The sequence below is a fragment of the Carassius gibelio genome, chromosome A23, assembly GCF_023724105.1.
Source record: "Carassius gibelio isolate Cgi1373 ecotype wild population from Czech Republic chromosome A23, carGib1.2-hapl.c, whole genome shotgun sequence".
NCBI classification, from domain to species: domain Eukaryota; kingdom Metazoa; phylum Chordata; class Actinopteri; order Cypriniformes; family Cyprinidae; genus Carassius; species Carassius gibelio.
The window spans coordinates 4440035-4552691 of NC_068393.1; the positions used below are offsets into that span (position 1 = coordinate 4440035).

Below are 112657 nucleotides of genomic sequence, written 5' to 3' on the forward strand. Positions count from 1 at the left end.
CGTCCAAAGCAAACAGGGCCGTGGGATCCTCTAAATCCTTGAGAGGAATATCATGTTCCAGAGCCCAGGTCTCATCCATAAAACAGCCCTCCGCCCCAGAGTCTATCAATGCACTGCAGGTAGCCGACGAGCCAGACCAGCGGAGATGGACCGAGCTGTCTTGAGAGGTAGGAGACTTGGGCAGCCAGGGTCTCAACGGCACGTCGAGTGGCAGACAATTCCTTGTCGTGTCTGCCTAACATCGTTAAGAAACAAAACAGAAAAAAACGGCAGAACAGGTCTCAACAGGACAAGAAAGGACTGGACTCGAACGGACACTGACAGGGTAGTAGTCTGCTTCTTATGAGAAAAGCTCAATGAGAATCTGACAAAGGAGGCAGCAAAAGCAGAGGGAGAAATAGAGGAATAATCAGAGGGAAAGAGGGAACAGGTGGGCAGAGTGCGAACGAGGTAGTCAGAGAAGATGAGAAACAGCTGGGAAACGAGAAAGGGAAAGTGAAAGTAACCCAAAAGACCAGAAGAGGGAGACAGAGTAAAAAGGAAACAGGAACATGACAAAACATAACAAAATGACCTTTGAAATGGTTAAAGGAAACATTTGATAACAATAAAGTCTTATAAAACATTACATTTTACAACAAAAATATAATAATAATAATGTCAACTGTCAAGAACAACTGTCTTTTTATTTTATTTTTTTATCATTATTATCTTGCCTCTTTGATTTCTTTTTATTTGTGTGTGTGTGTTTTGTTGTTAGGAGAGTTACACGTGCAGTTAATCAAACAACTCAAATACTAAACCAAAGCAATATGTACCACTGGTTTGGTTTCACATCTTTACTTCACAACTAATATGATGTTCAGTTTATAAATAGATAAAAATAACTAAATTCCTCTATAGCTCATAACAGTTAAAGTGGTTCAGTCAAGCGCTACAGTATCTCTAATTTGATGCATCATCTCAAGACCCTCATGATAAAATGCTGTAAGAATAATTTTGATCCATCAGAGTGCTTCAAAGATATGACATGTTGAATATATTTTAACTAATGGACTTATATCTGCTAAACACAAAGTTCAAACTTAAAGATACAGTATGTAACTTTGTTGTTGTTTAAAACTTACAAAATTGATATGTGTGTGTGTGTGTGTGTGTGTGTGTGTGTGTGTGTCACAAAACCAGACAAAAAGTCTCGGGGGTGTATTTGTAGCAATAGCCAAAAAAACATTGTATGGGTCAAAATTATTAATGGGTCAAAAAAATTATTAAATTTCCTATTGTTAATATATTCAGACTTAATTTTCGATTAGTAATATGTATTGTTAAGAATTCATTTGGACAACTTTAAAGGTGATTTTCTCAATATTTCAATTTTTTTTTGCATCCTCAGATTCCAGATTAAGGTTGTATCTCGGCCAAATATTGTCTGATCCTAACAAACCATCAATGGAAAGCTTATATATTCAGCTTCCAGATGATGTATAAATCTTAATTTTGATAAATTGACACTTAAGACTGGTTTTGTGGTCCAGGGTCACACACACACACACACACACACACACACTGTATATATATATATATATATATATATATATATATATATATATATATATATATATATATATATAATGTTCTTCCACAAGACACAAACGGCTGTGTTTATTAACCTAGATTGCCAAAAGTTAGTGTACCTTGATGAAACCCGACAGAAAAGAGAACATCTGTATCAAATGCTGTCCATAGGGGGCGCTACAGCTGAAACCCATAACTCCATCTTCAATTAGAAAATTAGAAGTCTCCTGTGGGAACATTTTGTCAAGCAAATAAAGATAATGAAGCCACACTGACATACATTCAGACAAGAGTCAACTGTATAATACAGGAGGATTTTGATACTGACTAGTATGACTCACTAACAGTCCTCCACAGAAGTCTCCAGGGGTCTCAAGCTCAGTCCTGGAGGGCCGGTGTCCTGCAGAGTTAAGCTCAACCCTAATCAAACACACCTGAAACAGATAAGCAAGGTCCTATAGGTAAGCTAGAAACCTGAGAATGAATAGCAGCTAAACTCTGCAGGACGCCGGCCCTCCAGGAGTCAGGACCGAGTGTGAACATCAGTCACATCACGGTGCACACACACATATCAGTCATGGGGACCAGAAATAGTGCATGTTCCTGTGTGCTCCCAAATAATCCTACACCAAAACATTCTCAGCAAGAAGGATACAATCTTAACTTGTCCTTATTTTTTTTATTATTATTATTGAAGCATGTAGAGGACTATTTCAGTTATTTTTAAACCATTGCAAAACATCATAGCAGCTTTGCCTTCGATACTTCATCGATACTAAACCTGAGAAACTCCAGCCTACCTCCACAAACTTCACTTGCTTAATAGTCTAGAAATCACTATATTCACGTCATACCAATCATCTGCTGTTCATTTTCACTGAAAATGTCCAGTTAACAGGTTTGAGGATATTGGTTTGAGTTTAACATCGTCTGTGTGCCAGTCAGAACAATGAGAAGAGAGTGGTTTCATAGCTTTCTTTGCCAAGTTTTTGCTTAAAAAGAGAAAGTGTCTAGTTTTCAAAAGCCAATTTAAAATCTTGCACAGGTGTTTGGTGGAAGAAGACTGTTTTTATTAATATCATTAAACTTTATTTGCTTGGTTTTATTCTGTGAAACCTTAACCTTAATCACCAAACAGTCATGAAAATGGTCACAATGTAAAACATTACATTAATTGTGGTGATTTTAATGCAAATCTTTAAATTAGCATGACTTATGTTTCTCTATAGGAATCCACCAGAAACACATAAATGTGAAATTCATCATATTTACTTATTCTCTTTTCTGAGAGACAACAGTGAAATTAACACGCACAATTACATCATCAAAAGTGGTTATTTAAATGATGTTTGTATGTGATGATTGCGGCGCTGTCTGTGGTCACTTGTGCAGCCAGCTGGCTCTGATATTTCAATATAGTGATGAAATAAAACTGCCTGCATTCAACTTCTATTTCCAGACTGATAAGATGAATACCAATCAACCTTCATGTAATCAACCACGATGTTTGCATCCATTTCTGACTATTATGTGATTAGACTGTGAACGATTTATGAGAAAACAAACTACTTTTTGGAAACCACAGATTGAAAGCCACTAGTTAATGAACCAAGCACACAGTGAGGTCATGTGACAGTATGCAGTGTATGTATGCTAGTATTATACGCAGAACTTTCCAAGTGTTGTCTTTAAATCTGTTCTAATTTAAGATTTAGATATTTGCATGTTTGGTGACAAACAAAAACAAGTCAAATGTACACTTGTAAAAATAGTTTAATGCATGTGATCCGGGGGCTAACTGGGTGAAGACGGGTTCTACCAGTATTGAACTGCAGTTAATTCATGATTTACAACATGGGGGTGGAAAGTACAAATTCTGTCACATTATTACATTGTGATCCTACAGACATCACATGTTTAATCCAGAATTGATCAATATTATTAATCATAAAAAAGTCACACCAAAACTATGACATACAAACACATCATACACAATTCTGAACGGGATCTCATCTAGTAGCCAGAGACAAAATACAGTATCATGATTTAAAAGAAGAAGAAGAAGAAAACTTTCTGTACATGGTTATCCTGCTTAGAACAAAAGGAAAAACAAGTTCAGAAAACAACAAAAAATAAAGTACAATTCACAGGTTTGTGTGTCCTGATTACTTTGACTTCCTTCGTTTTGCCTGCGTGGGACTGGCTCCAGTGTTTGATTCTTGAAAGACAGAAGAAACAAAAGATAAGTAAGTTAGTCATCAAAAACATTCATTTCAGCACTTGTGGTAAACGGCGGATATTTTCTCCTTTATTAAGATTCTTATGGAAAAATAAACACCACCAATACTTTACAGACAGAAACATCTATTATTATGGAGCAATTTAAACTAATTCCATACTGTTCAGAATATAAAACAGTGTTTTTTAATTAGAAATACATTTGGAAAAATAGGGTCATCTTATTTACAGGGTCAATAATTCTACATGTCAATACATCCGTAACAATAGGTGGCGCCGATTACTAGTAAAATGAGAGCACCTCCCAGAACGGAAGAGACCCACTATGGTTTATATTGCACTACTGTGTTATCACTGTGTTGTTGTCTCAGCTAGTGGGTCACTAACCAAAAGAGGGTTACAAGAGGGCCACGGAGTGGGCAGCCAAAGAAACAACAAACTTATGTTTTTCTAATGCGATAGTTTTATTTTAAGACATGCGTGAAAGGAGATGCAGTTTAGGAGATCTTTATTTTAATTATTTAGTAACTATTTAAATATCTAACACAAATTAAGTTAATCTTAAATGGTATAATAGTGAAGTGATGACTAAACGTCTAACCTGTACCTTTTCCTGTGTTGGAGGACGCTGAGCCTGGCCTAGCAGCTCTTTTTCTCTGGCCATTGTCGGATGCTTCCTCCTCAGGTTCCTTGTCTGTTCGTGAGCTTCGTCGACTAGGACCTTTGGCTTTCTCAGTGGTGGCCCTTGTATCCCTGGAGAAGGAACAAAGGGCAATAGGGATACAAAAAAAAATAAAAATGATCAAAATGCTGTGGAGTCAGTTTGCATGCTACATATATTCTCTAGTTTTCTTTGGAAATCTATTGTTTTCAATGGTCTTAAAACTGAGGAAAATGAGCACATCTGGCCCCTGTACAACTGAGGAATTCACACTTGGCTGTTTTTCCTCATCTACCACAGATAACGTCCGTCCTGTTCATGACCGTTTTACTAAAACGGCCACGCTGCCCCGTGCACGGACCCGTGCAGGGAATCTACAGGTCTGCTATATACATACCTTGGGGCTAAGATGACGGGCGTCTTTCTTTTCTTTGCCCATCTGTTATAGAAGTGGAAAAACAGCGGTAAACTGCTTTGATGCTGAACAACATTTTTGCCTCCTTCCCCATAATTGAGTAATGATCAAGAAAAAGAATGATTTCATGAATCATTCCATGATTATTAGTGTTCATGAGGGTGAGTTCATTCAGATGATCCAATAAAACTGATCTTCAATACATAAAATAAATCTTGATTGAAATACAATTGACAAATGTGTTCATAAAAAAAACAAATCTGAATAAAATTTAAATGATGGTGAAAAAAAAAACATGGAAAAACAGTCAGTATTCACAACTAATGCTGAATATGAGGTTTATAAATTATTGAAGAAAGAACATTGCATATTGCCTTACCCTTGTTCTGCTGCAGTGTTAACCCCTTGTCCTGTAAATAAAGACAACTCAAATTAGTTGTGTTAAACACTGACTGTGCACACGGTTTCTGTTTGTCCACTTCAGGCTTTATCCCTGGGAGTTCTTCTGAGCCAAGCTGGTGCAAAGCAGAGTCAGACTAGGAGAAACAGTTCTGGTCAAAGCATGCTTCACATCATCTTTAATACGATTAGCATATGCTAAAGTCCAAAGTATACTTCTAACCACATTATACTTTGTATGCTCAGGTCACACATGCCCATTGATTTGTTTTGCATGAATTAGTTGTTCCAAAGTTCGTTGCAACTTTGTGGAACAACTAATTCATGCAAAACAAATCAATGGGCATGTATGACCGCTCAGGTCAATTATACAAAGTATAATTTGTTGTATTCACGGTCTAAAAATAAATGGAAGAGGTGGAACAACAGCAAACTTCCAAAGACCAAACACTTGAGTGAGTAGCTTTGTGAAATTATGCTACATAAAACTAAATAAAAGCATACGGGCTGAATGAGACGCAAATTCACTCTCTGACAGCAGGAGGCGCTTATGGGACAGCATTATACAGTGAGAAGATGAAAAGTAAATAGCATTTACATTTTCATAAGTCAGTTAGTATTTAGAGATACATTCAGATAAACCCCCACCCCAAACTGTCTTGCTATTCATACTTCGAAAGGCTATGCATTTGGTCACATGCATAAGTATACTTAAGCTGGTTCATATAGAGCCAGGGGCGTCATAAAGGTGTGTGTGTGTGGGGGGGGGGGGGGGGGGGGGGCATTTACCAGCTTGGGCACATGAAGCTTGGTCTTCTTGTGGAGCTTCAGGATGAACTGTGTAATAAAATAAAAAGAATATCTTCGAATTAAAAATCATAAACGTTTGACAGGACAACTAACGAAATTGCCTTGATAGCATCAAGTAGTTACCTGAGATGCTAGGAGCATCAATAATTGCTTCTTTTGTTTCAGCTGAGTCAGGTACACTAGTGTCTGCCAAAGAAGAAGGCTGCTGTTCCCCAGAGAGTTGTGCAAGTGTTGCAGTGGAGGAGCCGGAAGTTGTAGTGGGAGGTCCTGGAGCAGCAGTGGGTGCAGAGACAGAATCTGCAGGCAAACTAGTGGATGGTGAAGAAGTAGCAACAGGGCTAGACAGGTGAACCATCCCAGGGGTAGAGGCTGGGGGCGGCATTTTAGACGATGGTGTAGTTGTAGGGACTGGGGAATGAGTGGGTGCAGGTTCAGGAGAAGACACTTTTGGAGGAAGTGCAGATTGCTGAGACGCTATTTGAGCAGCTGGAATAGTCACTGGAGCAGTGGGCTGGAGTGCCGATACCGTTTCAGATGTAACTGCACAAGAAGCTTGAGTTGGGGCAACATCCAGAGACTTTCCAATATGAGTGACAGGGTTTCGCTCTTTTTGATCATCAGCACTGCTCGAAGGTATGCTGGGCGTGGTACTTTTGGTTACAACAGTCTGGACTGGACTGCTTTTGGCTAACATGGTTGTTGGAGACAGGGGACTTCTGCGTGAAACAGCCGTAGCCCCTGGGCTAGAGCAAGCAGGTGGAGAAGCCAGTAGCTGCTGAAAGGGTGAGGACTTGCCAGAATGTAAGGCCGTCTGCCCAACAGGACTAGATTTTGGGCCACTAGCATTAGAGACACCCTCCTGTTTGGGACCTCCAGGGCTTGGCTGTTGCGGTGACAGTACTACGTTTACAGGGGAAGCCTGACTTGCAGGTACTTGAACCTGAAGCTGCCCAATGACAGTGCGGCTCTGCTGAGTAGCAGCTATGCTGACAGCAGGTGAGCTTGTCAGCATAGATGTTGATGGTGGTGCAGAGGGTGGTGATGTAGTTGACACCGGGGTAGGAGTAAGTTGGATATTTGCAGAGACTATGGTGACAGGCTGAGACATGACGTTAGTACTTGATGGAACAGTTGTAGCTTGAAATATTGAATACACAGGTCCTGTGATGAACTGTGGACGCATTTGGGTAGGATTTTGTTGACGGACATCAGGAGGTCTTATATTTTTATTGGGTACTGCTAGTACCTTAGAAACAACAGCAGGAGGAACGACAGAAGCTGTGTTGGTAGCAGAGCTAATGGGATTAGAGGTTACAAAGACTGTGATCTGATTTTGTGAAGTTTGTGCTGATGAGATGGGCCTTTGCAAGACCGTTTGAGATGCATTTGAGATTGGTATAAGATTGTGATTTGAACTTACTGAAGAATTGGGAACTGAAGTAAGGCTTAAGAGCACAGTTTGGTTTGAGCTAACACTTGATACAGCACTGATAGTCTGCAGGTTTGCACTGCTACTGGCTACAGTATTTGGACTTGATACTGAAGCAGATTTAGGTTTCTGATCAATTTCCCTTGAAGACAAAGAGGTACCAATATTTGTGCTCTGTGAGACAACAGGATTAGGATGGTTCTCCTGAGCTGGTGGAGCCTGAGGACTCTCTTTTTGTACAAGTTCTACACCCACTTGAGGATTATTTTGAGATTTCATTGACAAAGATGGGGTGCCTGTATTGTCCAATAGCTGATTCAGAGATGTTGGAGCATCTCTAAATGCTGGTGATACAGCAGAGCCAAGTTCATGTTGTGGTGTTGTCCGAGGCTGTTGCTTATCTTCAGCACGCTGTTCAACCAAATTGTTAGGCTCTTGTCGTCTGGGTTCCTGAGACGAAACCCGAGGGCTTGCCATTTTAAAAGCAGTCTGCTCTCTTAACTGACCTGCCTGTTGCTGCTCTGCTTGTGTAGTCATTACCTGGCCATCTCTAACTGTATCGGCACTAACAGGTATGGTTTGCTGAGAATTTAAACTCTGCTGTGATTCTCCAGGACCTGCTGATGACAAAGATGCAGAGGTAGTTGGGAGCACTGAGTTGGGACTAACCATCACGTTCTGTGGACTAACCCTCATTTGCTGTGGATGTGATGTCAGTGATGTTTTGGCACCCTTCTGTCTTCCTGGGCTTGGGGTGGCAGCTTTTCTATTTGAGGCAGGGCTGGATCTTCGGCTATTACTGGGACTACCTCTTTTAGCTTGCCCAATACCGCTCTGTTTGTCGTGTTTTCCTCCGGAGCTTACCATGCCACCACCTGATGGATAAGACTGTGGGCCATTATTGTTGCCACTAGTATTATTGTTGATAGGAAGATTTGCTAAGCTGGGCGGAGCCTGGCCAATTGCTTTAAGTGTAGTTGGGTTAAGACCTTGCTGATCAAAGCCTCGATTAAGGTTCGGCTGCCGCGGTGGCAGAGGAATGTTAATTTTTGGAGGGAAAAGGCCAGCAATAGAAGCATTCAGTCTCTCAGGGGACAGATTTATTTCAGAGGGTTCAGTACTAGGTGGACGGTTGGTTGGAGTTAAAGGGTGGTGATATGGTCGGGGACTGGCTCGGTTAGGGGTTTTGGGGCGGGAACTCTGGGAAGTTGCAGGAGAGCTTGAAAAGTGAATATTATGTGAGCCAGTCATTGCTGTCTGTTGGGGACTTGCTCCTGGCTGGTGGGGCACTGATAAAGGCACAGATTTCATTAAATGAGTATTTGAACCTTGATTAGGAATCAGTGTTTGATTTCCATTTCCTGATTGCTGACCCATTTCTAGGGGTACCCGGTCCTGCACGCTATGATTTCCAGGGGTTTCCTCTGGTGGTGTTGGTTGTCCAACCTCTGAATGGGGTGTTCTTCTTGCTGGTCCAGTGAGAGGTGGATTAACCATGAGTGGCATTCCTCTGGCTTTATCAGGAGAGGGTGGAACACCTCCATGGCCTTGAAGATCGATCATTACAGGCATGTTGCCTGGCTGTGATACAGGCATTCTCTGAGAAGGATCGTTAGTATTGACTAAACCCTTTGGCATGTGTCCACCTTGCTGTAGTGGCATTCGATTCTTAGCTTCTTGTTGCATTTTAAGCATCATTATCATTTGTTGTTGTTGTTGTTGTTGCTGCTGCTGCTGATGTTGTTGTTGCTGTTGTTGTGCCTGTTGTTGTTGCTGTTGTGTCTGTTGTTGTTGCTGTTGTTGTGGCTGTGACTGCAGTTGTTGTTGGAGGTGCTGTGGTGGTGGTTGATGTTGTTGTTGCATCTGCATTGACTGCTGTGAATGAATCTGTGTCTGGACATGATGGGGTCCTTGTGATGTTCCAGCTTGACCTTGAGGACCTTGAGGACCCTGCATACTCTGCATTTGCATTTGTTGCTGTTGCATTTGCTGCTGCTGGATCTGTTGATGCTGTTGCTGCATCTGTTGCTGCTGCTGCTGTTGCTGTAACTGCTGCTGTTGTTGCATTTGTTGCATCTGTTGCTGCTGCTGCTGCTGTTGTTGCTGTTGTTGTAACTGCTGCTGTTGCTGCATTTGTTGCATCTGTTGCTGCTGTTGTGGGGGCATAAACTGCATAGGCATCTGCTGTAATACCCTTTGATCTCCGGCCTGTCCAGGCAGACCTAAAAACAAAATGGTAAATAAATTCAAATTCTCTAATTAAATTATTGTATAAACAATAAATAGTCAAAAGTCATTAAATCATTTACCTTGTCGATTAGTGAATTCAGGAAGTTTAGAGTTAGAGTCAATTCCAGACCCTTGATCACTACCCAGCCCTTGCATCTCTACTTCTTCCATTCCATGAGGCAGTGAATCCAGACCACTAAGGAAGACACATTTATCAAACTTTGTAGTTATATTCAACAGTGCAACAGAGTTATTTACTCTAAATAACTTACTAAAAAATATATCAAAGAATAAAAAGCACTTACCACAGATTGTCAATAGGCTGTTGTCCTTCCTCTACTTTTGGCTTCTTCTTACGAGGAGGTTTCTTCTTTTTAGGCTTGACCTGGTTAGCAGCACCTGCACCTGTTCCTTGCTTCCCACCAGGACCAAACTGACTGGCAGAAATATCACTTTGGAGAAGATTTACTAATAAGGGACTGGTTAGTGTCACATCCTTGTTCACTGGAAATCCACCTGCTTGGCCACATGGGCCTCCCATTTGCATCTGACCAGCAAACTGAGGGTTAAAGGACATACCATGGCCAGGAAAATTACCATTGCCAACCTGTAAATGTTGAGAACTCCCCAACATACCCTGCTGTTGCTGCTGATTCTGCAGGTCTGGAACCATCTGTTGGCTGATATCAGCATTTCCACTACTATCTCCTAACTGATGTTGATGTTGCTGACCAGCCTGTTGCTGCTGCAGAATCACCTGTTGTTGTTGTTGTTTTTGCTGAAGCTGTTGTTGTACTAAATGATGACTTCCTGGAAGACGCATTTGAGGCCCATGCATCCCTAATGCTTGGTTGGGGTTACCATTTATTGGAATTTGTTGAGACTGTTGTTGTACCATTTGCTGATGGGGTTGCTGCAGCTGTTGTTGCTGCTGTTGCATTTGTAACTGTTGTGGCTGCTGGTGTTGCAGTTGTAGTTGCTGCTGTTGTAACTGCTGTTGTTGTAGTTGCTGTTGCTGTAACTGTTGTTGTTGTAAATGAGCCATTTGTTGTTGCTGATGCTGTTGCGGAGTCATCTGTTGCTGACCCATCTGAGATTGAAACTGCGGCATATTACCCTGGATACTAGGTGAAGGACCTCTCATTATCTGGCCTTGCATTACTCCAGGTTGACCTTTTGGGCCGAAGGCCTGCTTGTTACCCTGTATCTGACTAGCTACAATGTGTTCCATCATAGCATTTTGCTGTTGCTGCTGCTGTTGCTGCTGCTGCTGAAGCAATAATGCCTGATGTCCCTGTCCTCCACCAAGCTGGTTTTGGTTCTGCATGATCCCTTGACCTTGTGGTGGCATCATTTGCTTAGGAGGGGTCATTCCTTGCTGCCCGGTATTCACTGGCCTGGATAAAACAGTCTGGCCCCCCGTTTGGTTTTGCACCATTTGACTTGGGGTAGAAGCTACAACCTGTGTTTGATGCTGTGATTGTTGTACACCCATCATTTGAGTCTGAAGACCTTGCTGAGGTTGCCCCATACTACCTCCTGATGTGGTGCCTGGGGGTTGGGCTGGTATGCCACTGTGGTGGGTCATTCCAGCACCTTGAAGGGGATTTGACTGCATGTGGTTTGGCGCTAAGGCTGATGACTGGACACCTATAATGAGATTTTTAGATGTGTTGAAAATTCATTAAAATTCTCTATACTAGACAAAACTTCATATTAGAACAGAAGTTTAAAAACACATTAAAACAATCCACACATCTTACCAGAGTTCGCCATGCTCTGACTATTTTGTAGTTGGGGTGTACTACCTGCTCCAGTGGTAGTAACCTGTCCTTGTCCAAAATTCTGATTAACAGGAGCATTTGGGAAACCCATTGGCATTCGTTTAGGCATACCTGCAATATATACATGGATTTATTCAAATACAGGTGACCAAATAAATAACAATACATTATCACTTTTACCTTAAGAATGTCAGCATGTAAAATGCTGAAAACATACCTCCCATTCCACCTTGAGGAACCTGTCCATGCTGTGGAATACTCATAAAGCCGGGCTGAATGTTTCCTTGCTGGCCCATCACGGCTCTTCCTGGAGATCCAACACCTTGTGGGAAACCCTGAGGGGTTGTGGGACGCGGACCAAGTTGCCCCTGTCCCATCATTGGAGGTGTTCCAGGTGAACCCTGTTGAAAAGGGGATGACGACGAACCAGGGGACTTAGCTGCAAGGCTTCCTTGTGGGGCAGATGAGAGAGGCAAAGGAGGAGGCGCTCTTGAAACAACTACACCTGGTGCTCCCTGAGGGCCTTTGGGCTGAGGGGTTGCAAACTGGTTTGCCCCTGTCTGTTGCTGTTGCAACTGATGCTGTGCCATTGTATTGAAAACCTGTCCAGCCTGCTGGCTTCCAAATGGATATGGTGGCGGTGGATGATTGGGCGTCTGAACAGATGTCAAAGAGGGTTGACGCTGTCCCATTTGTGGTTGTGGTGGGGCTTTCCTCCAACCTGGTCCCATAGGACCCTGGACAGGTGGTGGTTGGAGAACACCAGAGGGCAACTGGTTCCAGCCAGGAGGTATAGGCATCTGGTTGGAGGGGTTGAAAGGACCACGTGCACCACCTAGTTGTGCCATCTGAACCTGCTGTTGTTGTTGTTGTTGATGTTGTTGTTGCTGAAGTTGCTGTAGGGCTGCTGGATTTAGCTGCCGATTTGCTTGCATGGCTTGCACGTGATGTCCCTGTGGTCCTAAGTTGCCGAGTGGACCATGTCCCACTTGAGGATGTTGGAGTTGTTGTTGTTGCTGCTGCTGCTGTTGCTGTAAGGCCAACCCTGAAATCATGGGATCCATTGTGTCTGAAAAAAATAAAATAAATTGTGAACACAAATGTGAAAACTTTTGAAATATGAAATGCGAACTACATCCTTGTTAATAAGATTCCAAGGCTTTTCACATACAAATAATCTGGATCATGAACCATCTTAATGCTGAAATACACTACATAACTTTTAAAAGTCTTTTCTAGAGTCTGTGGCCATTTTACACTAAGCGATTTTCTGTGAAATCGGTCAACTGCAGACTGGATTTGAATTGCAGTAACTAATGTTGATTCATCCATCGATTCATCATCTGTAAATACTGTCAATGGTTGTGTAGTGTATTCCAGCCTTTAGTTGATATGACATCAGAGGAGCACCTACTCACCTGTAAATCAACCGACGCACTAAAACAATACATTTAAACTTTGTCAGTTTAGTGTAACTTAAATGAAAATAAACTTTGATTTAAAAAATAATAATGCCACACAGAACATATGAAGCACAATCCTCAAATGTTCACTTAATAAAGGTACTAAAACTTTGACGTTTGGCTCAACTACATTAAAAGTAAACAGTATGAGAAAATAAATTTGAGAACAATCCATAAAACAAACAAGCAGTCCCAATGGTGGTGCAACTACTGCTTTTACCTTTGTAGGGCTGTATGGAAAATAAATAGTTATTTATATTTTATTTGAATTAAACCACTATCATTACCTGTCTGTGAAGGCGGCCTTGGTGCTCTTGGCTGCATTGGTCCACCACTATTCGGTACCATTCCCTGTGCTGCCATATTAGCCCCAGGAGGCATCATGGACACCGAAGGATTATTCATACGCATTCCAGCTGAAAAACAAGTATTTCTTCAGCATACATTTGCCTAATTAAATTAAGTCATCCTGAAGGCCTTGATTACAGTGTTTCCCCAACATTGATTTATTAATATCATCACTGACCGCCACAAATAGATTTTCCAAAATGCATTGACTTTATTGAATAAACATGAGCTCTACACATTTCAAAGTCAAAACGCGGTGCGGGTGTTTTTATATCAATGTATCTTTGAAGGGACGTTTTTATCCAAAACAACTTACAAATGAGGACAATATAAAAGTTTGAAACGTTTCGATGCTATAATGCCTGATAAAGCATCCGTTACAGGGGAAATCGCTATTTCTGACACTCCAAAAGCGCCCCCTGCTGGCAAATAATGAATATGCATTTTCAATCAGCACGTCTGCTGATTTTTATAGCCTATAATTCCCCCGGTGAAGTACAGCCACACATTGAGTTTAAGTCTGTGGGAAACACTGGATTAGTTTGTAAAGGTGTGTTTGATTAGGGTTAAAGAAACTCTGCAAGACGGTGCACCTCTAGAAGTTAAGTTAAGCACTTGTGAATAATTACCCTGGCCCTGCTGCATGGGGAATCCAACATCCATTCTCATCTGAACAGGTGCCCCAAGAGGTCCATTTACCCTTACTTCTTGGCTGCGGCCCTGTCCAACAGCAACGTTAATGGCTCCTTCACCTGTATGAACCCAACAGGCCGATCAACACATTTGCTGATTGTAGAACAAAGGCTTAAATTAAACTTGTATGCGATTAAAAATACAATGTGCCAAAGAGGTCAAGCAGGAAATGAGGTTGCTGACAGACCCTTACATTGCGTGTGGTTTGCCAAGGCAGAATTTGACACATCCGTACCTTCAATCTGCACAGAGAGGATGCCCAGATCCCGCAGCTGCTGCTGGTTGTTTTGAGCCAGGAGGCGCAGTCGCTCGGCTGCCTCTCGGGGGATGTTGAAAGTGACACGTACGCTGTTCCACGGCTCCACGCGCTCGGGTTCGAGCCTCTGAGTACCTTTATTAGACACGGAGCGGAGTACAGGAGCAACATAAGCCAACTGAGATTTAAAGCATTTAAAGAGACCATGAAATAGAGTTTATCGCTTTTAGTCAGTGTCCACTGGGTTTGAAATACAACAATGCAAGAACAAAAACTGCACTTGTCAATTCTTTTTGACAAAATGGAATAATTGGACTAGTAGCCCATATCCTAAACCCTGAGCAAAGAGAGTATGACGCTTTGCATTTTAAAAATAAACAGAATTCAAATTAAATGTATAAAATCCAATGAATCTTTCCAAAAACTTACAATTCTTGCAGAGATTAATCACTCTAATGCATATGAATATTAATCATAGTTTGAAGTCAAATCTTGACCTAGTAACAGCATATCAGGCATCCCGTGTAAGATGGTATCCAGCTTCTCCTGAAAGTCCTCATCATTCATGTTCCCTTTGAATGCAACAAAGATGGTGGAGGTTGTGGTAGGGCTGCGGGAGCCATCGTCTCCATCTTCCACTCCGGAGTCGTGATCCGTGAGCGGGACGGCTCGAGGGGATTGTGCATCCAGGGACAGCTGATGCGCCATAGCCCTTCACCAAAAGAGCTGCGTAGCCTCTGGAGACGGTGACACTGCTTAAAGAGGAACAAGATTTGTCACCATCGATGAGAACGCTAGGTCTGCATCTCCTAAATATTAACGGCATAATTTAGGGCTGCATCTAGCGATTATTTTGATAATCAATTAGTTGGGCGATACTTTCTCCGATTAATCAGATTAAACTCCCTGTTTTCTTTATTTTAATTTTACTGTACTTTTTGACTAATTGGGTATACTATCTGAATAAAAAAAAAAAAAAGCACTTGATTTCTAAATTTAATAAATTTGTTTTAATAAATGTGTTAATCACTGTAGGCTACGTAGTGAATAAAGTTTAAATCTGTGGATTAAAAACTAAAACAGATAATAAAGACGAATACAATCACAGTAATGCTCTGTAGGAACACTTTGATCACAGTCAGTCTCTTACTGTCACTTCTTTATCCTGTAAAAGTGTGTGATATTTACATTTAGACAATTACACGCTGCTGTCCTTTCACAGTTCCTACTCTCATAAATGATTCGCAGTGCGTGTTAGACTTTTAAATCTGAATATATAAGTGTTAAACAACAGATATTTCAGTGAATGTTTTTGCTCTGAATATTGTCTCCCTCGCGTGTTTAACGCACGCGCCTGCCACTTTTCAGTAAAGATTTCAACTTAACGCAGACTGTCAGGACGGACCTTTAGGCAAAAATGGAAAGGCTTACAGATAAGGATATGACCGTTAAAGATTTTTGCGCCAAGGTCACACACGCATCTGTAAAAGCACTGTGCACTGTGAGCAGACCTGACTAATGGATAATGAGAATCATTGTTGACGAGTTTCATTATCGATGATAATCAATTTGATCGATTAGTTGTTGCAGCCCTAATTATGAGTATATACTACATATGCTGCCATGCAAACAATACATAGCCAGAATAAAAATATATACAGAGAGATCAATTTAATACGTTTCACGAATGTAAAAATCATCATTCATCACTGCTAACCAAGTTTAACACACACGTGCCAAGTTATCAGAAATGTTGCCAGGTTTATTTATTTTAATGAGGCTTTTTTTTTTCTTTATTAAATCTTTATTATTATTATTAGATCACAAAAAAGTTGTATAACCCTAACATTTGATACTTAATTGATATTAATTTAGAAAACATGCTTATGGAAGACTCCAATGTGTATGAACTGCTCTATAAAGAGATGACAGTCCCCTCAATGACCCCAGACTGAAAATGATCAAACTACTTCACACAGTATTAAATAAATCAACATTAATGCAGTACAACAAGAAACAGTGACTGAACATGATTTCTTCAGGAGAAGAGCTGATATATACAGTGTAATGCTTTACATAGGGATGATAATATAATGACTTACCCATGTGTTTGGAAGGTACTTCAAAAATACCGTGCTACCATGATTGTTGGTGCATAAGAAACTACTCAAAGTATCTTTAGCAAATAAGAGATCACCAACTCAAAAGAACACGGTGAATCAACACTGATTAAACTTAATATCAGTGATCAGACACTCTGAGATGTCAAATACTGCTAACTTATCAGGTGACTTTAGTAACACAGAAGAGAGTTTCACTGCAAACTAACCCATTTGTAACCTGTAAATATCTAACACATAACATCTGGTGTATTATTATCCTTGCCTTTATTAATGACTGAAAAGCTTCATATGGGTTTATTTCTCTAGCATTAGCATTAGCGGTATCAAAACAAAGACAAACCGCCTAACTTATGTTTAAGCCAAACAGACATCATTATATTGACTTTCAAACTCATATCTGGTACATGCAGTCCTAACAATAACACAGCAGCGTATAACCGAACTATTACGACGAGTTAGTCACTCCGGCTAATGTAACGTTAACGATATTAGCAAGACAAACACAGTCAGCCTCATTGGTCACTGCTTCACTAAATCTAGGCTCTTCCGTCCGTGCAGTGGACGCGTTTACATGTTAATTGCATACATATGTTTCCATAAGATAATGAGGAGGTAAGATCTCACCGTTGTCAGTCCATAAGGAGTGGTTTTACTGTAGTAAACAGGTATGTGCTAGCAGACGCTAACGGCGCGTTCGCGAGGCGGCTGGGTACGTAAGTTCAACGCTTTGCGTGCGCGCACTCGCTTCACACGGGGCCGCGCGCGTCAGTGCCCGTTCCTGCTGTCCAGAAACACGAGAGAGTTATGAGCACTGAAACACCGTGACCAAAAGATCACGGGCACGAGCACAAAACACGTGATAAGACATGATTAGAAATGAAAACGTTTTTTTTTTAAAAAAAAACATAATAATAATAAAATTTATGTTTGGTGTAGCTTCATGAGATTCTGACGATTTTTTTACATTTTACCATTTGAGACTGTCTATTAGGTTATAAATAATTACATTTTTTTCCGAATTTCCACTCATATGAAACAGGTGAGCGTGCAGACCATTGCAAAATTTTTTGCATTTCCTTTACTCGCTCAGAGACTGTTAAAGTCAACATTTTAATACAATATCTGTCCGCTCACTCACCCACACTGCTGTTTGTGCATATGTGTACAATTTATAGTTGATCAACAAAGTAAAATTTTGCAAATGACCTTCATTAAAACGTAATTAAAATCAGGCTATGGTTGTAAATATAATTGTATATGTTAACATGCAATATTTTTTTTATATATATATATATATATCAGTCTGTGTGTAATGAATGAATATAATATACAAGTTTCACTTTTTGAATGGAATTAGTGAAATAAATCAACTTTTTGATGATATTATAATTATATGACCAGCAACTGTACCATTTGATGGCATTTATAAATAAGTGTGTGCATTTTAATTAAATGAGAGAAGGAAATTTGTCTACTTTTTAACCTATGTAGTTAAAAAAGGAGAGATACCTGACTATTGAAAGGTGTTCTTTATTCATCCAAAAATTACAGATTACAATTATGTGATGTTATGGCAAGCGTTTACATCAATGGTGTAAGGGACAGCATGCAGAGAGCTGTTTCATCTGACCAACACTGACAGCCGTGATTAAACCTGCTATAATAGCTTGACACAACATATCTGACAAATACCTATTAGACACTAAGAAAACACAGATTGATTTTTTTTTCAATGCTTCAGCAAACAACTTCTGAAAAAAAATAAATAAATAATATATATACTTTTTTTAAACATGAAAATATGTTTAGTTGTAGAAGGAACGGTCAGATGTGGCAGCTGTCTTCCAGGAAGGATGATGGACTAGCTGAGTATATAATATAGATCACCCAACTGCATGCTGAATGAGATTGAAATAATGCCAGAAACTACACTACAATTGAATATTTATTCTTGATTGTCATTGTAAAGCGAATGCTGTAATAGTGCAATAATATTTGATTGTGGCAGAAAATACCAAATATGCCCATTAACAGGAAGCTCACTTTCACTTTTAGATAATCACTGATTGTCTTTCAGAAATATGTGCATAAACTGTAACTTCATTTCACGGTTTCCACATAAAAAAGAAAAGAAAATGCATTATTATTAAATCAGCAAATTGATATCCAGAATTCAAAATAAAATTATTAACGTAAATAACAATTACGGCATATATCAAACTGCATTTGAAAGTTTAGAAGAAAATCAATCTTGTTTACCTAATATTTCACTACTGACTGATTTCTCTTCAATCATGTAAAACCATTTCATTAATGACACACTACAGCAAAAGATAGAAGTAACTTACTTAAAACCATTTATAATCTGGTTAAAATACTATTGTACTAATCATTTTGGCCACCACTGTATGTACCATTCATTCAGAAACAGGAGCATTCATTCACTTCAAGTAACATTTACTCTCATTTGTGAACATATGTCATGAAGACCAGGTATGAAAAAGTTAAATTTTGGACACACTTGACTGAATCTGATCCTTGTGATCTTATGAGTGAAGGAGAAGCAGCCAGCAGGACACACGAAGCATCCTTCAATACTGTTTATTTGTTTGAAGCATCCCAAGATGCTCCTCGTGAGGGTTTCTGACAGAAGTGTGACAAACACTGGCCACTGAATAAGCACTAACATTTTTACTTCATAATTCTCATGCTTCGTACTTTTGTTTTAATGTCTTCACTATAATTCCACAATGTGGAAAATATCAATAAATAGCGAGTAGATGTGTCCAAATGATTTTTGTGTTGGAGCAGTTAAACAGTTAAAGGAATAGTTCACTGAGAAGTGAAAGTTTATTCAGCCCTAGACCTTCAAAGATGAGTTTGTGTCTTCAACAGGACAGATTTGGAGGAATTAAGCAAAGTGGTGTGGATTATTGTGATGTTTCTCTCATTCTGACGGCACCCATCCACTGCAGAGCATCTATTTGCTGAGACACCGATGCAGTGCTACATTTCTCCAAACCTGATTAACCTTCATCAGTAAAGTTTCATCAATTTCATTTTTGGGTGAAATATTGCTTTAACTTGTCCAGCCATGTGTGATAACATACATAGTTCTTGAAATATTTAGGTAAATTAAACAAAACCAACAAAGAGGAGTCACATGTCATTGTTTTTCTGTGTTTGTGGTGCGGTAGAAGGGAGCTTGGAAACCTCTTAACATCCCTGTTTTATTACACAAACAGCATACGAGAGAAGCAGCAGATAGAGAGAGTGTGTCTGAGTGAGTGTGTGTGTGTCTGAGTGTGTGTGTGTGTGTGTGTCTAGGGCATGGACATGGACAGCGCCGAGGCGTCAGTGCTGCGTGGGTCCTTCACACCGATGATCAGCTCATTGGTCCTCCGGGTCCCTTCCACCAGCGAGATGATGTCCACCTTACGCACATCATGACCCTTCTGCATCAGAGACTTCACATCCACCTCCAGAAACTGAGCTGGACGGAGAACAAGAGACTTAAAGCACAACTCCACCCTCAAAACCATCATTGAACAAAACAGTACTCTGAATCACACTTTCCTCAAAGACAACACAAAGCACTAAACATTTACTCAACTTCTCAATTCAACATTGTGTTCGCATTGGGTTTATCCTCTATTGCTATGGGTTTTGCAGCAATGTTACCAACATACAGCATGTGAAAATATCACTTAAAAACCTGATTTGTGCTATTTTGCAATTTTCCAAGCATGAAAATGGAACCGACAAGTGCAAGTATAAAATAGATATAAGTTTTTAATTGTTGGTTAAATACTATATTAAAAATTATTTTGAATATTTTTTCAGATATTACTAATGGAATGGAATTAATAATTAAAAACAACAAACACATTTGTCTTTTGTAGAAAGCGTCTAAATGAAGCACTTCTCGTCTCTAAAATGTTCATAGGTTTGGAGCTAGCAAATTATTTTAAAAAAATGAATACTTTTATTCAGAAAGGATGCATTAGATTTTTTAAAACGGACAGTAAATATAAAAATCGATTTCAAATCGATATTAAAACAGAAAAATTATTTTAAAATTGTACAAATATTTCACATGACTGTTTTTACTGTATTTCTGATGAAACAAATACAGCCTTGGTGAGATACACAGAATGAAACTTACAGTCCACCAGCAGGGTGTTGTTCTGGACGAGAGGATGCAGTCTGCCGTAGGACACGCTCTCACTCATGTTATTACGGGAGGACAAAACATTGACCAGAACCTGCAACAACAGCAGAACATGTGCTCACTGCTGGAGACTGACGTCAGTAAGTGAATGAGAGTGCATGCACAGTGAAGACAGCGGACCTGTGTGATGCCGCTCAGCGCCCGCTCGCCGTTAGAGGAGGCCAGCGCCACGTATGTGCCACACACCCCGATGGACGGACGCACCACGATGGGCGTCAGGAACGAGGCCGGCCTCTTGCCCGGCTCAATGCTGTTACGCTGAGGAGAACAGTCCTCACACACGTCACACACGGAGGAAAACTGAACGCTCAGTTCCCTTACTCTAAAACTATAATACAGGAGTGTCCTGGTCCTGTTCAGCTTCAACACATTTGCCTAGAAGCTTCCAGAAAACAATGTTTATCCCCCCCCAAAAAAAGTGTAACGCTGAATAAACCGGTTTTGAGAAAAAATAGCTCATCATTTAATCAATCGATAGCCTGTTTTACACTTTATAAATGACATAACTTCATAACATAAAGTCATTTTTAAGAGAAAGCAGAGTATCTCATGACTTTATTATCGGCAAATGTGTCACATTACTATTTAATTACAGACATTATTTTCTATTGTATAAAAATACTGACATTTTGAAATTGGACTAGAACTTTATAGACTACTGTGAACAAATACATCCCATGGCCAGTGTTTGTGAGTGTGTACCTGATTGAGAGCTGCGGGGCGGTGTGTTTTGTTGGGCCAGGAGAAGTCCAGCATCTGACTGTTCAGGAGGATCCCAGACGACGTCACGATGCCGCTTCCAAACGGACGGTTTAGAGAGCTAAAACATTCATTAAATCATTCATTTCTTATGCAGATTAAACATTTGCGGTGTCCAGGACTTCCTGCAGAGTTTAGTTCTTCTTCTAGTGTTTCTGAGCACTTTGATTAGCTGCTTCAGTTGTGTTGGACTTGGGAGCAGGACTGGACACCGCTGCTATTGGGGTTTACACGTATACAAACACTGGTGGAGTAAGGCACCTCATAACAGACACGATCAAGTCATCGGTGCCCATGACCATGAGCTGGCTGGCCACAGCGCCCTCCTGCAGCTCGTATGACGGGGTGTAGAGCTCGGCCGCAGACGCCTGGGAGTCACTGATCTTCTGCCGGAGCACAGCAGCCTGCTCTTTACTGTCAGAGCCAGAAACACAGAAACACACAGTGAACACTCCACTCACTGCTGCTGAAATAATCATGTTTGGATTCAATAATCACCTGAGCATCTGTGTCACAAGCTCAGAAACCGATGAATCAAACCTGGAGTCTCCCAGTCCACTGGCCTGAGACAAAGCGATCTTCAGAGACTACACGGGGAGGAAATTAAACACCGGGATTTTAAACAATAGTATTAACTGATTAACACTGAAAATTATTTTTATCGTGTGTTAAAGGGGTACTCCACCACAAAATTAAATTATTTGAGTTTTCTTCGCTTACAAAAACATGTTCCTGGAACAACATTGCAATCAACCAATCAGAAGGGAGGATAGGTTTTCAAGATATGTCAGTTTTAGGCTTACAATCTAGGTGCTTTGACACACTTCTTACTAACCAATCATTTCCCTCTGATTTTAGGAATAAATTATGGGTCGGCTTAGGTTTAAAGGGTAGGGATTGGGTTAAATCTATATTTTTGGACAGTAATGTTGATGCAGGAACAGGTCTTACTTTTAAAAGCATTACTAGTTTTGAGCATAACAATGCAATTAATCACGCTAAAAAATGTAATCGTTGCCCAGCACTAAAATGTAAAATATATATATGTTTGTGTGTGTGTGTGTGTGTGTTTGTGTGTGTATAAACATTATTTTAGCTATTTGGCAAAGCAACATTTCTCATTTTCATTTAGTTTCACTTGATGTGCTTAACTACAACTGAAACTAATTGAAAACATACGGAAATAAAAAATAATCAAAATGACTAAAAACAAACTAAAATAAATTGAAAACACAAAAATTAAAAAACATTCAAGAAAAAAAAAAGATCTCATCACTCATGTTCTTTAGGTTGAATTACATTTAGGTAAAAAAGCCACCCAGTGCTTCACATTTCGTCGCGGTGGCCCTAGAAACTCATAGCGTGCTGAAAGTCTTGTTTCATTTGAATAAAACCCTTAATTGCATTTTTTTTTCCTTAAACAAATCAGTCAACTTGGACGGTTTAACCAGGATTTAAATAAAGTTGTTAACCCAGGGTAAAGTGTATTGTGAAAAGCCATATAATATTCAATAAAGTAAAAACTGCCTTAATCTATTGAATGGAGTTCAAGACAAGAGAAAGAGCATAAATACATCAGCATGGCCCTTTATTGAAATCACCTCAGCGGTCCAGTGCTGAACGCTGCTCCTGGACGCCTGGCGTGTGATGTTAAAGCCCTCCAGGATGTTGAGGGCGGACAGCAGGGCGGCTCCTGCGTGGGGCGGAGGGGGAACGAACACCTGGTAACCTGTCAGAGACACACAACACAACCCAAATACTGCTGAGACACTCAGACTACAGGAGCTGCTAGTATACACCGATCTAATGACATTACCATGAGCATTATAATGACTCTACCACAGAGAAAAGCTGTTCTTAAAACACTTCATTAATCAAAATAAACCATTTAACCCCCTTTAAAACAAAATAACTTTCATCAGCCAACTGTAGTTTGTTTAGGCTCAGAGGTGTGCGCTTTTACATTTTTCATGATGCTCATTTTACTATCTGTTTTTTTATATAACACCCCTAATAATTTACAAGGGAAACAATAGACCTTCATCATAATTCATGAGTCATCTCTCAAACTGCACAGCAGAGGAGTACACAAACAAAACAGAAATACCGTGCAGAAGTAACTTAAGTCACGTACTTTTGGTACTTCATATATAATATCAGCTACTTTAATACATTAGGATATTTCTTATGAACTAGTTTAACTTTTACTCAGCCTGTTTCCAAACTAACATCTTAACCTCAGCATGACTATTGTGTGCTTTAGAAAGTTCAGCTGAATTGCAGTGTTGTCAGATTACAGCTACAGTTCTCGTCTACCCAGTTTGGAGAAGTCACATAACAACAGAAACCCTGCACTATTGTGAAACTGATACAGGGTTAAACAGAAGGGTCTGTCTGGACTCTGTGTCACAGTCAATAGACTAACTACTACACCTAAACTACTGCACCTAATAAAGTAATAAACTGCATTTTGAGCATCTCTAGGCTGTTTTAGAGCAGCTGGACGTGTGTTTACCCTGGTAAATAGTTTGCAGTGGCTTCTGTATGACAGTGGTGTAGTTTCTGAAGTCCTCCTCCGTCAGCACACCGCCTTTAGCTTCAACCTGGCCTCAAAAACACACCATATCAATATGATCATACAATAGTTCTTGGTTAAACAAACTACAAATAGTTACAAATAGGAGTATTTGAAAGATTTTAATGATCTGATAGGTTTTTAAAAAAAACTAAAACCCTTAAAAATTGGAGTTAAAACTTGGAAAACAAAACCCTGAATGAATTAAAAGAAATTCAACTCAAATAAAAACAACAAGTTAAAATTACTAATAATTACTATAAAAGAATATTTCAATAGGGGATGTACCACTGATGTCATTTCCTGTGTCAGATTCCCGCTGTAGAACTCGGAGACTCCATTGGCTGCGATCCTGTCCAAAACAGCAGCTAAATCCAGCCGTTTGGTGAAGAGTCCCGCGGGGGGAGCCTGAGCGTTCGGCAGGAACACGTCTCTGAACGCATCCGACACGTTCTGCTCCTTCACCTGGGACAGCGCAGCAGCTGCCACACACAGGTCAACAGACAAATATCACATTCACAATCTTCCTGTGAAACGCACTGTCTGTAGAGCACAGGTGTGATGAATGCTCACCCAGCTCATGCGTCACATTGAATCCCGTCCTCGCCACATCGGCAGCCATCGTGACCACGTCTTTCCACAGCAACCTCGAGGAGAGAGAGAGAAAACACCTCATCTGGCTTAGCCTCTAACTGTGCTGTTGTGAGTCAAGAGGAGCTGAAGTGTCAGATCTGTATCTTGAGCTGTACCTCCCGTAGAGCTGGTGAGCTTGGTGTAGTCCACGGATCATCCCGGGAACAGCCACTAACAGACCTGACTAACACACAAAGACAGCTCGTGAACACACCTGCACTTATTCATCCGCTTCGGGTTTTAAACATCAGCGCAGGACACGCTTTAATCTTTACCTTCTCATGAACATGTAACATCATGTCCTGGTGAATCCCGGAGGGAGCCGTCTCCCGGAAGTCAATGACCCGGCTCTCGTTCCTGCGGATGTCATGGACCAGCATCACGCCGCCGCTGAGAAGAAAGAGCGCACCGTTTCTCATTCATCACACACCAGATCCATTTCTCTAGCCCTGCACGTGTGCCTTCTTACAAAACCGTCTACAGGACTCCTGGAAACGGTCACCAGTGACTGTCCATGACCTTTACAGTTGTGAGTGATTTACTGGAAAAGATGCTTTAACAGAGATTCTTGGCCAGACTTTCAACAGAACATTTAAACAATTACAACAAACATGAACATCATACACTGTCTCGCATTACTTTGTGAGCAAGTTTTATTCTAGATGAGCCTGAAGGACTTGATCGGGTGTGTTTAATTAGGGTTGAACCACACCCTTCCTGCAAGCATTTTTCTAAACACACACTTCTTCTCTAGCTCGCTTTCTAATCTAGGTGTCTAATAAACATTGCATTGTGTAAATGCTGGTGAATTGTTTTGTTCCTCTTTGTGTAAGTGGCTAGTGATAAAAGCGTCTGAACACATGAGTGCAGTGCTCGTACCCGCCGATGCCCGAGGTGTGTGGATGGGTGATGCCCAGGCAGAGCGAAGCGGCTATAGCAGCATCAACGCTGGAGCCCTGCTGGGCCAGAACCTCGAAGCCCAGAGACGTGCAGCGGGCCACGTCCGTCACCACCGCCGCCTGGTTATACACCTGAGCACAGGACAGACTCACATGAGGGGAAGAAAATCATCTGCATTTGATCTTCCACCATCCAAAATTCATAGGTTTGACTGGACTGAATAATATTAATTACCGGTAGTGCTGCCAACCAATGAAAAAATTAATAAATCACACATTTTTCTGTTATTTATCACTTATTAATTAAAGGGGGCCAATGAAATATAGACCAAATTACAGACGTTTTCGTTAGAAGCTATTTTGTGCATTCCTATTTATATTAAACACATATATTTATATAAAGCCATTAGTCAGAAGTTTGGGATCAGTAAGACTTGTAATGATTTTTAAAGAAGTCTCTTCTGCTCATCAAGACTGCATTTATTTGATCAAAAAATACAGAAAGAACTGTAATCTTGCTAAATGTTATTACAATATAAAACAATGTTTTAATATCCTCTAAAACATAATGTTATTCCTCTGATGCACAGCTGTATTTCCAGCATCATTCCTCCAGTCTTCAGTGTCACATGATCTTCAGAAATCAGTCTGATATACTGATTTATTATCAGCGCTGGAAACTGTTGTGCTGCCAAATAGTATTTTGGAAACTGCAATATTTTTTCTGGATTCTTTGATGAATAAAAAGTTTAAAAGAACAGCTTTTATTCAAACTTTTCTAACAAAATAAATATTTATATCACTTCCAAACAATTTAATACATCCTTGCTTTTGAACTGTAGTGTATATTGTTAGAAAATACTTCTTTTTTAATCTTTTTATTCATCAAAGAATCCTGAAAAAATGTTCCAACGAAATGTGAAGCAGCACGACAGTTTCCAGCGCTGATAATAAATCAGTATATTATTATGATTTCTGAAGATCATGTGACACTGAAGACTGGAGGAATGAAGCTGAAAATACAGCTGTGCATCACAGAAATACATTACAGTTTAACGTATATTAAAATAGAAATATGTTATTTTACATCATAATAATATTGCACTTTTTTTTTTTTTTTTATCAAATAATGCAGCCCTGATGAGCAGAAGAAACTCCTGTGAACAACATTAAAAATCTTTCCGATCCCAAACTTTTGCACAAATCTGGTGTTAACTTTGACAGCCCTAATAACAACACGTCTTTCTCCCATGAGCAAATGATGCTGAGGTGCATCGTTCACGGAGAACCAATCAAAGCGGAGGCAGCACCTGTGGGTCTCCGAAGTAGATCTGCATGATGAGGGCCACGGTGACCCCTGTGGCGAAGGTCAGGCAGGCGGTGATGATGACGGTCAGCCCGTCCCGTGTGCAGGCGCAGTCCTGTGCCAGCGGGTCTCTGCTGGTCTCTCTCAGAGGAGACATGTCCCGACTGGCCAGGTCCGAGGCAGAGGAGGGCAGAGGAGGACCTGTGTCCTGCTCGCTGAGGAAGGTCTCATTGCCTTTGCGTGATCGGAGGATGTTGTCTGCTGAAGCTTCATCTTCTGCGAGTCTAGGGAAGCTGGTGATGCTCATGTAGTCCACAGGTGAGTGCGCACCGCTCAGAGCCGGATCCTTCTCCACCACCATCACTCCTGCATCGACCGCCGGAGAGTACATCATTCACCTGGAATTAAATTTAATATTCAATTTAACACTATATTCATTCTGCATCACAGACACTATTTTCCGGTTTATTACTCGGAAGCAGCTTTGAAAACAATCAATCTGTATTGTATAAAGTGCTATAGTAAATGTGACTTGACCTCATCAGAGAGTTTCGTCAGATTTTCTCTGCTGTGTGTAGAGCTGTTAGTTTATACGCATTTATGAATAACTGACATGCAATTCTCCACCTTAAACAACTGTACACCGCATTCTGCTTCTCCTTTTGTGACTGTTAGTCTTGCAGTTTTTTATGACCATATTTACTGGCAGAATAGATTGCATTTTCACAAACGTCAAACCACAGAAACATTTCAAACGACCTGAGAGCTGATTGAAATACTACAAAAATGGTGACCTGTAAGACCTAAAATGTATTTTTTCACTTATGCATTATTTTAAGCTAAAATTGCTTTTCATAATAAAGAGAAATTAAAAAACAACATGTTTTTGCATTAAAACCATAATGACAATCCTGACATTGTACCCTGGACTGAATTAACTATTCAACACCAATCTCCAATACTAACCATCACTTCCAGTGTAACATTATAAATCAGGCCTCCATTTATTTTCTTCATTTATAGTGAAGAAGGCCTGGATGTTCGTTTATGGCTGATATCGAAACACATATAGGCGATAAAGAGAAAATCAACACCAACAATCTTCATGTAAATCAGTCGATTACCACAGATCTCAATAATCCGTGTGGACCGCGCGCATCACGCGACTACACTCGAGCGGAGCGCGCGACGACATGCGCGTTATTACACAGCACGCTCAATTTCCGTCCATCTGTATCTCTCTATATCTCCATCGTCCACACTACAGCGGAGAGCAGATCTGATCACAGTACAGCTGCTGATTTACACGGACACGGAGCAGAAAACCTGACATAACGCGATGTAACAGACGCAGGTGTGCGGGCGTCAGCACATGCGACGCGTTTGACGCTGGAAATAGCAGGACAATTATGTATTATTTATTTTAACTATGCAGTCTTTTTAGCTTACACGCTGCTTTAAAACGCAATGAAAAGGCAAAAGATGCCCGTATAATGCTTTTGTTTACACCAGCACTTAAACAACAGCAATAATTTCAGCGTAACGTTACTTACAGGTGAAACGCGCCGTTCAGATCCTGTGTCATATTAGTCAGGTGAGCTACTGCATTATTGTTTAAATGAATCAAACACTGCGCATGCGCCACAGTCATTGACTAGAAGTGGATCCTGCTTAGCAGGTTCCTCATGTCCCTCCCGAGAAGGCATCTGTGTGTGCTTAATTAAATGCATGCCAAACACATTAAGTTTCTCGGAAATATGCACATGTCGGTGTGTGATTATTAAGTTTACACTGTAGCTAACCCTTATTTTTATCTAACAGCACAAACAAAGGAGTATCATGGCATGTTCTTTATGATTGACTGATATTCACCAGTACTGCTGCTTTCCTTCTATACTAAACAAGTTATCAGCTATATATATATATATATATATATATTGTAACATTCATTGTGTTTTAGTCATATCTAATTTGAAGATTCATTGTAGGTATATTTTCCAGTGATGTGCATGAAGACAGAAACAAGAACAAGCACACAGGTAAATATTGCAGTTGCATCCTGAGTGTTTATTGTTATTGTCTGGTACCTGCATTTCTGCAAGGATGCTGGAAACCCATCATAGTGTTTTGCATTGGTCTCTGATGCCCTTGTTATGTGGATGAAACAGTCGGCACATCATGGAAACCAAGCAGAACAGTGAAAGGCACAATCACCAGAGACATCATGATACACCAATCATTTTTTAATACTCTATTTGTACTTTGTTACTATAAGGTGAACATCTCTTCTCATTAACAATATTGGGAAAAAATACAAGCATATTTATTTTTGTTGTCTTTTCTCATTTCATGTTTTCAGTCACCTCTCCCTTAAATCACAGATAACTATCGCTTCCACCAGCCTCTCATGAGGCCTTATGGACATCATTCTAGTCCCACAGAGGAAATGAATCATATTGAACACACTCACACACACAGAAATAACACAGAGTATACGTAACCAGGTGTTCAGGGGGCAGAGGTCACTGATTTTATGCTCATGCCCTGTCCACTTCACCAAACAAAGCAAATAGAAGATGACTTTCGAGTGGACGATGTTAAGGACCCTTGTAAGGCTACAGGGCATTGGATATTTCTAGATACACCACTGACATTCGTACTGCACTCTCTGTGCACTCAATATTATTCAGAAACAGAGAGGTTTCAAATGAAAACAAAGAAATAAAAGCATATTTAGATTTACATTATACATACATTATGTTTTTAATAGGTAGCTTACTACGATAATAGATTTTGGCAGGTGAGATAGGAAAGTCTACAAGAAGAACTCTTAAAATGATCCAACATTAAACTGAGAGAAGAACTAAAAGAAAATGGCATGTAAAATCAAATCCCCTCAATGTGAAACAGCTCAGTGGTGGTATTGACATTGGTTCCTATCATAAAATACTCCGTAGAAGAACATGTAATCAAGTTTTTGGAACAACACATGGTTAAACGATAGCATTAAAACAGGAAGGTGATGTTTCAAAATGAAAATAACGCAAACACTGTAAATAGTTTGCAATTACATACATGTGAAAGCAACTAATTGATCACCCTTTAAGGTAGCTTTTTCCCCAAACTCATGCATGTTGGCATCTCCATGTACCTTCAAATACCATGAATCTCCATAAATCATAAGACAGTGCGAACTTTTCAAAGTCTCAAAAATGTATGAACAGTCATATAATTATATACTTCCAGCACCATTGTTAATCTGTTCATTACTGAATACACATAAGATGGATGGTGGACGCGTTTCCTGGAAATGTGCTAAAAGTATTCGCTGACTATCAAGAAAGAGCACATTTGACATATGCATTAGTGCATGTGTGCTGGGACACACTAGAGACGATGACCCAGCATCCTCTGACGGACAGACATCAGAATACAATGAAGATGTAAAGCACAATCCTATAATCAATGATTAAGAGATATGATGACATGCAAGTAATAACATTTTTTTTTTTAAACGGATGTTTTGAGATAGAAAGAAATGGTCATGGGAAACGTTTTCGTTCTTTGTCTCTGTGGTCACAGTGATTTCTCACAAATCATTAAGTGCAGGATGGGGAACTTTTGAACTACACTGAAAACTTTGCAGTGGACAAGCACATGAAGGGACTGGTTTATTATTATTATTATCTTTTTTTTTTGGAGCATCAGGTCAATCTCACAAAAACATCAAGACAATTTGCATCTCAAAATCAAAAGTAATTGTATTTTGCACAATATGCAGCCATCTTGAAATGTTTTGTGAGATTCACCCATCAGTAATCCTCCATGAAGCAAATAAAGAGTCACAATCTATATTATCCTGGACATTCGCAGCAATTATACCCACAGCCAACCACATGACAACCTCTCCTTGTTCTATGTACTTGTAAAGATCATTAGTACTGTGTTGTTGGCATAGTATGAGTACGATTCATGATGGACTCGATCTTAGTTTACCTGAAGGCTCGGTTTCTAAATCTAGTCAGCTAGATTCCTTAAAAAGCTGCCTCAAGAGACATGAATTAAAATAGGCTTCAATATATTGCGGTTTTCTATAGTGTTTGGTACTGAATGGGTTACAAAGTGCACAAGCGATCTGATGCTTACAACGGATTCCAATAGAGTTTGATGTTAGCATGTTGCTAAGCTAACGCAAGGCAAAACTCTAATGAGCACAAATTCATAGCACACATAAATATTGGGTGAAAATATCTATTTTTAAATACACTGGGCTACCCCCCCCCCCCATGCTGTCTAGATAGGGATGCCACTAGGTTTAGGAACAGAGGTCATATAATAGCAAACAATTAAATTAAATTTGGGGTTTTAATGACTTTTTAAAGTTAGCACCGCTGTGCTGAAAATCAGGCAGCAACATCTACTTTTAAATGACCTCATTACAAACATCCCGCTAGATTTGTCTTGCTCTGCCAAATCTCAATTGCTTGCATCTGGTTTTATTTTACATACACATTTTTAAGAGACCCTTCCATCGCTGTAGTAGTTTTTTTTCAGTGTGACTTTACAGGGTACAAATCTATTCTGGAAATCTTAGACTCATGTTTCTATGAAGCATTTAGTGCTCGGCTCTTTTTTATTTATTTTTTTGACAATTTAACGTGATTATATTTCAACGAGCAGTGCCAATGTACCTGAAGTGTCATTGTTATACATTAAGAGGGATACAGAGTTTACATGTGTCTCCTTTTCAGCTATACTCCCAGACTGGGAAACTGATTTAGGCTTGTGCTCAAAAACAAACCTGATTAATATGAAACTCAATAAAATTATTGACATAACACCAGTAAAAACAAAATTAAGAAGGTAGGGGATTCATTGGGACGTATGGGTTTTTTGGGGTGTGTAATAATGCCCTCAATGTAAACTTCGATGCCTCAGTGGCAGATGTTGCGCTGGCACGGTTGGTGCAGGAAGGAGTTGCGGGTGTGGGTCGCATGCCGTTGGACCTGCTCACGCACACGGTTTTGACGCTGCATGCGGTTGCGAGCCAGGTGGCGCCGCTCAGTGCGGGCTTTGGCCCTCTGGACCCTGGAGACCTGGGTGACTTTAGCTAGGGCCCCTGCCTGTGCGGCTGCTCCTCGGGTCACCCGTGTGCTCCTGGTCACAGCTGGCACTGCGGATTCAGACATCCTGCTGGAACAGTGCAGATAGGAGGAAGAATGGGATACGTTTGCGTGGAGAGCAAATGGACAGAATGGAGTGAAATTGAAATGAGAAGAGAAGAAGATGGAAGACAAAATTAAGACAGTGACCTCAAAACTCAGAAACAATTTAATTAACTGACAAGCTACGCAATATCTAGGAAAAGTTGGACAAAAACATACATTTAAATAAACTGACCACAAACTAAAACTTTCAGATACCATCTTTATTTTTAGCTCAAATGTGACGGAATCGAATGCACAGGATTGTGGGATATCAACGTTGCAGCGATCATTCAGATGAAAATATCTCAGTAGACAGGATATGACACAAATGTAGATTATTTCAGATTAAGGTTGGAGCAAAACTCCTAGAACCCCTGAAATAGGCTCAATAAAATATCCAATGTCAGCAAGCGATAAATTAAGATCTTTTAGTCCAGGGGTGTCCAAACTTGTTCCTGGAGGGCCACTGTCCTGCAGAGTTTGCCTTCAGCTTGCCTCAACACACCTGCCTGGAAGCTTCCAGTTTGCCTAGTAAGACCTTGATTAGCTGGTTCAGGTGTGTTTAACTGGGATTGAGGCTACACTTTGCAGGACATTGGCCCTCCAGGAACAGGATTGGACACCTCAACATTAGTCCTTCCACGTTTTTGTCCTAACCAACTGTTACAACAAGATATTTTGTCAGTCCCCTGGTTTGAATATGTTTTACACAAATAACAGAAGCTAAGTGAAATCTCGCTGCAGAAAAGAGCAGAAGTGAAATGTACCTGACACTGCCGGCCAGGCTGGTGGTGCTCTCTTCCTCCGCAGGGAGAGGGCCAGCGGAGACGTACACAGACATGCTGGGGTGCTCGATGAGGAGGTCCTCCATGGGGCTGGCCTCCGCCGTGGCTCCCTCTGCAGTAAAACAGGGCGGAGGGGTGACAAACCAGCTCTCATCCATGCTGCAGGAACATGATCCCTGCTCTCTTAACAACACATTCACTTCGACTGACTCAAGGTGAGAGAAGGAGGCGGGATCAGGAGAGGAGGGAGCATGTGCTGCCTGTGTCCTGCCTGCTCTACTCCTGCGGTTTCTGCAGGTGGGAGGAGAGGGGCTGCATATCTGAGATGCATGACATTCACTGCGGGGACGGGCACATGCCTCTGGCCCATCCTCACCTTCAGTGAAGTAGGAAGTGATAGAAGACAGAACAGGGTGTGTTTCCAGAATACGAAAGGTTTGGTTGAAGCCATGCAAGTGGGGGATGCCAGTACCAAGACCACACATACCAAAAAAAAGGGAATTCATTCAAATATGGAAATGAGAAGGGATACAGAAACAACAGACAAATATAGAAAATAGGAATACTGCAATTAGTGTCTAATCACCATGTACAACTTTATAAAGTCTCAAAGACTTTGTTCCCAAACCTAGTGAAATGCCACATGCAGCAGTGCAAAAGGAATATTGTCATATCTGGTAAAAGTCCGAAAGGCCCAAATGGAAACAGTATAGCGCTGGCTCAACCGTTGCTTAGAGATATTCGCTGCGTTTCAATGGCCAACTACTTCCAGCAAGGTTCTGGAGTGTGCATCCGATGACCACTTTACTGTGAAGAGAGGCGCTGTGAATGGCACACAACTGATGCTGGTAGGTCATGTGACAGTGACAACATGATGGCTGTGGAATATACAAATTCTACTACTCTTATTTATACTCTATAGATTTTTTTTTTAATTCTTTCAAATCAATCGTAGTATCTACTAGAAAGTATGCGATTTCAGACTTTGATGGTAGTTATATGAATGCATCTCTGAGGAGAACTGATTGTCTTGTAAAGTTTAGAAGGTATTTTCATCTCATGTCTGTGAATGTATATTAAAGTGGTGTTTATAATTGCAGAGCCTGTTCCATCTGCGCCACCTGCTGTCAGACAGTGAATTTGCATTCTCAGTCAGAGCTTGTGCTGTGTTTGTTTCGTGCAAATGTTTTATGTATTATAGTTTCACAAGCCTAAAGTCAGAGCATTTTTTTTTTAAAGTTCAAATTATACAATCTAATTTAGATTTAATAATTGCTCATGCTGCATGAATACAGCATCTTTGTTTAGACTGTGATTCAAATGCAGTGGTTGCCTCAAATTTTGAATGGAAAGACCACAGGCAAAGCATTTGTTTTTTTGTCTTATTTATCGAATTAGATTTGGGCTACGTTTTAAATTTTCAATTTAGTTTTGTTATTTGACATGTTTCTGTTTCAAAGGTAAATGTGCATCATTTTGTCCAAGCAAAAATAAAAGGACACCTTTTCATTTATAATTTGTCTATTGTAATTTTGTTTTAAAACAAAATCAAGAGAAAATCGTATCGTGCAATCAGTATCGTATCGAATTGTGAGTTGAGTGAATCATTACTATTTGTTTGTTGTGCATATGTGACTGAATAAACAGTTGCTGGCAAATGAAAAACATTTTGGACCAGGTTCTGTGGTGCTTGTGATATTGCCTCAGAAGATAGCTGCCTTAAGGCCTGTTCACATCAAGCACAATAACTATAAAGATAACGATATAGTTCAAAAAAGCGTTCTCAATATTAAAGCACAGCAGAGTTCACAGCACAGCTATAACGATAAAGGCACAGAGAAACGATTTCATTGGAATCACTTTCAGAATTATTTTCTTCAAGCTGATGAACAATAAAAACACTGATAGCCAATCAGAATCAATCCTGCTGCGAGGAGCTCGAGAGTTGAAAGCGGCAGATGCGCGTGTGCGTGGAATAAACAGATGATATCGCTCTGTGGTGTGGGTGCTACTATTGTTATCTTTATAGCTATCTTTATCGTTATAGTTCTTGGTGTGAACAGGGCAGTTCACTAGGGTTTGGAACCAAGCTGATGTTTTCAAAATTAATATATATTAATCCACTACATACAGGAGATTGTTGCCTTGTTACCCTGACATACTCTTCAGACTTCAAACTACCATGCATATAATTTACTCCTTGCCTTTATTTTGTAAACTGTATAAATGTATCATTGTTTGTGTAGGACACGCACCGTTCAGATTGACCAGGAGCCATCCCTCTTCATCAGCCTCACACACACAGGGCTTCGGTCCCTTCAGCTCTGGAGTAAGTTCTTCTTCACTTCCAAAGAACAAACTGGTGAGCCGCTGGAACATGGCTGTCTCGGAGGTCAAAGGTCACAGGTTTTTTTGTTGTTGTTTGTTTCCTGAGGGATAGCTGCCTTATGAGATTTTTTTTTTAAATAGCTATTATATTAACTCTGGTCACTAATGTAGTTTTTCTGTGATGTAACAGATGGCAGGTTGATCACAGGTGTATTGGCCTTTTTTGATCCTCAGAGAAGGCGCAGTGCAATATAAGGTCTCACTTGGTGCAAAGATCTACATTTGATAAAGAGAGAAAAATAAGAAGAAAAAAGAATTGGTCAAGAAAACCATATCATTATACAACATAAAAAAAGAAAAGAAAAAAAAAATTGCAACCTCTAGAACAACAGTGTGTTGGCACTACAAGTATTTGGTGACATAATATAATATAATATAATATAATATAATATAATATAATATAATATAATATAATATAATATAATATAATATATTAATGTGGTTTTTAAATAATTTGTATCATGTAACAAATTATTTATAATGTAATTTATTTATTTATTATTATTCTTTGCATTACATAATTGCTATTTAGGGTGGAAATATGCTTGTCATAAAATTGTCATGAAAAAAAATGTCACAGTGAAGAAAAAAAAACAAAACATAATGGTCCTAAACACGGTACATTTCTTTTAAATGTAATATTTTTATCTTGTAATTTTAGGTTGATCGGTACTTGTTAATTATGACTTTAATATGAATATGAAATTTTACCAGTATCTACCAGTTTTAGATCATAAGAGAGAACACAGACAATTATCATTATAGTTTTATGACTTATCCATGAACTATATATTAACTATTTGTTCATAATATATAAATTATTTTATTTTACATTATTATTATTATTTTGCATCTTATTCACTGGGGAAAACAAACAAACAAATTTTTTAGTCCAATGTTTTGCCTGCAGGCAGGCTGTCTATTACAAGTCTTTCGGGGGGCGGGGCTTCAACCCTGCGTAACGATGACGTCACGTGCGCAACTGACACCGCCTTCTCCAGACTAGCGGACAGAGGATGAAATAACAGAAAGAAAGCAGGGTCATTTTGATAGAAACCATCAAAAACAACCCTTTTTATATGGTTTTAGCAAAAAGATATCAAAATAGCTTCTTCTTTTTTTTCAGATAAACTGAATGCATTCAACAAGAACGAAAAAGCGTTTATTAAATGTGAATTTATCGCTCGTCTGACTGACAGATGCTGCTTGAAAAACAACATCGAATCGTGCGTTTACCGACGTATCCTATGTGAATACTGGGCAGCCGTGGCCATATGTTTGGAAAACAGTAAAGCAAAATATGAACATGAATGCCAAACGCATAACAGCAGTGAACAGAGAGAGAGAGAGAGAGAGAGAGAGAGAGAGAGAGAGAGAGAGAGAGAGAGAGAGAGAGAGAAGGGTCACAGCAATGACAGCTCGGATCAAGTGTATTAGCAGCTCTGAAATCACTCATATAATAACCACAGCCTGTATACATCAGCTCTAAAAAACACATTCTGTCCAGTAATAGAGCTGCTTTCATCGAGATCCGACCCGACGGATGATGACCGAGGGGCTGCAGATACAGGCTTTTCCCTGACGTAAATATCAGAAATCAAACCCACGGCAACAAAACGTCGACTTAAAAAAACAACAATATGGTCATGAATGCTATTTTAGGACGACTTCTGTAAGAAAAGACACGAAAAATACCATCGACTGGCTTTGGTCTAAAGCTACGAGTCGATCTGTGACCAGAGCAAAATATGTCTCACGATAGGAATGACAAGAGAATAAAAACGTTCATACAGATCCATTAATGGACAGATGTTATCACCACAAGGCGGTTCTGATCTAGTCCAGACTCAATTCTGCTGCGAAACAGATCTGGCTTTAAAAGACTGAAAGAGATCCAACATCTTACCTGTCTTACCTGCAAAATTATTCAAGTTGTAAACGCGACGACCACACAATTAAAGACCACAGAAATCTTAAAGCATAGCTTTAGGTATTTGTTTTATATGAGGTAGTACAAAATATGAAAAAGCAGATATTGTTTGTGATGTTATTGCTTCGCCCAGCTGATCCGCAGATCAGAATATAGAACGTACAAACAGCTGATTGTGACGTCACGGTCTCGTAGCACCGACCTGACTCCGCCCACTCCGACCGCTGGACCAATCAGAGGTTTACACCAGATCCAGCGCTGGAAGTGAAGCGGTGGGGGTTGGGCACATAGTGGGTCAAGGCCAGAAGGGATACAGCAAAAACTGATGGCACGCACACATCTATGTAGCGTAATTTTTATCTCACTGTACAATAATAAATAATATTTTTGCATTTTTGTAAGAGGTAGGTTTAGGGTTGGGGTAGATGTACACGTTAATGAAACACAATCTAATAGGTAAACACATTTAATTATTGTTACCTTCCGGGTTTTGCTTGTATCCCTTCTAGCCACAACCCAGATAGTGCTACCAGCGATTCCTTGCGTCATATAGTTAATACAATTATGTTTTTATCTAACAAAAGTTGAAAAAAGTCATTCAAACTGTGGAGTCAGATTTGTTTAAGTATGGAAATAAAGGCCAAGCGAGCTGTGGTTAAAGATATGTATGGAAGCATATGGGTAGCATTTTTCAATTTGGGATGTAATATGCAAAATGACAATGCAATATGTAAAATGGCAATGCATTTCTGTATTTACATTTACATTTTCCAATACATTTGTGCAACGTTTGGTGCAAAATTGAAATTAAAATTAAATTACATAATTTTCATTTGCCATTTCCTACACCAGTTTTGAAATGTAAAATGAATATTAATTTTAACGCTTTATAAGTTGCAAAATTAAAATGAATATGTATTACAGAAATGATTAGATATGTCTAACATGTTCAAGCAAAAACTGTGGCAAAATGATCATTTAAATGCTATTTTTCTTAAATGCATTAACACTCACAGTCAAGACACTTACGATTGCATTTTCATTCAGTGAGCCGCAATGAATGTAGCAAAATTCAAAGTGCACACTGAAAATGCATTCTGAGCCGATCACATCTCCGCCCCCTCCCGCCCTGTCAATCACTGCATGAACAAGGCGGGGCTTACAGAAGGTCAGAGACTCAAGACTCAAGAAGAGGATTCAAGTGAGAGAACATGGACAAGACAGATGGTCCGTGTACGTTTTGATCATTTCAGTTTATGGCTTCAATATTTCATTCGCACTTGTGGGCGGAGCTATAACGCTGCTTTCATCTGATTGGTCGAATCGCTCCGCCTTCAGCTCTGTCTTTTTATTGTTTCAGGCAGAATAAGAGTCAGTGCGAGTGAAGCACTGTAATGTCTGAAACCACGCTCACTGTTAATTAGCATAATATTTGAATCAGATGTATCTGGGCACATAATTCGTGCTGCTGAGACCTGCAAATTATTTCTAAGTTGTAGTATTGTATGAATATTGTCCCACTGATAAATACAGTGCAAATAGTTCTCTCTCTCTGGATAAAAGTTAAGTGGAAATAAAAATCAATAATAGACTGAACAGTTCCATGTCTGTAACATTTACCACTCTCATCTTTTAAGTCATAAGGCACTAGGTATGTGTGTGTGTGACATTAATAAATAATTGTAAAAAATAATATAGTTAAATTTCTAAATAAAAATAGTAAAATTAGCTCTATGCTGCTCAGTTCTTCTTAGCCTACCCCAGAGCGCCCTCTCGCGGCTGTAGACGGGAATGTTTTCTCTTGGTCCTGAATAAATGCGACTTATAGTCCAGTGCGACTTATATGTTTTTTTCCTCGTCATGGCGTATTTTTGGACTGATGCAACTCATACCGAAAAATACAGTTAACATTATTATTATTATTTATTATGAGAGTAATTGACACAGACTAGAACTTAAATGTTTCACCCAATTCAGCTCAGATCTTCAGACTCATCAGACTCGTGTTGCTTGTATAACTGGCCAGACTTACCTTCCCAAAAAATCCTATTTAATTTTATTTCATAAATTTAACTATATTTATTTCCACTTCACTGTTATCCAAGGAGACAGAACTATTTGCGTGGGACAATATTCATACAATAATTTAATGGGGTCTCTTGCAGGTCTCAGCAGCACAAATTATGTGCCCAGCTACATCTGATTCAAATATTATGCTAATTAACAGTGAGCGGTGGTTTCAGACATTACAGTGCTTCACTCGCACTGACTCTTATTCTGCCTGAAAGAATAAAAAGACTGAGCTGAAAGCGATTCGACCAATCAGATGAAAGAAGCGTTTCAGCTCCGCCCACAAGTGCGAATGAAATATTGAAGCCATAAACTGAAATGATCAAAACGTACACGGACCATCTGTCTTGTCCATGTTCTCTCACTTGAATCCTCTTCTTGAGTCTTGAGTCTCTGACCTTCTGTAAGCCCCGCCTTGTTCATGCAGTGATTGACAGGGCGGGAGGGGGCGGAGATGTGATCGGCTCAGAATGCATTTTCAGTGTGCACTTTGAATTTTGCCACATTCATTGCGGCTCACTGAATGAAAATGCAATCGTAAGTGTCTTGACTGTGAATGTTAATGCATTTAAGAAAAATAGCATTTAAATGATCATTTTGCCACAGTTTTTGCTTGAACATGTTAGACATATCTAATCATTTCTGTAATACATTTTAATTTTAATTTTGCAACTTATAAAGCATTAAAATTAATATTCATTTTACATATTAAAACTGGTGTATGAAATGGCAAATTAAACTTATGTAATTTAATTTTCATTTTCATTTTGCACCAAACGTTGCACAAATGTATTGGAAAATGTAAATGTAAATACAGAAATGCATTGCCATTTTACATATTGCATTGTCATTTTGCATATTACATCCCAAATTGAATAATGCTACCCATATGCTTCCATAGATATGAAGTTATTTCACAGGCTTGCACCATTCATCATTCATCAAATATTATGTTACTGGTCTGGCTTGTGCTGGAACGGTGCATTGCTGGTACTGCAGGTTCAAGATGCTGTTACGTGAGCTCTTTCTCTTTAAACAGTGTTTGTAAATATTGCCTGTCCCTCCCTCTCCACATTCCTCACTACGGGGGCGGGACATAGACTACCACGTGTCAGAAGTAGCCAATCATAACTCCCGCTCTGAAAACCGACATGTCAACAACCAATGGATGTAAAACCTTCGGAAAGGCCTCAATGGTTGAACAGCATTTTAAGCTACAGGGTTTTAGATAGTAAGCTAACTCAGATTCATTTCATTAACATATTTTTCTCTAACACTAGCAGACATGCAATAATTATTGTAATGGTCAATTACACATTTAAAAATAATTAATTCTTTTCAAGAATATTAAAGTGGCTTCTTTTGATTTGGGTCAGTTATGCTGGATGAGTGTTTCTAATACAAAGCCTCATTTGACAAACATAATAAATGTTTTGAAATATGTTCCTTCTTTTGGAAAGTCAAACACTATCTTTGATTTTTTTTTTCTTTGCTAGTTTCTGTTCACCATAAAAATTTACCAAACTAGGGCAACGTTTGCTTCTGAGAACATGAAAAGTAAAGCGTCCTAACATCTGGCATCTAGGCTACAAATATCCTTTTAGAATCTGATGTTTACAACATCAGCTGCTGTTTGTAGACTTGCTTTTTCTTTCAAATATGGACATAGCTTGAGTTAATGCCACCAGACGAGTTGTTGCCATTCATTCCACACCTTCCAGTGATCACAGATAAATGAGGACAGAGACAAATATTATAACCTGTTCATCAGAGGAATGTGATATGTATAGCCACCTCCACACTCCCACAGTCCATATATTAGGGATGATACTATTACTTATGTCAAAACAATGACACCTTTCCCATAATTCCTCCCTTTCTCTGAGTCACCTGCTGATTGGTCTTCTACACCCTGGATGTGGTCATTACTATTGAAATGATAACAATAAACTTGGACATGATCCTATATGAAACTGCTAGGACAGTAATTAAAATGAAATAACTGAATAAACTGACATGTATCTCACACCTGCCCTACAGAATCAAACAGACATGGCACAACATGCCCTGTTTCATACACGTGTAGTGTCTGGTACAAGATACTACATATTGAGCAAGCAAAGTGTTCTGCCAATAACCAGGATGTTTCACAAGCATTGATGTTTACACACACACACACACACACACAGATATAAAACAAATTTAACACAATACCCATAAACAGGCTCTTCTTTGACTATTCCCAACTTTGAGAAGCTGCGCTCGCCGGAGGCATCGGACACCATCATGCACAGATAGATGCACAACCCAATTTGACAATTGCAAATGTCTAAGAAAGATTCAATGATTACAAAAGCTTTTACATGGTAAGCTTTGCTGATACGTTCACAGTCACCTGTATCAGCTAATTTTGACTGATTAATACAATCAGTTGAATGCTTTAAAATGTAATTTATTTATTTATTTTCACTAATTTATCAGAATATTTAAAAAGGTTTGCTGCACGGTTAAAATACATAATTAGTATTTTCAATGGGTCACAGACACTTATCCTTTCTAAGGATAATTTAATTTCAATTAAAAATAATCTTTTGGGTTAACGGTTAATATTAGGTGTGTTGGTTGTCTGTTAGGAAAAATAACCAAATGAACATCCCTAGTTAAGTCAGTAACATCACAGCGCAGAGAATCTAGAATAATAGTAACTGTATAATTAATAATTAACGCTGTATATGCGTCCGAAAGTCAGACTCGAAATTGATTTCTAAGAATTATTTTGATGATAATAAAGGAAAACTGTTCAGCGGAAAATTCTCGTCTGTCTTCATCTGGGCCTATTTCAGGAATGGGCCTAATGCTGCAGCATCAATAGCACCCACCTCCTGAGTAAGGAGATAAAGGTTCACAATATTTTGGTAAATACAGCACATCATGGGTGTATATTGGCACCATTTGTTGTTTGTATTGGAATCTGATTGAACATTTGTTCCTAGAAATAGTGAAGCATTACATCAGACTTAACAAGTGGATGATCTTTATTCTATAGAACATGGTAAAAAAACAACAACAACAAAAAAAAACACTTTATTTGCTAGAACCCCCCCCACACACACACACACACACACATATATTTTTCATAACTGAGTCAAACAACATGAAGCAGGTTTACAAGATGCACTGTTGAATCTAAAAGGAGCCAATTCTTAAATTGTGAGTTTTGTCCGAACCCTTTTGAAAACAGTGGTTCATTGTTTCTTTCACAACATTGTTTCTTTAAACAATATAAAAATCAGCCAGTAGCGTGACTTTGGGGGTGGGGTGGAAGGAGTATTTGGAAAACCTGTTTGGAAACCACTGTTGTTGCTAGCTTCACACTGAAGCTTTAAAATTGTTGACATTCCTAGAAACATCAGTTTCTTTAAATCTCCCTGTCTGTGTTTCCACCGCTGCTTAGTTTGTTTCCCAGCTATTTCCTCTCTTAAAGCTCGAGCGGCTTCGGCGTGTTTGGCTGGTGTCTATTCGCAGGCTTTCACCTTAGATTAAGGGTGGAAAAGTGGGTGAAAGTTCACTGTACTGCGGTGTTATATTGTGAACTTTAGCAGCCTGTATGTGTAACACTCTGACACTCTTCACTATTTCTGAGCATCACAGAAACTCAAGCCTCTTAAAATGCTGGAATCTGTAGTTAGAGCACGTTTAGTTTAAGTCTGTTTAGTAACTAGCTCAAAGAAAGTATGAGGATTAGGTGGCTATGAAAGACTTTTCCTGGTGTAAGTTTGTGCACGTGCTATTGCAGATAACAGAGAGACAGACAAACACCACAACAGCTGACTTTACTGTAGCTCTCCTTTGACACTGTCATGTTTTGAAGTTATCATCATGGCCCTCTTAACCTTTCCAGCTTCCTCACTATAAACAGATGGTAGCAGTGGCCACAGTGAACCGTCTGAAGGGCTTTCTATCTTGGAGGTTACGATGAGCTGGACGAGGAGCCAGACTAAAGCTTTAAAACAAACGCTTTATAACAAACGACATAGAAACACATGAAAGTGAATGCCACTGAGCTTCTGATCCTTTCTCATTCTGTTCAGTCACACTTACACACCTGAGTTACATTCAATAGAGGATCTTCCTTATTCAGCTATGTTAGGAATCCAGACAATGACTATATATCTCGTAATTTGCACAAACTTGTTGGTACACTAAATGCTTTTTATAACTAACCTTTTATTGTTAATGATTCCTCCCGAGGCAGTTTCTGTTTTCTAATGCATGGTTTTGAACTGTGAGCAGCAGCCCTTATGTTCCTGTCAGCTGTTAGGATCAGTGGTCATGTTGTGGATCAGAGCTAATATGTGTCTCTTTGTTAATCAATGCTGTTTATCTGAACTGGCTCCATGGTAAGATCACATAACATCCAGCGTATCTGTTGTATCTGAAGCACAGACATGTTTGCAGGCAGAGCAAGTCCATCACAAGAAAGCCCTCTCTCTCTCTCTCTCTCTCTCTCTCTCTCTCTCTCTCTCTCTCTCTCTCTCTCTCTTAGTGGTAATTCTCGATAAGACGGAGGTCATTTCTGGGGCCTGCTGATGTGTCTCTGCTCTCGCTCTTTATCTGTAGAGTTCACATGGAGCGTTTCTGGGTCAGAGTGGGATATGATGACATGCAGTAATCTCGCTGCGAGTCTTCAACCACTTCCTGGTCTTCTTCATAACATTGATATCATACAATAGCAGATAGAGACAGTTCGAGAAATTGTTTTTTTCTTTTTGGACCCAACATTCTTCACTTTAACATTATAAAGTGGACAATAATAAAAATCTCTTCACCTCACACTGAAGGAGGGACCTGGGTCATATCTAGTAACAGGAATATCACAGAGATGTTTTTGACTCGGGCCTGTAGCAACACCCAAGCCTTCAGCCACAAAACCCAAACAACCACCCAGCAACACTTTAATAAGCACAGGCTACATGAACGTCATGCCAACAACCTTCAACACCCAGCACCACAGTGCTTTGCATCGACTGATACCACTCACATTTACATCGGAAAATGCAAACGTCTAGCTGGATTTACAAGAGCTCAAGTAGTGAAAATCAAGAAAGGGAAGCAAGCAGGATAGGCCATACAGAGGAAGAGTGAAGCTAAATTGTATTATCTAAGCATTTGCATAGAATTGATCTTCCGTTTGCAGCTGGGTGCTGTGACTCATGTAAACACGGATGAAAGGACTCATTTGGGCTGGAAAATGCAGCTCCTTCCTGCACTATTCTCTGTGCTCAGTGACTAAGACACGCTCGTTCAGTGGCCTCCTCCTCCTCATGGCCTTCTCCGCTCGTCTGATGTGTCTCTACACGAAAGGAACAAACAGTCCCAGAGGAAAGGCCTTGGCAGGAATATGAAGCACACCGTCACTGGGGATCAGACTCCACCAGAGAATAAGACCAAAAGAAGATTTAACCTCTCACTAGATCACAATAAAATCAAAAGGGATTTCTCAAAACATATGATCTTGGTCTTATGGTGCATGATTCGTCAGTCTTCCTAATCTTTTAGCTAACTGACGTCAACGACCATTTTTCTTCCCGTCCTCTCCAACCACCTTTTCACCATACAGTTAGATTAGAGCAATGAAACAGACTTATTTGACCTGTCTTATCAATGTTTTGTGTTTATCTGCGGTCATGTGCATACTGGCCAGGTTGATGGATAGCATGTGGGGTGAGTTTAAACCTCAGATTACATAACTTCTCTCTGCTCCTTCCTAAAATATCCTGCCTGGGCCTGTGTCTCCTCTTACCCTTAGCCTTAGCCTGATAACATAAACCTGCTTATGGAGCAGAGGTCGCGTGAAGAGACATTACAGGTCAACAGATGGCGCAATGAAACACAGGTTACGCAGTGTGTGAGTGTGTAGAAAACCTGCAGGTGAAGTGCTGTTTTGTGAAGCAAATCTTGCGTATTACAAACCAGATTCCAGAAAAGTTGGGACACTGTATATATTGTAAAAACAGAATGCAATGATGTGGAAGTTTCAAATTTCAATATTTTATTCAGAATACAACATAGATGATGTATCAAATGTTCAAACCAAGAAATTGTATAATTTTAAGGGAAAAATACTTTGATTTTAAATTTCATGGCATCAGCATATCTCAAAAAAGTTGGGACAAGGCCATGTTTACCACTGTGTGGCATCCCCTCTTCTTTTTAACAGTCTGCAAACGTCCGGGGACTGAGGAGACAAGTTGCTCAAGTTTAGGAATAGGAATGTTGTCCCATTCTTGTCTAATACAGGCTTCTAGCTGCTCAAATGTCTTAGGTCTTCTTTGTCACATCTTCCTCTTTATGATGGCGAATGGCACGGTGGATTGTGTTCACGACAATGTTTTCTGGAAGTATTCCTGAGCCCATGCTGTGATTTCCATTACAGTAGCATTCCTGTATGTGATGCAGTGCCTTCTAAGGGCTCGAAGATCACGGGCATCCAGTGTGGATTTCCGGCCTTGCCCCTTACGCACAGAGTTTGTTCCAGATTCTCTGAATCTTTGGATGATATTATGCACTGTAGATGATGATAACTTCAAACTCAGCATTGGGGGAATTGGTGATCCTCTGCCCATCTTGACTTCTGAGAGACACTGCCACACTGAGAGGCTCTTTTATACTCAGTCATGTTGCCAATTGACCTAATAAGTTGCATATTGGTCCTCCAGCTGTTCCTTATATGTGCATTTAACTTTTGCGGCCTCTTTCTGCTACCTGTCCCAACTTTTTTGGAAAGTGTAGCTCTCATGAAATCCAAAATGAGCCAATATTTGGCATGACATTTCAAAATGTTTCACTTTCAACATTTGATATGTTACTGTGGCGAGTGGGGCGGGGCCGAGAGGCGTGGGAACGAGGAGTGAGGCCAGGTGTAGTGATTGGAGATGAGCTACACCTGAGCCCCACCGCTAGTATCGAGTCCCACGTAGGAGATGGAAGGATATAAAACTGGAGTGACGACCGTGAAGGACGAGAGAGGACCAGGCCTGGGACATTATTTTATGTTTGGCTTTTTATTTATGCGCACCAGTCGTCCGTGAGGGGCTGGTGCGCCGTTTTGTATTTACTTTTGATTATTAAAATGAGTTTTTGATTGTGCGCTGGTTCCCGCCTCCTTCTTCCCGATGAATATGGAGATTTGCATATCATTACAGTGGTGCCGAAGCCCGGGAGAAGGAGGGACGCGCTGCTGAAGATCCCTCGCCGCTGTGGTGAATCCGCGGTGCCCTCGAGCAGGCGAGGTACGTGCCGCCATTGACGCTCGAGGCGGTGGGCTGGAGCGAGTTGCCGGGGACGGGCGAGCTCGCTGCCGACCGCCCACGACAAGGAGGGGCGGCTGCCGTCCGTGAGGGAGCGGAGGAGTCGGCGCCGTTCGCCAGGGGGCCGGAGCCTGCCGCCTCCGTGACGGAATCCGGAGGGGCAGGGAACGGGGGACTCCTGCCGCTGCCCAAAATCGGAGGAGCCGTCGCCGTCCACCGGGCGGCGGAGGAGTGTCGTGCCGTCCGCCGAGGGCCGTCCAGTGCCACCGCCGGGCACCGCGGAGGAGATCACCCAGCCGGTGGAGGGCCGAGCAGCAGTGCGTCTGGGAACCGGATTTTTTTTTTTTTTTTTTCCTCTCTCCCCTCTCTCGTCCCTGTCGCTCCTCCTTCCATCTCCTTTTCTCTCGCCTCGTCTGTCCTACCCCCAGGTTCCTGCAGGTCCCCGTGAGCGGTCTCCCCCGGAGGGAAGGGGGGGGGGGGGGGTAGAGCGCAGTCTCGGGAGTACCCCCCGGCCTGCGAGGGGCGATGGGGGTATGTGGCGAGTGGGGCGGGGCCGAGAGGCGTGGGAACGAGGAGTGAGGCCAGGTGTAGTGATTGGAGATGAGCTACACCTGAGCCCCACCGCTAGTATCGAGTCCCACGTAGGAGATGGAAGGATATAAAACTGGAGTGACGACCGTGAAGGACGAGAGAGGACCAGGCCTGGGACATTATTTTATGTTTGGCTTTTTATTTATGCGCACCAGTCGTCCGTGAGGGGCTGGTGCGCCGTTTTGTATTTACTTTTGATTATTAAAATGAGTTTTTGATTGTGCGCTGGTTCCCGCCTCCTTCTTCCCGATGAATATGGAGATTTGTTTATTACAGTTACCTATATCCTTTTGTGATTAAAATAAAAATTTAGGAGATTTGTAAATTATTCCATTCCTTTTTAACTCACAATTTGTAGTGTCCCAACTTTTTTGGAATCAGGTTTGTACTAATAAAGCCCTGAATGGTTTAGCACCTCAGTATTTGAATGAGCTCGTTTTACATTATACTCCTCTACGTCCGCTACATTCTCAAAACTCAGGCAATTTGATAATACCTAGAATATCAAAATCAACTGCGGGTGGCAGATCCTTTTCCTATTTGGCGCCTAAACTCTGGAATAATCTACCTAACATTGTTCGGGAAGCAGACACACTCTTGCAGTTTAAATCTAGATTAAAGACCCATCTCTTTAACCTGGCATACACATAACGTACTAATATGCTTTTAATATCCAAATCCGTTAAAGGATTTTTAGGCTGCATTAATTAGGTAAACCAGAACCGGGAACACTTCACATAACACCCGATGTACTTGCTACATCATTAGAAGAATGGCATCTAAGCTAATATTAGTCTGTTTCTCTCTTGTTCTGAGGTCACCGTAGCCACCAGATCCAGTCTGTATCCAGATCAGAGGGTCACTGCAGTCACCCGGATCCAGTACGTATCTAGACCAGATGGTGGATCAGCACCTAGAAAGGACCTCTACATCCCTGAAAGACAGCGGAGACCAGGACAACTAGAGCCCCAGATACAGATCCCCTGTAAAGACCTTGTCTCAGAGGACCACCAGGACAAGACCACAGGAAACAGATTTTTCTTCTGCACAATCTGACTTTGCTGCAGCCTGGAATTGAACTACTGGTTTCGTCTGGTCAGAGGAGAACTGGCCCCCCAACTGAGCATGGTTTCTCCCAAGGTTTTTTTCTCCATTCTGTCACCGATGGAGTTTCGATTCCTTGCCGCTGTCGCCTCTGGCTTGCTTAGTTGGGGACAAAAAAATATATATATTATTTTATATCTTCAGCTTTCACAGGCCAAAAGTACTGATGACCAGAAACTGGCCAAAGAACATTTTGTTTTCCAATTGCAATATAAGGGTAATATGGACAATTTTCTCGATGAGTGCATGGACAAAAGGGGCCTCAAAATAAATTGCATGTTTCTCAAGATTTTATTTATTTTAGTTTTCTTTTATCAAATTTGATAATTATTGTTAAATATGTGCCTGCTTTGCTTTAACATTTGTTTATTTAATTTATTTTTATTTGTTTTGTAATCTTTTTCTACTTATGTACAATAATGTGTATTTTGTAAAAATAGATTAATAATAATAATGAAAAATGTCAAATCCTCAAGCTTCCTTTTGTCTATCTACCTCATCTATCTATTATCTGATTAAATAAATAATGATAAAATGCTGATTTGACATCAACGTGGATTTAACACTTTAAAATGATCCAAAACTATATGTAGCGATATGCCTAATAAGATCACTTTTGCTCCGCCCACTTCCGTCCTGACGCAGCTGTCCTGGGACTGCTGTGACGTAAGGGTTCTGCGGTTCTGCAGCTGGATGTATGTATCTCGTTAAAGCAGACTCCAAACCAGTAAATGTCTCTTTTCATCGGCACGCCAGCAGGTGGCGACAAGTCTTAATGATCGAGTCATTCAATAATTCATTCAACCAGTTTGCTTAAAAACACGACCAAGTGCATTTTGCTCCAAATATCACAAGGAACATAGATTGGTGTAGTAATGTCATCTACCAGCAGGTGCAAACTGTACCATAAACACAGAGCGCCGATTCTTCAGCTATAAACACAGTTAGCAGTGTTGTGTGAACTCTTCAAACTGCTGGCTACTTAAGTAAATGTATAGCCTACCTTTATGGAAACTGACTCAAGTACATAACTCATTAGAAAATGAAGGCTAACACTTTATGTAACAGTGTCTGGTAACACTTTATTTTCTATTTTCACATGCACTTACCATTATATTAACAATTAATTACATGCAAGTAACCCTTATAATAGCCCTTAGTATTCAGGTAAATACATGTAGTTTATTAATATTACTCAGTACTTAAATGCATAAAAACACTGAAACAAGGACACCTCGAAATAAAGTGTAACCTAAGTGTAAATAAGTGTAAACTATTCCTATTACACACAACTAACCCTAACCTTATAGCTTAGAATGTGTAAGAGTTAAACGGATTATTTATCAGAACATAAAAATAAAAAATAGGACTACCACACTTGATACTTTGGTGTATGTGACATGTTTAATGATCTAATGACTTAATAAAAGTAATTGCGTGACTGCAGAAATAGATCATTCGGACCTCTTTGTGAACCGGTTTGACAGATTCAGTGGAACCGAACGGATCAAAAGAGCCGTGAAGTGGATTCATCATGACTGACCCATCAGCAAAGTTTTAATACTGTTATCTTTTTGTGTAATGTAACAGAGAAATCTATGGACTATATGGAAAAATACATTGTAGTAAAAGTACCAATCCCTCTTTAACATAGTGAATAAATAGTCAGGAAAATATGTAAACAAACATTTTCTTTTCCAAAGACCTAGATCTTCCACGCATCTCTGAAATGCTACTGGAGGTTGCTTATTCATTTATTCACTGATTGCCAAAACACATACTTATGTAAAGCCTTTCAGATACCTTTACTTCATAATGATCTGTTTTTAGGCTTTCTGGCAGAGCTTGTGTATTGGTTAGCTGGCATCTCTTGGTTTAACAGTAGTGTAAAGTCTATAGCCAGAATACCTAGCTGTTCTCTGTGGGTATTTGCAGCCATGCACATGAGATTGTCCCCCACTTACATCAGACAAAGGGTGTGGACTATTAAACATCACCATACAACATCATTCAGTTTGATGGAGCTGACCAAAGTGTCTCCAACAGACAGACACAGTCTCCCCCCTCCACAGTGCAGTTATGGTAAGGGCTCTAACAAGAGAAGAAAATAACACCTGGACTGAAACTGTTCATTGTTTTGGCATGTGTGACCTCTAGTGGTTAGGAGAGTGATGTACACTCACAGACACCGCAGTGTTGTGTTTCCTTGTGAATTTTTAAGCATAAGACATTAAAAGCTGCTTTTAGAAAATAGCAGAGCTTGTAATTTGATTTGCAAACATGTTAATGAAAGAACAAATAAAACATCTGAATATATAAATACAATATCAATACAAACAACAATACTATATCTATAAATAAAATTGAAAGTATCCGTGTAACATCAGAGCTTTTTGCACCTGACATTGCAATTTTGGGATGCATAGAAGATTTCTAAATGGCTAGATATTAAATCAATACATTTGGGACACAAATCATTATTAATTGCTGCTTGTTTCGTGGGCTGTGGATAAATCACATTTTTACATTAACTCAGTATTTAAACAAGCAGTCTGTATTCAAAAGGAAGCGTCTGAAGTGTTTTAAATTACATTTGAATTAACCTGCAATTAATTAACTGGTAAAAGGCCGTAAAGCCTTTTAGTAAACAATCCTACTTTCAGTCCACAGTAAATACATTTTGTTATCATTTGCATAACAATTAAAACACTGTAATGGCACAAAGGAGGTAAAAGGCCAGACTGCTCAAATGACTGCAGGTTTGCTGTTCTTCTGTAGATGGCAGTGTGAGAAAGAGACAGGGGACCTCTGTTATAGTGATATCCATTGATGGACATTCAGAAGTAGTCACATATTCTGACAGTCATTTTTAACTTACAGCTCAGGTGTTTGGCTCGAAATGTTGTGTACCATAAAAGACCTTCAGATTGTGTACTTTAGTACAGTACGTCCCATATAGCCAGGAAAGTGTCTTTGAGATGAATGGGATTGCTAATGAACAGAGCTCTTTGTGTAAGGTGTGAACCAGTGTCTTCACCTCACACAAAGATATCTGCAAAAATGGATGTGGATGACAATCAACCTACAGTTAGGACACCATTTGAACACATAAGACTTGAATGAAATGCAGACACTTTGCATGTGAGATGAGAAGAAAACATCATTAACATAGCACCCGTTATAACTGACTTCAAAAATCCTAAAAAAAAATTGATATTTATGTGAACACCAATGAGAAAAATCCACAATGCTGTTGTTTGAACATTATCCACATTTTCATAAACCATGTTGAAAAAACAATTGTCAAGGCAGTGTGTTGTGTTATTTCCACCCACTATACGAGCCGAAAGCAGATGGAGAGCGTCACCCAGCATCCAGCCTCGGCCGGTCATCTGAGGACGCTGTTGTGCTTGCTTTAGAGTCGCTCGTGTCTTGATTGAGGTCGAGTCCAGAGGAACAGCAGAGTCTTCACAGACAGGTCATCAAGACAGACAGAGGTGGTTTAGTGAAATTCCTGTCTGTTTCTCCATATGTTTCAGCTTAGATTCCAGAGGGGTGTTCATGCAGTGCCTCTACAGTACCTTATCTTGCTCCTGCTGTGTCAGGCGGGGGATCTGAAGACGAACAGCTCCTCTTCAACACCCCACACACCCTCCCCCCGTTACACGAGCCGCTCAGCGACTTTCATTGATTTCCCTTTCCTTATGAGGCTTGTCTCAATAACACACAAGCAGCTTCTATAAAATCAGGCAGAGATTGAATTATAATGACGCTTTCACAAGTTACAACACCAAGGGAAGTTAAAACAGAAGACCTAAGAGTGAAACACTTGTATTTTGGTATTTTTTTGTTTGTTAATTGTGACCCTGGAGCACAAACGCAGTCTGAAGTCTCTGGGGTATGTCTGTAGCAATAGCCAAAAATACATTGGATGTGTCAAAATGATTGATTTTTCATTTATGCCAGAAGTCGTTAAGTATTATATTAAGATATTAAGTAAAGATCATGTTCCATGAAAATATTTTGTAAATGTCCTACTGTAAATATATCAAAATATTTTTTATAAGTAATATGCATTGCTAAGAACTTCATTTGGACAACTTTAAAGGTGATTTTCTCAGTATTCAGATTGTTTTGCTTCCTCAGATTCCTGATTTTCAAATAAATATCTCGGCTAAATAATGTCTGATCCTAACAAACCATAGATGATTTATTCAGCTTCCAGATTATGTTTCTCAATTTTAAAAAATGTCCCCTTATGACTGGTTTTGTGATCCAGGGTCACAATTAAAATATTATTTGAAAAGAAAAATGTAAAAACACTAGTGAGTATAATAGAAATATGATTTATATTAACAATAAATTTAACATTAAAAATAATGTTAGCTTCAGGAAGACATACCTTTCAGACGTAAAAAGTATGAATTATACAGTTTAATATACACTATCTTTCAAAAGTTTGGATCAGTAAATTGCATTAAATTGACCAAAAGTGACAGTAAACTATTTTATAGTGTTACAAAAGGTTTATATTTCAAATAAATGCTGCCAGATGCTTTCAAACCTGCTATTAATCAAACAATCCCTTTTTATATCCCTGTTTCTACAAAAATATGAATATTGATAACATTTCAACATTGATAATAATGAGAAACGTTTCTTGAGCAGTAAACCATCATATTATTCTGATTTCTGAAGATCATGTGACACTGAAGACTGGAGGAATGATGCTGAAAATACAGCGGAGCATCACAGAAATAGATTACAGTTTACAATATATTAAAGTTTTTACTGTATTTTTGATCAGATAAATGCAGCCTTCATGAGGATACAAGACTTCTTTTAAAAACTAAAAAACTATACTAAAATATTTCATATAATACACAGCAGATATGTTTGTCTATTTGACTAATAATGGTTTATTTTACATGAGTCAGACAGACATATTTCAGAGTCTGCATGCATGTTTCAAACACACACACACACACACACACACACATGCAGGAGTCTTCAGTGATCTGATGCTCATGTGACTCTTATAGGTCTGGTGCTGAATGAAGCGCTGTGTAAATGCTCTTTTCATGACCGTGCTGAGTGAGTGTCTGTCTCTCCGGAGCAACACAAGGCAAACATCTGTTCTCAGCTCGGGACATGTCTGTGCTTTATGTGCTCCCTGTGTCCAGGTCAAAAGATCACGGCACCCTGCTCACAAAACACAACCTGTGGCTGTTTTCTAATGTGCACTGACAGGCACAAAACACAGCAAATGATGTGAAGCCCCGTTCAACACTAAAAGCTTTTGTATACGTGAGATGTTTTGAAGAAAAAAAAAAGACATCAGGAGTTAATGCTTGTACTGCAGTCAGAAATCAGTCAATATTTCACAAACATGTATGTATTAATGTACTGCAATGATAGATCAGATCACAGATGTTGATATATAAACTAAAAAATAATGTTGACTTGAGAAAAAATAGAGTGAGAGTTCTAAGTAGGTGTGTAAAAGCTTTAAATAAAAAAAAATATATATAAGCCTATAGCCTACTTTACATGTAAATATTGTTGCATGCATCTGCTGTGAACACTTGGGCTGTTCCTGGTGATGTTTATGAAGGGGATGGTTGTGAGAGGGTTTTAGGGCAGTGGTGCTCGGAACAGTCCCATCCGGGCACAGGTGCAGCTCAGGGTGAATGCGTGTTTATCGACCACACTTAACACCTCGCTCATCTGATGGCCACGGACTCACACCCGGACAAATGAATGGGTTAAGCATCCGATGGACAGTTTGCACCTAGTTGTCCAGAAATGGTGATAGGTGAGCGCTGAATGTGCCCGAGGCACGAGAGGGGCGCACCAGAGGAGGATTCAGGACGGACACTTTTGTTCAGAAGAGTGGGTTAATTTTCATCCACACACCCGCTGAGCGCCTCTCGTGTCCCGCAGTGTCCACGCTGGGAATCAGTCTGAAGGATATATAGGAGCTTGTGCTCCAGATGATTGTTAAATGACTTGCAATTGTGCTTTGTGTCAAATTTAAGCCCGTGTATTCCTCCCTTTGTGGGGGTGACCGGGGCTAGTTGTCACACGCTGGAATTGTGCATCACAAGGTTGCATTTGTGGGCCAGCCAAATAAATGCGTCGGAGGATTGTTTTCTCCGTCCTCCAAACTACAATGGGCTAATAACACTCAACTATAGACCAGGACAATAAAGGCACACATATAGGCTATTTCTAAGCAGGCTAGGAAATAAAACAAAGATTAGGCTACTGGATATTATTATTATTATAGCATTTCTATAATAAATAAATAAATAAATAAATAACGTCTATTTCAGAGTAGGCTATTGCTTGCTGTGTGATATTTGGTAGCAATATAAAGCCACATTTTTTTCAGTGTAGATTTTAAGGTTATACTGTGTTCTAATGACAACTATTGTTCATAAATAGAAAGTCGAGGCAAGCTGTCACGTGTTAAACATGTTTATTTTATAATTCACCGTGCGCTGTGTAATTTAGCTGATTCCTTAATTGTTTTGTGTTTCATAAACGTTTAGCTGATGGCAGGTTCCACTGTGACATGTTACCCCACATCGTGTTCAATTAAAAAACATATTCATTTTATACCTTTGTTGCAGTGCATTTTTCGTGTCTTTAAGCTGAAATTTAGTCACCTGCATTAAGTCATTATTATTTATGTGAACATTAAGACATAAAGTCATCAGTAAAGTAAGAAAACTGCAATGTTCAAATAATAGTTTTACAAACGTATTTATAATAAAACTGATTCCACAACCACCACTTATTCTGCACGACATTTTACGCTGCTCATTACAACGCAGCTCGGTCATATAGAATTTACCCGTTGTTTTACAACAACTCATCAACGTTTTTTATTTTTTATTTATTTGTATTTTTCTAAACACAAGTTAAGTGTAGAGCGTGTTCCCCGTGGGGCACCTGCAGGAGGCCGGCTCCGTCAGGGGGGTGTTCTGCAGGGCGTGGATGGAGCTCGAGCCCCGCCCCCTTCCTCAGCCCAGCCCCATATGAAGAGAGCAGTGTGGGCTGAATGGCAATAGTTCACGAGGAACTTCCTCAGAGCTTCTCCGTCCGCTCTGAGCATCCGAAGCAGACTCCGACTCTGAAGGGATTCACACTGAAGCTTTACAGGATCTCAATCTAGAGCTGCTCGAAAACTTGCGCTGAAGTTTGAGGAGGATCATTGCAAAATGCCACGTTCATTTCTTGTCAAGAAATATTTCTCCAACAAGAAGCCAAACTACAGTGAACTGGAGGGTCAAACTGGTGAGTGTGCCTTTAACAGCTTTTTGTTATTTTATGCCATATCAGTATGTGAATTAAAACGGTTTATGATGAGCCGAAACCTCACGCAAAGTTGTCACAACATCCTGCACCATAACATAAAAACGTTATTTTTTTATTATCATATTTTAAATACTCAAGGTATTTTTAATATAAATATATTTTTTGAATTAGATTTTTTTTTCACCACGGTATCTGCACGAACTGCAGGATGTGAAGTTTATCTAACTGCTGAAATGCTTCAGCTGTAATATTTCACAATCATTTAATCTGATTAAAAAAGCTCAAAACGTAAGTCAGAGCAGATAATAATGCAGCAGATATTCTGTGGTTGCTAACCAAATAAAGTCCGTGTTTGAAAAGCTGGAGAGTATACAAACAAGAAAGTGCTACCTCAACAAACTAAACCATTTAGTCCAGCAAACATCTAAACGTGCACCTTTTCTCTCCTCAGACCAACGCTATGCTGTCTTCCCACAATGCTTCCCCCTGGATGTCTTCCCCACTAGAGAAGGTGCTTCTGTGGTGCCCACCTATCCCTCCATGCTCGTGTGGACCACCAGTGCCTTACCCCTTACCTTCACAGCGGTGTCACCCAGCACCCCCTCTCCTCCCGGGCCTCTGGACCTGAGCTCTCAGTCCAGCTCCAGCAGCAGTGGAGAAGAGGACGACTGCCGTACATCTGACCCTCCCAGCCCAGACCCCGCCGACCGCTTCCAGTGCGCCCACTGTGGCAAGACCTGCAGCAGCCCGGCCGTGCTGTCTCTCCATCAGCTCACACACTGCACCGCCGGCCCACAGACGCTCACTACTGCTGCAGGAGCCACCAGCACAAGCACCAGAGCGGCCTTCCACTGCAAGCACTGTCCCAAAGAGTACAGCAGTCTGGGTGCGCTCAAGATGCACATCCGCTCCCACACGCTCCCCTGTGTGTGCACCACGTGTGGAAAGGCCTTCTCCAGACCCTGGTTACTGCGAGGACACATCCGTACACACACCGGTGAGTGAGCTGATGCATTGAGGCTGTTAGTGGTGCGTGCAAAGTCAACCCTTAACTTTGAAGAATTAAACTTATCTGTAGCATTCCCATTGTTGTCAATGGCTGTTGCTTGGCTGGCACATCTACAAGCAGTGGGTTAACCAAGTAAAACCTTGACTTTCTGAATAAAGGACTCCCAAAATCTAGAGACAAGAATATTATAGAAACCTAGGGATGAGCTCTTTAAAGCGAAAACACCCAAAGTGGCACAAGTTTTGAAGGTTCACCTTTTCTTGTAGAAACTATAGAGGTTGCATATATATATGTGTATATTAAAAACAAAATTCTTCCTCTCTGTTTTAAGGTGAACGCCCCTTCTCATGCCCCCACTGTAACCGTGCGTTTGCGGACCGCTCGAACCTGCGCGCTCACTTGCAGACCCACTCCGAAGTGAAGAAGTACCAGTGTGGAGCGTGCTCTCGTACCTTCAGCCGCATGTCCCTCCTGCACAAACACACGCTCTCCAGCTGCTGTGCGTCTGCCTAGAGGACCAGACCGCTGCTTGCCCCCTCTCACTGTTGAGCTGGGACGGGTTTAAGCCATACGTGAATGCCTGGATTCGTAGAAAATGTATCGATGCTGTTTTTGAAGCACAAAGGGCCTTATCTTTGCTTCCACAAGCCAGAGGAGTGGTGATGTTATTTACTAGTGTTAGTCTTACACACATCACACACAGATTCCTGTCGTGGGAGGGGGGCCCACAGACTGGCTCTCGGTGGATTCCCAAGATGCACCTTGGTGCCGGCTGGTCCGGGACTGTGAGGGGGCAGCTGCTATAAAGCATGTGTGGTGAGAGGTCATCTCTCACCAAGATCTCCACAGGCGTGCAGGGAAGTATTGGGACAGCTGTTGCAGCGCAGGCCTGTTGACAAATGCATTAGCCATGTCTCTAGACTGATGGCGGAAAAGCACACCAAAGAGCTGTTTTAATAAGAAGTTCAATTAGACTCTGGAATTTGACTCTGTAATCGGAGCTTCAAGGTACTCCATCGTTCGGCATCTCCTGGATGTTTTTATCTTCTTAAACACTGAAAAAGGTGTCAAAAGCACACAAAAAAAGAGTCATTTGGTTTTAGAAGTTGTGTACAAAGTTCGCTCCAGTTCAACTGAACTGAAGGGAATTCGCAGGCTCTCATTTGAGAAAGGTCTTCCGTGAAGCCTTTATCATCTGGTCATCTTTGAACACATTTTTTTCAAAGCCACAATGATATATGAAGCTACCTGTCACCATGTTGTTTATATTGTACGTATAACACAAACCAAATCCTATGCAATGTTTTTTTTTGAGCAAAGATGTTTTAGTGTATTTCCACTTGCTATTTTTCAATAAAGTAATTTATGTTCTTTGTTTAACAGAAGTGTCTAATTTGTGTTTTTATGAAATGTCGACCGTTCACCCATAATTAAATATTCTGCATACATTTACCCAACCTCATGTCATTACAAACCATTATATCTTTCATGGTAAACAAAAAAGGAGATGTTTAGTAGAATGTCCTCACTGCTTGTTTACATTCAAGAAGCATTCTGTACACATATTCAGAAGTGCGTAGGTGGATTTATGTGACACACAGGATAAGAGAGAAAATCTTTCTTAAATATAATTCATGCTTGAGCACATTCAAACAGGCTGCATCACTCCATGTCTGGCATCAAATATCGCGAGTTATGCTCTTAAATGAACACAAGCTTGCAGAATTTTTAAAGATTATTAAAAAAAGAAATGCAAATTATTCCTTGAATGCATGAATTTACACCCAAGGGTCTATGAATTGATATGGTGGTGTCTGTCTAGTAGCCGTCTAATATTTTGAGGTATGGTCAGAACACCTGCACACACCTTTTCTGCTTAGCTTAATGCTAATACAATGCTAACTCCGTTTAGCTGACACATGGCCAACAAATGTTTGCATCTGAGAGGTGGAAAAAGACCAAAAGCGAGGCAGAAGAGAAGTGGGCCAGTCCGCACCATTAAGACCAGTGGATCCAGCTCTTAGCTCCAAACCTCAATCTGTCAAACAGATAGATACGCCTCCCCGAGGGGACATTTAATAAATGTGGGAAATGCCAACAATCTGTGCTTCCAATGCAGCCAGAGTTTTAGGTTTTAGGTTTTGTGGACCTCCTCCGCAGCTCACCCTTTCTCTAGGAAGCTGAATCCACAAAGCCCTTGTGACCCGCGCTGACGCCAACCAGTCTTGCTAGAGTAACGATGCACTTCCTCTGCTGATTTGGAGGCTCAAAGCTGTGGGATTTTGGTGGGAGAAGCTAGCTGTAGGGGGGAGGGCATGCTTAAAGAAATATTACAGGCTCAACGCAACTTCAGCTCTATTTTCAGTATCTGTGACCAGTAAAAATGCTTTATTCCTAAATTACAGAGCCCAAATGCGTGACATGTTTGGAGAAAAAGCTACATGTCGGGCACAAATTACCTTTTTAATGTTTTTAAATTGAACTTTTCCATACCCTCATCTTAGTTTAATGCTGACAAGTGTTACCTTTGTTTTAGCCAAATTATGGCTTGATTAAAACAATATTCTTACTTCGAGGCCACAATATATATATTTTTTCTTCCACGTCATGTTTGGGGCTCTGTACTTTAAATTAAATGCATGCATTAAGCAGACCCTTTTGTTCGAAGCGACTTACAGTGCATACAGGCTAACATTTTTTACCTAACATTTGTTCCCTGGGAATTGATCCCACAACCTTGCGTTGCTAACACAATGCTCTACCACTTGGAACATAATATAAACACAAAGCTCATTCAAAATAAAGACTGCTATAATATAATACAAACTGCTGTAAAATATGCAATACATATATAGAATAGTTTTTTTTCTTTTAACTAAGGTATGAGCAAAATTATTTTCAGTTGTACATTTCTGTTAAATTACTCATTAACGGTAGTTTTGATACTGTGTCATTTAAATAGCAAACTGAGAAACTGCAATATGTGCTTGTTTGGGTGTATGTGGGCCCACATGGTCAGATATGACTGGTGTTCAGTAGCCGAAAGTCATTTAGGCTTTTGGTTTTGATGTGGTTGGCCTAAACTGGAGACATAAAGTCAGACACAGTAGACATGGAGGATTGAGCGTCCCCTCAAACCCACGGAGTCATGTTCACACAGAGATGACAACTGTGTGTGGGCGGCTGGATGGATGTCAGGGTGATGTAATCGTCTTTCAACCCTCAAAGCGGCACAAATCTGCAAAAATGTCCCGTAAAGTCAAAAAATGTTCCCTAGTACCTGCGAGGGGGTGAGATAATGTGTCTGTAATTGACGTGGGTGCAGTGTGGTTTGAGTTGCTGTCTCCTCTTTATTTTTCCCCTGCTGGAACAAACATATCTGAGATCACTTCAGCTGCATATATTATATGTCTTTCACAGCATGGAGAGCACGAAGACCGCATTTATGTGGAAATCATAGATTTTTTTTGCAGAATTGTTTCATATTTAGAAAAATCCCTTATCCCTATTGTTGACCTAGTTTAATCTGACTTTGGTTCCCTCCTTTCCTCTCTCTGGGCTGAAGGAGCCCATCGGACACAGGAAACTACTTGTCGGTCACATATAAACACTGCAGCACTGATAAAACACATCTGAAGCATCAGGCTAGAGAGAAGTGTCCTGCTAGAAAGAGAGCTGAAAGATAGTTTGGCCAAAAATAAAAGTCCTGTCATTATTTACTCATCCTGATGTAGTTCCAAAACCACATGACTTTCCATGAAACAAAAATGGAGATTAGAAAACATTTCCGTGGAGCTCTGGGTGGTCCAGAAAGCACCATAAACGTATCATAAAGTGGTCCATATGGTTCATACGCTTTATACCAAATCACGTGACAGCTTTGTGTGGGGTACAGTTTCCGTTTTAGGTCTTTCACCCGTCATTTTAGACATCCAAGACAGACAGTCCTCAGACGTTGATAATATTGAAAACGATTGACATCAATCCTGCCTCAGTGTGTCTGGGCTTGATTATTTAAATGTAGGATAACCTTGTAGTTGAGACCTCTGTATTTGAGATCAGAAAATGGGCTGAATGACATGCTTTTTTCTTCAAAAGAGCAAGACATGATAATATGTTTTCGGACACACTTTCATACATGTTTGGAGTGCTGAGAAAGACTGAATTTACATTTTTGGTTGATCTATCCCTTCTTTGTGGTAATTCTCTAATATTCTCATGTAAATTTGTTTGGACATTTACACAGCTATGAGATCAGTTTTACATTTGACAACTGGTGTTTGTTTGGACTGGGATATTCAGTGCGAGGGCCTTTGGCCTGGCTCTAGTCTCTGTGTTTGGCGGTGGCTTTAACGGACTTTAAAAGGGCATATCTGAGCAGTGATGTTCGTGTCTTTTCATGTTTGAGGTAGTGGTTGAGAGAGCTGAGTCATAGGGATCATGTTTGAGCCAGGAGCTGTTATGATGGTTTGGATTACTAACAGAGTAATGGGTGACCGTGCTCTTGTGTGGGGATTACCCAAATACTTTCTCCAACTTTCTTTCTTTTCCAGATGCAATTCAAGCCACCGCTGCCCCTTCCATGTCATTGGTCTTATTCCTATTCTGGCTCTGTTTCCTCAAACGTTCCCTCTCATATTGAACATGTTCTAGCATGTGCCTTTCTGTCAGTATTTAGTCACCCTCATGTCATTTCAAACCCATATGACTTATTTCTTCAGTAGAACCAAAAAGAAAAATGTCTGAGCATCCAAACTTTCAAGACAATAGGATCCAAAACTTTTCTGTTCCAAACAATTAATTGTGAAATTAATCCATACAAGTAAACTACTATCTTCCAGCTACATCACCAGACACTACAACATTACGTCAAATATAGCGGCAGAAACGTCATGCTGTTTGGTCACATGACATGCTAGAACTCCTGAGGTTTGATGCTAGTCGATGTTTGAGGTTTGTCTTGCCATATTGAGCTATTCCAATGTGGTAAAAATTCGAATATCATACTTATTAAACCCAATCCAAGTCTTGACCATCAGATCCTTCGATTCATTTCCCAAATGCTTCACAAACACATTTCTGGAGCCCCCCAACATGTCTTCTCCCACACCCGACTCAAGTCATCAGTTCATTAATAGAGCCGTAAAGCCAAGAAACGGGTCTAAAGACAAAGGGTTTTACTTCCTTCAAAAAAACTTAGCAGGTCTTCACAGCATTCATCTGGACCTGTTCCTGGAGATCTCCCTTTCTGCAAAGCTTAGCTCCAACCTGGCAAACACACCAGCTAATTAAGACCTCCAGGAACACTTGGAGCAGGGTTGAATCCCGAAATGAACACCCCCCTGACGGTGCTGACCTCCACTTAATTTGTTACTCCCTTCCATCACTATCGCAATCTCATTGACTCAGAACACAGCCCTAAACTTCAGTTCCAGCCCTGATCTAACACACCTTAATGGTGTTTGGTGAGTTGATTAGGGCTGGAGCTAAACTCTGCATGAAGGTAGCCCCCCAGGAGGTTTGGCTCCCCCTGTTTTAGTGTTTAGTATTCATTCCTTTGTCACAGGGATGCCCATTCCTGCTTCTGGAGGGTCACTAGCTTTAACACACCAGCCTGGATGCTTCTAGTGATCCCAAAGACTGTGTCTAACTGGTTCAAATGTGTTTAATAGGTTTTGGGGCTTAACTCTGGAAGTTGGCCCTCCTGGAGCAGGATTGGAGACACCTTTTCATTAGTAATCAGCATGTGAGTTGAGGGGACAGGCTGTAAGTCTGGTGGTCTCACAGTTTATGATTTAAGCGACCTTGAGTAGAGAAAAACAGCTGTTATACAACAGTGGTGTGCTGAAGCCTGGTGTTCACGGCTTGAGGCCCAGTATAAGGATCTCTGCAAGAGCCAAACACATTGTGTCACTTTCACAATTACAGGGAGACTGAAGAGAGCGCAGGAAATTAGATGTATGTGTAACAACATGAGAAAGGAGAGGAGAGAGAGAGAAAATCTGATGGTAAGGAAAGAGGTGAAGAATTTACAGAAGACTGAAAAGTCATGTACGTTCATTAGTATTTCCTAAAAGTTTAGATACAGGTGAACATACATAATCAATAGTCAAATCATTGTGAAATTTGTCTTATAGCATTATCTATAGATCTAAAGTTAAAAGTGCATTCAGTATTTTTTAGGTACTCTTAACATTGCTGTTACCTCTGAGAGAAGACTGCACAATGATTCATTTTCTTACCTGACCGACAAAAATGAAGCAAGTGTGGCTTCACTTCTCAGAATCTTCTCTGTCGGCACGTCTTTTCAACCTTGTGCTTTTCAACCTTTGTTGGTCTTTCTGTTGGGGTCTTGATATGGCTTGGGTCCCTCCTTTAATGTAAGTCTGCTGGATTTTCTATCCACCAGATGTAAATAAAGTAGACGGTCACCTGAACATGTCAACAAGCTGCATGATTTCATACATGTCTGTGGCATTAAGTCTGTATTTCACAGACCGCTTCCATGCATACACTATAATGAAGCTGTTTTTCTGTGTTTTGTACTGTGAGACGGAGGGTGTGTCTCTCACCGTGTGCTGCACCTGCAGTAACAGAGAAAACACCTGCAGTGTCTCTGACTGCGCCGCAGGTATTTGGGGCCTCAGGAGGTACTTTGGATGATTTGAAAGGTGCAAGGTGCACTTTTGTTCTGCCTTGAGTCCTGCAGCACTTTACAACTCTTTTGTTCTGCCACTTGTGTGAGGCAGAGGTGAAGGAGACACACACACACACACACACTCACACACACACACGTACACACTTGTTGGCCTTTTCACTTGTGTCCTTAAGAAAGCCTCCAGATATATAATTGCACCTGCCTGAAATACACACCCTCCGGCTGCCTTTGTAGATCTCTTCATCTCACGACCGCTCGGTACGTTCATAAGTCATTATTCATTTGTCTGTGAGTGTGTGCATTTTTTAAGTGTCTTCTTACCGTGACGTATGCCAGCATATTATATTCCTTTTCCAAAAAGCATATGCAGAACTGATCGGTTCAAGGTACTGATGAGATTACAAGTTTCATTGGAGCATATGGAAAAACGTAATTATACACACACACATGCGGAGTCACCTCTTTTTAGAGCTATAAATAGAAACTTACAGATTACGCATTTTGATATCCACATGGGGTAAATGTCGGACTAGACAAAGTGTACTGAAGTGCCTGTAAAACTGTCCATTTCTCATTTTAGGTTCCCCACAAGCCCTTCTGTGGCCTCTGTGCAGCACGAAAGGCTGAAAGGATGGACTTGGAGGAAGACCGTGAGGGGTTAGGGTGCTATTTGGGACGGTGGAGGGTGCTCTTACATATGTTGCAGAAGTGCTTCAGAAGTCCTCATTTTGAGTCCTGGTCCTTTCCTGATTCTGTATCCCAGTGCTTCCCGACTCTCTTCATCCTATCTAATAAAGGCAAAAACAATATAAGTCTCCTGCTTCTCATGTATGTCAGTTCCAGAAGACGTCTAAAAATAATATTCTTAGTGTTGTAAAGATCTAAAGAAGCAATATTCATGATCCCATTGTGGTCAGATTTGACATATTGAAATTATACGTCTTGATGATTTTCCACATTTACTTACAGAAGGGCTGTAATCAAATATTTCTCACCAGTTTCTTCCAAGATTAAGTTATCTGCCTTGTGCTATGCTAAAATAATGTTATAGCTTCATATATTTATTTCAAGTTTTTAAGAGAGTTTCTTTGAGCTTTGCTGTGAGCAGCAGTCTCTCTTGGGTGTGAGTGTTTAGAGAGCTGGAGGTCCCAGCACAGAAGGCACACACAGGTGGATGGAGGCGAGACAGAAGGTGCCTGTGACCCCTGGATCTGGTCAGGTGGGTCCACACCTGTCTCCTGACTATGACTACAGATTCTGGTTACATAAGACAGAGACACACACAATTCTGTTTAAGACATCTAGACAGAACGTTAAGAGATCATAGAAACACTCTCGGTGCAAAGACTGAATCGTCTTTTACTCTTTAAGATCATTTAATGTGGATAAAACATTGATGATGTACTACAGATCCTATAATGAGTTGCTGTTAGCTTGTTCACTGCTGTGTCGGTTTAATTCTCTAAATGTACTACTTTTTAAGCATTTTAAAGAGTATTAAACTGATGTAAAATGTAGCACTGTAAACATTTGATTTTTCTTTTCAAACAGAAATGAAAAAAGTACTTAAGTGTGCCATGAAAGTGAACTCTATTTAAGTACACTTTAAGTGGTTTTTTATGTAATTTACATTATGTGATTGCCAAGTATGAAAAACAATATAATTTTAATTATTGTAAGTACAATACAAGTGCACTTTCTATTGAATTAAGCACTTCTTTTTCACAAGGGTTACAAACACACCAACATCGAACTCTGATTGATTCAGAGTATTTCTAATACATGGAAACACAGAGAGATCAGTGAGCTGTGACAGACAGTGACCTGCCAGCTTGGTTTGAGGTCTGCTGAAAGCTCTCCGCAGCTGTCACTGTGTAATTCTAGATATCAGTCCACCTGAGCAGCCTGTGGAGCCAAAACAACAGCACTCCTCCTGCCCCCACCTCCCCGTCCTGCTGCAGGGGGGCGAGTCACACAGGTATGTGTGGAGGTGCATGAATCAAACAACCTCATTCTTGTGCTCAATCCATGGTGTGTTGACTTTTAGACAGTTTTCCAGACTAAAGTACTTAAATCTTATTCCAAACTACTTCATTAGCATTGCACATTGCATTAAAATATTAATATATTTAAATAATATAATAATAATAAAAAACAAAAAACATTTGAAACTTACATGACTGTACTATACCCAATATCCCATTGCAAACTCATTGTGCATTGTCAGGGAGCTTCTCCTGTAATTTTGATTCATATTTGATTTGTGAAATTAATCAGTCAGAATGGTGACAGACAGATTCATTAAAAAGAATAATCTCAAATGAATGAATAATTCACCACACGGGCATTGCTATCACAAATCCAGTGAGGTGGATGTGTAAATACACTACTGTGTATATAATATAAAATTTAAAATAACCATTTTCTATGTGAATCTAAAGTAAAATGCAATTTATTGCAGAATTTCCAGCATGATTACTCCAGTCTTCAGTGTCACATGATCCTTCCGAAATCATTCTGATATGCTGATTTGCTCAATAAAAAATTTATATCAATAGTGAAAACAATTGTGCTGCTTCATATTTTTGAGGAAATCATGAAACAGTTTTTTTTCAGGATTCTTAGATGAATGGAAAGTTAATAAAACAAACATTAAAAATGTCTTTCTGTATAATTTAATGCATCCTTGCTAAATAAAAGTATCACTATTATAAAATATTATAAAAAAAACCTTACTAACCCCAAACTTTTGGTATATAGGTGAAAAATTGCTTTTCTACAATAAAGTGAAGTAAAGGGAAAAATCAACACAGACATATACTGGAGTAAGTCAAGTCAAGTCACCTTTATTTATACAGTGCTTTTAACAATACAGATTGTGTCACAAAGCACATTACAGTATTAAATAGGAAAGTAGTGTCAACAATTCAAAATGACAATAATAAACACATAATTTTCAATTAAAGGCAGTCCATCATTGAATTCGGTGATGTCATCATTCAGCTCAGCTCAATTTAAATAGTATCTGTGCAATCAAGTCGAAAATATCGGGGGGGGGGGCAGTTCTCCTCTGATCAGACGAAACCACCAAAGTCAGATCAGACTGGATCTGGTGGCTAAGAAAAATAACATAATATTAGTCTAATATTAGCGTAGATGCCATTCTTCTAATGATGTAGCAAGTATATTGTGTTATGTGTATGCCAGGTTAAAGAGATGGGTCTTTAATCTAGATTTAAACAACAAGAGTGTGTCTGCCTCCCGAACAATGTTAGGTAGGTTATTCCAGAGTTTAGGCGCCAAATAGGAAAAGGATCTGCCGCCAGCAGTTGATTTTGATATTCTAGTATTATCAAATTGACAGAATTTTGAGAACGCAGCGAACACAGAGGATTATAAAGTAACAAGAACTCTTTCAAAAACTGAGGTGCCATTCAGGGGTTTATAAGTAATACTCAAAATGTTATTTGTTAAGCAGGGATGCAAAATAATATAGAGGTGAGTGTTATCAGCATAACAGTGAAAGCTAACACCATGTTTCCTGATGATATCTCCCAAGGGTAACATATAAAGCGTGAAGAGTAGCGGCCCTAGTACTGAGCCTTGAGGTACTCCATACTGCACTTGTGATCGATATGACACTTCCATTAATGCCAGCAAAATTTTCTAGTCTATTCAAAAGAATGTTGTTGCCAATAGTGTTGAAACGGTCTAAATCCTGACTGGAAATTCCTCTAAGAAGGAATACTGGATACTAGGAGGATACTACCTTTTCTAGTATCTTGGACAGAAAAGGGAGATTTGAGATCATTCTGTAATTAACTAATTATTTGGGGTCAAGTTGTGTGTGTGTTTTTTATATGAGAGGCTTAATAACAGCAAGTAAGATAAAATATTACAAAATATTTCAAATCAAAAGTGGCTGTGTAGTGGATGTTTTAAGTGGATGCATGAAATCATTTCCTCTCAGGGTCACACAGGTGTAGCAGAGTAATCACAGGTGTAGAGAATCTCCTGTGAATCTGATCCAGTAACATCTAACAACCACAGTGTCACAATACGGTCATTCTGAGGATCGTTTTACTTTTTAAAACCTTACAATGGTTTTTGCATGATTTTTATTTATTTTTATTTATTGCTTGAAAATACAAAGTACTTTGTTTGGTTATTTTAACTTATATATGTTCTAACATTTCTATAACATTATGAACAATGCAAACACTTGTTTGGACACCAATAATTAGGTACACACAGATATTAAGAAAAGCACAGTGGAGTTACAGGGAGAATCATTGTATTTTGTCCTTAAGTGGCTCTTTATTTTCTTTCGAGGACTTCATGTGCAATTGATTTATGAGGGCTGAAATCTTAAAATGCCCTGTGAGCCAGACCACGAAGTGAGCCAAAGCAAGCACACATGTATTAGAGGCTTTCTAGCCCAGAGGAGAGATCTGAGCACAGCATGTGTGGCTCTGCATTATAAAAACTGTGTGTTACTGTATATTAGATATATATTGTGCAGTGTGTATTTGTTGGAAGGAGATATTCTGTGTGTGTCTGAGGTTGTTCTCCAATGGTTTTGCGTCGGGACCCAGATGTTACATTGCACATCAACATGGCATGGTACCCAATTTGATTACCAAACAAAATACCTTGTATTAAAATGTATAAATATTACCATGAACTGCAAGGACCAGCCTGAGAGACTGAAAAGAAAAAAGTGCTAATTATCTAAAATTGGCTATGCTAATGGTGTCCGGGTATGAATCTTAAAAACCACATGAGAGAACATTAAGGAGAGTGAGGTTTTATCAATACAGTCTCTATTTTCTGCATATGGGCACACACACTCACGCTGAAGTCATTAATTTAAACTAGCTTTTGGGGGATTTGAGAAAAACTCCCCCCTACAGAGAAAACAGAGAGAATTCACACACACACTCACACACACACACACACACACACACACACACACACACACACACACACACACACTGCAGCAGTGGTTTGGTCCGGCTCCAGAGACCCCCGCCTCCAGCACGTAAGTCTTTCCAGATGTGCTTACATCCGTCCCACTGCTGAGAGACGCCACTGAAGACAATTTATAAATGAAAGTCAACCGTCAGGGTCCTCAATAAACATAACAAATATGGAAAATATATTAGTTTGTTTTCTTTTAACACAATTTCACAATTAAGTGAACATAGGCTAGTCATTTCAGTAAGTTATAAATAATTTCACTACTTTGGTTTGAGTGGATGTTTTCCCAAAATGGGGGGCTGGGAGGGAGAAAAACTTGCAATTTGTTTTGAAATGTTGCTTGTGTTTCTTAATTTCTCTTTCTCATTTACATGTTTCAAACTAAATCTTTTTTTTTTTTTAATACTGATGGAAATCTATTTATTACTTTTTTGTGTCCTCAATTTCACTCTTTTCGTCTTTTGTAATAAGCCTTTGACTGACAAAGCAAGTTTTTAATGAAAACATCCTCCTGGAAATCACATCATCATAGGTGACAATCAAATATATTTGGTTTGATAAAGCATGCCTAAACTGACATGTTAGTAAAACTTGAATAGAAGAGAAAACATATCAAAATAACTTTAGCTCTTTGTTCACCCTGTTGAAGGTTATAATAAATAATATTAGCCTGAACAGGCTAAACACTAGGGGAAAGAAGTCTGCTTAACTGTATTGAATGTGCACTTGTGTACGCTGCTGTCTCATGAACGAACGTATGACATTTAGTGGAAGCTTGAAATTCAAGGTTTATAAAGTTGTAAAAATGGATATTTTTCTTACACAAACACACCACGTCGCTTCAGAAGGCCTTTTAAGCCACCAGAGCCATGTGGACTTCTTTTATAATGGACGGGTGCAATTATTTGGACTTAAAATTTTGGGCTTCCATCCACTCCCATTATAAAGATTAGATTAGCCTGGACATTATTTAATATAACTCAGATTGTATTTGTCTGAAAGAAGAAAGTCATATACACTTAGGATGGCTTGAAAGTGAGTAAATCATGGGGCAATTTTCATTTTTGGGTTAACTATCCCTTTAAAATCTATAAAATATAAAAAACTTACTACAGGTTTTAATAAAAACAACATTAAAGTACATTTTAGTTTACCATAAATGTTTGTCAGTACATTTAGCAGTACACTTTAACTATATTTAAAAAACAAAATAAAAAAATATGAAATTATATTTAAACAATTCCTATTTAAAAGCAAACTTAAAATCAGATGATTGCATTCAATATATATTTAAACTATAATACATTTCATTTGATTGCTAATAACATGCAATTAAACATTACATTCAGTCCACAAATAAGTATATTCTTTTAAAATACATGATTTCTGTTATAAGTGCACTAAAGTGTTATAAAAAGGTATTTCTGAACAACTGTTATAGAAACTGTATTATTACAACAAACATACAAACACTGTGAGTTTAAATAACATTTTCTTTGGGACAACATGAAGATGTTCACGTGTTAATGTAGTGTGTCTCATGTTGTTTAGCTTGTTAGCATTACTGATTTCCACAGCATTGTTAACAGACCAAATACAGTCTTTCACTGAGGTGCTAAATGAGCAGCAAACGGCTAATTAGCTTATGCATGCTCAGCTTTTCATTTCAAAGAGCTGTGTGTGTGTGTGTGAGAGAGAGAGACAGAGAGGGGTGGGAGACAAGTGTAGTAACAATCAAGAAGTTATTGTCTTCTAAAGTTCCCCACACCTCATCTTCCCTTCCACACACACACACACACACACACACACACACACACACACACACACACGCACACACACACACACACACACACACACACACACACACACACACACACCAGTGTGGTTTAAGGACCATCATGCCTCAACAGGTGTTCGGAAAGACACATTTATAGAAGGGAGAGCGAGGGAACTGTTATAAAGACCTCCCATGTATTGTTTACAGCACACCACATAACTAGATTTCTAAGCAGTGCTATAATGAGATTTTTTTTTTTTTCAGAAAACCAAACATAGGAAAAGAGACATGCTGTTGAATAACACACCTCAACAACACATAAAGAGGAGTGAAAATGCTCTCTCTCTCTCTCTCTCTCTCTCTCTCTCTCCTTTCACTCCATTCATGAGGTTGTGGAGCCAGAGAGGCTGTGACCCCCCAATGACTGAATGAAACACACACACACACTCACACACACTCATTTTTTTTAAAAACATGATTTTATATGTCCTGTATCTTCTATCCCCCTAAACCTAACATCTACAGAAAAAAATACATATATATATATATATATATATATATATATATATATATATATATATATATATATATATATATATATATATATATATATATATATATATATATATAGTTTTTATACATTGTAGCCAATATTTTGCAAGAGTGTAAAATGAGCGATCAGACTGGAAACTGCCAGAATGAACTGAGAGAACGTCATCAGAGAGATATGTGTGCTGCTGGGTGTGAAGAGCTCCTTCATCAGGGTGGGATCTTCTAGCCTCGGGACGAGGAGCTCTGACTGTGAATGCTTTTATGGCACGGAGACGACTGCTGAAGGGAATGTGTGTCTAGGGGAATTCTGTTAGCTGGGATGGAGGTGAAATCATTCAATAAAAAAAAAGAAAAAAATCCTTTCAATTAAATGTGACATTCAGCTCCAGTAACCACACAATTGAGAATGCTTAAATATCTTCTTATGAATATTATTAAATATCTTCTTTTCTTTTCTTTTCTTTTCTTTTCTTTTCTTTCTTTTCTTTTTTGCATAGATAGTGATGAGAAATAAAACGAAGTCCTTAGATGCAATGAAATCTTTTAGATCCATAAGTTTGGGGTTTCTGAAAGGGAAATATTTATTATTTGTAAATTTCAACATATTAGGACTCAAATAAGACAATGTATAGTTTTTGTTCAAAATATTGCATTTGCATTATAGTCCAAGATAGTATGTCAATTTAAAGTTACATAACACACATACAGTAACATACAATATTCAATAATAGGAATTCATGTTTGGCTGCGCTTTTTTTATAAGATTTAAACCTATTTTAAAGCATTTGTTTAGCGACATAAACTTTTAAAAAGAAAACATTTCATGATCATTTTTTGGAAATGTACCATTTTATTTTTTGAAGGACTTTACAATTGTGAACCAATGTGCCCTCGAGCCAATCACGTATCCCCATGGTCCCTGGGGGTCTGTTTCTGCTATTAGTGTACTTTAAGTCTCTCTGGGTTAAAAAAGTGCCTGTTAAATGTCAAGCACCCAATAGAAGGAGAGAAAGAGAGATAGATTGAGAGGCTAAGATTAGGGTAATCAGTCCATCAGAGAGATTGATGGAGAAGACATGCAGTTTAGGGAGGAGACCAGCAGATCTGAAGAGAGCAGTCTGGCAAAAACGGCAAGTGCAGGGGCTGCTGGGTAAGGCACCTTGCAACAGCTGCTCTCAATTATCCACCCAGGAGTCAAGGGACGCATGGGGCTGTGGGACGGGGGTCAGAGAGCACTGGCGCCAGGAGAAGAGCAACAGTTCAGCAAAGAGGGAGATTATAAAAATACTAGCAGGCAAGTGGCCCCTAAAAGAGAAACAGATACTTTGTGTGGGGTTTGTTGAGCCCGTGCCACAGCATTACAGAGGAGGAGCCTGCTCCTGAACACTTCCTGAAGAAAACTAAATTTAGAACAAAGAAAATAAGAGAGACGAAGAGCAACAAACACAGAGAGACAAAATACAGTATTTGGGCACATTTACTCGAAAAACATACGACTGTCTTATGCAAAATACAAATTAAGATCACTTTTTAAAAGTTGGGGACCAGTCAATACTGGAATTTTTAAAAATGCAATTGTATGCAATGAAACAAACATCTTTCTAAATATCTTCTTCATTGTGGAAGAAAGACATGCAATCCTAATGTTTATCTCCACACTGAGATCTCAGATGACCAGACAGTGATTTATCTTTTCTGAATAGTCAAAATACTAGTGTCTGGGACGCCATGAGCCAAGTTGAGACTGTAGTGAACATTGCATATTTTTAAAGACTTGGCTTAAATATGAGATACAGTATGAAAAAAAAAACTGTGCTTATAAATGACTGCTGAGATAACATGCTCAACTGAAATGAGTAGAGACTTAGACCCGGAAACAGTGTTCCTTACATTTCATCTTCAGTTTTGTCCTCAAAGAACGTCAACTGATTAAAATTAATTGAAAAACAGTTCAGAAACACCAGTAGCCTACTGAAGAAAGCTCTAGCAGCATCTGAACACAGACGACACTTGGCTGATGTTTTATATCCAATGTATGACATGGGTTTATAGAGGTATCAAATACTCTTTAGAAGGTAGAAAAATGCTAGGAACTAAATTTTTGAAAGTTAAAAAAAGGTGTTCCTGTTTTACACACCCTCATATGCATGAAATGGGATTACAATGTAAATGTACTGTAAGGCTTGCACAGATACATTGACTTTTATAAGAACCCTGAAAACATGGCGTTTAGTGCCCTCTGCTGGAACACTCTTGATGGAGTAACTATTAAAAGTCTTTACTGGTGAGTCAACTCACTCAGCTGTACATAAAAAGTGACTTGGAAAAATACTGTGGACTTTAATAAAACTTATAACATTATATAGGCTATATAATATGCGAAGTGATTTTGATATCGCTTTTTAGCCAGACTGAAATCCCTGCAGGAATAAATATTGAGTTTATGTACGTCAAAGTAAGACTTGGATTGCACATATTTTTTACTGAACTGCAAATCTTTGCACATTGCATTCATACTTTGGGCTCTTCTGCAGTTTGATCTTTTAACTTCAATGTCATAAACCACATTAAGCATAAAAGTATCCACTTCGATTATAGTCCACTGTCTTAGAAGTATAGTGTTTGTGACAAGTGACATGCGAGAGAAATTTTTTTTTCCCTGGTGTTAAAAAATTAAGCCACACGTTTCTCAGTCCAATGCACTTGGTAATTCTCTCTTGTAGTGTCTTGAGCATAAAACAGCGTTCTGCGTGCGTGGTGTGTAAGTTAAAAGAGGTTTCGATGTTTTTGAGAAAGACACCTTCCGTTTTTAAATTCCACTGCCAAGTCTTGCGTTTTTCAAAGCAAAAACATGTTGTGTTTGATTTGTTAATGCCTTATAAAATGTCCTACGAAGTGGCCCACTAAAGAGGCGGGGGACGCCACTGGCACCCATGACTTTGTAATAACACAATGATGCCAATGAACACTAATGTATTGTCATGTTTATCAAAATAAAACAAATAGACTATAAAACATCCGACTGACTTGGTATTTAAATAACATATGGCTTATCTTTAACTTTCTTCTTGCATAGTGTATTATGCAGCACACAGGCTATACTTATTCAGTGAAATGTGTTTCTAGTTGCCAAATCTAAAATTCAAATGTCTGTTTATTTGACAACTGTCACATCTAATCCACCTTGACTGCACTTAAGGAAGCACCGTGTGTGCACCACAAAAAGCAGAAGCTGTCTGACTTGACTTCTCTGTTTTCAGCTTCTCCCCTGACTTAACCAGAAAATCTCCCAGTTCGTTAAGGTGAGGTGAAACCAAATTGGCATGCCCCTATAGGTGGGGTGAGTACTTGACAAACGTCAGCATTTATAAAAATGTTATGTGGGTGAAGTAATTTTCTGAATTCCTGCTGACCAAAATCAGACTAGAAATATATTAATTCAGCCTGTTGATGAAAAGACATTATTTAAGGGCGATAAAAGCTGATTGTGAAATGTCTTCAAGACCTTCAGCAAAACATTTTATACTGTGAAAATATGATATTCTGCCAAATCTTCATGTCTAAACACGGAATTAAGATATGTTAAACTTTTTACATTTATATACTAACTTATTTTTATATGGTGTAGTGACAATACGACAATATTTAGAAGATAAGTGTGGCGAGTGGGGCGGGGCCGAGAGGCGTGGGAACGAGGAGTGAGGCCAGTTGTAGTGATTGGAGATGAGCTACACCTGCGCCCCACCGCCGGTCTCGAGTCCCACGTAGGAGATGGAAGGATATAAAACTGGAGCGACTATAGTGAAGGATGAGAGAGGACCAGGCCTGGGACATTATTTTATGTTTTGGCTTTTATTTGTGCGCGTCAGTCGCCGTGAGGGGCTGACACGCTGTTTTGTATTTATTTTTGAGTATTAAAGTGATTTTTGATTGTGCGCTGGTTCCCGCCTCCTTCTTCCGGATGAATATGGAGTTTTTATCGTTACAGTAGTGCCGAAACCTGGGAGAAGGAGGGACGCGCTGCTGAAGATCCCTCGCCGCTGTGGTGAATCCGCGGTGCCCTCGAGCAGGCGAAGTATGTGCCGCCAGGGACGCTCGAGGCGGTGGGCTGGAGCGAGTTGCCGGGGACGGGCGAGCTCGCTGCCGCCCGCCCACGATATGGAGGGGCGGCTGCCGTCCGTGAGGGAGCGGAGGAGTCGGCGCCGTTCGCCAGGGGGCCGGAGCCTGCTGCCTCCGTGATGGAATCCGGAGGGGCAGGGAACGGGGGACTCCTGCCGCTGCCCAAAATGGGAGGAGCCATCGCCGTCCACTGGGCGGCGGAGGAGTGTCGTGCCGTCCGCCGAGGGCCGTCCAGTGCCACCGCCAGGCACCGCGGAGGAGATCACCCAGCTGGTGGAGGGCCGAGCAGCAGTGCGTCTGGGAACCGGAATTTTTTTTTTTTTTTCTCTCTCCCCTCTCTCGTCCCTGTCGCTCCTCCTTCCATCTCCTTTTCTCTCGCCTCGTCTGTCCTACCCCCAGGTTACTGCAGGTCCCCGTGAGCGGTCCCCCCCGGAGGGAGGGGGGGTAGAGCGCAGTCTCGAGGGTACCCCCCGGCCTGCGAGGGGCGATGGGGGTATGTGGCGAGTGGGGCGGGGCCGAGAGGCGTGGGAACGTGGAGTGAGGCCAGGTGTAGTGATTGGAGATGAGCTACACCTGCGCCCCACCGCCAGTATCGAGTCCCACGTAGGAGATGGAAGGATATAAAACTGGAGCGACGACCGTGAAGGACGAGAGAGGACCAGGCCTGGGACATTATTTTATGTGTTTGCTTTTTATTTATGTGCACCAGTCGGCCGTGAGGGGCTGGTGCGCTGTTTTGTATTTATTTTGAATATTAAAATTATGTTTTGATTGTGCGCCGGTTCCCGCCTCCTTCTTCCCGATGAATATGGAGATTTGTATATTATTACAATAAGAAAATACACGTTTTTCTTTTTTAACAGTTAAAAATATTCCATGTATTAATTAATATGTATTAAGTTCTGTTTATTCTATCCTTTCTATTACTATAACAGACGATATAAAGTGTATGAGTTATATTAGCATAACACATCTTAGATAAAAATAAAATCAGTCATTATTTACTCATGTCATTACAAATCTTGTTGGCAAACGTCGGTGAGCCAGTTTGAGTGGAGATTGCTTTTTGGTTTGTTTTTGTTCAGTACCAGAGAGCACCTTGTACAGAGCCCAGCTTTATCAAGCTGTCTCATATGAATTATAAGATATGAATTTCAGTAATGAAGCAGTGACCTTTAAAACCAAGTGAGACGTTGTCAGTACCGGAAACAAGAAACCAAATAATAGTAAAAGCAGAATGTCTTCTTCAGCATGCAGTTCCTGAATCATCTTTGCTAATTATATCATCAGAAAGACAGCAGCATCTCCGGTATCCAGCTGTGTGTCTATGAAGAGTGATGACTCAATTGGTCAGCCTCCAAATCTCAGTAATGGAACAGTGACCTCTAACCCTGTGTGAGTATAAACACATTGAAAGCTGATTAATTGTTCTGGTTTCATGATTTATGTTTAAAATAATTTTAATATAATTCATTAATCTGATATTTAAATGTATAGTTCCTATTCCAACACAAATGTTGTTCTCTTGTTGACCTGACTGCTTCTATTGTTCTCATTTGTGTCGTTTTGCATAAAAGCATATGCTAAATGATTAAATGTAAATGTAATTGTTATAAGTCCACTTAATATTGCTGTTATAAGATCTGCTACATCAAACTAGGACATGGCCTAAAGTGACATATTGTCTTCCATTCAGTTTGATGTGAGTATCTGTCACGGATCCAGCCAACCAACCAGCGTCAGACCCTACAGCTCAACCTTCCCGTTCCTCCTCACCTGAGTATTAAGTCATTGCACCTGCCGCTGCCCAATCAAGACGTGCATATAAACCCGCACTCACAGACTCCTAATCGTCTGGTCTCGTCTATCGCGTATGTGAAAGACTTACCCGACTCTTGATCTCCAGTTCTCAGATCCTCTTCGTCCTCATCGACGTCATCTTCTGCCGTTGGTCAGTTGCCTACCATCCTCCTCTGCCCTGAAGTACACCAGGACTTGCTTAGTGGAAGTTTATAAGTCTCTCGGATACTGGGCTTTCACATCCGTTCATCTCTGCGGTGTTTCCCCAATCGAGTATTCTCTCTTCATTAAAAATCTGTGAATTCTCATCTTGTCTCCTGTGCTTCAGTGGTGTGTGACAGAAGACCAGACCGCTATTTCACGAAGATATGGACCCCAGTTCTCCGACCACGTCACAAATCGATCCATTTGCCGAACTCGTGAATCAGCTCCGGCAGTCACTCTTTCCTCCAGGCGCCGCTTCCTCACCTGAACTGCCGACCGGTCCTATGGCCCTACCAGCGCCGTTCAGTGGCGCGGCGGAGAATTGCAGCAGCTTTTTACTGCAGTGCACCTTATTGTTTGAGATGCAACCTCAGCGCTTCCCCACAGATAGAGCCAAGATCGCATTTATTATCTCACTGCTCTCTGGCCGTGCTCTCCTGTGGGCTAAAACCATCTGGGAACAAGCTGGGCCTGCAACTCATACCCTGGAAACCTTCGTAACACATTTTAAGGAGGTATTTGATCAATCTGCAAACTCCCTTTCTGTACATGACCAATTATATCACCTAAAGCAGGGAAGATCCTCGGTGGCGGAGTATGCAGTGAAGTTCCGCACCTTAGCAGCTGCGAGCGGATGGAATGAGGCTGCTCTCATCACAGCTTATAGACAGGGGCTATCCCCATCTCTCCGATTACATCTCGCCATCTATGATGATAGCTTTGGTTTGGAGAATCTGATCCAACGTTCTATCCGGGTAGCCCAGAGGCTAGCAGCATGTGATCTGGGATTGCCCGCGCCTCCTACTTCACCTACCACCACCGCAGTAGCCCTATCTTCCCCAGTGCAATATCCTTCAGCATCAGCCTGTGGAGCAGATGGTCATCTCAGGTCTGAATGCCCCGTTCGTCCACCTCGTCCAGCGGTGAGTAGCCTGACCTCTAGGGCTGAAGTTGTATCATTAGTCTACTTTCCTGTATCGGTGATCTCTGGCCCCAACTCCTTTTCAGCGAAGGCCCTCATTGACTCGGGCTCCGCGGGAAACTTCATTTCCAGACACCTCGTCAGCCAGTTCCACATCCCACAAATCCCTTGCCAGAAGATGAATGTACACTCCATTCTGGGGAAACCTCTCGGAAAAGGTATTATTTCTCACTGTACACCATCCCTTACCCTACGCATTGGGGTAACCCATTATGAAAGGATCTCCTTGCTGGTGCTGGATGGATCAACAGCAGATATCATCCTGGGACGCCCTTGGCTTAGGCAGCATAACCCTCACCTTTCCTGGACTACTGGCGACATCCTCTCTTGGAGCGCCTCCTGCTTTGAAAGTTGTCTAAAACTTCCTACTAGACCCTCTTCCCCTACTAGATCAACCCAGTTACTCCTCCAGGCCACAACCATCGAGAGTCCCCTAGGTCAGCATGATATAGCAGTCCCAGAGGAGTATAGCCCATTCCGCGATGTTTTTAGTAAGCAACTCGCTACCCGGTTGCCCCCGCACAGACCATGGGACTGTGCTATTGAACTGCTGCCAGGTGCAACCCTACCTAAGGGAAGAGTGTATCCCCTATCCATCCCAGAACAGAAGGCCATGGAAGAGTATGTAGAAGAGGCTCTTCGTCAGGGTTACATCCGCCCTTCTACATCCCCTGCCGCTTCCAGTTTCTTCTTTGTAGCCAAGAAAGACGGAGGCCTAAGACCATGCATTGACTACCGGGCCCTTAACAAGCAGACCGTACTGTACAAATATCCCCTTCCCCTGGTACCAGCGGCACTCGAGATGTTGAGAGGGGCGTCCATTTTCACCAAGCTAGACCTGCGCAGTGCGTACAACCTCATCCGGATACGGAGGGGGGATGAATGGAAGACTGCCTTCATCACACCTTCAGGGCACTATGAGTACAGGGTCATGCCATACGGACTAGCCAATTCACCCTCCGTATTCCAGGCCTTCATGAATGAGGTATTCCGGGACTACCTACATCGGTTTGTGATCATTTACATAGATGACATCCTCATATACTCGCAGAACGAGGCCGATCATCGTCTCCATGTGGCACAGGTCCTCCAAAGACTTAGGGATAATCACCTGTACCTCAAAATCGAAAAATGTGAGTTTCACCGCTCCTCTATTCAGTTCTTGGGCTACATCATTGATGCCAGGGGAATACAAATGGATCTGAAGAAAGGTCCTGGATTCCACATGAGGATGTTCTAGACCCTGCCTTACTCCAAGAGTTCCACACCAATCACCCCGATCGCCCAGCACCCAGAGGAAGAGGCCGTCCTCGTCGCCACCATCATCGGGCTTCAGGAGCTGCCCGTGGAGGAGGGGGTACTGTCACGGATCCAGCCAACCAACCAGCGTCAGACCCTACAGCTCAACCTTCCCGTTCCTCCTCACCTGAGTATTAAGTCATTGCACCTGCCGCTGCCCAATCAAGACGTGCATATAAACCCGCACTCACAGACTCCTAATCGTCTGGTCTCGTCTATCGCGTATGTGAAAGACTTACCCGACTCTTGATCTCCAGTTCTCAGATCCTCTTCGTCCTCATCGACGTCATCTTCTGCCGTTGGTCAGTTGCCTACCATCCTCCTCTGCCCTGAAGTACACCAGGACTTGCTTAGTGGAAGTTTATAAGTCTCTCGGATACTGGGCTTTCACATCCGTTCATCTCTGCGGTGTTTCCCCAATCGAGTATTCTCTCTTCATTAAAAATCTGTGAATTCTCATCTTGTCTCCTGTGCTTCAGTGGTGTGTGACAGTATCTAACTCAGTATAATTTAAATAAGTACATTGCATAAGTATTTGTACCCTTAACTCAGTACTTAGTTGAAGCAACTCAAGTTTTTGGGGGCAAGATGTGACAAGCTTAGCACATCTGCATATGGCAATTATCTGCCATTCTTCTCCTTACCTCTTCAGCTTTCAAGCTGTCAAGTTGGATAGACATTTTTATGTTTCTTCAGAAATGTTGATTAGGTTCAATATCACAATTTGGCTGGGCAGAGGACATTCACAGAGTTGTCCATAAGCTACTCTTGCATTGTCTTAGCTATGTATATCGGGTCATTGTCCTGTTGAATCATCTGCGGGCGGCATATCTTTTCCTATTTGGTGCCTAAACTCTGGAATAACCTACCTAACATTGTTCGGGAGGCAGACACACTCTTGCAGTTTAATTCTAGATTAAAGACCCATCTCTTTAACCTGGCTTACACATAACATACTGTTACAGAGACAGTGGTGTGCCAACTGCCACAAGGTGTTCAAGCAGTGGTGGCACCCCTGCTCTGGATGTACCGGCCCATGGAGGCATGAAAAAAATGAAGTGACGTGCTGATGAAGTCACAGAGTTGGTGTTTATTCCAAAATGTGAAAAACAAAAATTTTCCAAAAGAATGCAAATTATATTTACAGTGTAACTCAAAAAGTATCAAAAAAAAAAAAAACTGTACAAAGTTTAAATGTACAAACAAAACTTTTGGCTATGTCAATAATTTGACCCAAAAATCAAGCAAGCAACTTCACCGACTCACTCTACGAGCCTCTTTACCAGACTGAGAGAAACACTTAAAAAGTATAAGCCCCTCCCACTATGACTAAACCATTAAATAATTGATGGTAAAAAATAAGTTCAAGAAAGACAAAACAATTAAATAGCGACTTAATTGTAACAAAGACATAACTATTAGAACCAAAAAATATACAGAAATATACAACCATTATTATGGTTTACCAAAGCATCAAACAAACACCAATCTCCCCCTCTGGCATGAGACCAATTAAGTGTGCCTTCTACTGGTGGGAAACAGGTATTTAAAAATGGTGGCAATGTGGTGCCCGGGTTTCTTCTGTTTGTTATGAGGAAATGTTCCAGTATGTAAGTATGACTGTTTACTTTATGTAAGTGGATGATTGAAAACAATAAACATTTAACATGCCAACCGGTCTTGTTTGTATTCTCAACAATACACAAATTAACATAATAAAATTATTGACTCACAAAGTGTTAATCTAAACATAAATGGCGAGAACAGGATCAACACTTAAACAATACACAATCAATTACACACACACATACACACCTGGTGTTAACTGGTGTTACATTGCGCAAAACAAATATGTGTTGTATGAAAAGTGTATGCATGCCTAGTGTGTTGTGTTCTAAGTCCAGTGCCACAGTCTCTAGTCACAGTGTGCCACTGTGACATTTACCCCTCCCTCTCCAGACACCGACTGTGGTGTCCTCGAGAGAAAGTCTGCAGTGTAATTCTGTGACACTGATCTATACAGCACCTCAAAGTCAAACGGCTGCATGGCCAGAAACCACCTAGAAATGTGAGCATTAGTGTCTCTCATGCGGCCTAACCAGGCCAATGCTCTGTGATCAGTCTCCAACCGGAATTTTCGTTCAAGCAAATAATACCTTAAAGAGTCCAGGGCCCACTTAACAGCAAGGCACTCCTTTTCAACAGTGGAATAGTTTACCTCTCTGGGCAGGAGTTTCCTACTTATGTATACAATCGGCTTGAGTTGACCTTCTTCCTCTTGAAGGAGTACAGCACCAACGCCATGCTGTGAGGCATCAGTCTGTACTGTGATTGGTTTCCCAAAGTCAGGACATAGTGCATTCTTTAAGTCTTCAAAGGCTTTTTCACAGTCCTCAGTCCATACTACATTGTTGGGTTGGCTCTTTTTTCGTCAAGTTTGTTAGGTTTATTGCCCTGGCTGAGAAATTTGGAATAAATTTCCTATACCAGCCAACAAGTCCAAGAAACGCTCTAACCTGCTTCTTTGTCACAGGCCGTCCTGCTCCTTTAATGGCCTCCACCTTCCCCACCCGAGGTCGGATCACACCGTGTCCCAGTACAAATCCCAGGTATTGGGTTTCTGGCTTGGTGAGGGCACATTTATCAGGGCATATGGTTAGTCCTGCAGCCTTTATACGATTCAACACCTCCTTAAGGTGCTCCAGATGCTCTTCCCAGGTTTGGCTGAATATTATGATGTCATCAAGGTAAGCTGCAGCATAGTCCTCTGTACCATGGAGGATTTTATCCATCATCCTTTGAAATGTGGCCGCGGCCCCATGGAGACCAAAAGGAAGGACTCGGAACTGGTAGTGGCCACAGGGGGTTCTGAAGGCAGTAAGCTCCTTACATGCTGGTTCAAGCGACACCTGCCAGTATCCCTTGCAGAGATCCAGCATACTTAGGTATTTCGCCCTCCCCAGCCTCTCCACCAGCTCATCTACCCATGGCATTGGATAAGGATCAAACTTACTAATACTGTTCAGCTTCCTGAAGTCTAAGCAGAACCGCAAGGTACCATCTTTCTTCGGCACCAGCACTATAGGACTGCTCCACTCACTTGATGATGGTTCAATAACTCCCAGTTGTTTCATGGTCTGTAATTCCTCTTTCAAAACAGATTTGCAAGTTTCTCTGGCACACGATACACAGACTGCCGAACAGGTTTAGTGTCCTTGAGGATGATAGAATGATCAACCAAGTCTGTTCTGCCAGGGGTATCCATGAACAGCTGATCAGGTATACATTCCCATAGCTGATGTCTCTGCACTTCAGTCAGGTGCTGTAAATTCAATTTGTTGTCACTGCGACAGGACGGTAAATACTGTTCTTCTATTTCCTCTACACCCTCTATGGCTCTCACTAGCATAGCTATGTCCTTGTTCTCTTCTGTCTGGCCTGGAATTCGATGCGAATGCCATTTCTTCAGCATGTTCCCATGAAATATTTGAAGAGGCTGGTTTCTTGAGGGAATTTCGATCTGATAGGCCACTGGACATACCTTCTTCTTTATCTGGTACTGGCCTTGCCACTTTGCTAACAGCTTATTGTCAGATGTTGGAAGCAACAATAGGACATCCTCACCTTGTTCGAAGCTTCGTGATCTAGCCATATTGTCGTACCAGTGTTTCTGCTGTACTTGGGACTTAACCAGGTTTTCTCTTGCCAAGGCAGTATTCTGTTGAAGTTTCTCCGTCATTTTCATCACGTACGTGAGGATGTTCATTCTCTTTGGGTTGTCTGTTGCCTCCCAGCTCTCTTTCAGTACATCTAGAGGACCTCTTACTTGGTGGGCGTATAGCAGTTCAAATGGTGAGAATCCTGTAGAAGCCTGGGGTACTTCACGGTAGGCGAAAAGGAGGTACGGCAGCCATTTATTCCAGTCTTTTCCAGAGTCTGAAACAAACTTCTTTAACATACCGGTGCCCTGGTCTGTCAGAACCTCTTTTGGTATTCCTACTTGCGAAAAGAATTTCAACAAGGCTGAAGCTATTTGCTTAGTAGTAACATCTCTTAAGGGATATGCTTCAGGGTACCTTGTGGCATAATCTGAGATTACTGTAATAAACCTGTTCCCTGTCTGGCTTCTCTCAACTGGTCCAACATCATCCACTCCTATTCTCTCAAAAGGTACATCAATCACAGGCAAAGGGATTAGTGGTGCAATGGCAGGAGTCCTACCAGCAGTGAGTTGGCAATCAGGGCATGTCTGGCAGTATTCTTTAATGTCTGTGTACATTCTGGGCCAATAAAATCTTTTAGAGATTCTCAAACATGTCTTTGCGAACCCTAAATGAACTGACCATGGAATGGAATGACCTCACTGCAACACCTCACTTCTTTGTGCTTTAGGTACAACTAGCCGAAGATCCCCCTCCTTAGTTCGCTTATACAGAAGTTCATGTTTTAACACAAAAGGATCATCAAGTAAAACATAAGCATCATCCTTCTGCTTTACCTGTTCAAAACATGTGGCAAGGGTTGGCTCTCTCCTCTGCAGCTGGGCTAGACCATTGGGAATCACAATGTCTGACTCACATAATTCAGGTTCAGCAACATCCTCGTTAGCCTGTTCTGAGGTGTCAATCAACCCTGATACCCAATCTCTATGTTGTTGTAACCTGTTGTATTTTGTTGGTCCTGACTCCCTCTCAATATCTGCAGAACTAAAAGGCAAGGTTTGCAATGGATTATCTGGGTCTGGGTTGAGTGTTGTCTGTACTACTTGATTTGACCGAGCCCTTGTCACTATCCCACACCATTCTGTGTCTTGCAGTAATTCAGCCAACACTGGCATATCTGTGCCAAGAAGTATGGGATAGGGAAGAGTCTCAGCAATTCCAACCTTCATCAAATAAGACTGATTTAAGACCTCTATATACACTATATACGCTGTAGGCAATGGAGTGTTGTCACCATGTACACAACAAACAGTAACCGTCTCTACATCATTCCAGTCTTGTCTGGGCACAAATCTGCTCTGTACTAATGTATATGTACAACCAGTATCTACCAAGGCTAAAACTGGTCTACCATTTAACAGATCTAACTGGCTGTGAGTTGCATTTCCCCGGGGGATGACTGAACTGGATGAGGGACATGACAAAGGCTTGCTGTTTTGGGTTTCTTCAGGGGGCAAAGAGGTCTAGTATGTCCTGGCTGACCACAATGATAACATACAACATCATCCTTAACTACACTCTGTGAAGTTACATGCGGAGTAGTGACTTCACTTTGTGGGAGTCTTTGGATCCTGTCTTGAGAGTTTGAACCCCCCAAATCCCTCAGACTTAAGCCTGATCGAGGGGAGGATTCCAGCATAGCGGAAGTGTACTGTTCCTTTTCGGGCTGTCATATATGCCTCCGCCAGTCTGGCAGCCTCAGCAGCAGTCATTGGATGATGCTCCTTGACCCAAGTCTGCACGTCTGGGTACAAGACCCTTAGGAACTGTTCCAGAACAAGTGCCTCCATAATATCCTCTTTATTACTGCTGGAGTAGTGCACCCACTTGCAAAACAGGTCTTTCAGTCTGATGTAAAGCTCATGTGGTGACTCATCCCCAGGGGTGTTTAGGTTACGGAACCTCAGTCTATAAGTTTCTGCATTGATTTCATACTTTTTTCAAATTTTGAGGTCTTAACTACATCATAGTCTTGTGTACGTGAAGGGTCCATTGCAACAAATGCCGATCTGGCCTTACCAGTTAGCAACGGTATGAGGTGAATGGCCTAGTCTTCTTTAGGCCACTGGTACACCTCTGCCAGTCTCTCAAATGTCAGCAAATAGTGCTCAATATCATCAGAGTCCACCAGTCTCGCAAGCTGTGGCTCCCGGTCTAACACCCTCGGCGCTGGTTTGTCGCACCTTGCTCCATGACTGATACGTTCCACGTCCAGTTGCATCTGCGTGACATGGTGACTGAGCGCTTTAAAATTTTGTTCTCGTCGAATTGTCTCTCTCTCTTGTCGATTGTCTCGATCCTTTTGATATTCCATAAAGGACTTTAACATCTGCGCCAGAGCAATAACAGCAGTATCAGCTCCAACCCCAGAAACCATTTTAGACTGCACTCCTTCATCTGGATCATCCTCGACTTCACTCTGGTCCACATCTGACCTTGTTTTTTCATCAGGCTGATTCCTTGTCTTTGGTGGCATTGTAAAAACAAGAATGTCCACGTCACCTCAGCGGTACAAAAAAAAAAACTTCTGACACCAACTGTAACAGAGACAGTGGTGTGCCAACTGCCACAAGATGTTCAAGCAGTGGCGGCACCCCTGCTCTGGATGTACCGGCCCATGGAGGCGTGAAAAAAATGAAGTGACGTGCTGATGTGAGTTGGTGTTTATTCCAAAATGTGAAAAACAAAGATTTTCCAAAAGAATGCAAATTATATTCACAGCGTAACTCAAAAAGTATATATATATATATATATATATATATATATATATATATATAAAACTGTACAAAGCTTAAATGTACAAACAAAACTTTTGGCTATGTCAATAATTTGACCCAAAAATCAAGCAAGCAACTTCACCGACTCACTCTACGAGCCTCTTTACCAGACTGGTTTACCAGAAACACTTAAAAAGTATAAGCCACTCCCACTAGGACTAAACCATTAAATAATTGATGGTAACAAATAAGTTCAAGAAAGACAAAACAATTAAATAGCGACTTAATTGTAACAAAGGCATAACTATTAGAACCAAAAAATATACAGAAATATACAACCATTTCAAACAACACAAACTAAATTCATTATTATGGTTTACCAAAGCATCAAACAAACACCAATCTCCCCCTCCGGCATGAGACCAATTAAGTGTGCCTTCTACTGGCGGGAAACAGGTATTTAAAAATGGTGGCAATGTGGTGCCCAGGTTTCTTCTGTTTGTTATGATGAAATGTTCCAGTATGTAAGTATGACTGTTTACTTTATTTAAGTGGATGATTGAAAACAATAAAGATTTAACATGCCAACCGGTCTTGTTTGTATTCTCAGCAATACACAAATTAACATAATAAAATTATTGACTCACAAAGTGTTAACCTAAACATAAATGGTGAGAACAGGATCAACACTTAAACAATACACAATCAATTACACACACACACAGACCTGGTGTTAACTGGTGTTACATTGGGCAAAACAAATATGTGTTGTATGAAAAGTGTATGCATGCCTAGTGTGTTGTGTTCTAAGTCCAGTGCCACAGTCTCTAGTCACAGTGCCCCACTGTGACACATACTAATATGCTTTTAATATCCAAATCCATTAAAGGACTTTTAGGCTGCATTAATTTGGTAAACCGGAACCAGATGGTGGATCAGCAGAAAGGACCTCTACTGCCCTGAAAGACAGCGGAGACCAGGACAACTAGAGCCCCAGATACAGATCCCCTGTAAAGACCTTGTCTCAGAGGACCACCAGGACAAGACCACAGGAAACAGATGATTCTTCTGCACAATCTGACTTTGCTGCAGCCTGGAATTGAACTACTGGTTTCGTCTGGTCAGAGGAGAACTGACCCCCCAACTGAGCCTGGTTTCTCCCAAGGTTTTTTTCTCCATTCTGTCACCGATGGAGTTTCGGTTCCTTGCCGCTGTCGCCTCTGGCTTGCTTAGCTGGCTTGAATTGAGATGACATCATTGAATTCAATGATGAACTGCCTTTAACTATCATTTTGCATTATTGACACACTGTTTTCCAAATGAATGTTGTTCAGTTGCTTTGACGCAATGTATTTTGTTTAAAGCACTATATAAATAAAGGTGACTTGACTTGACTTTGGAACCGAGTTTCACCAGACCAGATAATCTTGTTTCTCACAGTCCTTTAGGTGCTTTTTTGCAAACTCTAAGTGGGTTTTCCTTAGGGCTGTAAATTGGACGGTAACAAAACCTACAAATAACTACATAATGAATTTACAGTGTGCGTTATTGTAATTATAGTGTACCCATAAAGAAGTACATGTAGGTATAAGGGAACAATGTTTTACGTTTGGGTAATAAGAGGGTAACAACCAGATATGAAAAGAGCAAAGAACTGTGTAAGTAAACTGAATTTACAGTACAGTGTAACTTTTTTGGAATTATAGCATACCTATTCAGTACCTTTGTGTGTATATATAAGGAAATAATATGTGACATTCTTGGAATAAAGGGGTAACAACCTTACAGTTACAGGGTAATACAACATTTGCGGGCTATAAATTAAAGTGGTGCTTGTTTCCCCTTGTTCCATGTCTTTACAGGGGAAATATAACATTTGTAGCCTGTAAATTAAAGTTGTGCTTTGTTCTCCCTTATTCCAGGTAGTTATAGTGCAAATACAACATGTGGGCTATAAATTCAAGTGTTGCTTTGTTCACCCCTTAAATATTTTTTTAGCTTTCTGTACTTTCACAATTAAATTTTTTTTTTTTTTGTTCTGTTTTTTTGTTCTTCATTTCATGTTGCTGTCTCTCCAGTGATGTACACAATGATCTGGTGAAATCTGTGAATCATCTGTCCTGCACTTCCTTAGTGGAGACCAACCTCAGACACCAGAGAATCAAAGACAAACTTTGCTGAACAGAATCTACACACAGCTCTATATCACAGAAGGAGAAGGTGAAGGAGTGAATGAAGAACATGAGGTTGTTCAGATGGAGAAAACACAGAGACCACAACACTCACAAGTCACCCCAATCCACTGCAATGTCATCTTTAAACCCTTACCTGAACCAGGATATGAGGAGAAAGACCAAATTAAGACTGTTCTTACTAAGGGCATTGCTGGAATTGGCAAAACAGTTTCTGTGCAGAAGTTCATTCTGGATTGGGCAGAGTGCAAAGACAATCATGATGTAAATTTCATGTTTGTGCTTCCATTTCGTGAGTTGAACTTGATTAAAGATTGCCGGTACAGTCTTCACAGACTTCTGCTGGACTTCCATCCTGAACTTCAAGATCTGGACTCACAGATTTATGAGAAGTGTAAAGTTGTCTTCATCTTTGGTGGTCTGGACGAAAACAGAATTACACTGATGTTTTCACACAGACAGAAAGTATCTGATGTTAATGAGATTTCATCAGTGGGTGTATTGATAACAAACCTCATCAGAGGAGACCTTCTTCCTTCCTCTCACATCTGGATCACCTCCAGACCAGCAGCAGCCAGACTGATCCCCTCCATATACATCAACCGTGTGACAGAAATTCAGGGATTCAGTGACCCTCAGAAGGAGGAATATTTCAAGAAAAGAATCAGTGATGAGTTCAAGTCAGCAGTAATCTCACATATCATAAGTGACGTGACATATGGCCAAGTATGGTGACCCATACTCAGAATGCGTGCTCTGCTTTTAACCCATCCAAAGTGTACACACACAGCAGTGAACACACACACCCGGAGCAGTGGGCAGCCATTTTAAGACATCCTAAATCAGTGCAGTGGAGTGCAGAAATCCCTAAAACTCTGACTGAAATGTACATACATTTCTTGCTTATTCAAATAAATACAGGGAATCAGAAATATGAAATGGACAAACTACAGAAGCTCCTTTAAAAAAATGATTAAGCACCTTCAAAATGCAGATGAGCATGTTGAAAGAATGGTGTCCCCACGACACAATGACGCCAATGAACATTATATATTGTTTCATGTTAATCAAAATAAAATAAATAGACTATAAAACAATAGATTCACTTGGTATTTAAGTAGCAAGGCTTATCTTGAACTTTCTACTTTACAGGCAATGGTGTATTAGGGACATCAAAAAATGTGAAATATGTTTCTGGTGGCCACATGTAAAATTCAAATGTCTGTTAATTTGACAAATGTCACATCTAATCAGCTTGACTGCACCAAAGAAACCACAGTTGCCTGACTTGACTTCTCCATTTTCAGCTCCTCCCTTGACTCAACCAACAAATCTGCCAGGTCAGTAAGGCAAGCCGAAACCAAAGTTGCACGCACCTGTGGGTGGGGTGACTACTTGACGAACGTTGGCTTTTGTGTGGGATAAGCAATTCTCTCAATTCCCGATGGCCAATCTCAGACTAAAGGAAGATGTTTAATTCTACCTGTTGATGAAAAGGCACAGAAGCTGATCATAAAATCTCATGGTAAGTTCTGTGTTATCATATCACTTGGCTAATCTTATCTCAGCAAAAATACCTACAGTGAAACAATTTATACAGTGGAAATGTGATATTCTGCTAAATATTTATGGGTGAACTAATATACAAATGTTTTGGCATTTGGCATATCTATGCAAGCCCGCATGGGAAATGTACATATCTATACATATAGGCTACTATCTTTGTTACTGTAGCGATTCCCCTGTTCTACAGTATCTTGTGCTATTCAGGTCTGCAAACTTTGTATTACAGGCACTTCTCATGTTTCGTTGTCTCTTTATGATAAATATCTTGTTGTATTCCTCATTTGTAAGTCACTTTGGATAAAAGTGTCTGCTTAATTATTAAATGTAAATGTATTTCCTAATTCTTGATTTCCTCATTCTAAAAGTGAACTGGTTTTAGGTCTTTGTACCATATTCCTCCTTGTTTGCTTTCTCATGTGTTTATTCTTAACCTTTCTGCTAATATCACAGAGAATATTAAGTGTGAGTCATATTACCATAATGCATCCTTAGGCATGGGATGGTATCAATTTTTTTAATGTTGTGATAATTCCTTAAGCTTTTATCAAATGCAATATTGAAATAATTTGAAAAAGGGTTGTTATAATAAAGTGTGACAGGGTCAATCACTTTTTAATAACAAAAAGGACTGAACATTTAAATCCAATAAAGCAATGCACAAAAATGTATGAAGTATGAACAAATTCTTCAAGCTGAAATTCTTTGGGATCGAAATGCATTTTTTATATATATAAATATATAAAAGAACAAAAGCTGTTACTTTACAATAAGGTCTCTTTATTTAACCTTAGTTAATTCATTAACATTAAAAATAGCTATATTTGTTACAGAAGTTATAATTCTTTTTTTTAAATACAATGTTTGCTTGGGTACATTAAATACATGAACAAAATTTGATTTGAATATGATATTAAACATGGAAAATAACTAAAATTAATAAATGCTTTTGAAGAATTATGATTACTAATACACTAATGTAATCTAGGGCATGTTGTGGTCCAGATAAAAATGTTAAAAGTTTTCCTAAAAATATCAGAATGTGAATGCATCTTTGAAGCAGCATACAGTGGTGTTTTGCATTTTAACTAGTTGATCTGAATAGCATTTTTTTTTAAACCGGTATTTGAAATACCCAATAACAATATAATACATGTTCATTATCGTGAACTATCATATTACTGAATACCACCACATGTCTATCACATCTTATATGTAAAAACATCCAGTGTTCAAGCTTTTATTTATTTAATTATTTAGCTGTTCCTTAAATGGTACAAAGAAAAAAAATCAGCAGCATATTTTGCCATAAACATATTATTCATGCACACCAAAATGTTATCAGTTTTTATACATATGATATTTATTAATGTCATTTGCAGTCCTGAAATCTATCTCTAAAATGAGTGTTGATAAGGAAAGATGTAAGGGGGATGTTCAGTACCAGAGAGCACCATGTCCAGAGCCCAGCTGCGTGTCTATGAAAAGTGAGAACTCAATGTATCAAGCCCGTGAATTCAGTGATGAAGCAGTGACCTCTGACACTAGGTAAGACGTTTTCAGTACTGGAAACAAGAAACCAAATAATAGTAACAGCAGAATGTCTTCTTCAGCATGGAGATCCTGAATCATCTTTGCTAATTATATCATCAGAAAGACAGCAGCATATCCAGTATCCAGCTGTGTGTCTATGAAGAGTGATGACTCAATTGGTCAGCCTCCAAATCTCAGTAATGGAACAGTGACCTCTAACCCTGTGTGAGTATAAACACATTGAAAGCTGATTAATTGTTCTGGTTTCATGGTTTATGTTTAAAGGAATTGTGTTTAAAAACTATTACTTAATCTGATGTTTCAATTCATGTTTCCTATACCATGTGTGTTACATTTTAAAACATAAAAGTACATTCACTGTGAATTTGCAAAACAACAACAACAAGCCAAGGCAAGTTTATTTAGATAGCACTTTATATAGCAAATTTCATACACAATGGTAATTCAAAGTGCTTTACATAAAGGAAAGTATAATAAATAATAACAAGAATAAAACAAGCAATTTTAAAACTTTTGAAATAATTAAAAAAATTACTTATTTAAAATGAATTTAAAACAGTTAGAAAAAAAAAAACAGTTAAAATATAGTGCAATCAGTTCGGACATTGCACAGTGTTCATTCAATGAATGCATAGCTAAACAGATGGGTTTTTAGTCTAGATTTAAATGTGACTAGTATTTTAGCACATCTGATCTCTTTTGGAAGCTGATTCCAACTGTGTGCGGCATAGTAACTAAAGGAGGACTGGTATTTCTAACTGACTCGATCCTAATGATCTGAGTGCTCTGTTAGGCTTATATTCAGTGAGCATATCTGCTATATATTTCGGTCCTAGGTCATTTAGTGATTTATATACGAGTAAAAGTACTTTAAAATCAATCCTAAATGTAACTGGAAGCCAGTGTAAGGACCTGAGGACTGGTGTGATACGCTCAGATTTTCTGGTTCTAGTCAGAATCCTGGCAGCAGCGTTCTGGATGAGCTGCAGCTGTCTAATGGTCTTTTTGGGAAGGCCGGTAAGGAGACCATTACAATAGTCCACCCTGCTGGTGATAAAGGCATGAACAAGTTTCTCCAAGTCTTGACTGGAAACAAAGTATCTAATTATTGCAATGTTTTTTTTTAAATGATAGTATGCTGATTTAGTTACTGCTTTGACATGACTACTGAAACTAAGGTCTGTCTCTAGAATCACACCAAGATTCCTGACTTGATTTTTTGTTGTTTGACCCCCAGAGTCAAGGTATGCATTCACCTTGAAATCTTCATCTTTGTTTTCAAATTGCTATGACTTCAGTTTTTCCTTCTTTAACTGAAGAAAGTTCTGGCACATCCAACTATACATTTCATCAATGCATTGGGAGTCAATGGGGCTGTAGTCATTTGGAGATAAGGCTAGGTAAATAGCTGTTGCAAGGTCTTCCCTGAAAGAGACTATGTCTGGATGGGATCATATGTTGTTCTAGAACTTAGATATGCCTTTCAGCATTGATGGTGCCTTTCATTCAACTCATGCAACCCCATACCATCAGAGATGCAGGCTTCTGAACTGAGTGCTGATAACAACTTGGGTTGTCTTTATCCTCCTTAGTCCGGATGACATGGCATCCCAGTTTTCCAAAAATAAATTCAAATTTTGATTAGTCTGACCACAGAACAGTTTTCCACTTTGCCACAGTCCATTTTAAATGAGCCTTGGCCCAGAGAAAACGTTTGCGCTTCTGTATCATGTTTAGATATGGCTTCTTTTTTGACCTATAGAGTTTTAGCTGCAACGGCGAATGGCACGGTGGATTGTGTTCACAACAATGTTTTTTGCAAGTATTACTGAGCCCAGGTTGTGATTTCCATTACAGTAGCATTCCTGTATGTGATGCAGTGCCGTCTAAGGACAAGAAGATCACGGGCATCCAGTATGGTTTTCCGGCCTTGACCCTTACACACAGAGTTTGTTCCAGATTCTCTGAATCTTTGGATGATATTATGCACTGTAGATGATGATAACTTCAATCTCTTTCCAATTTTTCTCTGAGAAACTCCTTTCTGATATTGCTCCACAATTTTTCGCTGCAGCATTAGGGGAATTGGTGATCCTCTGCCCATCTTGACTTCTGAGAGACACTGCCACACTGATAGGCTCTTTTTATACCAAATTATGTTGCCAATTGACCATGGAATGTGGAATGTGTAGCTCTCATGAAATCCAAAATGAGCCAATATTTGGCATGACATTTCAAAATGTCTCACTTTCAACATTTGATATGTTTTCTATATTCTATTGTGAATAAAATATAAGTTTATGAGATTTGTAAATTATTTAATACTCTTTTTACTCACAATTTGTACAGTGTCCGAACTTTTTTGGAATCGGGTTTGTATTTTACATTTTACTATTTATAGGTTTGTTTGTGTAAAATTTACATTTTTAATTTATTATATAAACTACTGACAATATTTCTTCCAAATTCAGAATAACCATTGTCATTTAGAGGATTTATTTGCCAAAACAAAACAAAAAATGGTAAAAATAACAAAATATATGCAGTTTCAGATGGATTTTAAAACAATACAATATGTTTTAACTTAGGAAGAGTTCAGAAGTCAATATTTGGTGGAATAACCCTGATTTTCAATCACAGCTTTTTTTGTGTCTTGGCATGCTCTATACCAGTCTATCACATTGCTGTTTAGTGACCTTATGCCACTCTGTCACGCTGTCTAGTCTCTGTTTCCCTGGGTGTCCACTAGTGGGCTCACTTCCCATAGGCACTTCACCATAGGCACTAGATTTCCTCTAGTCTTGTCCTGTCATCACAGTAATTGCACTTCTGTTAATTGCACCAGGTGCAGGGACTCTATTGTCATTAGCCTCCCTATAAATTCCAGTCTTTTCCTCTTGTTTGTATGGAGTCCTTTCTGTTCGTATGTTCAGCCTTCTCGTCTCCCGAGATTCCTCCTTGTCTTCTCGTCCTCCGAGTTCCCGTTCCTATTCCTTTCCTGTTCCCTCTTTTGTTTATTTGTTCAATTGTCTTTGGCTGCTTGTTTTGGTTTTGACCTTGGATTGTTTTGGATTACCCCATTTAATAAAATACCTGCAATTGGATCTCTCGCTCTCCCTGTGTCTCTCTGGGCAACGATCGTCACAGAAGGACTCCATCAACGAGATCCAGCGGTATGTCTGTTCATATTTCCTCCCCAGCCACCGAGCGGGAGAGGAATGGTTTTGAGGGTACCCGCCTGGTCGTGTTCAGTGGGACAAGGGGAGGTCGCTCAGGAATGAGTGATCGAGAGGAGGTCCGGCCTCGCTCTCCACTGTGGCCCCCCGTCGACCCTGGGTTCGGATGGGATCCGCCATCTCCCCATTGTGGACAGAGAGGGGAGAGGAGGCGCAAGCCAACCCAACACCGCAGCACAAGATGGATGCCAGCCCAGCGCCACAGCACAAGATGGCCACCGGCCCAGCACAACTGCCCATGATGGCCGCAGGTCCAGCGACACTGCACAAGATGGCCGTCAACCCAACGCCACAAGGCAAGATGGATGCCAGCACAGCACCACAGCACAAAGTGGTCACCAGCCCAGCTCCACGGTGAAAGATGGTCGCCAGCTCAGCGCCAATGCCAAGATGGCAGCTGAGATGTTTTTTGGATTATTTCTCCATGCTGTCAAAGATCCTAGAGATTCCCAGGAGTGTTCACATCATGTCTGCCGATCCAGAGACTGTTCACGTCACGTCTGCTGAGCCAGCACCACAGTACAAGATGGCCACCAACCCAGCACCACTGCACAACATGGCCATCAGCCCGGAGCCACTGCAGAGGATGGCAGATACAGTGGGCTTTCCTGAGTTGAGTCAGGTTCCCGTTGACTCTCCAGAGTTGAGTCAGGTACCGGTTGAACCTCCGGAGTTGATTCATATTCCCGTTGACCCTCCAGAGTTGAGTCAGGTTCCAGTTGATCCTCCAGAGTTGAGTCAGGTTCCAGTTGACTATCCAGAGTCAAGTCACGTTCCAGTTGATTTTCCAGAATCAAGTCAGATTCCTGTTGAACTTTCAGAGTCGAGTCAGGTGCCCGTTGACTTTTCAGAGTTGAGTCAGGTTCCAGTTGACCCTGTTTTACCATTTTATCTGGCCCTCCGTCCCTCCGTCCCTCCCCCTGGTCCTCCACCGCTCCACCTCCTTCCTGGTCTCTTTGTGTCTTTGGTTTTCCCTTGGGTTTGGGTGAAGCATCTGGCAGCTGCTCCATGGAGGAGGGGGTAATGTCACGCTGTCTAGTCTCTGTTTCCCTGGGTGTCCACTAGTGGGCTCACTTCCCCTTAGGCACTCCACCATAGGCACTAGATTTCCTCTATTCTTTTCCTGCCTTCACAGTAATTTCTCATTGTAAAAACTCATTGTCATTAGCCTCCCTATAAATTCCAATCTTTTCCTGTTGTTTGTATGGAGTACTTTCCATTCGTATGTTCAGCCTTCTCGTCTCCCGAGATTCCTCGTTGTCTTCTCGTCCTCCGAGTTCCCGTTCCTATTCCTTTCCTGTTCCCTCTTTTGTTTATTTGTTCATTTGTCTTGGAATGATTGTTGGTTTTGGTTTTGGCCTTGGATTGTTTTGGATTATGTTTTGGATTACCCCATTTAATAAAATACCTGCAATTGGATCTCTCACTCTCCCTGTGTCTCTCTGGGCAACGATCGTCACACACTCTTGGGGCAAAAATTCAAGCAGCCCAGCTTAGTTTGATGCATTTTGACTATCCATCTACCTCTTGAATCACATTCCAGAAGTTTTTATTGGGGTTCAGGTCTGGATATTGGGCTGACAAAGGCAGGATCTTGATCTGGTACACCTCCGTCCACACCTTGATTGACCTTTCTGTGTGGCACAAAGTATTTTGTGGCACATAGCAGCTCTAGTACCTTTGGGTAGTTCTTATTGAGCTTGTAGGGGATTCCATTGGGGCCTGGTGCTGATGAAGCCATTGAAGCATGATGTTGAACACAACAGTAGGGGGTGCAGGCTTAGTAACGTACCCTGGTGCTCCTAATGGGACATTCCTTACTTGATTGCAGTACTGTTCCAGTTGCTCCCTGGTGGTTTCGAGCTTCCCACTATTTTTCTCCTCCAGCAGCTGTCTGGCATGCTTAAAGGGATATTTGAAGAAGCTGGCTCATTTTTTTCTGTTTCCGTTTGCTGTGCTTGCAGATATATTTACCCCTGCAAAGTCTGGACAGTCTTTGTTTGACCTCTTCCCACAAGTGTTTCATATCCTCTTTCTCTGCCACCATTGCCTTCCTTCAGTTCTTACATTGTTGGTTTCTCTGTCTCTGCTTTTGCCTCTGTTGTATGTTTTCTGGTGGCGACTGGATCTTGGTACTCAGGTGAGGGCTCTCCCTCCACCAGTGGGCCTTCTTTCTCTGTGACATCTTTGCCTTCTATAACATTGGGTCCATCGACTGGTTTCCCTGGTCCAACGACTGGTCCCTCTTGTCTCACCTGCTATGGCAGTATAAAGTTGCTGTTGGCCCTTCTGCCCACACTTTCGCTTCCGCTGGTGGATTCGCAACCCACAGAACATGATAACTTTTTTCCTTCTGCATCCACACTTACAGGGGACTTATTTCCTGGAGTTCTGGTCTTCATCTTGTTGTCTGTTTCCATTGCCCTCATTACCATGTAGTCCATCCTGTTATGCCCATCTTTCATTCCGCCTATCAGAGGGCCTGCAGGTAGTTTTTTCTTAGGGTTCTCTGTAGTAAGGTTTGGGTGTGTCATGTCCGCTGTCTGATCACCCCGTTCTTCGGTGTGTGTGTGTGTGTGTTTCTGTATATGTCTGCATTTCGTGTGCACATTGTGTTTTGTTTTGGTTTCGATCGTTCGTCTTGCACCTATCTGTGGCATTCCTCCCTCCCCCTCATCACCACAGTTTCCGCTTCTTATTGTTTGACTCCGCTCACCTGAATTCAATGTCCGTTCATCTCTTGCTCTATTTATTCCTGTCTGTCGCGCCTATCGGTGCCAGATCGTTGTTCGTCAATAGTTCCTGTGTAGCCATTTTGTCTGATCCTGTCAAGCCTTGTTCTGTCGTGCCACTGTTTGTTGCTATTGGTTTTGTTTTGTTTTTCTATTTTTCCCCTCCTTCATTTCCTAGATCGGGCACCAGCATTTTTCAGAAGAGTTTTTGTTTGCTCTGTCGCTGGCTATCTCGTGGCTTCCTCCCCTCTCCGCTCTCATCGCGGCCGCGCCATATATATATATATATATGTGTGTGTGTGTGTGTGTGTGTGTGTCTGTGTGTGTGTGTTTGTGTATGTGTGCAAATAATGAAACATACAGTTTCTAATATCTTAATTCTAAGTGCAAATTTGAAGGAATAGTGAATCGAGCAGCTTGTGTGTAATGCACTCGGCAGTACGTTAATACTGTCCCTCTTGTTCTGCAACATATCAAATACATCCACGTGTGTTTTGCTTGCTTGAGAGTTTCTACATGAGTTGCTTTTAGAATATAAATCGCAGCGCTTTTCAGATAAAAACAAAGGTATCACTTTAGAATAATGGTCCATTAGTTAATGTTAGTTATCTACTTTAGTTAACATGATCTAAGCAAGAACAATCCTTCTACAGCATTTAATAATCTTAGTTTATGTTAATTTCAACATTTACTAATGCATTATTCAAATCAAAAGCTGTGTTTGTTAACATTAGTTAATGCACTGTTAATTAGCATGAACTATTTTCATTAGCTAACATTAACAAAGATGAATAAATACAGTAATACATGTATTTTTCATTGTTTGTTCATGTTAATTAATGAATTAACTAACATTAACTAATGGACCATTATTCTAAAGTGTTACCAAAACAATAAACTAAAAACGCGATTTCTATTTGTGAAAAATATCACAGATTTATAACGAGTGATTCCCTTCATTATTACAGCAAAGTGCTAAGAAGGCGCTTTAGTGGAGCAGCTCTATTGCTATTAGATTACAGATGATGAACCATAGAGCGAAATAATAATAATAATAATAACAATAATAATAATAATAATAATAATAATAACAAAGAAAGTAACAAAAACTTTCTTTGTTATAATACATTTTAATGGGCATAATTAAGTGTCAAAACAACCAAAGGATATACAGTCAAACCAAAAATTATTCAGATACCAGATATAATTTTTTATTTATTATTATTTATTTTTTTACTAATGGGTGTATCACACTATAGTTCATTTATGTAAGTAAGGTTAGCAAACTAAAGTAAACTGTGACAAATTATACCCCAAAAAATTCTTAAAACAATGGACTACCATTAAAACAGATTTGGGAGCAAAACTTTTTCGTACCAAGTCTGCATGAACCTGGATGACAGCATGGCCAGGAGACAACAGGCAGTCATTAAGGCTAAGGTTTGCCTGACTAAGTATTGATAGATGTGTACATATTGTCATACTAACAGCTGTCTGAATATTTTTACAATCCATTACAATTACCACTTTCTATCAAAGTTATCTAACATTATCAAGATGAATTTGTTCTTACACAGTTTAACTTGAGTTCTTGTCATATTTTATTACCATCTTCTAAACTATAAAGATTAAACTGTGATAATGTGTAACGTTAAAGGTGTGTTTTGAATAAATTTTGGTTTGACTGTATCTACTCAATAAATGAAGTTAACCAGCTAACATTATACTGTACATACTCTTTTGGTTTCTCTACCCAATATTTAAAAAAATTTACAAATGCAATAAAAATATTTGTATTGGTACTTGTATCGCCAAGTACCAAAAATAAAAGTATCGGTATCGGGTACTGGAAAAAGCTGTTTCGGTGCATCCCTATAATTTACTCATCCTGGTGTTGCTCTAAAGCTAATGTCAGACTACATACAGACTAAATAACATGCTTGTATCAAAGATTAAGTCTAGCAGTTGTATGTGCAGATGCTTGTGATATTAACATTGTAAAAACAGCAAAACAAGAAAAAATTAAATGTGTTTTTTACTAGAATTGGAAAATATTATGGACATCGATAGCATGTTTTTAGAGTAAACCTGAAAGTATGCAGGTAATTTTCTGATATTGTTCTATAAAGTTTTCTGTACTTTCACATTTTTTTCTTTTTTTTTTTATTTTTTTTCTTTTTTTTTTTGCTGCTGTCTCTCCAGTGATGAACACAGTGATCCGGGGAATCATCTGACCTGCACTTTATACTTAGTAGAGACTGACATCACACACCAGAGAATCAAAGACACTCACAAAACATGCATGAAGAACAAATTTGAGAGTTTATTTGAAGGATTTAAATTACAAAAGAATCAAACTTTGCTGAACAGAATCTACACACAGATCTACATCACAGAAGGAGAAGGTGAAGGAGTGAATGAAGAACATGAGGTTGTTCAGATGGAGAAAACACAGAGACCAAAACACTCACAAGTCACCCCAATCCACTGCAATGTCATCTTTAAACCCTTACCTGAACCAGGATGTGAGGAGAAAGACCAAATTAAGACTGTTCTTACTAAGGGCATTGCTGGAATTGGCAAAACAGTTTCTGTGCAGAAGTTCATTCTGGATTGGGCAGAGTGCAAAGCCAATCATGATGTAGATTTCATGTTTGTGCTTCCATTTCGTGAGTTGAACTTGATTAAAGATCGCCAGTACAGTCTTCACAGACTTCTGCTGGACTTTTATCCTGAACTTCAAGATCTGGACTCAAAGATTTATGAGAAGTGTAAAGCTGTCTTCATCTTCGATGGTCTGGACGAAAACAGAATTACACTGATGTTTTCACACAGACAGAAAGTATCTGATGTTAATGAGATTTCATCAGTGGATGTATTGATAACAAACCTCATCCGAGGAGACCTTCTTCCTTCCTCTCATATCTGGATCACCTCCAGACCAGCAGCAGCCAGACTGATCCCCTCCATATACATCAACCGTGTGACAGAAATTCAGGGATTCAGTGACCCTCAGAAGGAGGAATATTTCAAGAAGAGAATTAGTGAGCAGCATCAAGCCAACAGAATCATCTCACATATCAGAAGAGCAAGAAGCCTCCACATCATGTGCCACATTCCCGTCTTCTGCTGGATCTCAGCCACTGTGCTTCAAGACATCCTAAAACACAATGACAGTGCAGAAATCCCTAAAACTCTGACTGAAATGTACATACATTTCTTGCTCATTCAAATAAATACAAGGAATCAGAAATATGAAGAGGACACTATAGAGAAGCTCCTTAAGTCAAATAGAGAAATGATTGTGAAACTTGCTAAATTGGCTTTCAAACAGCTAATGAAGGGCAATTTGATTTTCTATGAAGAGGACCTGATTGAGAATGGCATAGATGTCACTGAAGCCACAGTGTATTCTGGGATTTGCACCGAGATCTTTAAGGAGGAGTCTGTGATTCATCAGAGAAAAGTTTATAGCTTTATACATCTGAGCTTTCAGGAGTTTCTTGCTGCTTTCTTTGTGTTTCATTCATATATCACTAAGAACATTCAAACATTGAACACTTTTGAATGGTTTAGGTTTAAGAAAATCTCACTTTCTGAGCTACTACTATCAGCAGTTGACCAAACCTTGTCTAGTAAGACTGGACATCTGGATCTGTTCTTACGGTTCCTACTGGGCATCTCACTAGAGTCCAATCAGAGACTCCTACAGGGCTTTCTTATGTACACAGAGAACAGCTCAGATAGCATCAGGCACACCACTCGGTACATTAAAAGCACAATCAGAACCAATGATGCTTTTTCAGCTGACAGATCCATCAATATGTTCCTCTGTCTGCTGGAAGTGAATGATCTGACTCTTTACAAAGAGATCCAGGACTTTGTGAAGTCAAACAAACACTCTAAGAATAAACTCTCTGCTGCTCACTGCTCAGCAATAGCTTACATGCTTCAGATGTCAGAAGAGGTGCTGGATGAGCTTGACCTCAAGAAATACAACACAACAGTGGAGGGTAGGAGAAGACTGATTCCAGCTTTGAACAACTGCAGAAAAGCTTTGTGAGTATTAATTTATCTCATAATGTTTATTCTCTATCAAGTGATCACTGTTAAATCTGTTTGTGAAATCAACACCTGGTGGCACAAAGGGACACTTTAGCAACATTAGTTGGTAGGGCTGGAATTGTGATGTTTTTATTTGTAAATTGGCATCAAATATAAATGAAAAAAAAAAAAAAATAATAATTGTAATATTTAAAATATACAAATATAGCATTTTTAAACTTGACTAATTATGTACCATAGAAAGGTAAAATATTCCAGCTTCATTTTTGACCATGTTACAATAATATACTAGACTGACGGCAATGCTTAATTCTGTTCACAGTACCACAAATATTATTTACAATCAAATGTTATTGCTGATGCTTCCTTCTGCCCCTTTTGGATAGATATAAACAAACAAAACAATTAGTCTTTAATTCACTTACAGTTTACAGGCAGAAACCAATTAAAGTCAACGTTATAATACATTAGGGCATTAAAGAGGCATTTCTACAGACTCCGAAAAACACCAGAATAAGGATGCTTAGGGTCCTGTTCACCTGCGTGATCAGGTGAGTCCTGCTGCATGGAGGCGTGAGGACTGCAGATTTGTCAAGAGCAATAAACTGTAATGTCTGTAATGTAAGATGCCTAAGACAAGGCTAATGGCAAGGACAGCTGATCATCATTGCAGTGTTAAACTAAAGGTAACCATGCGTCCCCCAAGACGTTACAATGTTAAATGTATTGCCTTTTGATATTTTGTTTTGTAGTTTGATTAACATTAAAGGCATGGACAAAACATATCTGAAAAATAGTGAAGGTCACAGAGTGCTGGAAAAATTGCACAATCCAAGCTGCCTAAGACATGTCAGCACATTATATTAAGCCCTTCAAACAAACTCATGAGCATATATCCTGTCCTGTCAGGTTCTTTGAAAGACTTGTTGTTCTTTAAAGCTTTTGCATTTTAAACTTAAATCCTTATCTGTAATGACGTTCCAAATGTATATAATTATCAAGAATAGATAAAGGATAAATGAATGACAGTTGCATGTTACTGTTTAGAGCAAAGAGAATGTGTTTGTTCTTGCAGAATATTCCTCTTAACTGTTAACAAAGAGTTTTTTTTCCTTATTATCCCTTTTAATCTACTAATTGAAACTTTTTGCTGTAAAACTTCCTATTGCTTTCTATTTCACACAGTTTATAAGCATACGCTACATAGAAACTTTGATCTAAAAGTTTTAACCAAAAAAAAAACTTTTGAAGTGGAGTTTTAAAATAATTTTGAAAATTGGTTGTTCTGTTTAGACTGTCTCTCTGTTATCTCACTGATGAATCCTGCAAAGGCTTGGCTTTAAGACTTAAATCATCAAACTCCTCCCTGAGAGAGCTGGACCTGAGTAACAATGACCTGCAGAATTCAGGAGTGAAATTTCTCTGTGCTGGACTGAAGAGTTCAGACTGTACACTGAATATACTGAGGTATTTCATTCCATTACTTAGATAATCTATTTCTTCTTCTACAACTGTGTCATTCCATAGAACAGTGAAAAGAAATCTTTGCACACAGGTAGAAGACAATCTGATCATATACAGCAAATGTCACTCATGTTTTGAACTTTTGAACAGTATAGTGTAGATACATGGCATTTTGAATCTTCTGAAAAACCTACCTTTTCATCCTAAACAGTAGATCAGATAATCGCTGTATTTAGTTCAGATTATCATTAGACCATGCTAGCAAAAAGTTATACAGCCATTATGATAGACAAAACCATTCTCATAATAATTCAATTAATATAATGCATGAGCACTCCAAACAGGATTTGAGGCTGTTTCTTCACAATGTCAAGTTTATCCAATAGAAGTGATGCCCACAGGGTACATGAGCACTTTCAGCTCACCATGACCAGTTGTTCAATAAATATAAATAATAGCTACAATTTCTTAAAAGTTCCTATTAGGGCTTCTGCCATTTTGAGTTTTTGAATTTTGAAAAAACTATTATATTGTATTTTCCGTGGTCCATCATAGTGTCTGTCTGCAATTTTGAGTTTTATTTAAAGTGTTTTTTTTTTAAACTCTCCTTACAGCATTCATCAGAACTTTGCCAAATTTGAGTCATTTTAAAATATGTGGAAAAAAACATCAGTTATATTGCAATGAATACATGTAGAGCTTTTATAGAGAAAGAAAATATCACAACCCTTATGTTTCATTTAAATGGTAGTAAGTCATGCTTTAGTCTCGGGTCTCTTAGTCTTTACTATTGATGTGTTTGTCTTAGATTATCTGGCTGTATGGTGACAGAGGAAGGCTGTTGTTATCTGGCTTCAGCTCTAAGGGAAAACCCCTCACACCTGAGAGAACTGGATCTGAGCTACAATTACCCAGGATACTCAGGAGTGAAGCTGCTCTCTGATCTTCTGGAGGATCCACACTGTAAACTGGAGAAACTCAAGTAAGTTGGGCCTTACGGTTAAGTTTTTCTGTTTATTTCGGAGGGCAAAGTGTAAAGAAGTTAAAATGTATAGGAGCTGTCAAGTCATGTTCACTGGAAAGAAGACCCAGAGAGGTGAGTGATAAATTCAGGTTTATTAAGCGGGAAAATAGAGGGAAAATTACACTCTAAGATCACACAACAAAAACCAATTCCACTCCAAGGCAAACACTAAGTTCCTCTGCTGGAAGAATTAGAGATGACTGCACTAAGAGACTAAGTAATTGGTCAGGATGTCATGGGTTTCTAAAAGGTATTTGTCCAGAGAGAGACAGAGGAGATGAAGGAAGCAGATGAATAATAAGAGATAATTTTATAGGAAACAAATCCATGTGCTAAGACAAACTAACTCACACCAGAAAGAAGAAAGAGGGCATAATAAAAATTTTCTATAGAAATTTTATTTACTTTTCACATTTAACTTATTTTATGTTCTTATTGAATCAGAAAAGCAGAAATTGTTATTGTTGTCTTAATTATTTTTATAGTGTGGATCATGCTGGAGAGGTCATGATTACAGCAGGACTACGCAAGTGTAAGTTTACACACTCACACACCTTTCATCACTGTTGCCCTGTTGTGTTCTCATTCTTCCCTGTTTCCTCTCTTGTGTTCAGATGCCCATGATCTCACACTGGATCCAAACACAGTAAACATTCATCTCTGTCTATCTGAGCAGAACAGAAAGGTGACACGTTTGGAGGAGCAGCAGTCATATCCTGATCATCCAGACAGATTTGATTACTTTTCTCAGGTTCTGTGTAGAGAAAGTCTGTTGGGACGCTGCTACTGGGAGGTTGAATGGAGCGGGTGGAGGGGGGCTGTTATATCAGTGGCACATAAAGGAATTAGCAGGAAAGGAGGAAGTGATGAGTGTAGGTTTGGATTCAATGACAAGTCCTGGAGCCTTGATTGCTCTGATGACATTTTCACTGTCTGGCACAATAAAAAAAGCACTGACATACCCACAAACCCATTCTCCTTTAAGAGAGTAGGAGTGTTTCTGGACTCGCATAATGGCATTCTGTCCTTCTACAGCATTTCTGACACACACACAATCACACACTTACACACATTTTCCTCCAAATTCACTGAACCCCTCTGTGCTGGATTTAGGGTTTTTGTTGACTCTTCAGTATCTCTTCATCAGATTCAATAGCCTCCCCACATCTTGTCAGTTAAGTTTCATTAAAGGGGTCATATGATGCAATTTCAAGTTTTCAAGATCTGTAAAGTTGCAAAGACTAAAGTCCCAAACCCAAAGATATATTCTTTATAGAAGTTAAGACTCATCCACACACGCCTAAAACCCCTCGTTTAAACATGCCCCCACTTGTCATAACACCCCCCAAATGTTCACTTAAAGAAAGAAGGCATATCCTTTGATTCTCGATGTTGCTGCCGCCATGTCATGGAGATGCTGTTTTGTGAAACCGGAACTACTTTGTTTGGCCTTCAAAAGAGGACACAAAAGTGGTTATGTTGTATTTACAACACTGTTCCAGAACAGTTTAACCCAAATATTTTAGTGTGTGCAGCACATTTTATGGAGCACATGTTCCATTCGAAGTGCATTGAAGTGTGAGAGACATTAATTCAAATTGTAGTTATTTACAGAGGTTCATGATGTCACACTTGTCAGAGTGTGAAGACATTACACAGTGCAAATCCATGAATTGATGTTCCGAAGTAAGGTAACTTCAACAGATTTCCCCTACTCAGGGAGTAAGGATCAATGAACACTGAGCACAGACCACGTCAGTGGGTAAACAGTCCATGCATGGAGCTCACTTCTAATGAGCTGATTATCTGAACCAGGTGTGTTAACAAAGAGAGACATGCAAAATATGCAGAGCTCGGGTGGGACTGGAATTGAGAACCGCTAGTATAGAGTAGTGCTTGTTGTTTGTATTTTCTCTGATCACAAATGCAGACATGGTCTTATGTTTACGCAGCGCTTAAAAAAATTGTTTCTATGTACATTTTTTTTTTAAGAATTTGCTTAAGATGCCTTATGCATTATTCAATTCTCTTAAGTGGTGTAAACTGTCTTAATAAATGTCTTGGGCAGGATTCACAAAATGGGTTGGTCTTATGTGAACAAAAACATTTCTGAGAAATATGGATCAATATATTGGATCCTTGTGTCCATCTTAAAGTGAGAGCATGTTAATAAACCTGCTGATTGTGTGTCATTAACATTAACAACTACATTTTCATATTGTTTTGTAAAATGAAGTATGAAGTATAAAAAAGTGCAAAGTGCATAATTTTGTTTTAGGTGCTCATATTTTCACAAGGACAATGTTAAAGTGTTTTTACTATTTTAATAGATTTTTGTTATTAAGATATATTTTATTGAAGATTTCTGAATATAATTTTTTTCTCATAGAATAAAATGTTATTTTTGTTGATTTTGTTTGTCATTTTGAATTTAATTGACATTATGTATAGGACATCACATATTTACTTAATTTAAGTCAATTGGTATCTTGTGCTTAAAGGGTTAGTTCACCCAAAAATGATTAAATAAAAAAAAATATGTAATTAATGACTCACCCTCATGTCGTTCCAAACCCGTAAGACCTCCGTTCATCTTCTGAACACTGTTACGTCTTTCTGTTTTCCCCTGTTGGCTCTGCTAATTAGTGCAGATGTTAGTTGGGCCACAGGTGCAATCAATCAGTAATTAAACCACTGGTGTTAGTATAAAAGGTTGGTGCGCCTTAGCATAAAGCTCTCTCACTTTTTCTCTCTCTTATACATCTTGTTGTCCCTATGTTTCTTTTCTTTTCTTTTCATTGATTGTTAGTGTCAGAATATTTGCAGTCCTTTGAAGACTAGTTAGGTTAGTTTTCACAAGCAGGCATATCGGAGATGTAAAGCCAATAGAAATCCTGGTGAGTACTCTATATTTCTCCCTGTTTTTTTTTTTTTTTTTTTTTACGATTATAAACAGAGCATGTTTTTCACATGTTGGTAATATGTGCTAGGCATGCCACTTTAGAGGAATTAATTGGATGTATGTGTAGACCAGTTAACATGTAAAACTTGGTTTTGTTTACACAATCTTGTGTTAGGGACAACAGCAGGTTATAGATGATTAGTGAATCAAGCTGAAATGGTTGTTGTAGCCTACATGATTATTAATTTTGAATGATAGAACCAGGAAACTTGATTTGAGTTAATTTATCTTGATCTTATGTGTTCTAGTGTTAGTGGATTATTGAGCTATGCTCTAGGATATATTCTGGCACTTAATAATAATAATAATAATAATAATAATAATAATAATAATAATAATTATTATTATTATTATTATTTTTAAGGGAAGGTTGTTAGGATTATTTGGATTTATTGGGGGCAATTTATTAACTAATCATCACTTCATCTTTTTAAGTTCAGAATGACTTCGACTGAGGAATTTAGAGTTGAACTTTCTGAGAATTTCTAGATCGCTGCACCAAAGAATAACTTTTAGAACTTTCAGAGAGTCATGCTATTGTTTTGACTAGTAATGATAAGAAGCAAAAGGAAAACTTGTTAAAAGCTGTTAAAAGCCAGCTAATAGCCAAAGGAATTATTTTAATAAGAGGTTTGGTAAAGTATTGTCCCCAGGGGTAGAGAGAGATTTAACTTCAAAAGAAAAACAAACACAGTTTGAAACCGAGAGACTATCTTTTGAGGGTACTGAAACGGTAAAAGATAAAGACCAGAAAAAACTGGTTCAGTTCAAAAAATTGGAGCTTGAGCTGTAAGGGATAAGTAATTTGCATTTGCCCAGTCTATTCATAAAATGTTTTAAGTTGTCTGATGATTCTCCTGAAAGCTGTTCTGTGGGTGAGCTGGAAGCAACTGATCCATGGTATCTCAGGAACGCCGTTGTCAAAAGATCCTTGTACATCTCTGTCACACTCTCCCCTCGGCATCGCTCATCCACATCTGGAGACCATGCTGTCAGATTTACTAGAACTGGAGCGTGTATCAGTTGGATGTTGATCAGCACCCCTTGATATGGTTTCATCAACACATCAGAAGAGGGTGCTGGTTGTAGTACTGGGCACTCTTGCATCATCTCCATCATCGGCAGGACCACTATCAGGACCCATTGCCACATCTTTTTGTCGCTCCGTTAAGAATTTCTGAAAAACACAAGCAAACAAAAAAATCACCCCCCCCCCCCTTTTTGTCCCACATAACACAGTGAACAATATACTAATAAACAAAATGTATGCTGTATGTCAACAATCACTAATATCTGTATCCACCTTTTACTGCTGGTGAAGGCCCAATATAATCAATCTAAAGGTTTGTCCAGGGGCCTTCAGCGAGACACGTAGGTCTTAAGAAGCCCTTCTTTTTAACCCCTGATGGATTCATTTGAGCACACGTTAAACAATTTTCACAGTAATCTTTCACATCCTTATCCATACTTGGCCACCAGAACATATTGACTATTCTGTCTTTTACCTTGGTTGCACTTAAGTGTATTTAACTTATGCATCAGTCATACAGCACTCAGGACCGCGTGCTTCATGATGAGACCGACGCACCACAACAGAAACAAGAATGAGATGCGTTCTAACATAACTGTGGCATTAAACTCATTTAGTAAGGACTCATTTAAAATACTGCACATAAATAGGCCGTTCAGATTATTTAAAATGCAATGAAATGAATGATGTACGTCTATTTGTGGATGGAGACTTTATACGGCCAAAACTATGTATTATGCAAGCATCACATTATAGTGCGGTGTGCATGAAAATAATAAGGCGGCAGAGCGAACTTATCCTCCATAGTGGTTCTCATGTAGTCCTTCTACGTCATCACCACATAGTGTGTGTTATAAGTTAAGTGATCAGTCTTTAAGAGAAGGACTATGTGAGAACCAACTATGGATGATAAGTTCGCTCTGCCGCCTTGTTATTATTTTGTCTTTACTTTATTTGTAACACCAAGAAAGAGTTAATCTCTAATGTTTGAGAAGAGCGCATATGCCATGTACCAGCCTAACTCCTCATTTTTTATATCTTTGATTTCATGGATTTAACGAGTCATCTCCAGTGACTACAGGCTCTAATCCTCCTGTGCTTGCGCGGTGTGTGTGTGTGTGTGTGTGTGTGTGTGTGTGTGAAATGCGGTGCTGAAGTGAAATAGCTGGGCAGTTTGATAGCCGAATTATAATCAGCAGCCTAATAAAAATAAAAGCTATTATAATCTAAAACATTAGTAGGAAAATGAGTCTAATATCGTCTTGATTATCAACAGAGAAATCTGCTTATCTCTGACTATCTTAAATGCATGATCATCTATCCGCACAACCCTAATCCAAACCATGTAATAAAAAAAAAAGAAAAAAACTTTTCAGTATAGTGACTCTTTTCACAGTACAGTAACACTCTTTAATAATCATAGACATTCGTTTAAATGCAATAAACATAAACAACATATTATTCATGCATTTGACTTCTAGGTTTGTATAAGCTGCTCAGACAAACAGCAAAACATTTAAACACAACAATTAGCCTACTTTTCTTGTTAGGATATCACAAATATTTAAAATTAAAACACCACTGACAGACTCTCGTGCCTTTTGCATTTAAATCTTTATAACAAGCAATCCCACGGGTCTTAATGAACTTTGTTTTTCTGCTTCCATAAAAGTGCATATATTATGTTGCCTTTTTTATCTAAAGGTGCTCTTTTTTCTTTTTTTAAACCTAGCCAAAAACCCATGTGTTCCGTGTGAAACACAATAAGCTTTAATTAGTAAACATTTATTGTGAAATTACTTCATTTATGTGTCAATCCATGCTAATTTTTACCACAAACACTTTACACTTTAATTTGCACTGTCAGTAAAAATAGACTGTGTACATAAACGATCGCTGCACTCCTGTATGGAAGCAGATTAGTCTCAGACATAATTCACGCAAAAAACACGATTCACACATGCGTAGACAATTTCACATGCATGAAACCTAATTCACGTACACACAAAAAAAAATTCACGTGCGTGAAAAAAAAATATTCACAAAAAGCAATTCACATGCAATATATATATATATATATATATATATATATATATATATATATATATATATATTCATAAAATACATTTCACAAATGCAAAACACAATTCGTAGATATACAACTGTGCACAAAAACCTTTGACTGTTTAAAAGATACGAGTGTCTGAATGTACAAATCGTCATTTACTACGAATCCACTCGGATTTGTGTGTGTGTGTTTTTGAGACTTTCCTGGCAGAGCTCTCTTTCCACATGGGAAAGTCGCTGAAGAATATACTGCTTTAGATATTCCTAAATTATAAGAAGAGAAAGATGCATTTCAATGTACAGACAATATATTTAAAATTAAACAACATTTCTAAATATCTGATGTTGTTTATCTTGATCGAACTACATTGCTTCAAGGTAGTGGTTAACAATGACTAAGCTACATGTTTTAAAATGTATTATTGTAAGAAAGTACACACTGACCTAACATACATCAATTTATAAAACAAATTATTTAGAATTAAAATTTCACAACTCTCAAAATGTTACTTTTGTCTTTACTTTCTTTTTACTATCCTGATTGAAGTTTAATTTATAATTACTGTAACTGTCCTGTTACAACTGCATTTTTTTCTAACTAGTTTTCTAACTAGAAAAACTGTCTTGATTGAATGTGTAAATGGTAAAATGTGTAAACTCAGACTTTTATGAAAGGCTTAATTTCCATTCTAATTAATCCATATTGCGCAAAAGGTGCGCAGAATCGTGCTCCTTGAATGCACTCAGTGGCTTATGATATGATTGGTTGAATGGTAAGCTCGCATATGACTGGCTAAAGAGTACGACAGACCCACGTGGGAAGAGAGCTCTGCCAGGAAAGTCTCAAAAACACACACACACAAATCCAAGTGGATTCGTAGTAAATGACGATTTGTACATTCAGGCACCCGTACATTTTAAACATTCAAAGGTTTTTGTGCACAGTTGTAGATCTAAGAATTGTGTTTTGCATTTGTGAAATGTATTTTATGAATATATAATTTTTATTTTGTGCATGTGAATTGCTTTTTGTGAATATATATATTTTTTCACGCACGTGAATTTTTTTGTGTGTACGTGAATTAGGTTTCATGCATGTGAAATTGTCTACGCATGTGTGAATCTTGTTTTTTGCGTGAATTATATGAGCCTAATCTGCTTCCATACTCCTGGAACGCACTGATGGACCGCAGCCCCGTGCAGTGAGAAAGGTAGAATCCATTAACGTGGGTGCGTAAAAAAATACGCAACACATACGCACTGCAGATGGAGTATGTGTGAAATGGCGTCACCCCAGCCCACAGCCTTGAACGTCCACGGCGGCAGACTCCATTGCTACGGCTTTCGGCCCCGCCCCACTCGTCAGAGTCACATCTTCCTCTTTATGATGCACCAAATGTTTTCTATGGGTGTTATCTGTACTGCAGGCTGGCTATTTCAGTACTTGGATCCTTCTTCTATGCAGCCATGATGTTGTAATTGATGCAGTATGTGGTCTGGCATTGTCTTTTGGAAAATACAAGGTCTTCCCTGAAAGAGACGACGTCTGCATGGGAGCATATGTTTTTCCAGAACTTGGATATCATAGCTCCTCTTCTGACTATTATTAATTCCTCATTGTCATTAGGATATGTCCCCAAAAACCTTAAACTGGTTGTTATTAAGCCTCTCATCAAAAAACCACAACTTGACCCCAAAGTACTAGTTAACCTGTTATGGGACTCACAACTGAAAGTGTTCTACCTAACTTAAAATTATAACAGTTCCTTACTTCAGTGTGTTACACACACAATTTTTGTGTATTTGGAAATAAGAACCTTTGGGCTTTACTTTTTCATGCTCAAAAATCTTAAAAGTTATAGACACTGAAGTGCCTTGAAAAATTTGTCACCACACTGATTTTTTATTATGAATTCTGTTATTTGATATTAAAATACATGAAATCAGTCCTGGAGCAATCTAGAAAAGTAATGGGTGGAAAGTCAAATGTGTCATGAGTTTATATTTTATATCTGAAGAAGATACCATGAAATATGAGATTCCTGCAACCATTTTTCTCAGACTTTGTCTAGTCCCCACCACCCCCCAAATATAAAAAAAAATATTTACCAACTGTATTGAATGGTTCTACAAACTATTATAGTAATTAAACATACCACTGCAAATATATCAGTGCCTTTAGCTTTCACCGTTATGCTGATAATACTCAGCTCTATATTTCTTTGCGGCCCGGTGAAACACACCAATTTGGAAAACTAATGGAATGCATAGTCAATATAAAAAACTGGATGACGAGTAATTTCTTACTGCTAAATTCTGAAAAAAAAAAAAAAAAAAAAAAAAAAAAAAAAAACAGAGGTGTTAATTACAGGACCTAAAAACTCATGTAATATAACATGTAATAACCTAGAACACTGTCTAAGACTTGATGGCTGTCAATTCTTCGTCATCAGTTAGGAACCTAGGTGTGCTATTTGATCGCAATCTTTCCTTAGAAAGCCACGTTTCTAGCATTTGTAAAACTGCATTTTTCCATCTCAAAAATATATCTAAATTATGGTTTATGCTCTCAATGTCAAATGCAGAAATGTTAATCCATGCATTTATGACTTCAAGGTTAGACTATTGTAATGCTTTATTGGGTGGTTGTTCTGCACGCTTAGTAAACAAACTACAGCTAGTCCAAAATGCAGCAGCAAGAGTTCTTACTAGAACCAGGAAGTATGACCATATTAGCCCGGTCCTGTCAACACTGCACTGGCTCCCTATCAAACATCGTATAGATTTTAAAATATTGCTTATTATTTATAAAGCCCTGGATGGTTTAGCACCTCAGTATTTGAATGAGCTCCTTTTACATTATACAACTCTACGTTCTCAAAACTCAGGCAATTTGATAATACCTAGAATATCAAAATCAACTGCGGGCGGCAGATCCTTTTCCTGTTTGGCGCCTAAACTCTGGAATAACCTACCTAACATTGTTCGGGAGGCAGACACACTCTTGCAGTTTAAATCTAGATTAAAGACCCTTCTCTTTAACCTGGCTTACACATAACACACCAATGTGCTTCTAATATCCAAATCCGTTAAAAGGATTTTTTAGGCTGCATTAATTAGGTAAACTGGAACCGGAAACACTTCACATAACACCCGATGTAGTTGCTACATCATTAGAAGAATGGCATCTACGCTAATATTAGTCTGTTTCTCTCTTATTCCGAGGTCACCGTAGCCACCAGATCCAGTCTGTATCCAGATCAGAGGGTCACTGCAGTCACCCGGATCCAGTACGTATCCAGACCAGATGGTGGATCAGCACCTAGAAAGGACCTCTACTGCCCTGAAAGACAGCGGAGACCAGGACAACTAGAGCCCCAGATACAGATCCCCTGTAAAGACCTTGTCTCAGAGG

At 39.8% G+C, this 112657-nt stretch overlaps 5 protein-coding genes and 3 long non-coding RNA genes across 16 annotated transcripts; 5 read left to right on the top strand and 3 right to left on the bottom strand.

Annotated features, from left to right (window-relative positions):
• Positions 1-3330: 3330 nt before the first annotated feature.
• Positions 3331-17192, bottom strand: LOC127944685 (nuclear receptor coactivator 6). 3 transcript variants are annotated; one of them, XM_052540851.1, is made up of 15 exons: positions 17048-17192; positions 14798-15052; positions 14280-14435; positions 13981-14103; positions 13291-13419; positions 11758-12609; positions 11520-11651; positions 10062-11406; positions 9837-9952; positions 6222-9749; positions 6078-6125; positions 5269-5299; positions 4872-4913; positions 4421-4566; positions 3331-3793 (listed from the first exon to the last, which is right to left on the bottom strand). In XM_052540851.1, exons 2-15 carry the CDS (start codon positions 15006-15008, stop codon positions 3741-3743), a joined length of 6912 nt encoding a protein of 2303 aa, XP_052396811.1. In that variant the 5' UTR covers positions 15009-15052; positions 17048-17192; the 3' UTR covers positions 3331-3740. The 3 variants fall into 3 exon arrangements, with proteins under 3 accessions (XP_052396811.1, XP_052396810.1, XP_052396812.1); XM_052540850.1 differs by having other exon boundaries at positions 14798-15055; XM_052540852.1 differs by lacking the exon at positions 4872-4913 and having other exon boundaries at positions 14798-15055.
• Positions 17193-17937: 745 nt separating this feature from the next.
• Positions 17938-28534, bottom strand: LOC127944693 (glutathione hydrolase 7-like). Of its 2 annotated transcripts, none has more exons than XM_052540870.1 (15): positions 28380-28534; positions 26831-27224; positions 25501-25652; positions 24897-25011; positions 24738-24805; positions 24562-24635; positions 24277-24470; positions 23929-24016; positions 23015-23142; positions 21912-22000; positions 21675-21827; positions 21357-21474; positions 20775-20912; positions 20589-20688; positions 17938-19916 (listed from the first exon to the last, which is right to left on the bottom strand). In XM_052540870.1, the coding sequence occupies exons 2-15, from the start codon at positions 27218-27220 to the stop codon at positions 19747-19749; spliced, it is 1977 nt and encodes a 658-aa protein (XP_052396830.1). In that variant the 5' UTR covers positions 27221-27224; positions 28380-28534; the 3' UTR covers positions 17938-19746. The 2 variants fall into 2 exon arrangements, with proteins under 2 accessions (XP_052396830.1, XP_052396831.1); XM_052540871.1 differs by lacking the exon at positions 28380-28534 and adding an exon at positions 27364-27538.
• LOC127944731 (uncharacterized) lies at positions 28107-29157 on the top strand. Its single transcript, XR_008150418.1, has 3 exons — positions 28107-28237; positions 28382-28420; positions 28815-29157. It is a non-coding gene; the product is annotated as an uncharacterized LOC127944731 (long non-coding RNA).
• Positions 28873-37289, bottom strand: LOC127944710 (tumor protein p53-inducible nuclear protein 2-like). 5 transcript variants are annotated; one of them, XM_052540910.1, is made up of 4 exons: positions 37122-37289; positions 35074-35422; positions 32801-32930; positions 28873-32019 (listed from the first exon to the last, which is right to left on the bottom strand). In XM_052540910.1, the coding sequence occupies exons 2-4, from the start codon at positions 35195-35197 to the stop codon at positions 31761-31763; spliced, it is 513 nt and encodes a 170-aa protein (XP_052396870.1). In that variant the 5' UTR covers positions 35198-35422; positions 37122-37289; the 3' UTR covers positions 28873-31760. The 5 variants fall into 5 exon arrangements, with proteins under 5 accessions (XP_052396870.1, XP_052396867.1, XP_052396869.1 ...); XM_052540907.1 differs by having other exon boundaries at positions 32801-33194; XM_052540909.1 differs by having other exon boundaries at positions 37113-37289.
• A 9743-nt stretch (positions 37290-47032) lies between these two features.
• LOC127944734 (uncharacterized) lies at positions 47033-75405 on the top strand. The gene is made up of 2 exons (XR_008150421.1): positions 47033-47101; positions 75177-75405. It is a non-coding gene; the product is annotated as an uncharacterized LOC127944734 (long non-coding RNA).
• LOC127944709 (protein snail homolog Sna) lies at positions 55265-57928 on the top strand. The gene is made up of 3 exons (XM_052540905.1): positions 55265-55513; positions 55986-56531; positions 56875-57928. The coding sequence occupies exons 1-3, from the start codon at positions 55438-55440 to the stop codon at positions 57054-57056; spliced, it is 804 nt and encodes a 267-aa protein (XP_052396865.1). The 5' UTR covers positions 55265-55437; the 3' UTR covers positions 57057-57928.
• A 476-nt stretch (positions 75406-75881) lies between the features above and the next one.
• On the top strand, positions 75882-105565 carry LOC127944690 (NACHT, LRR and PYD domains-containing protein 12-like). Of its 2 annotated transcripts, XM_052540860.1 has the most exons (8): positions 88933-89070; positions 90491-90656; positions 90762-90866; positions 98833-100689; positions 101989-102162; positions 102968-103141; positions 103669-103715; positions 103798-105564. In XM_052540860.1, exons 2-8 carry the CDS (start codon positions 90511-90513, stop codon positions 104337-104339), a joined length of 3045 nt encoding a protein of 1014 aa, XP_052396820.1. In that variant the 5' UTR covers positions 88933-89070; positions 90491-90510; the 3' UTR covers positions 104340-105564. The 2 variants fall into 2 exon arrangements, with proteins under 2 accessions (XP_052396821.1, XP_052396820.1); XM_052540861.1 differs by lacking the exons at positions 88933-89070; positions 90491-90656; positions 90762-90866 and adding an exon at positions 75882-76024 and having other exon boundaries at positions 103798-105565.
• Positions 105566-105916: 351 nt separating this feature from the next.
• Positions 105917-107319, top strand: LOC127944723 (uncharacterized). Its single transcript, XR_008150410.1, has 2 exons — positions 105917-106080; positions 107010-107319. It is a non-coding gene; the product is annotated as an uncharacterized LOC127944723 (long non-coding RNA).
• The last annotated feature ends 5338 nt before the right edge of the window (positions 107320-112657 follow it).

Bases quoted from the DNA above. Each gene is read 5' to 3' on its own strand.
- LOC127944690 (XM_052540860.1), top strand. From the start codon at position 90,511: ATGAGTGTTGATAAGGAAAGATGTAAGGGGGATGTTCAGTACCAGAGA. The intron at 102,163-102,967 runs GTATTTCATTCC...TGTTTGTCTTAG, and splicing joins TGTACACTGAATATACTGAG to ATTATCTGGCTGTATGGTGA. The intron at 103,142-103,668 runs GTAAGTTGGGCC...TTATTTTTATAG, and splicing joins TGTAAACTGGAGAAACTCAA to TGTGGATCATGCTGGAGAGG.
- LOC127944710 (XM_052540907.1), bottom strand. From the start codon at position 35,197: ATGTTCCAGCGGCTCACCAGTTTGTTCTTTGGAAGTGAAGAAGAACTT. The intron at 33,195-35,073 runs GTGCGTGTCCTA...ACTTCACTGAAG, and splicing joins GCTCCTGGTCAATCTGAACG to GTGAGGATGGGCCAGAGGCA. The intron at 32,020-32,800 runs GTACATTTCACT...GCACTGTTCCAG, and splicing joins AGCCTGGCCGGCAGTGTCAG to CAGGATGTCTGAATCCGCAG.
- LOC127944709 (XM_052540905.1), top strand. From the start codon at position 55,438: ATGCCACGTTCATTTCTTGTCAAGAAATATTTCTCCAACAAGAAGCCA. The intron at 55,514-55,985 runs GTGAGTGTGCCT...TTCTCTCCTCAG, and splicing joins TGAACTGGAGGGTCAAACTG to ACCAACGCTATGCTGTCTTC. The intron at 56,532-56,874 runs GTGAGTGAGCTG...CTCTGTTTTAAG, and splicing joins ACACATCCGTACACACACCG to GTGAACGCCCCTTCTCATGC.
- LOC127944693 (XM_052540870.1), bottom strand. From the start codon at position 27,220: ATGATGTACTCTCCGGCGGTCGATGCAGGAGTGATGGTGGTGGAGAAG. The intron at 24,017-24,276 runs GTACATCCCCTA...TTTTGAGGCCAG, and splicing joins CACAGGAAATGACATCAGTG to GTTGAAGCTAAAGGCGGTGT. The intron at 20,689-20,774 runs GTCCGCTGTCTT...CTGTTGTTGCAG, and splicing joins CGCTGAGCGGCATCACACAG to GTTCTGGTCAATGTTTTGTC.
- LOC127944685 (XM_052540851.1), bottom strand. From the start codon at position 15,008: ATGGCGCATCAGCTGTCCCTGGATGCACAATCCCCTCGAGCCGTCCCG. The intron at 13,420-13,980 runs GTAATTATTCAC...CTTGTTTTTCAG, and splicing joins CCCCATGCAGCAGGGCCAGG to CTGGAATGCGTATGAATAAT. The intron at 12,610-13,290 runs GTAATGATAGTG...TATTTTTTTCAG, and splicing joins AAGGCCGCCTTCACAGACAG to ACACAATGGATCCCATGATT.